The sequence below is a fragment of the Lygodium microphyllum genome, chromosome 5, assembly GCF_053477565.2.
Source record: "Lygodium microphyllum isolate KBCC chromosome 5, Lygodium_microphyllum_v1.1.10, whole genome shotgun sequence".
Lineage (NCBI taxonomy): Eukaryota > Viridiplantae > Streptophyta > Polypodiopsida > Schizaeales > Lygodiaceae > Lygodium > Lygodium microphyllum.
In genome coordinates this window covers 160,068,201-160,212,379 of record NC_141139.1, presented here as the reverse complement: position 1 = coordinate 160,212,379, position 144,179 = coordinate 160,068,201, and the positions used below count along the sequence as shown (strand labels likewise).

The 144,179-nt window shown below is 41.9% G+C and overlaps 1 protein-coding gene across 5 annotated transcripts; it reads left to right on the top strand.

Annotated features, from left to right (window-relative positions):
* The first annotated feature begins 53,214 nt into the window (after nt 1-53,214).
* Nucleotides 53,215-121,723, top strand: POL{LAMBDA} (DNA polymerase lambda (POLL)). 5 transcript variants are annotated; one of them, XM_087678595.1, is made up of 16 exons: nt 53,217-53,478; nt 53,562-54,176; nt 55,425-55,562; nt 57,692-57,866; nt 57,956-58,080; nt 58,323-58,404; nt 58,508-58,638; nt 76,050-76,112; nt 76,289-76,468; nt 76,559-76,630; nt 76,788-76,876; nt 77,507-77,600; nt 118,203-118,283; nt 120,750-120,817; nt 120,952-121,036; nt 121,196-121,716. In XM_087678595.1, the coding sequence occupies exons 2-16, from the start codon at nt 54,054-54,056 to the stop codon at nt 121,292-121,294; spliced, it is 1,605 nt and encodes a 534-aa protein (XP_087534721.1). In that variant the 5' UTR covers nt 53,217-53,478; nt 53,562-54,053; the 3' UTR covers nt 121,295-121,716. The 5 variants fall into 5 exon arrangements, with proteins under 5 accessions (XP_087534724.1, XP_087534725.1, XP_087534721.1 ...); XM_087678596.1 differs by having other exon boundaries at nt 53,217-53,527; nt 53,639-54,176; XM_087678597.1 differs by having other exon boundaries at nt 53,218-54,176; nt 76,577-76,630; nt 121,196-121,713.
* Nucleotides 121,724-144,179: the final 22,456 nt, after the last annotated feature.

The following is a 144,179-nucleotide window of genomic DNA, read 5'->3' as shown; positions in this document are numbered from 1 at the left end:
TGCATGGTGGTAAATCAACAATTACCCTCACTTTGAAGAAGTCGGTGAAATGTCGTTCTTGGACACCACGCTGTCAAAGGGGTTTTAGTTGAAATGTCGTATCTACCAGGGATTAGAGATAGAAGGAAGTAGAGAATAGGAGATGAAAGAGAAGAAAAAGAATAGACAAGAGATACACAGGACAAAGACAAAGCACAATGAATCAAAACATTATGCATTGATAGAACCTGAAATTACTTGTCTGGCACTACTCAAAAGAAATCTCCAAGCATTAGATCTCCTGGAGCTCCCTTGTATTCTTCTCCCGATTTTTCAGAGTGTTATTTTCTATCTGTAAATTGTTATCGCAACGCACATGATTTTGTGAATCCTTCTTTTTTCATGAGATCTCCAAAATTGGTTGAAAAAACAACTTTCTTTTTGCATGCCGCTCTATTCTAGAATTTTTCTATAGCTTTTTAGGATATTTACGAGAAATAATATCCTAAATATCAAAAATAGACTAAATTTGTCCAAAAATCTAGTATTTTTGAATCATCCATACTATGGACACTAACACTATGGACACTGACACTAATGACTAATATGGCATTGACTCTCTAGATCAATAAGAAACCTGGATGATGATGCACTTCAAGCTTTTCTACACTATGTCTACATAGCGACACAACATCCACCCCCTCTAAATCTGCACATCCTTTGGTATGTGCCAAAGTCCTAGTTGTCACCAAATTATGAGTCCTCATCCTCTTCAACTATATCCTTTGCTTCTTCATATTTCATATCTTCTTGGCTAGCCTATGTATCATGGCTACTATTTTATTCCAATTTTGGCAACTCATAGACAGTAGATTCCTGCCTCTTGAATAATTTAATTATTTTCCCTGCTACCAAAAGTTTAATGGCTATCCCATCCAACTCATTGAATGTATAAGTAGCATTATCAAACACATGTCTTACCACATAGGGTCCAAACCATCTTTTGGAGACTTTACACATGGCACTATATTGGTTGTCTAAATTGCTATCATAAACCAGTACCCAATCCCCATCTTGTATGGGTCTTGGCCTCAATCTATATCTTTTGTTAAACCATTTCTTACTATGTATCCTTATTGCCCTTAACTTTGCAATGGTTGCCTCTATGTCTTCTGGCTTTCTTTCCAACTGTCTAATAGGTAAGGCCAACAACTCCTCTCAACTCAACTCCTCTTCCCAAGGTAGCACACTCCATGTAACTATCATCTCTTCTATCGGCATGATAGGTTTTTGACCATACATTAATTTACCAAGCATATATCCTATAACAATACTATGAGTTATTCTGTCAGCCCACAAAGCATAAGGGAGCAATTGTGGCCAATCTTTTACCTTCTCTCCACATGCTTTTGCTAATGTCTTCACCAATAGGTGGATGACCTCTTACACTTTTGTCATTTCCTTCTAGGTTATAAGCTGAAGTTAAAGCAAGCTTTATCCCAACTGTGCAAAGATATCATGGGCTTCATCTACATCCAATTCACCCCTATTTGCTGTAATTTTTTCCACACAGCCATACCGACAAAAGATTTCTTCTAAGAGAAAATTACACACTACATTTGTTATCTTAGTACATAGAGCTCTCCCTTCCACTTGATTAGTCAAGTCTTCACTGGCAAATACAAGATATCGCTTTTGCCAAAGACCTCTAAACATCATGACTAAATCCACCACCCACTTAAAATGAAGAGACAAGGGATATGTGGGTTGCAATCCATCCCAATGTCTCACATATGAATACATTTGACATGTCGTATATGTTTTCACAAAGTGAGCAACATCCTTATCAATACCTTGCCACCAATATCTTTCTTTGATCTTTGCAAAAGTACCCCAAACACCTCTATGGCCAACCCATAATCTTTCATGAAATTCTTGCGTAATGTTTACTTGTCAAGCTCTGTCACCCAGAACTCGCAATAGCATACCTTGTTTCTTCTTAGCATATTTCCACAAGTATCCATCTTTTAGAAAAATCTCATAAGCTTTCCTCTTGATCTTCTTAAACTCCTCATCCAATCACTCATCTCTCTTTGTTAATGTACTGAGGTACTAACCAATTCTCAGCCACTCTCTTGCATATTTGTCTTCCACAAACACTTCTACACAAGACACATAACATCTAAAGTATCTTCTCTTTGATGTCCAAGCTTCTGCTAGTGTTGTAGCAACTCCTTGTATTGCTAAATTCACTCTTACAACATCATTTTCAATTGCAAGAACGTCATCTTCTTCCTCCTCATCCATCATCCCATCTTCATTCTCATAGAGTGCCTGAGATAACATGTCTGCCATTGGGTTATCTCATCATGCAATATGCTGACATTCAGGGCTCATAGATTTTATGTATGCAATCCACCGGAGCATAGCAATGTCTGGGGTAGCACAACTAGTAATAATACCCAATACCAGCAAATAATCAATCTCAATGACTACACGAGCACCCATAAAATACTCCTTATCACATTTAAGGGCTATCACAATTTCCCATAATTCTCTTTTACCTGTGGATACATTCTCTATCATTCAGTCAATACTTTATCACCAAAGTGAATTTCATATATTTTTCCTTCCTCATCATCTTTTCCAATTTCCCATCCAATCATGATTGGGCCCGTATCAACAATAATAATGATAGGCTTACCATGCGAATAATCAGTCTTTCTCAATGTAGGAGCAGATTTCAAGAGCTGCTTCAATTTCTTCATTACTTTCTAATGATTCCTTTCCCAATGAAATCTCTGGCCTTTCCTCAAGAGCTGATATAGAGCATCAGCTACATGTGCAAAGTGAGGGATCCATATCAAATAGAACACACATGGACCCAAGAATCTACAAACCTGTGATACATTCTTGCATTCTATCAATCCCATCTATTTTTACTAGTGATGGTCTTTGCCCATAGGGCCCACACATATGCCCAACAATCAAAACCTCTTCAACTCCAAAGGTTAACTTTTGTCCAGAAAGAGTTAAATACACCTCTTATAGACGCATCAAAATCCTTTCACAATCAACAACATGGTCTGCAATAACCTATCTACACCCATGAGCATCCATCACTTCATTCTTTTCATCCACTACACACCCTTTGATTTGAACATCATCCAAGAAGAGCAATGTCAATTGTGGTATAAAATCCCTGAGTACCCTATTCATAGCATTTGTCATTTGTGCCACTGAGTTTTTGCACCCTACAAGAGAGTACACATACGTACTAACCCCAATGGAGTCTTTATGGTTGCGATATCCTTGCTCTCAACTACAAGCTAAAACTGATCATACCTTGAGTAAAGATCACCCAAAGAATACCCAGTCATAGGGTTAGCCAAAGAAGTGTGTGGCTTACTAGATACATCAACAGTTTTGCCCGTAATAGTGGGCAAGCTAGATACTTGCAATCTTTCTCTTTTTCTATGCTTTTTCACAATGCAGTAAAAACTTCCTTAACATGCCTCCACTCTGTTTTGAGACCTGTATCTATAGTCCGATCCTCTACCAAATCATCAAGCTTCTCTTGAAGATCAACATCTGCCGCTTATAGAAAACAATTCAATATTCTGACTTTCAAGAGCTTGCTATTCTACAAGATTTAGCTTCTCAAACTGACTTTCAAATTCTCATAATAACTATGTAGCCACAAGACCCTTATTGGGTTGTAGAACCCACTCCTGGAAAGTCTTGCGAGTAATCAAACTAGTATCTTCAATGTAAAATTCTTCCCTAAATGTCTTCTTGAAAGCTACCCAATCAACATCCTACATGTACAATTCAATAATTCACGCTTTTAATTCATGTACAGTAACTGTACAAAATACCGACTCCATGCAAGTGGAGCCACCCTAAAGAATTCCATCTTTTGAGCATAGATATGCACATACGTTGATACATTCCTGCCATTGAATAACTTCATCTCACACTCAATTGCTTACAGAGAATTCATCACAATAGTTTCTATTTAAGCAGAAGTCTGCATCACCTATTGTTGTTGTACCTGCATAAGCATATTCATGTTATGCACTAAATGTTGCAAAAAATCACTAGAAATTATGCTTAAAGGTTCTCCCATCTTGTCTTTCCTTTTGACGACCTTTCACGTTGAGTTCACCAATGTCGGAGGGGTTTTATTCAAAAGGTTGTATCCACTAGGGATCAAAGATAGAAGAAAGTAGAGCATAGGAGATGTGTTAACCCTCAAACGAATGAAGGTGGAAAATCCAGAAAAGCTAAAGCAGAAGACAAAGACAAAGGCCAAGGCAAAGAGAAACGGAAGACAAAGATGCACAAGGAGAAGAGTCCTAAATAAGGGAGAAAGACGCACAAGGAAAAGCGCAAGTCAAAACTTTTGAAAAAGAGCGCAAGTGCATCATGGTTTAATTCAAGGAGCGCCGGGCTCTCATCCGTGCAATTTGTAAATGTAGATGGGCGGTGGAAAGGAAGCTAGGAAGATAGAAGGACAAAGGGAAAAAGGGCCTAGGCTATGGCCGGCCATGTAAAAAAGGGGAAAAGGGGACGACTGCCCAAAAGGGATTTAGGGTTTTGTATATAAATTTGAAAAGTGAATGAGAAGCTTATTCTTGTGTGTGGCCAAAAGGAGCTCTCCTCTTCTTCTTCTTCTTCTTCTTCTTGCTTGCTTAAGCTTGTGCTTGAGAGAGGGAGTGTGAGGGAGTGAGGGAGTGAGTGTGTGAGGGTGAGGGACTGAGGAAGAGAAGCTCTCCATCTTCTCCTCTCTTCTCTTCTCTTGTCTTGCTCGCAGCAATGGAGCTTGGAGCATGGAGCTTGAGGATGGAGCTTGCTTGAAGCTTGCACTTGGATCGTGGAGCTACCGGAGTGCGCGGGAGAGGAGGTAACTCGAACGGCACGGAGGTAAGCTCACTACACCCGTAGATATGGATGGCGCGTCGGTTATGTGAGAGGTAGCCATTAGTGCTCGGCTTGGAATGCTTGAAACAATAAGCAGTCCGTGGGTCTCGGGGTAGAGCTTGAAGAGCTCCCACATTTTGGTTCCGTTGCCGGGACCAACGGATTCGAGCTTTGAGTGCCGCGCGCATCAGATCAAGCATGGAAGTAGGGTTTGCAGCCTGAACCAGTGCTCGAGATAACTAGGAGACTTATGAGGTTTTAATCTGAGGAACAGGTAAGTATTTGGGTTTGTGGGAAGCATTAGATTAGGACTATTGTTCTGCATTTCTGTTTTTCATATTGGCTGCACTAGATTGAGGTGAGATTAGGGTAAAACCAGAGAAAACAGAGGTTCTGGCTACTGCTGGAAATAGGAAAACAGGGGACCAGACTCAAGCTTCTGGATGAAACAGGGACATGGAACTGGCTGTAAGGTATTGCAGTGCTGGGAAAGAGCCTTAAGAGGCCTGGGAGACCAGGACACACCTCATTTTCTTAGTTGGCTTTGTTTGTGAGAGAGAGAGAGAGAGAGAGAGTTTCTGGTTCACAGGACGAGGAAACGCAACCCCGATTCTAGGACCACCCGAGTTCTGGAGTCGGACCGTACGACTGAGAGTGAATCGGACCAGTCTGGTCCGATTACCAGAATCAGACAGCCCGATCGGACGTGCCACGTGGCACTCGGACCAACCCGTCCGACTCAGATACTCGGACACTCGAACCACCCAGAATCGGATTAGTCCGAAATCGGACCACCCTGTCCGATCCAATTCCCAGAATCGGACCACCTTGTCCGATCCGATTCCCAGAATCGGACCACTTTAAAAATCGGACCGCTCTTTCGATCCGACTCCTAGAATCGGACGTGACCAAAATCGAACCACTAGGCTGATCAGACCAACCCAAAATCGGACGTCCGATTCTGATAATCAGACATCTGAGAATCGGACAGAAAACTGTCAAAATCGGACAGGTATCTAGAACACAAATTTTGACGCATCTAAACCCCAAAATTGACCCCAAAGGCTACATAGAGCTAAAGGCACATCACAGATCCATCACTGGGCTAAAATTTAGAGCACGTAGTTCAAAATTTGCCTATAAACGGTCCTCCAAATTGTGCATGGCTTTTACCGTAACGGCCCTGCGGACCGGGGGGGATTGCCCCCCCCGGACCCCCGCAGAGGGGGCTCTGCCCCATCTGCACCTCCCCCAAGTAGGTTGGAGGGAAAACGCGCGTCGTGACAGGTCTTCCAAATTGGACCCTAGTGAAGTAATGGCTCTACACGAGCATGGATTCTCACTTGCAAAAGGGCAGCCAAAAGCCCATGCCCGAATAGAGAGAAAATAGACCCTAGAACATCAATGGGCCAATCTAGCCATCAAGGGCAAAAAGGCCACACCACGAGAACACAAAGACAATGTGTTCAGACCATGTCTAGTCAGAGCGAAATGCAACATCAGCAAGCTACAAATGCCAAGATGACTAGAAATGACACTCTTGATGAGAGATGTACCTTGAGCAACACTGCACAGACAACCCAAGACATTGGTGGAGAATCCACATCTGGTCATGCAAATGGGGACTCAAGGGCATCTGTCAGAAGGCTTAAATTTACAAGCCAAGACCCGGAAGATGAAGACATAGTACCACCTGCTTATCTTAGGGTCAAACTCACCGCGAAAAGAGAGCATACTATTGATGCTCTGATTGATGAAGGAGCAGATTTTAACATCTTGACCTATGAATCATGGATCCTACTAGGCCAATCAGAGCTCACACCGACTAGTGCAACTCTCAGCCCTTATGGGGGACACCCCCAAGCACTCATAAAGCAAGCTAAAACTGATCGTATCCAAAATACAAATCTCCAAGAGAATAATTAGCTTGTCCAATAAAAGCCTATGCAAAGTCATCCACAACTAGACTAACACCGACATTCCTTATCATCACTTTATTTACTAGTTGCAAATCCTATATGAATCTCAAGGCACCATTCTTTTTAGGAGCAATAAACCATCGATTCGAATAGGGCAGTGAAGAAGGCACAAGAATACCCATCCAAATCTTCTCATTCAACAACTCCTATCAACTTTGATAGGTGTGGCCTTGGCACTAGAATGGGCCCAAGATTCTAGGGAATATGGGGAATAGTAAAAATAACAATTGAAGCTACTACCTCTAGATCAACAAGCCCAATCTCTTCAGGAAAAAAAGCAAACACCCTCCCATGCTTTTCCAATATATCCATAAGCACTACTTCTCTACAAAAAGCAAAAACTCATCATTTTCAATTTTTAACTCTACTAAAGTCTTTGCTAAGAGCTTGTAACCAATCTATCTAGGCTCTTGCAAACTTGGCTACCTTGCAATCCTCCTCATCTAATCCTCACTATTTGAAGGTAGCGGACCTACACATCCACATAAATGTAACAATCTCACAATACATATCCAAAGAGTGTACTAAGTAAAAACAAATAAGAGTGGAGAGAGGTGAAGCACTCAAGAGTACATACACACAAACACACACACACAAACACACAAGCAATGGAGACTTGAGAACATAGAGAGATAGGGCTGAAATCTTATTATTATTCTTTTCTCTTCTTCTTCCACACAAAAGAACCAAGTCTACAACATGATAAAAGACTCATATGAAAGTACCACAACGTATGTACACACAGTCACTAAGTGTGAACCCATTAAAGAAAGAAAAGGTAGCACAATGAATGTGTCGTAACCAAGGATGGACTACGTAGGTGTAGTCTAGCTATAGAATCACTTGCATATCCTCATGTCGGTCACCTAACATGCCAATGAATAATATCATGCCACATCACCAAGGCACATAGTGGATGCTAGCTCATGTGGAGCTTGACATCTCAACAATCCCTCTCGAGGTCAGTATGAGCTCATGAACTCAAAGCATAGTCCTAAAGCATCAAAGCTTCTCAACTCCCAAGGCCTTGGTAAAAATATCAGCACCTTGATCCTCTGTGCTGACATAAACCAAGTCAATATCACATACTAGAACCCTCTCTCAAATGAAATGGTAATGGACCTCTATGTGTTTGGTCCGCACATGATACACTGGGTTCCTAGCTAATTGAATGCTACTAATTTTATCACAATAGATGATGACCTTCTTATCCACTTGCATCCCCAAATCACTAAGTAGCTTGTGTAATCAAGCTACCTCACATGCTACAATTGCAATACCTCTATACTCTCCCTCTGTACTAGACAAGGCAACTCTCAATTGTTTCTTGCTACTCTAAATTAACACCGCCACTACCAAAGGAAAACATAAAACCACTCGTAGGTCTCTTATCTGAAATAGTACTAGCCTAATTTGCATTTATATAACCATGCAAGTTTAATGGTACACTTGCACCATAGAATAATCCATAGTTCAATGTAGACTTGACATAGAGTAATATGTGTCGCATGCATCCAAATGTGGCTTTTGTGGAAGCTACATAAACTAAATCTCCAAACCAACTCTGTACTTTAGGTCTAGCCTAGTGATCATCAAGTAGATAAGGCTGTCCACAATCTTCTAATACATAGTAACATCCTCAATCAAATCACTCTCATGTGCACTAAGCTTAGCATTAACATCCAAAGGTATAGAGGCTTGCAATTAGCCATACTATACTTCTTCAACATGTCCAATGCATATTGTCTTTGTGACAACCATATACCCTCTAGAGTCCTAATTATCTCTATGCTGAGAAAACAGCATAGCTCTCCTAGATCCTTCATCTCAAATTTAGCCTTGAGAAGACCTTTCACATTGTCAATCTCTATCTTTGTATCGCCCACAATGATCAAATCATCCACATATATAGTAATGATTGCAATACCTGCATCACTCTCACATGCTGATAAGGTATTTTACAATCATATCATGCCATGTCCTAGGTGCTTGCTTCACCCCATACAAGGCCTTTCAAAGCCTACATACATAATCTAGATTATTCTCATTCACATAACTATGCGGCTACTCTACATAAACTTTCTCTTACAACTCCCCCTCCAAGAAGACATTCTTAACATCCATTTTATGCATGATCCAATCTTTTGATGCAACCACTACTATGACAACCCTTATAGTGGCCATTTTAGCCACTTGAGCAAAGGTCTTCTCATAATCAATACCATGAGTCTGCACATATCCTTTGGCAACCAGCCATGCCTTATAACACTCTATAGATCCATCTGACTTATGCTAACCTTCTAAACCTATTTGCAGCCAATAGCTTTCTTAACCTTCTAAACCCATTTGCATAACCAGGTGACTGCTCCACATCAACTTTCTTTTACAAATCCCCTTGCAAGAAGGCATTCTTAACATCCATTTTATGCATAATCCAACCTTTTGATTTACCCAGTACTATGATAGCCCTTATAGCTACCATTTTAGCCACTAGAGCAAAGGTTCCTCATAATCAATACCATGAGTCTACACATATCCTTTGGCAACTAGCCATTCCTTATAGTGCTCAATAAATCAATCTAACTTATGCTAAACCTTCTAAATCCATTTGCAGTCGATGGCTTTCTTGCCTTCATGTAAGGACACCAACTCCCATATGTCATTATCCATAAATGCAACCATTTTTTCATCCGTAGCACAATCCCAATACTCATTACCCATTGTATCCTCTCTACTTGACTTGCGTGAGCCTGGATCACTACCAGGTGCTTTAGCATTCTCTTGTGTCTTTTGCACATTATGTGCTTTAATGGATGGAATCCCAAGCTCCTCATCTAAGCTCTGCTTAGAGCCATCTGAATTAGTATCAATATGAGAGAAACCTAATGATACATCTATCACAATAGGTGAGTCTCCAACTTTCTTTTTACCTTTTCTTGACATCTGTGATATACTTGATTAAGTAACCTGTGACCTCAGTCTGCCACTCCAAGGTTTATTGACAAAACCATGACTAGGAGACTCTTGTGGTCCATTCAGTGTATGTGACTACATACCTATTTTTTGCACAACCACTGTGCAAATCATCAAGAATATGCACATAAGCAATATATCCAAATACTTTTAGATGAGACAAATTTGGCTTTCTACTTGTAAACTTCTCTTCAAGTGTCATATCATGTACAATAGCAATGGGTATCATGTTCATAATATATACAACAGTAGTACTGCTTCAGGAGGTAAGTTTCTTTCTGATATCAATGCACAAGCCAACGCTGCAATATGCATGTTTTTCCACTCAACAAATCCATTTTGATGTGAAGTATATCTACATGTATACTATCTATGTATGCCATTTTTTGCAAAAAATCAAAAAACTCATTGAAGAGATATTCTTTCTCTACATTTGATCTTAGGTATTTAACATGCAACCCTGTCTCCTTCTCAACCAAAGCCTTAAAGCCTTTTAAGTGAGTGAACACCTCACTTTTCTCACATATAAAGCCCAAAGAGTCCACCTTATAGAATATATAAGATACCACATGAGTTCAAAAGAAAGGATATCATATTTAGAAAAACTTACAAGATTATATTTATAAAAGGGGGTTTATAATTACAATTTGGAAAATTTTAGTAAGTTTAGTAAAGTAAAAGGGGTCATTTTAAGGCCTTATAGCATGAAAAGAAAGGGTATTTCTTAATATCCTTTGAGTGCACATTATATAGATTATTTTTTAGGACATAAAGTAAATCCATATTTTGTGAGTATGATCATCAATAAAGGAAACATAATACCTACAACAACCATTCAAAGTTATAATCTTTTTAGGACGCCATATATCAAAATGTATCGATTCAAGTGGCTTCTTGTATACATGCTTTTCATGTGGAAATGTGTGCATTGCTTGCTTTTCAAGTTGACATGCTTCACATACTTTGTGTATCCCATAAACTCTAAACTTAGACAAGCTATCCACAATGTACTTTGATTGCATCTCTTTCAATAGCTACACATTTGCATGGCCAATTCTCTTATTCCAAATTTCAATATCAACCACCATGACAACGCTTAAACCTTGTGCAAATATGACAACATCTATTTTAGGAAGACTTACATCAAGAGTAAACAATATGCGTGATCATTTTTCTTTTGCAATCAACTTGCAATCATTTTCTTAACCTTCTACATAACAACCATCAAATGTAAACCAAATCTATAATCCCTATTCTACCATTTGGCCAATAGAAACTATTTTTTTTGTAATATTTGATACATGCAATACATCAACCAAGTACTTAGTTTTTCCATCCTTCATACTCAAAGGAACATTTCCAACATGAGTAATGGGGTGAGTCGTATCGTCCCTATCTCCATATAGCCCAGAGACTCTAGACTACTGTGGGAGCTTTCGCTCAACCGCAAGACCTACAGACCGCTTATTGTTTCAAGCATTCCAAGCCAAGCACTAATGGCTACCTCTCACATAGCCGATGCGCCATCCACATCTACGGGTGTAGTGAGCTTACCTCCATGCCGATCGAGTTACCTCCTCTCCCGCGCACTCTGGTAGCTCCATGATCCAAGTGCAAGCTTCAAGCGAGCTCCATCCTCAAGCTCCACGCTCCAAGCTCCATCGCCGCAAGCAAGACAAGGGAAGAGAAGAGAAGAAGAGAGGAGAAGATGGAGAGTTTCTCCTCCCCGATCCCTCACCCTCACACACTCACTCCCTCACACTCTCACACTCCCTCTCTCAAGCACAAGCTCAAGCAAGCAAGAAGAAGAAGAAGAAGAAGAGGAGAGTTACTTTTGGCCACACACAAGAATGAGCTTCTCATTCACTTTTCAACTTTATATACAAAACCCTAAATCCCTTTTGGGCGGTCATCCCCTTATCCCCTTTTTTACATGGTCGGCCGTGGCCTAGGCCCTTTTCCCCATTGTCCTTCTATCTTCCTAGCTTCCTTTCCACTGCCCGTCTACATTTACAAATTGCACGGGTGAGAGTTCGGTGCTCCTTAAATTAAATCATGATATGCTTGCGCTCTTTTACAAAAGTATTGACTTGTGCTTTTCCTTGTGTGCCTTTTTCCTTTATTTAGGACTTTTCTGTGCTTCTTATGTTTCTAGATTTTTCTTGGCGCACCTTCATCTTTCATTTCACTTTTTCCTTGGCCTTGTCTTCTGCTTCAGCTTTTTCGAATTTTCCACATTTGTTCATTTGAGGGTTAACATTACCCCCTCCTAGACAAGCGACAGTCCCATGGCACTCACCGTTGTAGGTAGCAGGCTTTGGCATGCACTGAAGACGGGGTGAAAAGGACATCGATGGTTGCCATGGAGGAGTGTTGGTGGTGGTGTGGAGGAAGGTCGTTGGGGGCACGTTGGTAGCCTAGGTGGCTGGTGGTAGGGTTGTTGAAGTTGGTGGTAGGATTGTTCTTTGTTGGGGATTGCACTAATGGCCAGCACAAGTGTTGGTTTGTTGGGGATTCTGCACATGCCGATTCTTGGCGGGCTTGCAGGATGATAAAGGATAAGAGTTCAGAGTTGGATGTCGATGAAGAGCAAATGGCACTTTCGTTGGAGTCTTCAATACCTGCAATTGAAAACCTCTCATAGGTGGTCTCTCCCTAAGGGTAGTGCTAGTCTTCTCTATCGTAGACAAGACATAGTTCAATTAGTTTGGGAGACAGGTCGAACTCTAAGCAAGCTGAGAGTATTGTCATGCACTTAAGGACCCAAGCTGTGTATATATTTCGGTGCAAATATTTTGTGAGTGCTCGTGCATACTTAGATATTACGTAGTTAGAAGACCGCGGCTGGTTTCTTGTAACAATGTGTGGATGAAGCAAAGTTGTCCATGTTGAGAAGAAGTACACGTGAAGGTGTAGGAGACATCCTTTGTGTTGTGACTACATGACATAACATATTTGAACACAGGGACACTACACTGTCGGTAGCTGGTAACTTTTGGACCTATGTGATGAGGACAGTGTACTTTTCATGGCCATTCATGTGGTGCTTACCACAATTGATTGCAATGGTATTAAGGTAGAGTGCAAGAGGAAATCGTGTGACTGGGTTAGGGTGACAGGTCTAATCATAGGCGAGACAAGTTCCCTAGGTATGTCCTGCCCTTGATGTGCCTTGAACAATTGTGGGTGATGCTAAAGGGCTAGGGGACTAGGGACGGAGCCAACCGACCAAGGTCATTGGTCGTACCTAATTTGAGGACCCCTAGGTGCTGTGCTATGCTGTGATTGTGGGTGCTTCTTATTTTTCATTCTTTTCTTTTCTTTTTTCCCTCTTTTTTTCTTCTTTTTTTTTTGTGGACTTGCCTAAGTACAACCATTCCAATATGTTGAGGCTATCATCCTTTCAGTGGATTGGGAAATGTCAAGGTTCGAAGGCTTAGGAAATGGATATTACAGTGATGAGTGTGTCCTAGCCTCGTTGTTAGAGAAGTAGTTCTTGAGATGGGGAGATACAAATGAGATATTGCAACCCTCTTTGGAACATGCGGTATTGGTACAACTGGGGTAACAGCTGTCGTGAGTGTCCGATGTAGAGTGTAACCCAGAAAGAGGAAGTGGTTAAGCTCATGCTTTGGGCCATGCGACGTGGGTACTCACAAGGGTGATTTTTGCTTTCGGCAGCATGGATTTGTCGCGGCTCTTATTGGGGTTAGCGGTCTTGTGGTGTCTTGGGTATTGAACACTTTCGCACAAAGAGCTGCGTCATCCTGCATCCACTTGTCACTTCATGAGAGTACATGCACGACTCATGCCACAACTATAATAAACCAATGCAACACAAGGAGACAAAAAGGATGCAACACATGTCAGTACGTAGCCCTTTAGAGACAAAAAGTCATGGTCAAGTAGCATTTGATAAGCCTTTTACATAACGTGGGGCTACTCTATTTGTACGAGGCGGAGCGAGTCTGGGTGGTCGAGCGACTGAGGCTCTGCTGGTGAGGGGCTCCTATGAGGCTGGTCAGGAAATATGTCGGCTGGGACCTGGATGGTATAGTCCCTGGCCGCAATTGTTTCCAAGATGCTTTTAAACAATGCGTCAAATTCCTGCTTGTCCCGAGCTGCCCTCTCCTCTTTCGAGCACCTAGTGCCTGAGCGTCTAGTGGGAGCCTGCACGGCTAGTGTTGCCACACCCCGTGTGCTCCCTTGAGCCCTCGTCCTCTTAGCTTGGGGGGTTTTTGGCCTGCGTCCTGGGTGGTGTCATTTAGGGCCTCTTTTCGGCGCATACCTCTTTAGAGTAGGCACGTAGCGTTTTGGTGGGGGCGCTTGTGCTGCATGCTCCCTTCGCAGCGAATAGAGTCCTTGCAAGCCAGCTGCATTGGGTGCTCCATGTCGGGTACCGTAGGGGGACCTGCAATATGTGAACCGAGGATTAGGCCTTGAGGCAGGATAAAACTATTCGCATAGAAGGGATTATACAGCGGGTTATCAAGTGCACATGACAAGAAGGGGAGAGGTGAGGCATGCAATGTTTGTTGTGGAGGGATGGCCCCCATGATGATGTTCATTTGGCCTCCAGCCATTAGCAGATCTTGGCTCATGCTAAGTTGCGTGGACTAGTTGTCATGGAGTGGGGCAGGGCTCATTCTCGAAAGGATAGATCGGAAAGGGGGAAAGGTGTATAGAAAGGGACGATACCCTGTCTACACCATAAGAGATATTGGTCAAGGCTTCCTATGTCGATAATAATGAGGGTTGCAAGCCCTCCCCTTGGAGGCGGGAATGGTCACACAACTTCTAAATGTGTGATGAGAGGAGGACCTGAGGAGCTTAGCTTGTCAAACCCAACTCTTCTCCCTGCACTTGACCATCATTGCTTATGTGTGTTGATATTGTCTATACAGGGTCACAAAATTCATTGTTTATTTATGTATATATTTACGAATCCATGTCACTTCATGAGGATAAAAGCCAATTGTAGAACTCCAGATTGTATTGGAGTGTGGCACACGCATCCAGTACTTGTGGCAGCTTACTCAATACCGATAGATATTTTGCAACATCGAGTAGCATGGAACCTTGTCCGAGTCTACTAGCAACATGTAACTCCTCCTCAGTGAGAACCTTATCAGACAGAGAGTTCTCTTGGCTAGTTTCAGCTAAGTCCATACCCCGAATGGTAGTCAACACTCGAAAAGAAGTTGGTGCCACATAGGTTGGGTCTCTTTGAGACCGCCATTTGGCCAATCGCTCCTCCAAGTCTGTCATGATTTGGGCCCCTACTTCAGCCATTGCAATGTGGTTTTCACACCAACGTTGTTCAAATTGACTTAGACCCTCTGATTGTCGCTTCAGTTGCTCTATCTCTAAGAGATTTGGTTGGTAGAGCACATCATTGAATGTTACAGTTAAGCATAGTTCGTTGGCTTCCTCGTCAGAGATGAGTCACATGCGTTCATGCAAGAGCCTGTTATAGTGCTCGTCAAGATGTTCTTGCTCTTCCCAGGATAAGGGAAATGGCAAGTATTCTTCAAGTTGCTCTTTAGGGAATGCGCCCATGTCTGCCAAGACATAGACACTTGCAAACACTTTGAGCTTAGCATCCAACTCAGTTAAGCATTCTGCAACACTTCTATGTTCAACGAGGGCTTGCTCGGTTCCTATCTCATGCAAGGTTCCAGGAGTTTGCCTAGGCTTTAGCATAGCTGGGAGCTCAGGCCTAGACGAGCAAGATTGGTCAACGCTAGGATTTCTTATGCTCTTGGGGTTTCCATCTTTCTCCTGGGGCTTCATTATTGCATCATGGTTCTCCTTAGATGTGACTGGTATAAATTTGTCACCCTGTTGTGACAACGTTGTATCCACTCTTGATTGGTCAATGCGAGTTCTATTGTCGGTGGATTAAGTGTTGCAAGCAACCGTTGATGGTAATGACTGCTTTGATTTTTCAGAGCACACGGATGTGCCTACGGTTTCACCGCTATTAGGAGAGGCATCAATGGGGTCATTGGTGGATGGACTCAATGCTTTATTCCGCAGCTCTCCAATGCTCTTGGTGTCAATGTTCTTGGGGTCCACAACCACCTGCAAACTGTTGTTGTTTTCGTTGTTTTCTCCTCTTTTTCTTGGTCAGTGAAGGTGCATCTCTCAACAACTCAGGACCCTGGACTAGGTCAACCATTGATGTGCTTGGTTGGGCCTCAGCATTCTCTTTCTCTAGTGTGTCCTTATGGGACATAGCCATGGCCTGCTGAATAGCCTCGCTAGGTTGTGAGGGTACAACTGCCTCCCTTTTTGGAGAGTCTAGCTATTCCCTTCTGTTTAACTCCTCTAGCCTAGACTTTAGGGCTTTGGAAGTACTGGAGTTGTCAATGAAGTTGGTTGTGACACCTCCTCCACAAGTGAACTACTAAGGACACGTTCCGTAAGGGGCATTGTCACGGCCAAGGGCTATGACTGTTGTGATCCCTGATTGGAAGTAGTAGCAGCTAGTTCAGTGGACTTGCTACTATTGTTGGATTGCAGTGTCAAGTCCTTAGATTGATTGGAAGTGGTCGTGTCTTTTGTTGCCCTTAGACCATTCACCTATGTAGATCGAGTATCAGTTGAGCTAGCCACAGTAGATTGCACAGGCATATCCTTAGGTTGAGAGCTAAGGGTGGTGTTGTGTCATGTCTCTTGGAAATTTGGAAGCTCTGATATAGGTAGAGATTGGGATTGAGTAGCCGCACTTGACAACTGTTGTGCTTCCTGTGTCCGTTTAGGGAAAGAGGGTATAGGAGACTTGGGACTCCTAAGTGGCTTTGACATTAGCTGGGAGATTTGCTCGTGTTGGCTGTTAGATGATTTTGTTATTTGATTTGTTGAGTATTTAACCTTGCCATGAGCAATGTTGAGCCTATGATGCCTACTATCCTCTTGGGGAATCAAAGGCTCCTTGGGCACTAGTGGCTTTTGCATATCCTCAATGATTACATCTGATATCTGCTTGTCAAGCACGCTAGGCTCACGATTTACCCTCCGATTGGTCCCGTTTGGTTTCTTGATTTCGACCATGAGAGGCTCGGTCACTCCACTGTTGTTGATTCGAGACTTGGTTTTTTGTTTAGATCTCCTCCTATGCTTCTTTGCTCTTGATACGATCTGGCCTTCGGTCGACAAGGAAGGTTTAGCAAGGGGTTTTGGCACCCAAATCCATCAGTTACCTGCGTGATACCCTTGAGTACATAGCAATGCTTTGGATATCCATCGTGGTGTTATGTTGACCCTCCATCGATGCCTTCGTCTATAAGGCTTGGGCTTCTTTTGGGGCCTTCTACGATATTTGTAAGTCCAAAGCTCGTCCTTGGCATTGTCTCTTAACCTTCTTGTTTCAGGCATGGCCTCACTTACTGGTTCTCGTTGTTCGACCTGTGTCTGTATCAACTCTTCCAACAAGTCCTTGCTCTCATTAGCAGGCTTGACTGTTATGTCAGCACCCTCCTTGCCCTTCCCTCGAGGTTCGATGAGGTCACCCTTGCTATCCTCACACCCGGTAGTGTCAGGTGTATCCTCTGTGCTACATAGTCATCCTCACACTTGGTCTCCCTTTTGAAGGGTCTTTCAAGGAGGGTTTCCTTCCCGTAATTAGCACTATTTGGAGAAACATGAAACAGGATAGGCAAGCTTTCAGTTTCAATTGTCGCAAGGATTTTGCACTTCCTTATGAGTGCTTGTGGGTGTCCCCCGTAAGGGCTAAGAGTTGCATTAGTCGGTGTGAGCTCTGGTTGGCCTAGCAGGGTCCATGATTCATAGGTCAAGATATTAAAATCTGCTCCTTCATCAATCAGAGCATCAATAGTATGCTCTCTTTTCGCTGTGAGTTTGACCCTAAGATAAGCAGGTGGTGATATGTCTTCGTCTTCTGGGTCTTGGCTTGTAAATTTAAGTCTTCTGACAAATGCCCTTGAGTCCCCAACTGCGCGACCAGATCTGGATTCTCCACTGATATGTTGGATCGTCATTGAGTGCTATTCAAGGAGAATCTATCATCAGGACTATTCGCTCAACCACCAAGACCCACGGACCACTTATTGTTTCAAGCGTTCCAAGCCAAGCACTAATGGCTACCTCTCACATAGCCGACGTGCCATCCATATCTATGGGTGTAGTGAGCTTACCTCCATGCCAATCGAGTTACCTCCTCTCCCACGCACTCCGGTAGCTCCACAATCCAAGTGCAAGCTTCAAGCGAACTCCATCCTTAAGCTCCACGCTCCAAGCTCCATCGCTGCGAGCAAGACAAGGGAAGAGAAGAGAAGAGAAGAAGAGAGGAGAAAATAGAGAGCTTCTCCTCCCCGGTCCCTCACCCCTCACACAATCACTCCCTCACACTCTCACACTCCCTCTCTCAAGCACAAGCTCAAGCAAGCAAGAAGAAGAAGAAGAAGAAGAAGAAGAGGAGGAGAGCCACTTTTGGCCACACACAAGAATGAGCTTCTCATTCACTTTTCAACTTTATATACAAAACCCTAAATCCCTTTTAGGCGGCCATCCCCTTATCCCCTTTTTTACATGGCCGGCCATGGCCTAGGCCCTTTTCCCCATTGCCCTTCTATCTTGCTAGCTTCATTTCCACCGCCCGTCTACATTGTTGAGATATCGAGCTCCACTCGTGATACGCCAGGGTGACCGTTGTGCATTTATGTCACCGACGTGTTAGTTGTAGATGCGGTTGGTACACCGCCCATGAATAATAGCTACATGATAGCTATCCTTATCTACTCTAGTTCGTGGCTCAGTTAGTATGCCACCTTAGTTAGTTGAGTTTGGTTTGAGACCCAAATAGAGTGTTCTTCTATTTCTTTGTACTTGAGTTCTTTTGGCTTACACAACTAAGAAGAGGAAAACTGTTTTCAGCCTCCACCCTTGTGTGTCTTCCCCCATTGTGCAAGCAAGAAAGCTTCAAGCGAGACTCCTTCCTTCTCTCCCACAATCTTGACATGGTATCAGAGCCTTGTTCGTGGTAAGGAGCTCAAGAAAGCAAGCCAAGCTCGCGGTGTTCTGGTAAGAGGAGCAGTGTTGCTTTCATTTTTTGTTTTGGGAGCAGATCTCTGCAGGTAGCACAGCCGGAAATTGCAGGAGTACATTGTCTCAGGTTGAGACGCCCTTCGCGCTGAAGCAAGAGGGTAGTATATGCTGCGGAAAAGAGCTTTAGCTCTTGGCGACCCTGTTTTTTTTATTTGAGGCCATTTCGGGGCCTGTTTTGGAGGCGGAAGTTTTCTGCACGCACTCAGGAAAAAGCCCTGTTTTATGCTGTGCGACCACTGTTCTACAGGTCGGTGAAAAGTTACCACAGAAATTGCATCGTATGCTTGTGCGCAGAGACATTGGGAGTTACAGAATCATCCTTAGCTTCTGTTTATGCAAAATCGTCACTAGGAAGTGACTGTGTGGTCAAATACCACTTTCGCCAGTTTTGCAGATTTGCCCTTGTGAGGCTGAAGCTGTGTTTTTTGCAGTGACAGAATTTTTTGCAGTCTTCTGTAATGGCATCTGATTCTCTTTCACAGATTGTCACTGAAAAGCTTGACAAGAACAACTTCCAAGCATGGAAGTTTAGAATGACAAATTTCCTTATGGGAAAAGGATATTGGGAATTTGTTGCAGGAAATGAAGAAGAACCAGTTCTTCCTGATGTTCCCAATCAACAGCAAATGCAGGCATTTAAAGCATGGCATGAGAGAGCCAGGAAAGTTATGTATTGGCTGTCTATCAGCATTTCAGACTCTATGATTGTGCATATTCAGGATGCAAGTACGCCAAAGGAGGCATGGGATACTTTGTCAAAAATGTATAGCACAAATACGCAAGCCAGGAAAATGCAGCTCAAGCAAGAGTTGCACAATGTGCAAAGAGAAAATATGAGCATCAACGACTACCATATGAAGGTGAAGAAGATTGCAGATGCACTTGCTTCCATTGGGTCACCAGTGGAAGATGATGATTTAGTTTCTGTGACCTTGAATGGTCTAGGAAAGGATTATGCGCAGTTTCGGACATCCATTTCAGTTCGTGAAAGATTTCCTGATTTTGAGGAGTTGATTGCTCTTCTAATTTCTGAGGAGCAGAGAAATGGTGGTGCATCTTCTTCAGGAGGAACTTCAAAAGAAGCTGTCTTCTACTCAAATACTGGAAGAGGTAGAGGTAGAGGTAGAGGAGGCCGATTTGGAGGCCGTGGTAGAAATCAGAATATGCAGCAAACTCAAGAAAACCAGTCCTATGGAGGAGGACGTGGTAACTCTAGAGGCAGGGGGAGCCAAAGAGGTCGTGGTGGATGGCAGAGAGGCCAAAATGCAAACAGTAATGTTGAATGCTACTACTGTGGTAAAATGGGTCATATGGCTAAAGACTGCTATAAAAAGCAGAATGACATCATGAATGGAAAACTGCAACAAGGGAATTATGCATCTTCTAGTAGACAGGGTGATGACAGAAATGAGCATTTGTTCATGGTGCAGCACATGAACAATTCTGTGACAAGTGCAGAAGAAAGCAACGATGTATGGTATGTTGACTCAGGTGCATCAAACCACATGACAGGTCATGCAGAATGGATGGAGGATGCAAGGAAAATGGAAAAACCAGGATTTGTGGAGACTGGTGATGATACTGCACATCCTATTGTGCAGATTGGAAAAATTCCCTTGTCTATGCAGGATGGGAAAAAGAAATACCTGTCCGATGTATTTCATGTCCCGAATATCACCAAGAATCTGGTTTCTGTTGGTCAAATGGTTGAACAGGGCTTGCAGGTCAGATTTAATCCTCATGGATGCTTTGTTGAGGATATGAAAAATAAAGGTCGCTTGATAGCAAAAGGAAAGAAGAAGGGCAGAATGTTTACATTGGATGCAGACATGTCTGAGTTGAGTGCAGCAATGTTTGCACATGGGACCGGTGTAGTTGCAGATATTGATATCTGGCATAAACGCATTGGTCATGTTAATGTACAGCGACTTAAATCAATGCAGGCCCAAAATATTGTTGCAGGATTGCCCAAATTCAAGGTTGCAGAAATGCATAAGGTATGTGAAGCCTGTCAGTTTGGAAAACAGGCAAGGAAACCATTTCCTAGACATGTTCAAGAGAGTAAGAAGCCATTGGAATTAATCCACTCTGATGTGTGGACAACTAAAGCTGCATCTCTTGGAGGCTGTCATTATTTTGTCAGTTTTATTGATGACTATAGCAGAAAAGTTTGGGTGTATTTTATGAAAAAGAAAAGTGAAGTTTTTGGGCATTTCAAAACTCTTAAAGCTATGGTTGAAAAAGAAACAGGCTTGCAGATAAAATGCCTAAGGTCAGATGGAGGGGGAGAGTACCTCTCAAATGAGTTTGCAAGGTTCCTGCAGGAGCATGGCATAAAGCAGCAATATTCATGCAGTCATACCCCACAACAAAATGGAATTGCAGAAAGAAAAAATAGGCATATTGGAGAGGTATCTCGTGCCATGCTCAATGAAAAAGACTTGCCAGATTTTTATTGGGCTGAAGCAGTTGCTACAGCAGTCTACATAATGAACAGGACTCCCACTGCAGCAATACATGGAATGACTCCAGAGGAGAGGTATACTGGTAGAAAACCAGATATTTCTCATTTGAAAATTTTTGGTTGCATTGCCTATGTACATGTGCCAGATGAGTTGAGATCCAAGTTGGATCCAAAAGCTGAGAAGTGCATCTTTATTGGTTACTCTCTGCAGCAAAAAGGGTATAGATGCTATAACCCTTCTACTCGTAAGTTTACAGTGAGCAGAGATGTTGTTTTTGATGAGATGAGTAGCTGGTATAAACCAGTAAATGTGATTGATGATGTAGATGCACAAAATGGTAATGCTGCACAGAATTCACAGCAGCAGTCACAAAACATTAGTGGACCTGGAGCGTCCTCTAGCACTGGTTCACATTCTTCACCATGGACAGGCAGATTGAGATCAGGAGATTCTTCTCAAAGCAATGCAGATAGTGGTATGCAGGTATCACAAAAAGGAAAAGAGAAGGTTGATCAGCCCATGTTTGATGTGAATGCAGGTCACTCTTATGTGGATGGTGAATCCAGTGGCTCAGAGCAGAGCATTGATGATGAGTTGGGTATTCCTTCTATTGTTACACCTGGAGTAAGGAGGACCAGGGATGTTTTGAGAGCACCTGGGAGTGAACCTACTTTGCGCAGGTCTACGAGAGCTAGGTATCCTGTGGATAGGCTGAAATATGATGGATTTACAGCCATTCACTATGCATATATGGTCAAGGTGATACAGGAACCAGAACCCACTTCTTTTGAGCAAGCCATGGGAAAAGAAAAATGGGAGAAAGCCATGGATGAAGAAATGGATGCCTTGGAAGCAAATGCTACATGGGAATTGGTACCTTTGCCTAAAGGTAAGAATGCAATTGGCTGTAAGTGGGTTTATAAGGTGAAGCACAATGCAGATGGTTCTGTGAACAGATACAAGGCAAGATTAGTAGTCAAGGGGTATGCACAAACATATGGCATTGACTATGAAGAAACATTCAGTCCGGTTGCAAGGATGGCAACCGTAAGAGCAGTCATTGCTATGGCTGCATCAAAGGAATGGTCTTTACATCAGATGGATGTAAAGAATGCCTTCTTGCATGGTGATTTGCAAGAAGAGGTCTATATGGAGCAGCCACCAGGTTATGTGCATGTTGTTCATCCTGAGTTTGTTTGCAGGTTGAAGAAAGCCTTGTATGGCTTGAAGCAAGCACCTAGAGCATGGTCTGACAAGATAGGACAGTATCTTGTCACTATTGGCTTTCAGATTTCCAAGGCAGATTTCTCACTTTATGTGAGAAAAACAGAGAAAGGTATTATGCTCCTTGTCATTTATGTTGATGATTTGATTATGACAGGTGACAGTGATGAAGATATCCTTCATGTGAAAATGCTATTGAAGCAGAAGTTTGAGATGAAGGATTTGGGAGAGCTGCGTTATTTCTTGGGCATTGAGGTGATTAGATCACCAAGTGGGATACAGCTCTTGCAGAGGCAGTATGGATTGGACATGCTGTCCAAATATGGGATGACAGGCTGTAAGCCTATTTCAGTTCCTTTGGAGCAAAATGTGAAGCTGAGCACAGATACAGGTGAGCTTCTAGAAGACCCTACTATGTACAGACGCATAGTAGGAAGTTTGATTTATATGACTATTACCAGGCCAGATTTGAGCTATGCTGTTGGATTGGTAAGTCAGTTTATGCAGGCTCCAAGGAAACCACATTTGGATGCGGCTAGACGCATACTCAGGTATGTGAAGTCCACATTGCAGTATGGACTATTTTATGAGACTGGGATTCAGATACAGCTGCATGGATACACTGATGCTGATTGGGCTGGTAGTATTTCTGATAGACGATCTACCAGTGGATATGTGTTCTCTTTTGGGAGTGCTGCAGTCACTTGGAGCAGCAAGAAACAGCCTACAGTTGCCTTGTCGAGCACAGAGGCTGAGTACAGGGGTGCAGCAATGGCTGCATGTGAGGTAGCTTGGTTACATAAGCTACTTTATGATATGCATCAGTCTACAGATGGGCCAGTTGTCATTTATTGTGACAACATGAGTAGTATACACTTGGCAAATAACCCAGTCTATCATGCTAGAACAAAGCACATTGAGGTGCATTATCACTATGTGCGAGAGAGGGTTTTACTAGGTCTTATTGATCTAGTTTATGTCAGCACAGAGGATCAAGTAGCTGACATATTCACGAAGGCATTGGGCGCAGAGAAGTTGCGCAAGTTCAGAGACCTGCTTGGTGTGCAGGAATTGGGATTGATCTCGAGGGGGAGTGTTGAGATATCGAGCTCCACTCGTGATACGCCAGGGTGACCGTTGTGCATTTATGTCACCGACGTGTTAGTTGTAGATGCGGTTGGTACACCGCCCATGAATAATAGCTACATGATAGCTATCCTTATCTACTCTAGTTCGTGGCTCAGTTAGTATGCCACCTTAGTTAGTTGAGTTTGGTTTGAGACCCAAATAGAGTGTTCTTCTATTTCTTTGTACTTGAGTTCTTTTGGCTTACACAACTAAGAAGAGGAAAACTGTTTTCAGCCTCCACCCTTGTGTGTCTTCCCCCATTGTGCAAGCAAGAAAGCTTCAAGCGAGACTCCTTCCTTCTCTCCCACAATCTTGACATACATTTACAAATTGCACGAGTGAGAGCCCGGCGCTCCTTAAATTAAATCATGATGCGCTTGCGCTCTTTTACAAAAGTATTGACTTGCACTTTTCCTTGTGCACCTTTTTCCCTTATTTAGGACTTTTCTGCGCTTCTTGTGTTTCTAGATTTTTCTTGGCACACTTTCGTCTTCCGTTTCACTTTTGCCTTGGCCTTGTCTTCTGCTTCAGCTTTTCTGGATTTTCCACCTTTGTTCGTTTGAGGGTTAACAACTACACATCTCTCTAAACCACTCTCCATGAGAAGTCATGTGGTTAGAGACACCTAAATCTATGTACCATACATCATTCTTTGATGAAGCATCAACATTCATAGTGTTTATAAAGTATTGCATAACATACAACTATTCACTTCTGTCATCATTTTTTTCGCTAGGATGCATAGTTACCTTACTGCTTTTTTCCATTTTTAATTTCAACTTTCTTTTTGAAGTAATTTTTAGAAATGTAGTCTTTCTAACCACAATGCAAGCACTCTCTCGTAATATTACCATAATAATGCTACCTACTAGAGTGTGCATCTTGTCTTCTTTGGTTCCCCCTTCCTCGAGATTGTCCTCCTCTATTTTGTTGTGCATCATAACCTTGACCACAACCACCACCTTGGTTGCTACCAACGACCTATACCTCTTCTAATAGAGTAAAATACCTATTCAAATTTATTATTACTTTGAGAAGAAGAGAAATCCAAGTCAAGGTTCTTCTCCTCAAGCATTAACATAGAAATCAAGTCTACAAAATCGGGGATATCTGTAATGAAAGAGACCTGAATAATCTAACTAAGAGAGAGAAGAGAGAGAAAGACTGTAGAAGAAGAGGGGGAGGAGAGAGAAAGATAGGGAGAAGAGAGAGAAAGAGGGGAAAGAGAGAAAGAAGAAGAAGCCATGAAAGCTTGTGAAGGTGAAAAGAGAGATTCTTGATAATTCTGTGATACCTCAGAATACCCTCTTACACCTTATATACCATCAGTGTGATCGGTATGTTCCCATGCCATGTTTCTGTGTCCCCCACTCGTTACAAACCATCACGTCTCATAGAGTTTTTTACCTCAAAAACAAGGGACGAACCAGAAAAGAAAAAGTGGAAGCTACAGAGTACTACTCTGCGCATGATACAATGGCAATAAGCAAGGGCGGCTGGACAAAGAAGAGAAATGGGGTGCCAAGGGCGTGAGCTATGGGAGACCATATGGGAGGGTCTCACCCGCATTATAATCTACCATTTCATGATAGAAAAGACCCTAGATGGGGTGGACAGCATGTTGTCCCGTAGGGGTCTGCTGTAGGAAATCATCCATAACTTTGTGTAAAAAACTCCGAACGGGACAAGTGAGGTGTCATTACGGAGCCCACGAGGTGTAATTTTAGCCCATGTGGGTGAAGGGGGGTTGAAAATAATTCAGTACCAAAACTGTTGCAGAACAGCTGGCTATCCAAAAGTAACTAATGTGTTGTCCAAGACAGGATGGCTAGAGAAAAACAGCCATAACTTCCTCTAGGAAACTCCAATTGGGCAAGTAAGGTGTCATCGCGGAGCCCTTGAGGTGTAATTTCAGCCCATGTATGGGAAGTGGGGCTAAAAATGTGTCAGGACCAAAATTGGTGCAAAACAATTAGCTATCTAGAAGTAGACTGCAGCCCAAAACAGGGGTCAAGTGTGGTTAATTTCTAGCCAATACGGCCTCCTTGAGGTATGGAAACACATCCAAGATAGAGGCCGGGCGCCAAGAAGCTTCCTCTATTGGTAGGCCTTGCTATTTGATCAAGTATTCATGAATAGAACGGGTACGGAATTGCTTTTCACGCTGCCCAATGACCGCTTTGTATTGAATAAGGCCCTCCTCATCCATGGGGGTAGCTCCTCTACATAATCTTTGGGAGTGCCAATGAAGGGTTTCAATTGGCTCACATGGAAGACATTATGGATCTTAGTAATAGGAGGGAGTTGGAGATGGTAGGCCAATTCCCCAACCTACTTAATGATTGTGTAGGGCCCATAGTAGCGGTGTGCCAACTTGTTGCAAGAACCATCCTTGAGTGTAGCATAACGGAACTTGGGGACCTTGAGGAGTACCAATTCACCCTCTTAAAAGTCAAGGGGTCTCCTTTTTGCATTAGCATGGAGCTTCATTTGCTCTTGAGCCCTTTTGAGATTTATCTTGCATTGTTGAAGTAAAGCTTACATGAGGTCCAACTCTTCGGTTGAGCTTTTCATTGAAGATTACGGTGGGGAGGGGCACCCAATAACCATACAATGCTTCGAAGGGGGAGACTCCAATGCTCGAATGAGTGGAGTTGTTGTAAGAAAATCCAGCCAAATGCAGCCATACATCCCAATAATTCTGCACATCATGACAAAAATGTCGCAAATAAGTCTCAAGTCACTTGTTGGCTCGCTCGGTCTGCCCATCCATTTGAGGATGATAGGATGTAGAAGAAGCTAATTTGGTCCCCATGGAGTTGAAAACTGTCTGCCAAAACTGACTCATAAATTTGGTGTCCCGATCATGTACTATGACGCGGGGCAAGCCATGCAATTTAAATACATGCTCCATAAACTGAGTGGCAACTTGAGATGCTGTAAAGTGAGATTTTGTAGGGATGAAATGGGCTACTTTAGTGAGCTGGTCAACTACCACATAGATGCTATTCCAACCCTTCTTGGTTGTAGGTAAACCGATGATGAAATCCATGGTAATGTGGATCCATTTGCCTTCGTGAATATACAAGGGCTGCAATAATCCACTCGGTTTAAGAATGCTATCCTTATTTTGTTAACAAGGCACACATCTAGACATGAAGTCTTTAACATCTCGCCATAGGCCTTTCCAGTGAAAGCTTTTTGAAATGCGGTCATATGTTTTGAACACCCCTAAGTGGCCAGCAATCGGTGAAGAATGCATCTCTTCAAGTATCCTTTGGGTTAAAGGAGAGGCATGGGGAATCACAATACGGCCATGGATCCAAATGAGGCCATTGTGGAGTTGATATTGAGAGTTGTCATCCATAACACCTTACTATAATTTCTGAAAAAGAGGGATGAATTCAGCATCAAGCAAGTAAGCCTCTTGGAGCTCTTCAATCCAATCATGGTGGAGTTCAGTGATAGATGAAACCTTGCATGCCCACATGTGAGAGAGTGCATTAGCCACTATATTGTCCTTGCCACGGGTGTGGGTGATCTCAAAGTCATAGTCCTGCAGGGTAGCTACCCATCTACGTTGTTTGGGAGTGAGGTTGGGCTGAGTCAAGAAGTATTTGAGCACACAGTGGTCACTTTTCACCTTAAGTTTACTGCCATATAAGTAGTGGTGCCACATTTTGATGGTATGAATGATTGCCAACATCTCCTAATCATAGACATGCAACTCTCTCTCTTTCTCATCCAATTTTTGGCTCTCAAAGGCTATTACACCATGTTCTTGCAGCAAGACTGCACCAATACCCCGTCCACTAGAATCACACTGAATGGTAAATTCCTTTGAAAAGTCGGGGCATACGAGGATGCTTATTTCAAGACATCTTGGGCCTCAATGGTGGTTCTCAATGCCACATAGAGCCATATATCATTTGCATCAATAGTTCTCTTGCTGAGACCATTTCTTGACTGCATACCCTGCCCATCACTGCATACATCCACCATACATTCCCAAGTGATACATCTCATTACCAATACATCTACAAGGTTGTGGAATGTAAATGATTAGGGCTTGGGCTATTCATTCAAGTGTACCTGCACTTGCAATGTATACATGGTAGGGATTTTTAATTCAAGAAATCAACATGCTATGCAATTTCAATTGAAGAGTTGGGCTTTTCATGAGATGCATGACCAATAAGAAAATGGGATAGGGGAAGGGGTTACGTCTACAATCAATGACTCACTGATTACATGACTTACCCTTCTTACAAATATCTTTCTTATCAATCAAGAATCAAGACAAGAGTATGATTAAGGATTAGAGTAAAATCTTGATCAATAGGGAAAGAAATTTAAAGAGCATTCAGCCATGCATGCATTTCAAGAGTGTGGAATGGGGATGGGAATTAATTGGCACTCTCAAGCTTCAAGAAGGCATGCAATTCTTCCATCTCTCTCATCAAGTGGCTGAGCTCAACAATTGGATGTAAAAGAGAGACCAAGAACCAATTGACATACCTTATTCAAGCTCGGGGAAGAGTTCATGGCTACCCTCTCCAAGAAATTTGTGGTTGCCCTTCTTCTTGCAATCCGTGGTTGTATGGGGGCCTTCAATGTCGTGTATCTTCACTTGTTGAAGCTTGTGGCTAATCCCAAGGCTCTCGGGGGTAAGAAATTGAAGGGGCTTCAATGTGCCATGAGCTCGAATGAAGGTTTCATGGTTGCCATGGTTGCTGCCCACAGTAGGGTTTGAGATATGTCAAGAATGGTGGGGAAACTTAGCAACCGGTGCTCAAGTCTTGCCCAAAGGTATGCCAAGAGCTAGAGGATGAAGCAAGGAGTGCTGGAACTGAGCTGGAGCAGGAGGAAGAGAGCAGACCACTCAATGCAAAATGCGCCGCAAATTGTGGGCTGACCTCAAGAGGCTCTAGGCAGGGCAGACAAGGCTCAAGGGTGCTCTAGATGCTGAGTATGAAGTGGGGGAAGCTTTGGGACAAGCCATTCCAGCTGAGGAAGAGGAGGGAGCAAGATCTCTGCACTTCTTGAGCTGAAGGTTCCATGGTAGCTTGAAGGGAGAAAGAGAGAGAAGGTTCTCTTGAAAAAGTAACTGTGCTTTTGGTCTTCTCTAACTCTGCTACACTCTTTTTGTCCAAAACCCTCAAGAAACTTACATGGAAATTAGTGACGACTTGCCAAATTTATCTTCCTGCCTCCATATGTGTCCATGGTAAAGCTCCAAGAAAGGCTTCCATAGTCTTCAAGAGGGCTGATAGCTTGTCTGAGTACTCCCTGTGTACCTATGAGAAATATGTATTTGAGATTTTCTAACTGTGAGAAACTATAAGAACCCTAAATCTATGGGAAAGAGAAGGATCAAAGACAAAGCTCTGATACCAACTGTAATGAAAGAGACCTAACTAATCTAACTAAGAGAGAGAAGAGAGAGAAAGACTGCAGAAGAAGAGGGGGAGGAGAGAGAAAGACAGGAAGAAGAGAGAGAAAGAGAGGAAAGAGAGAAAGAAGAAGAAGAAGCCTTGTGAAGGTGAAAAGAGAGATTCTTGATAATTCCTTGATACCTCAGAATACCCTCTTACACCTTATATACCATCAGTGTGACTAGTATGTTCCCATGCCATGTTCCTGCGTCCCCCGCTCATTACAATATCATCCCTCATATTCATAGATGACCTAAAGCTCTTGTATTCATCTCCAAGTCCATTTCAACATGCACACATAACATCATCATCATCAACTATCACATTGATAGATCCAAGAGCTTCCACAATACTCTTGATCTTCAAGGCATAATCATTAATGGATAGGTTCCCTCTTTTCACTTGGTTCAACTCTAGCTTGAGCTACAACTTTCTAGCTTATGTACTTATTTCAAACAGTCTTGCAAAATTCTTCCCATGAAATAGCAAGGGTTTCAGATTCTTACAAATAGCCCATCATGCTAGCTGTGACACTCATAGACATCTAATACATGATGAGAGGGAGAATGAGCACTTGTGGCCTCTACACAAATGGGATCAATCTCTGCACATTAAGGGATGGGAAAGGGGCACCACCTAGTCAAATTAGAAGTGGACTATGACACTTTTACACACACGAGTAGAGAGATGATGATATAAAAGAGAAAGAGAGGAGAAGACGTGTTACAATATAAAGAAAATGATTAAATAATCTAATATTTAGGTTACAACTAATGCATCCCAACCTAAAATTGTGGGAGAGACAGGCAAACATAAGTGGAGGGATAATGGTGCTAATGATGTAGGAAGAGAAAGAGGAAGAAGAGGTGGAGAGGATAATGGTGTAGAGGGGTTTAGGGTACTGAAATGGGGAGGACAGAGATAATGAAGGGATGGAGAATGAGGGAGGATGAGGGCAAGAGTAGCAGAGGGTGAGGGTATGATAAAGTAGGGGGCAAGGAAGGTGAATGAGTAGAAAGATAGATGGGAGTGAGGGAGAGAGAGATGGTGTGTGTGATAAAGTGTGTAAGAAGGGTGGTGGAGTGAAGAGGGATAGGAGAGTGATGAAGAAGAGGAAGAGAATAGAAGTAGTGAGAATGATGGTAAAGTGGAGTATGTGTGTCTCCCCCTTGAAGCTTGAAAGGAGTCTCCTTTTATAGGCACTTGTGTTGGATATATTATTTACTAATCATCCTAATTAATCAAGTATAATATTAATCGATTAGAGACCCAAATTGAATTATACACTAGATTATGTAAGGCAGTGAATGAAGTCTCCCTTTATAATACATTTTGTTGTCTTGTGTGCATGTCTTCATAGTCAAGATTCCCAAAATAATAAGAAAAGAGAATGTAAACTAAAAAGTTCAGAAAATGTGAGGGAGAGTTGTGCATGTGCATTACTAATATAATGTGATGCTTTACAATATGGGATAGATAGTTTTACAAGATTTTGAGTAGAGAGAACGTAAAAATGTATATGCACTTCTTACAATATGTTCCATCCTCCAAAAGGGGATGAAGCTTGCTTTGAAGAGAGATTCATGGAGGAAAGGGCTTTGAATAATAATTGAGAAGAGTCTCAGATCTCTACCATTGTTAATGTGGCCATTTTTATGAATCGTTTCATACACCAATATATTATTACATTTTTTTCTTTTGGTGGCCAAAGCTTTTTTCATGCACAAATTATTTATGAAGTTCTAAATATTAAAAGGGAGAATATCATAGTTAATAGGCTAGAAAAGTGAGATGCATGAAATGAGAAGAATATAAGAGAGAAGAAAAAAGGAATCGGGTGTATGCACCACATGGAGACTTATTGGAATATTTCTTAAAATACTCAAAGGTATGTGCATGCAAGCTTGGCCCCACCTCCCCCTTTTGTTTTTAACAATTTTGGCTCCAAATAACTGAAAACTTTGAATTTTTTAATAAAATGTATTCTCATATTCCCTTGTCCTCATGTTGACTTTCTTATATGCTTGACATCACTTCCTTACTACATGTGAGGAGACTCTTATGCACCACTCCAAGGTTTTTTAATATCATGTAGCTTACCTCCGAATCTATCCAAGCCCAATGCTAAAATTATTGTAGATAAGTATTTCCAAAGAGAACTACTTCTAGAAAGGAATTTCCTAAGGAAAATGTAGATCACTCTTATTTGGTAGAAATATGCAAGCCTTTATAAACATTGGTTCTTATATAATGCTTAAATTACACACCCAAAAGCTATATACACCTTGTGTGATTCTAAGAGGAGGTTCATGTGAAAAAATAAAAGGCTATGAATGCACCCATCAATAACTTTACTCAATGTCTGCTCCTAATTTTTCTTAGCCTTTAACTGTTTTGCAGTAACATTTTGTACAAAAACTTCAAGTGCTACTACGATGTCTACTTTAATGTAATTACAAATCCTTTATCCTTTAAGAAATTTGTTGTCATGAACTTCCATGCAGGATAATTTTTTTCATTAAGCTTCTCACTAATAACCTAGTTGAAGTTGTCACACATTTTGGCAAAATAGAAAACCTTACAAAACCCTACAATCTGCAAACAAGCTGATACCAAGTGTACCATAACTAACCACGTAGCCTTTTTCACTAATTGCATAACAATAACTGCAATCTGTAATCTCTATGCAAATGCCTTTTGTATCTGTGACCTAGCAAACACCTAAAACTTTATAGATTTAAAATCTGTAACCTGTGCACCTACACATCCTAAATTGTAGTATACCCAAAAACTGCTATCAAGACCACTTGTAGTTCCAGAACGGAGGTCGAAATGAACGTAAATACCAAAAATCACTGCAAAAAAGCACAAAGAGTTGAATTTGTAGTATATACTCCATTCTTTGTGCTCACCAAGTTTCACTACAATTGGAGACTACAACCCTGCCAGTCTCAGGAGCCTTCTATAGCTATAACTTGAGGCAAATCGAGCAAGATGAAAGAGCTTCTTACTTGTTGCTTGCTTGCTTACTTTCATGCTCCAACAGCTTCACCTCAACCTTCAATTGAGCTCCATGCAGATGTGGGATTGCTCTAATACCATGAAAATAGACAAGAAGGGGGAGAGGTAAACTACTCAAGAGCGCACACACACACACATAGAAAAGCAATGGAGACTTGAGAACATTGAGAGATAGAGCTAAAATCTTCTTCTTTTTCCACACAAAAGAACTAAAGCTACAATATGATTAAAAACTCATATGAAAGTACCACAAAGTATGTGTATACATTGTCACTAAGTGTGAACTCGCTAAGGAAAGAAAAGGTGGCACAATGAATTTGTTATCACCAAGGATGACTACGTTGGTATAGTCCAGTTGTAGAATCACTAGCGTATCTTGATGTCAGTTACCTAACACGCTAGTGAATAATATTGTGCCATATCACTAAGGCATGTAGTGGATCCCAACTCATGTAGAGCTCGACATCTCAATACTAAGACCTTACTAGAACAAGCCAAGTCACCAGTTTTGAGCATGGTCTCAAGATTGTATTTGCACAAGACAAAATATCAAATAAGCCATCTATATCCTCATCATCCTACAAAATACATGTCTCCCTAAATACATTTCTATTTTTTCACATGTACTACTTGGTAATCTTTGAGATATCAAAAACCTTTGATAAGAGACATAACTATCTGTATAAAAATCAACAAAACTAGAACCAAATACACTATTGCTAAGAGGTGAGAATTGAGCCCACCTCATATCCTTGTTGCCAAGTCAAGATTCAATGTCAAAAAAGAGCTGAAAGAGCTAGATGGAGAGTAGAGATTCTTAGGGGGTATTCTCCTAAGCACAGCACTCCAATATCATTAAGAATAAGAGGTCTTATTGATCCAAATAATATCCTAGTTAGTCTATTAGAGGAAGAAGGAAGCTCTAACACTTCACTTCTCCTGAAAAGTTAGTCTACTCCAAGTGGGAGTGTAACCCCCCTGATATAAACCCCTAAAGCAAACTAGATCATTATGATTCCACAACCAATTGCGATACCTACAGGAATGGTAGATTTGCCAATGCTTGGTTTTTTTCCTACCCATTTTTAATGGCTTAGTAGAAGAGAATGTGGAAATCCATATTAGTGAGTTCCAAAAGTTAATGTTTAATTGCCAGATTTAAGACAAAGAACGCATTATGATGCTCTTTAATAGGAAGAGTTGTAATATGGTATTATGGCTTGGAAGCCGGAACCATAACTACAACAGATCTATTTTATGCAGCCTTCCAAATAAAGTTTTCCCCTAAGAAAGGTGGTCAATATTGGCTACGTGTTTTGAAATGTAACACATCAAGAGCCTCACGATAATGCTCAAGCTTATGCCAAGAGATTGAAGGAGATGTTTCACAAATTGCAAGCCTCTATTCCCATTCCATCTACTACCCAACTACAGTACTTCCTACATGGATTAGATTTTAATATCCAAGTGTAGTTGAGTAGTATTTCTCTCGCTAATATAGATACTGCCATTAAGGAGTGGAGGAGATGGAGTCACTATTACAAGTGGCCTATGCATCTAGGAAAAATCTCTATTCAAATCTAGGTCCTAATAATAATTTGGCATTGACTATAGCTAGTGGAGTTCAAGATGCGATAAGTCCACCCATAACAAACCCTAATGCAAGAGGAAGCATCATGCAAAATAAACCAGTGTTACCAACTCATCCTAATTAATTCACTCCAACAAGGCAGTCAACAACTTGGGTCAGTGAATCATCATTCAAATGATGTGAATCCTTGAGGGGAGGGCCCTAAGGAAATCCTACAAAGGGAAAAAGCCACCCTAGAGAAAGTGCCCAGTGGGATTAGTCTAGTAGGAGCACTTCCAATTGATGGAAACACAACCTCTAACAATGTAAGAGTGGTCACTAGTAGCCAAAAAATGAGAGAGGTTCAAAATGATGACCCTAACATAAGCAAAGCTAACCCTAAGCCTATCATGGTTGACAAGAAGGTTGCGATAAATTTGAAGGTGTCTTAGAGGAGCCCCTGGTTAAGAGCATGCATAAGTTAAAAGCAAAGGAGGTTGGTAATGCTATTGAAAGCTGAAAGAGAGGATGGTGTGGCAAGAAAAAAAGGCTATTGTAAACTTTTCTGAGTTTGATCTAGCAAATGCTCTACATGAAGTCAAGCCAAATGTGAACTTGCTACAATTAATACAATTGTCACCTAACTTTCTCAAGGAATTCAAGAAAATCCCACGAATGGATTATGTTGTAGAACTTGTTGGTTTCAATCGAGTGGGCAAAAAATGGTGGGAACATGTGGAGAAACACTACCCTAGGGTTTAGGCATATGTTGATGGCATCTTGATAGAAAGTGTTGTGGTAAACTCGGGCTCATCCGTAAACATCATGAGTATGGACTTACTAGAGAGGCTTGATTTGCCCATTCAAAAGGATGTTATAACTATCCTAACAATGGTTGATGACAATTTACGATAGCCAAAAGGAATTACATCTCAAGTACATGCAATAATAGCACATATTGGGTGTATTCTTGATTTTCATGCTACCTAATTTTCCAAGCTATCAATTGTTGTTGGGATGGCCATGGATATTACACTATGATTGTTTGGTAGACATCCCAATTGGTCGGTTGATTTTTGGGCATGGGGGTCGAGGAGAATGATTTTGGATGTTTACCTTAAACACCCATTGAATTAAAGGGCACCATATCCCACTACAGAATGGGAGGCACTTGAGGGCACCTCTACCACCATTGGAACTTCAAGCTCTAGTAAGTCTGATGAAGGTTCTGCAATAGAGGAGGTCTATCAAGTGTGTTTGAATGAGTGAATAGAGGCAAAAGATAAGTTACGCGATACTGATGCAATAGAGTGGGATCTTGGGACTCCTAATGATCCCCGTCCAATCAAACTCGATACTATATTATCTGATGATGAGTGTGCAAACTATATAGTGCTCCTATAGGAGTTTAGGGATACATTTGCATGGAGCTATGATGAATTGAAGGTGATTCCCCCTCCTATTGCCATGCACACAATCCCAACATTGAAAGAAGGCAATAAGCCAATAAGGTAGAAGGTTAGATGAATGCCTTTTGAGCTAAGAGAGCTTCTTTTTGAGGGATTGATATGTTTAAGGAAGGCAAGACCGATCTTTCATGTTAACATATTGAATGGTGTTCACTGGTTGTGATAAGAAAGAAGAAGAACAATCAAATCTGCCTATGCATAGATTTTAAGGAGCTAACTAAGCTTATAGTAAGGACTACTACCGTTTGCCCTTTATCAACTAAATTTTAGATCAGTCGGCAAGGTGACAAATGTGTTCCTTCATGGATTGCTTTGCAATATATAATCAAATGGCCATGGTTTAGGAGGATAAGTTAAAAATGACATTCATTACAGTTTTGGTTTATGCAATGCTCTTGGGCCTTGGCAAAGAAGGGCGGACAAGCTATTTGCTGATATCTCCCCTAAAGAACTCAAGGTTTTTATAGATGATTTGGGAGCAACTACCACAACCCGTGATAGACAACTCATTGTTCTACATAAATGCTTTGAGCATTTTCATGAGTACTATATAGCGTTAAAACCTCAGAAGTGTATATTTGGGGTTCCTTACCGCTTATTATTGGATCATGTTTTGAGTGCGGCTAGCATTGCCACTAATCTCGAGAAAGTAGTAGTAATTGTGGCCATGAGACTACCTATCAACCCTAGGAAGGCTCACAACTTTGTTTTGTCTATGGGCTATTATCATCGGTTTATTAATGCATTGTCCAAGCGCTCATTACCTTTAATGAATCTACTAGCACACAACCATGTTTTTGAATGGACTAAACCATGTATAATAGTGTTTGAGGATGTTAAGATGAAATTATCTAAAACACCAATGTTAAAAGCTCCAAAAAGGGGGGTGAGGTTTTCTATATCTTTACAGTCGCAACGAGGCAGAGTATTAGCGTTGCCTGTCATAGATTTGGGAGGCGTAGCTTTATCATCTAGTCACTTTTGCAAGTCGAAAATTAGACATCTCAAAGCTTCATTATAGTTACTTAGAAAAAGTGTATTTGGCTATGGTGTTTTCCACCAAGAAGTTTAGACATTACATTCTTTACAAGAAGGTGGTGTTTTTCACTAACATGGAGGGTCTATGCTTATTGTTGAACAAGCTTCAAGGTCGCGATCATGTAGCCAAGTGGTTAATCTCTTTTCAAGAGTTCGACTATGAGATTCAAAGTAAGTTGTCAAAATTTATGGGAATTGTTGAATGTTTAGTGGATTTTGATGAGCCTAAGGAAGAGCAAATTGATATTAGTGATGACTATGAGGATCTATATAAGATTGATGCAGATTCAATCCCATCCCAACATGCATCTATTATGTATTATCTATCCACAAGCAACCCAACAAAAACTATTTCTAAATTTGACAAGAGGAAGATTAAGCAACAAGCACTTCACTTTTCCATTATAGTTAGTGTCTTGTACAAAAGGGGAGTGGGGATGAGGTGTATCATCGTTGCATGGTGCTTAATGAGGTGCCATTCCTTTTAGAGGAATTCCATGATTCACCATATGGGGGTCCTTTTGTTGGTACCACCCAGAATGCTTTACTACATGCTGGCTATTGATGTGGCTATGTTTTCCATTATGCTTTTGCATATGTTAGGTGTTGTGACATCTATCAAAGACATGATGTTAGGAAAAATCGTAAGAGGCGACTAAATCCCATTTTAGTGACCTTGCCCTTTAAGAAGTGGGGCATTGAATTTGTTGAACCTATGCATCCTTCGTGTACTACACGAAAACATTATATCATTGTGGTGATAGACTATTTTGCGAAGTGGTTCAAAGCCTATGCTACAATGAAGGATAATGCCAAGGAGACAACTAGTTTCATTTTGGAGAAAATTGTTTGCCATTTTGATCCATGTAAAGAGCTTGTGTCTGACCGTGGGACAAATTTTTTAAATAAAGTAATTGAGACTTTGATGAAATCTCTAAAGATTAAACACAATAAGACCACACGTTATAACCCCCAAGCAGATGGGTAAATAGAGAGTACCAATAAGTAACTGTGGGGATTTTATCCAAGACTATATCTGAAGGTAAGTGTGATTGAGATAAAAAGCTATATGTGGCTACTTGGGCTTATAATATGACATTTAAAAGAGCTACATGCCACACCCTTTTCAAGTTAGTATATGGAAAGAGTGTGTTTTACCTTTGGAGATTGAGCTGCCTTACTATAGTAAGGTTCAGTCTAAACCATTCTTTGGGGAAGAAGAATTGTTGCAAGAAAGACTGACTTCCCTTGCACATCTTGATGAGATTAGATGACAAGCCTTTTTACATCAATGGTATCATCAGTACTGGTAAAAGGTGACTCACAGTTAGTGATCAACCAATTGAATAGGACCTATAGTGTGAGAGATCCCATTTGAAGGATGTACCATTGTGCAACCTTGGATGTCCTTGAGATCTTTGAGGCAATGACTTGCCAGCTGATTCCATGTCAATGGAATCTCTTTGCAAACTCCATGGCTAGTCCTAAGGGGCTTTTAGAATTTCCTCTGATATCAGCCTAAGGCTACTATGGGGTTACTATAGGTTATGAGCCACATAGAGATTGACCATCTTCCTATTCTTTCATAGATGCATTGGATTTTCCAATGGCATATTGGACCATCCCCTTGGGCTAGTTTTGTGCTTTAGTAGGGTTTATGTGGGGACCAAGGGTTTGGTTTCAACAATATATTGCTAAATGATGTGCTTTAGGATCACTTCCATTAGGCCAAGATGGCCATTTCTTTTGTATGAAATGTTATGTTTTGTTAGACCAAGAGGGCCATAATTGTATTTGTTTGGTGCGATTACATTTGCTAGTTCTTTGTTTTAGTGTTGCACTAGACAAGTTCAAAGGAGTACCTAAAGGTAGTCAATTGGTGCGTGGAAGCTTTTTATGGCTAGTGCAAGTGATATTTTTCATTTCCAAGTTATTTTTCCTTAAGAAAAATGTGTTATGTGTATTTTGAGGATTTTTCTTTCTTTTGTTGGGAACAATGTCATGACGCTACACGTCGACCACTGCGAACCTGAGAGCGAAGTTTTTGGCCAAGAATTTGAACTCATTAGTTAGCATCGTTAGGAATTTATTTTCTGTGTGTTTTATATGCATTTTGCATGACACATGAGCACATCACATTGCATATTTTCTCAAATCGTGAGTGGATGAGCACAGAATTCTATTTCAAAGCATATTTTGGCTAGGATACATCGGATGAAAAACCAGGAATTTATGAAGAGAATATAAGCTTTAAAAGACTCAAGAGGTGGAGTTCATATGAGTCAGAATCTCAAATGGAAAACTATGGAGTTTTCTTTTTAGACATGCAGTTAGAGTTACCCAAATAAACCAAGTGACCATAGTGTACAAAAGGAGAATCCTTCATTCCAGGCCGCCTTGGAGTACCAGCCTTGCCTCCATTTCTCTCCTCACGAGCTCAGCTCAAAAGCACCTACTTTCAACATTCATCACATGCGGGTGCTACTAGATGGCCATTAAGGAGCGTGAAGACATGTTATAGTTGTGGCAAGCAAGGAGTACTAAAACAGGTTGGTTAAAATATCTATGTTGGTGCAGACTATAATCAACCAATGGAGCATCAAAGAGAAATGACTATGAAAAGAATTATTTTCTTATTGAGTAGAGGGACTTTCAAAGGTTGACTTACTAGAGACGAGACTGAATTGTTATTTTCAAGAGCTACTATATTTGAGTGCATTGGGATTTTTGACCGTTCATTGTCAATTAAGCTTGGATTTCATTTTCACATGTTAGGGTCACTTGATTTGAATAGAATCTTTGTTAAATTAGATAGAAAAGAATAGCAAAAGGTTAAGCTTTTTAAGGGAAAAAGCTTCGTGCTTTTTGGGGCAACTGCGTGCTAGGGCTATTCATGGTGATGGCAAAAAAACAAACCGGCGAGCTTTGAGGTGACAAGGGAAGACATAGAAAAACAAGCTTCTCTCCCTTTGTGAGTGGGAGCTACATACATTGATTGCTTGGGGAACGTCTTATCATCACACTCATGCAAGATGATTACCATGGATCTCTCTTCCATGGAAATATCTCCACTCCAAACCTTTGTAGCCTCGATCCTTGCATTCCAAGAATCATTTGGAATACCACTCTGACTATGAAGCCAACCAAGAATTCACAAGATGCTAAAGGACATGGTGCGCATGCTAATGCATTCTGGACATGATCTGATTTAGCATGATTATCATGATTGAGGGCTTGATAATGGAACTCAAGCACTATATACAAGCTACCAATATGTCCACGAAGTGATCAAAAATATCTCGCATTGTTTGTGCTATCCTGGCCTAGCATTAATGTGTGTGGTTATCATGATTAAGAGTTTGATCTTAGTGCTTAAGCATCTTTGCCATATAGAAGTTGCTGAACAAGAAGAGGTTATGAAGGAGAAGTCAAGGTTGCGAGGGCTAGTTGTTGCATGTACATATTTTTCTTGGCTTGAAGGAAAAATCACTTGTTGTTGAGGTTGCTCTATGGGATTTATTGGAATTACAAATGTCTCTACAAGCGTCTTTGTCATATTGATGATCAATACAACTCTATCCAAATCAATACAGTCTTGCCCATCGTTGCCATCAAGGATGTGCTGAAGTCCTTGTTCTAGTTAATCAGATTCAAATAAGATCCATAGATAAATGATGCGGATGCTGCAATAATCAAACTTTTAAATGGTTTTGGTGAATATGTCTATTAGGAAGAGGCCTTCCTCAACCTTTGAGACCTTAACACTTGTTGGAAGTACCATATCATCATTGCCAAATACACTTCATTTTGCCTCTCTTTCATGCATATCCATGGCATATTACTCTCTCTTGTGAGTCCAAGCTTTGAATATATTTTGAGAAAAAAAAATGCATCGTGCTTATTTGAAACTATCATTTGAGTGCATCAAATCATGAATTCCGTGTATTAGATCTTATGTTATGATGTATTTTAAAGATTGAAATCCTTGTTTTTCCACTTCGTCTTACCATGTCCACATATGTATACGATTGAATGTGAAACCTAACTATTCCTTTTTACTCCACGCATTTACCACGAGTTGTGTACTCTTCATCATCTTTTTGCTCCCATTTTGTTATGTATCCTTGTGGCGAGCGACTTTCACAAATTCCTGTGCGTATTCCGTGCAACACCGGCAATCAAGGGATGAAGTCCTAAGATTAGGTTAGATATGTCTGGGGAGGTCTGAGCAGTTGTCCACCTCTTGTGAAGACATTGTCTAGCATGTAAAGAGCCATTTTAGAAGGTTGTCATAGTGACCCTATCCTTCTAGCCTATTAAAAAGCGAATACTAGGAATCCGTGTTAGTTAATGAGACTATTTGGGAAGCCTCACGAATAAAAGAGGAAAAACTAAATGTATCTAAAATATAGAATATGGAGGTGTATAAAAAAGGGTTCTAACCCTTGTAGTAAGAAAAAATAAAGAAGGAAATTTTCAAGAGCTGGTGTTCATCACTTTGTGAAGGCCTAGTAGGTTCGTGGGGACGAATCACCTTGTCTTTCTAGGGGTGGCATTTTGTCGAGAAGGGAATAAGGATGGTTGGAGTGAATATAAAAGTGAGCAAGAATAAAAAGAAAAATTGTGTTGCTTGGCGAGAGATTAGTAGATTCTTGGGTACCGAGACTGGACCTGAGGCCAATGCCCTATATTCCTTAGGTCACAATATGCTCAGGCCCCTCCTTTTTACACATCCAAGTACAAAATAATGAAGAATAGAGATTGGGCCAAAAGAAAAAATCGCACAAATGAGACAAGCTATAGGAGTACTCACATAGGAGTACCACCGCTTAAGATGCCTTCTTTGATAATTCTTTCAGTCAGTTTGTGTTGGAGCAGTTGATTAACAACTAGCTTTTGATCTCTTTGTCAGATAATGCTTGGTCTATCCCTTGTGGAATTCATGCCTTGATTTTGTCAAGGGGAGTAGGGTGAGAGTTGTGTTGTACTCTATTGTGTATTTTATTTGAAGCAGCTTGATACCCTTTACATTTTGTGTGTGAACATATCAGTTCATGGATTCAACAAGTTGAGTCACTCTACCCTGTGGTCACAAATAATAGCTGATTTTAAGAGTGAATTTAAAGCGCAAAAGTGACCCGGGAGCTATAAAAGTGGCAGTTTTGGTAGAAAATGTGTCGATTGTAGATCAAGAAGTTGGAGTTTTTTGGAAATCAAACACAAGTGTCCATTTTTCAATCAAAGTTCATTTGACCCTCCATTTAATGGCAGCAAGGTTTGGCATTCTAAAGCAACTACTTATTCCAAAAGCCAAAAAGTAAGTGAGGGAGGCCAGGGTAATAGTTTTTGGTGCTAGGAGGCCACTCGTCTAGTCGATTTGGGAATCTGAGACTATTTATCCCTCTGTTTCCGAAACCACTTACCAATAGTGCGAATGCAAAAGAGATGAACTAGATAATTTGCAAGTTAGTGTTAATGAGGCTCAAGAAGCCAACTAATCTCAAAAACTAAATGTGATGGGGAAGGGATGCATTTCTCGATGCACCCCTTAATGGCCCCAAAAATGTGATTTTTCACCTGATCAAATCACAAGGAATAGCTCGACCATGGATTCTTGCAAATTTTCACTCCATTTGGCCGAAATAAGCAAGAGAAATTGATGCATTCTATGAAAAGTTTGGATTCTAGTCTTTCTCTCTTGCCATAATTGTTGTTTAGTATGGGCTAAGACAATGAGGGGAAATGGTACTCGCTTATGACAAGATGTAAGGAATGGAGCGAGGAAGCATGAAGGTGAGCATTAGTGGCTATGCGATGGTGTCAACAACTCCATTTTTTCAAAATACGATGCATCACATGTACAAAATTTAGCATAAATGTTTATTTATTGTATATTATGTCGTATGTTTTGCGTCTATCATGAAAAATGGTTGAAAATGCTTGAGGTATGTTTGCCAATGACTAAAATCATAAAAAACTCAATCACTTTCATTCATTTACATTAAAAATATTAAAATCACAAAATCCAAGATGTGGAATTTAATACAAAAATGGGAATTTTGTTGTGTTTTGAGGGCTCAATGTTGTTCACATGGAATAATAATTGATATGTTGATGGACCACAGTCCATACTAGTCCCATAGATTGAAAAATTAAGAAAAATTGGTAATTTATGTTCAAATAAATTAAAAAACCATGAAAATAAGTATTTTTAAAAGGAAAATTTAGTTTTAATGCACCAAAAGTATGAAAATTTAAGAGTGTGTAGGTGGATGTATAATGAGGACATGGCATGAAGATTTTCCTCAACCTATCTATATTTATGTGTGAAAAGTGCATACTTATTGCTTATTCACACCAAAAAATGAAGACAAAACCCTTTTACACATATGTATGAAAGCAAAATCTAAGCGGTAGGGAAAGAAGGGCTAAAGAGATAAGATTTAAATGAGTTCTAAATTCATTGCATATTATGACATATATGCTTTGTTTTATTTAAGTTTAAAGAGAAACAGTAGCACAAGTTAGGAGGGTGCTATCCCTTTGAAAAACAACATAAAATTAGAGAAAATGAATCATAGCAAGACTCTTTTCATATAACACTTGGCTCATTTATAGTTAAACTTATTTGAGCACAATGAGTCATACACATTGCATTTACATTTAAGCATGGTATTAAACAGAAAAATCCTAGATGCATAGCACCTATATGCCTAATTGTGACCAGCGCTAAGTATGTGAGGTTCCTTTGATGTAGGGGAGCACGGTGATCTTTGGAAAGATGTTATGTGAGGCTAAAATATTCTTGGATTGTTATAAACATGATGAGAGAATTTTGTCATGTTTATTCTTTATGTTTGAGACGGTGCATCTTAGGGCAAATCCATGGGGTGTAGGAGAGCCATAGGAGCCACAACAATCAATTGGGGGCTGCTGTGTTTGTGTGTATAACAAGGTATTAGTCACCTATATATATGGGAAGCTCCCTATGCTTAGAGTCAAGATGGGTAGAACATTGAACTATAGTTTGAAACTCATGTCTATGAACACATTCGTTAGATCAATCATTTCATAGCATCTAGATGCTCCCGGCCAATGAGGATAAGCTTTTCTGACTTCAAGTTGAGCTTGCTCCCTTTTTTCTTATCTACATGGACATATGCATTACATGAAAAGATGTGGAAATGAGACACGGAAGGCTTCTTCCCAAAGAAAGCCTCATAGGAATTATGTCATGTAATGCCAAAGTTAGAGACTTGTTTTGCAAATATGCATAATTGTAGTAGTGCCCACCTCACCCCAAAGAAAGTGAAGAAGACCTTAGTCCTCTAACATCAAAATGGGCCATCTCAAGCGTGGTCCTATTAGCATGCTCCACCACACCATTATTAGATGGTGTGTTCAAATGAGAATACTCCATTTGAATCTTGTACTGTTTGAAAAATGTGTCAAAATCCTTGGAGCAAAACTTCGTACCATGAACAACTCTTACACTGCAAATCTTGAAAGAAGTTAATGTTTCAACAAACACCTTCCAATCACAAAAGTTTCAGTATGCCTCACTCTTATACTCCAAAAAATATGGCCACGCATACCTACTAAAATCATCAATAATAAGCATTAAATATTTGACCTTCTCAATGGAGATCATGGTCATAGGATCACACAACTTGGTATGTACCAAGTCAAGCGGAGTAGTAGCCCTACTAGGACCAACCTGTGGATAAGGTTGGCTATGTTGATTGCCCCATAAGCAACTAGGGCAAAATGTGTGAATGGATGGAAATTTTGAAGGCCCTCCACTAACTTCTTTCGAGAAGCCTATCTAATGGAGTCAAAGTTTAGGTGCCCATACCAAGCATGCCAAGGTATCCCAAGCTCATGTGAATCCTATGTAACAAGGGTAATGAGCTTGTACATCCCACCCTCTTGTGTACCTATCCAAAGAATAGAACATATAAAATAATTCTCAATAGTCATAGCATCTTAGTAGGTGAAGACCACACAAGTACCTTGTTGCATCAAACCATGGATAGAAATAAGGTTAAAATCTAATTTTGGAACATAAGGAAATTCGGCATAAGAAGCATGTCTATCTAGCAAAAGGGAAATAGTCCCCACTCCATGAATGGGTACAAAAGAGTTTTCACCAATAGTGATGGAAACTCTCTCTCAAACAAAGATCTCGAAGCCAATCCTATTGATAGGTCATATTTAAAGAGGACCCGCTTCAACGAGCCATGGCTTTTCCTCAATGGAAGAAGAAAGTGTTGTATCTTCAACCTTACACAAATGAACAAAGACTAAGTATGTAGCATGTAGGGGTAGCCTTCAAATCCTTGGAACCTTCCTTGGGCTTCAAACGAAAGTACTTATGCTAACACTTCCCCTCCAAATGAGTGCCCTTCCCATAGTGTGGGCACTTAGGCATGGGCTTCTTCTCACCCTTATTCTCATCTTTATTTCCATCTTGCTTATTGTTATTTTCCTTCTTGTTTCCCTTTCCTGCACCTATGGTAAAGGGCTTGGTAGAGCCGGCTCCAAGGGATCCTATTTCTTTGAGTCACTTATCATACTCTAATTCAAACAGAGCTAACTCCTCCCAAAGAAGAGTATCATGCACCTTGAAGGTGAGAAAACTAGTGTAGAAGACATCTACTTAGGAGATGGAAACTAGATAAGCAAAACCATTGCCATGTCCAATGAAGATATCATTTGACCTAAGGATGCAAGCTCATCCCAAATATCCTCCACCTTGTTGATGTGATCCTTCATAGAAGGAGAGTAACCAATGAAAAGTATTTTGAGTTTCTTATTGAGAGTAGTATGATGGAAAAAGGTCCGCTGATGGTAAAGGAAAGAGAGCTTCGTCCACACCTCCACTACCATCTGCAACCTGCATATGTGTAGGCTCATAAAAAGAAAGGACCTAGCTTGAGAACTGAGATGATCCCATCGATGTGATCCTTCATAGAAAGGGTGCTATCACGGTAATACAAGGGCCAAAAGGATAGGCCCTATGCAAGATAGATAAAGAAGTGGGAGGAGGAGAAAGTTGCTCCGATATTTGAGACCTATCAGAGTGATGTTCCCTTTTAGAACAAGGCTCTGATCACCATTCTTCACATTGCTTTGTGCAATGCTCAGACCATTGAGAACACCCATCTTTGGAGGAAAACATTAATTCCTCATTTGAGTCACTAAACACATTGCACTGGTGGTACTCCATCTCTAAAATAGACTTAAAATCACACTAGAAATTTTCTATTTTGGTGGCGAGATGCCTGAACGAAGGGAAAATTGGCTACACCTTGTAAGAAGAAGTTGTAGATGTCCCACACACTTGGTGGAAGCCCAAAAATAGAGCAAGGTCACATTCTTCATGATAAGTCTACTCCAAACAACAACCTAGATGTGTCCTCTTGTAGAAGCCTCTATGTCCTCACACTTAGGTGATGATACCATGTGAGAGTACACAATGGAAGAGAAACACAAACATGGAGAGGAAAGAAGGAAATGAAATGACAATCTGCGCTGACTCTAAATGGAAGTCTATATCCAATTGTGGATTGATCAATCGCTCCACACAACCTAAGGCATTAGTGAGGGTATCGAATCAAGCCAATGATTGTGGCTACACAAGAGATGGAAGAATACTAGAGACGAAGTGTGCTAAATCTACAAACAAAGAAGATGATCCTGCCAAGTGTGGGGGGTAGGCTATAAATAGTATGATTATCTCAAAACTAGGCGATTAGACCTAGGTGCAAATAATGATGCAATCAACCAATAAAAAGCAGGTCAACCAACTACCCACTAAAGCAAAAAATGCTATTACAAGCCTCAAACTAGAAAATAATGGCCATAGAATTCAAGTTGTTCTATGGCAAAAAAATCTAGGGACATCTTCTAAAATTTTGAAGACATTGACACCACGTGCGTGGTTAGATATTTGAAGCAAGATAAATGATTAAAGATATCCGATAATAGGGTACAAGGAGGAGTAGTTAGAGAATGGCTGATAGAGCATATGGCCTTACAAGCAACTATGAAGAAATACCAAGTGCCTATGGACTAGCTTTCATTCAAAGCTTTGGAAAGTCTAAGGAACTTGGGAGGCATTGGGTTTTGGAGATGAAACCTTGGTACTTTTCTCGAAGTTGCAATTGTGGAAGAGAAGATGCGGAATTTTGGAAATTTGGACGATGAAAAGGAATTTGACTTTGCTTTTCAAGTTTTGGAAGGTTACACCCTTTAGTTGTGCAGACAATTATTAGATGCAATACATTTGGATGGCTATGAAAAAATATTATAAGCATTGCCTTCTATTAGTTTCCATCGATCACAACAATAAAAGAGGGTACTAGTCAAAGAAGCAATAATGTGCAAAGATTGATTGCTAAAGGATTTATCAAAGTAAGATGTTTATCAAGGGAGTGATCAGGAAGTCTTGGAGGTTTCCAAATTAGAGGGTAATAGTGGATCTCCATTCTTACGAATATGTAATCTCAATTATGATAGTGATGTTGCTAAGCTATGTGATGCTAATATGACATCAAAGCCTTTGCCCTACAAAGAACTTCTAGGAGAAAATGTACTCAAAGATAGGATCATGGAAGTTTCTTTGCATTAACCAAGTAGTTATCTCTACTTGGAGACATTGATGATTGGTACGGTTCAAAGGAAGACAAGTTGGAGATGAGGATTATTCAAGGAGATTGCACGAGTCTCTTTGAGGATGCCTTGTCTATGGAAGTTGGATGTTCTATGGATAAGGCATAATGGCAACCTTTGGGAGGACATGTACAAGAGGAAGGATTCATGATTTGAGAGGTGCCCATCTATGCTAGTTGTTGGTGATGCTTTATTTGAATAGGAGGGGAGTAGCTACGAGGATTTTGATGATAAAATTTCATTGCTTAAGGAGAGTTCAAGTTTCTCAAAGGAGATAATCTACCTTGGTTTATTGTTTGAGAATTTTTAAGATTATTTTTGGGGACTTGTAAAATTTCAAAGAACACAATGTTGTAATTATGTCTTGAAGAGAGGGCTCACTCCCTACATGTTGTACCATATTTTTGAATTAGGATAAGTGACTCAAGATGGATGTGCAGTTGTAGTTATAGAACTTCTATTCACTTGGGTAAGGAGAAGGTTCACAATTAGCCAAGATACTTGCATAAATCAGAGGTGGTGGGGCAAAAAGAAGGGTAGGGTGCCCAACCTAACCCTATGTATAGAAATTGAAAAGTGAATGAAAAAGCTCATTGTTATGTGCAACAATGAGAGAGCCTACTCTTGCTTCTAGCTTATCCTCTTTTACACTTGTGGAGAGAGAGAGAGAGAGAGAGAGAGAGAGAGAGAGAGAGAGAGAGAGAGAGAGAGAGAGAGAGAGAGAGAGAGAGAGAGAGAGAGAGAGAGAGAGAGAGAGAGAGAGAGAGAGAGAGAGAGAGAGATTCTTCTTCCTCCTCTTGCCATTTTTCTTGTGATTGAGCTTTCATGGATCAACTTGGAGGTTATGGAGTAGTGGCATGACTCAAGAGGCCCCATTTGAATTGTGGAGCCATCATCAAACCTTTTGAGTCTCGACTACAACATGTAAGGTATGAAGGTGATCTTGCTTCAAATCATCATTGAGCTTCCATTTTTTCTTTCAAGGTTTGAAGGGAGAGTGTATAGTTTATACGAGGGAGAGCGTAGATAGGTATGTGAGAGGTAGTGATGCTAAGGTAGATCAAAGCTCTTGAAATAAAAAGAGTACCATCCAATGTATTAATATTGTGCTTGTGAGACGTGACATTTTGTTTCCATTGCTGAGACCAACATATGGATTGGATCACAAAGTCTTCACTCTCTTGCTATGCAATGGAATAGGAGCTCATACTCTGAAATGATACATGATTAGATTAGGAGGAGTAGGTTAAGAGGATATCAATTCGTGGTTTTCATTGTTTTTGTGGTTATCTCTATTGGAGAATTGGATAAGGTAGAATTGAAGGAAAGAAAATCCAAAAATAGATATTAAAACATTAAAAATACTACCTTTAAGGTATCTATTTAGTCATTGAATAGGTGAATGAGTAGGGTGAGAGAAGGAATAATAGAGATAAATTTGCCTCATGCCTCCTCTCGAGATGATTAAGGTGCATAAAAGAAAAGGCAAGCTTGGGTCTTGGAGGATGGACTACGTGGGTGTAGTCCAACTATAGAATCACAAGCATATCCTCATGTCGATCACCTAACACACTAGTGAATGATATCGTGTTATATCACCAAGGCACACAGTGAATGCTAGCTCATGTAGAGCTCGACATCTCAATAATATAGGGGTCTATAGGGCAGCACTTCTGTTGCTCCTATTTTTTTCAAATCTATGTGCTTTTTGGGTCCTATTTCGAGCAAACTAGTGGAATGAGATGTATCTTTTTGGTATCTCTATTGTCCTTTTTGCAAGGATTGATGTATGAAGATGCTAGAAGGGAACAAAAGCAAGCAATATAAGGGTTAAATAGGGTTTTATGGGATGAATTTACCTCGAGATGTTCTTATGTATGTATATGCTTGAATTGAAATGACAAGATTTTGTATGCTCTCCATAGACATTCATACAAACATTTATGTTATCTCGATTGAAGCAAAGTGATACCATGATGAAATATGGCTTCTTGAATTTATGTTCAAGCTGGTTATTACTAAATTTTGTGTATCATAAATGCAAAGAGGCTTGTACCGATTGGAAAGAACCTTTGTCTACTTTTTACATACCCTTTTCTTCCCTTCTTTCTAACTTTTGCTTAGCTTTGCTTACTATTAATGAGTCCCTGTGACTTTGGCACAAAACACTTAGTCCCCAAACATCTCGATTGTCAAGAGATTTGTTGTACTTGGCCTAAACTACCACGATTTTGGCAAGAATATTTTATAGAAGAAAAGTAAGAGATTTTGTAGAAAAAGAAGAAGACAATAATAAATTGAATTAATTAGAATAGATGAAATAGACAAGAATGCAAGAATTGTAGTTTGTATTTATTATGTTCAAGATTTGGAGACTACCATGGGAATACCGAGAATCTAGTGGATCTAGAGTTGACCACTCCAACTGACTGAAAGGGGATGAATAGGCATAAATGCATGTTTACATGAACATAATGCCAATGCATTGGAATTATGCAAAGGGAGGTGCAAGCTGTCATACTCACGTAAAATGCTATGCTATGGTGCCACTTGGATAGTGCCATTGTAAGGGAATTGTTCACTTGTCCAAGCATCCTTTTACAATTAGGTCATCCTGATAGTGTAGATGAAGATACAATGTTTAAAAATGTACAATATATACAATGTGTAAATCAAAATTTGTAAGCATCATCATTCTCACTACCAAGAGAAGAAGTTTCTCCCTCTCAAAGTGGAAGGGAAAGCTGTAGACGTCTCCTCTCACCATTGGATGGTGGAAGGAGAAGTGAGCACGCCCTTTGTACATGGACTCTAGCCTATGGTCAGTGGACTCATGTTCGTAGTTGAAATCGAACTTGGCTTTGATACCATGTGAATAAATTCTCTAAGCACAGAAACACAAAACCAATCGTATAACAAAGCACAAATTGATAGAACACAATTAGGGTTACGGTAACTCAGAGACAATGAATGCAGAGAATGCTGCATCCACCACAATATCAAACCTAAGAAAAACATCCAGTGATAGAAATAGAGCACTATGTAATATCACCAAATATAAAAGCAACAAAAACACCTCTCATTGCTTTGAATTGGACTTAGTGTCACTTGTTTTGTGATCAACACTTGTAGAATATATTGTATGAGGGCATACCCACTTACAACTATTCTTTTATAACTTGACAACAACAACACCTTGAGAATATCTCAATGGTGTAGATAAAACGTTTAGCACTGTAATCACAAATATAATCCTCCTTGCTCATAATAACTACATCATATACATAATCCTCCTTGAGGAACGATCAACTATCAATCAATGGGTGACTAATCAACAACATCAACATACCAAGATCACCTCAATCATCATAGCTAAGTAAGTAAGTGGATCATCCACGGACATTATTAGGGAGTCCTTGAACTTAAACACCTCTTAGAGCTTCGAATTGGATTTAGTGTTACTTGTTCTATGATCAACACTTGTAGAACATAGTATATAAGGGCATACCCACTTACAACTATTCTTTTATGAACTTGACAACAACAACACCTTGAGAATATCTCAATGGTATAGATAAAATGTTCAACATTGTAAGCACAAATATAATCCTCCTTGCTGATAATAGCTACCCAATATACATAGTCCTCCTTGAGGAGCTGTCAACTATCAATCCATTCAAGGATCCATAGCTCCAACTCTCCACACCTCCATGGCCTCTCCCTCTGTCAAGCACTATAAACAACAAGCAACTCCAAACTTCAATCATCCTTGCAATAAGGAGTCGACTCTTTATTACCATCTATTTGGAAGCATCAAAGCAACACCACTCCACCTACTTGCAAGTAGATGGTCTTCAAATCCTCGAACTACAATACAAGAACCCTTGAACAATGAAGGGGCACATGGGTGGGAGACTAAATGAATCCACACCCATAGTTACAACTCGGCTAAACACAAAGAACAATAGCTCCATGATCTAGTCCCTACTTTGAGCTAAATCTCTCAAAAAGCACTCAAAAGAGCAAAACTTCATATCTAAGGCAACCCCTTCCCTTTGTCTATATGAACAATCCACAGTGAGCCTTAGAGATATCGTTCTTCTTGGAAGGAGACCCCATTGTGAGTGAAGCTAATGCAAACAATTCTCTATAAGTTTATTTCCTCTCTTTAGCTATTTCATAAGAGCTTTACCTAAGTCCACTAATCTCTTCCTTTCTTCTTCATAATTTTAGGGAAGCTATATAAAAATCCATCATTTTTTTCCTTTGCTCCATGATCATGTAGAAGCTCTACTAAAATCTAACAAGTGTTGTTCCATAATGACATGAAAGTTCTACCAAAATCCACATAGTCTTTTCCCTCTGTTCCATAATGACATGAAAGTTCTACTAAAATCCACACAATCTTTTCCCTCTTCTCCATTATCACACAAAATTTTGCCAAAATCTAGCTAGCTTTTTCTACCGTTTTCATAATCATGGAAGCTTTACAAAAATTTGCTTATGTTTTTCTCTCTTTTCCATAATTGTGTAGAAGCTTTGCCAAATTTATTTAAGAACAAGGCTCCCCAAAAGATGCCATGCAAGAAAGAAGGCAATAGAGTAGGCACTTCTAGAGGACTGGAGGAGGATGCTCCATTGCTAGACCTAGAAGAAGACATCATCAAGGATGGAAAGTCTAGCATGCCTAATCGAGATCATCACATTTGAGTTGGTTATTTTATAAACAATTATTTTATTCAAGTTGAAAGGATTGCATTAATTGAAATGGTTTGCTGACTAGAAAGTGTTGTATTCATTACATGGGTGCTTAAGGTCATACAATGGGCCTATGAATGCACTTTTTGGTTGTACCAACATGTGGGCATGAATAGTGTAAAAGTCTCCTTCAATCAAGGAGAACATTTTAGTTACCACCTTTATAGGAAGTAGTTTTGTAGGTGTGATAGCTCTCAATTTAGCAGTCAACTTTTTGAGATGTAAAAAGATAAAAACATTTTTGAGTACTATAACTTGACCAGAGAAAATTTGTAGAATTGCTGTCTACATTAATTTATATAGCCATGACTAGGAAAACAAACCATGCCCTATCAAATCCTCCAAGATTACATAGGAGCCTCCCATAGGACAAGGCACGGTAGGTAGATTGGGAGATTTGGAGCAGTTGTGCGTAGAACTCCAAAGGGAAAAATCAGAGGTAACAAAGGCTAAATAGGAACTTCAAAAAAGACAAGATGAAACCCAAGATGCCTACAAGAAGCTCCTTGTGGAATTTGACAAGCATGTATAAGAGCTCCAGGCCCAACTTCGAGAAAAAGACTTAATACTTGCGGAGAAAGACTTAGCACTCTAGGCTAGGGAGGAAGAAGTGGATGAAATGCTCACATGAATCAAGCATAAATGCATATAATTAGTCAATAGGTCATATATTCTTGAGTTTTATATATAAAAATTAATAGCAATAGTAGGATTCTTAAGAGGCCGCCGTGAAGGATTGGTGAAAAAGTCATATATTCCTGAATTCTATATATTGAAAATAATAGCAATAGTGGGATTTTTAAGAGGCTACCAAAGAAGGATTGGTGAAAAAGTAATATGCGATGTTGGTGTTGTAATGTCTTGACATATTTGGCATTTATGTGCATGATGGTCTATAGTTACATGTTTTGTCAATTCAAGGCTATAGAAAAACTCATATGTTGCAGTATGATTGTTCTAAATGTAGACGGTATGAATACATGACTTGCAATAGTTCTCTTTGTTGACACACCCCATTTTTTGGCACAATTTATTAATTGACATCAGATCCTTATAATCACACAACTCTTTGAGATGACAACTCATCAACATTGAGGGTTGGTGCAGCAAGTTTCATTCGAAGAAAAAATAGGGCAATCTAATGTTCATTAAACACTCAATGAACTGATGGAATGAAGGCACAACCACTTGATTGTTTGGGTGGTCGACTGTTGGGAGATATTGGTGTATGTCCAACCTTGTTTCAGGTAATTCTTAGTGGGGGGATATTGGCATATGCCCATTTGATGGAATGAAGGCACAACCACTTGATTATTTGCTGGGAGATATTGGCACATGTTTGACCTTGTCTCTAGGTAATTCTTAGTATAATGTGCTTGTACGGTTGTACCTATACATAATTGTTGTGTTTTTGTTTCATTTTCCAGAGCTAGTCTCTTCATGGTGTACATGATGTTCGATCAAGTGTCAGTGACAAGGAGAGAAGCTTCATATGTGTAAGAATGCACCCCATGGGTGGGGGGTGGGGGAAATGTGGTGCAGTAAGGTTGAGTATGAACGATGCCTTCGAAGATCTAGGAAACTGACAGTGGGATTGAGACAAGTGTGACAATTACTCTCACGGACAACGCAGCCTAGAACAAAGAAAGAAACAAAGACGAGACAAGCCAGGACAAGAACAGGACAATGCGAAATTGGAATAGGACTCCGAGAGGCGCAATCGTGGGACATGGTGGGAGCATTCGGTTGATGGCCATAACACGGAGTCTGCAGGTGAATGCATTATTCAAGAAACACGTCTTCAAACTCTGAGTAGACACAGGTGATCGCCTTGTAACTTGGTATGAATATTACAGAACAAGCTGTAAGCTGGTATCAGCAGCGATGAGAAACAGGCGATAGCAATGTAACTTCATAAGAGCCCTTTTTTCAGATGGCATCAAGACTCTGGAGAAAGAGGGGAAACTGAGTTGCTTCAGAATCTCGTCTGTGGTAAGATACATTGGGGCAGTTGGAAGGAAGGAAAAACAGATAGCTTTGTTGTGGAAGAGGTGGGAGGAACCTCGCTCTCCCTCACAGGAGGGCTGTCACCGAACAGGACTTCTTAGAAAGGGAGCAAGATGGCTGGCACAAAACCGAGATTTGATGCTCCTAATGTCCAAACTTGGTCCCGCCAGAACACATTCAGGCTTGAACGGCACAGATTTGGCAAGGATTGAAGTGACCGTAAGAGGGGAAGCTGGAAGGGGTTGAAACAGAGGCGAATGTACAATTCCTTGCTATAGGCAGGCTGAAACGAATTAAGGATTGAAGCTGGAAGGCTGAAACAGGACCAATCACAGTCGCATATGGCAAGAAATCGCCATAAACCCTCAAGCTCACATGCAGAAGGGCCTCCTTCAGCCGATCAGCTTTTCTCTGGGATCAGGGCCTACTTTGTTGGAGCTGGCATGCAAACTATCCGCCTGAAGGTTTGTTCTTTGGTGCGCATTTTTAGTGCTGTGTGGAAGGGATTCCATATACAAGTAGGAAGAAGAACACGTGAAGTTGCAAAACTTTTGGTGATGATATAGAACCGAGTAAGCATGAGCAGTATTATTGTCAGAGAGAATCAGAGCGTCGGCCCTTATTTTCTAACCTCAATGTGGGCTACTCATCCGAGTAGAACCATGAACAGACCACGGCTGCATATTCTCACCTGTAGTAAACATGGGATGCTGAACCTATCTTAGTACAACCATGAACACACCGTGGGTGCATATTCTCACCTGTAGTAAGCTATCACTTTTATTCAGATTAGCCATGAAGGCCTTCAACTATCTGTCAATCACTGTAAGTGCAGTCCCATCCGTCCTTGAGTAAATCCGCAAAATTGGATGTGGAACCACAAAAACTGACTGGAATGTCATGTTTCAAAAGGTTTTCTTTGTTCCACATTCAGTCAAGTCCGGTCACATTCAGTCGCAGTGTTATACTATTGGCTGATCTTTTGAACATATCAAGTCTGACGTCACAGAGATGGTGTCTTCACTGGAATTTATGCCTTCGCAAATTTACACGAGAAATCAACATAAGGGAGAGTTGGTTGTGTTAGATGCACGTATGACAAGCCTTTAAAAAGTGCCATACACAGTTAAAAGAAATATTGCGCCTTGAAGGCTTCCACTTTTAAAATATAAATGGACCCTTGAGTGCACCATGTTAACCGATACAGGACTGCACACCTTTTGGACTTGGTACTTTTAATCTCATATTAGTTTAATCTAAGCTTTCAACCTTGAAGTCTTGAGTGGTTGTGCTTCTAGACTTGCTTTTTGTCTTTATCATTCTTGTCTGCCAGCTCTAAATTTGACTTCAACATAGATGCACCGATTACCAAAAGAAAGGCCTTAAAGTACATGGAACTTGGGAAAGCTAATCTCCTGGATTATTATGGGAAACCCCTGCACTTTTGAATGGTTGGATCATGTTAATTCAGCCTGCAGTGAGGGGGGAACTAGACAGTCTTTTCCTGTTTGTGATAAGGTCTTAAAGGAGTCCAGTCTCACCCTAAGCCTCACAAGAAGGTGCAAGGAGTGCTTGTTACTAGTGTTTTGATCTATTGAGTTGTTGTTTTGTCATCTTGAAGGAAGCTATTACTTCTTAGGAAGTGTTTGTCTTAGACTAATCATTATGCAGATTTCTGTGACCTTTTGATGCAAACATATGCTAAAACTCAGGTCTGGGGTGATAAACTTCAACAATTCGGTGGAAGATTAGAAGAGCGTCTATCTCATGAGATAACTCATGTGTTTGCATTAAATATCAAAAAATTGAAAGAGAGATTCAGTCCACGGAAAGCGAAACAACTTCACATGGTATGCTTACTCTGCTGGTTTTCACATTTTGCACCTGCTGACCTTCATGATTTTTTTTTTGCTTATTCTTAATCCAACTGTATAGTGTATTTTTGTTACTTAATATTCAATTTAATGTTTGAAAGGCATTCAACCATTCTACTGTAGGATTTTATGTTAATCAGAATGTAAACATTGGTGCTTGTTTTGACCTGCTGTCATATGTATGTGCAACAAGATTTTGTAAGGCCTGCAACATTATCGAGACTTATTTGATGCCAGATGGGTATACTGCATGTCAAACAGCATGACAAACAAAAGTGCAACTTAAAACATAATTTGATACCTGAACTGCCAAAATATGCAGCTTATGAGTCTTTTTCTTTAATTTGGTTTGTGTGTGTGTTTTGGGGAGGGGGGGGGGGGGAGATAAGCAAGGCGTACATTGTCATTGGATATAGTATAAGTTGCAAGCTGAATGAATAATGGGGCATAATCGCAATGGGACCCTCCTCCATAGACCCAACCAAGGAAGAGGGCCAATTGGGTGTTTGAGTTGGCCAGAGCCCTAGATTACACCATACATCATGTGAGCATAGGTGTCTGACCAAGTGATGCACTGAACACGGCTTGAACCTGCAATCTCATGATTAGGAGCTCAAGTCCAAACCACTAGGCCATCAGCTCTGAGACATGCAGCTCATAGGTTTCTTAAGAAACTGAATCAAGAAAGGCCAGTTCATGAGCTCCTTAATTAGTCTACAATAAAAGTTATAGGGATACCGTGCAGTTAGTGAAATCCTTTGTTCAAGCCAAACTACCCTGCTGAGCCTCAACATCTCTAGGTTAATTGTTGAAGTGGCATCCAACAATTCAAGAGTTGACCATGGGAAGCCCTGCCATCACCTTGAACCAAAAGGCAGTGCGCTCTGGTCTTTGTCAACTTATGGATGTTGAGGATCCTGCTGACACAATCCCCAAAAGTTCAACTTGACCTAACAGCCTTGCCTGCAACAATGGTGCTGATCTCCTAGACAAGATCTCAGAGTCTGTCCAACAAAGCACACACCCTCCACTTCTGCCATGTGCAGTGATTGAGTCTTCTGTTAGTAAAAGGAATCTCTTGGGAGTCCTTTCTAAGTTTCTTGACACAATTGGCCTGTGCGAAGCAGATAGCTTGTGTTTTGGAAGTAGTACAATGCCAATCCTCTTGCTTGGGATGCTTTAGTTCCTACCAAATGATCAGTTTCCTGGTTCCACATGTGGAGGCTATCAACATTCTCAGATGCCAAGCGAAGATTCATGATGACTACTGAGAGTGGCCTAACAGGTTCCTACTTTAGTATAGTTGAGGATGAGGAAACAGTGGAGATAAAAAGAGCTACATAGCCGTTTGGCTCCTGGTTGTAATGCATAATGTGGATGCCCTTCAAAGTATTTCTTGAGAAGCAGATGTGCTATACACACTGCAGGTATGCATACATATGCATAGTGGGGAGCAGAAAACTCAAGGAAGAGGGTGAGGTTTACTGCTGAAAGTCAAATTGCTGAATCAATAGAAACTGACTAGGTCTTCTATAATGAATTAGGTTTGCTGTATATTGGTGAAGATGGCTACACTCCCCTCTACTGCTCCATACACTGCAGCCAAAGGCACAGCTCAAAGACTGCCCATGTTGTCAAAGCAGCACCTAGTTGTGATGCCCAACTCTGTCTTTGTCTGTTCATTTCCATGCTACCATCCAAATGCTCATCTTCATTTTCTTCTGCTTGCGATTCAGGAGCACAGCATTCAGAGTCAGAGTCATGACTGTGAGTCAGTTCTCCCTAACCAACTGGCAGCACATCAGTCGTCTGAGAACTACAGAAGTGTGCATGCACATGTTCATGTGCACAGATGCATGCACATGCCTTTGGGCATTCTCTAGCATTTTGCTCGATAGATCCACCCCTACAGTCTCTATGTAGTCCCAATTCTCAACAAATCGTATTAGTGCTTGATTTATATTGTTCTTGATTTGTTTGCAAGTCTCTTACAGACTACTGAGCTGCTATTAGCTTGCTTGTCACTACTTGTGTTTTATGCATGTTTATAGTCATCATAGCCAGTTGGGGGAATGATTGCTAAACATGAGATACTTACATTTCAGAAAGCTCTGACATATGAGTGGATTCAAGAATGTTTGGTGGCTGGTACATTATTGCCAATAGAGCCCTTTGAACTTAGAGAAGAGCCCAAAAGCTCTAGGCCGGCCGCCGAGCATGTTGGCAGTGTAATGACTCCTGTTGATAACAGGGATGGCTATGTTTCACCTCGTGATAGAGGTCTGTATATGTTTGTCAGCAAACAGTCATTGGTAGGGTTATTAAATACTTGTAGTTATGTGATCCAGCCATAACATTTTTTATTGCAGACTCAGGATCAGAGCAACAAGCCACAAGTGGTGATACCTTGTTGACGACTTCAAGCATAGAAGGAACAGTTGATGACTTCAATTCGGATGCTCATAGTTCAATTGCTCATGATGGAGAAGTCTCAGTATGTTTTAGCTCTCTATGAGTGGCTAAATAAAAACAAAGTGTTTCGATTTGACAATATGAATGGTGTAAAAATGATCCACTAGTCCATTCCAGGGTTTTCAGCCAATTTACGCTCTAAACATACAGGGTTTTCAGCCAATTGTTCCTGTAATATTATATTGTCTGATGAGGGGGAGTATCAGATACTTCTTTTTTTGTTTTTGTTTTTGTTTTGACATGCTACAGTTCATCTTTATGCAGCCTTCTTTATGCTACATTCCGCCCAATCTGAACCAAAATATCACACAACCATTCATCGAATTGAGGGATATTTATAAAGATGGTCTGGCAGAATCCTTCTAATTCTTGGCTTTCAACAATTACATGTCTCAAGAAGCAAGTGGTGCCTTGTGATTAAACATTTCCTTTTTGTTTTATGGGCTTAGCGCTTGGAGATGATAGAAGATCTTTTAGCTATCACAAGGCAGTTTCTGTTCTTGAAAAGCTGCCCTTCAAAGTTGATAACATTGATCAAGTGAGGGGCTTACCAACAATTGGTAAATCTATGCTAGAGAATGTGAGTACCTGTATTTTCAGAAACCTTAATGTCTTTTATGTCCAACATTACAAAAAAATTGCATGGAGCTGTTTAAAAATCTGCAGATGATAAGAAATTGCAGGATATATTTTCTTTTTCTAAGCAGGTTTTGCAAAATTATTTAGTAGTTATTCTTCCATGTAAAGGGGTCCTTAGCTGGATTTTTTGCAATTAAAATTCCATGTAAAGAGGTCCTTAGCTGGATTTGTTGCAATTAATTTCCAAAGTCTCGCCTTTTTGATTGGTTCCTTTCGCCATCCATCATCATGGATTTCCACAATTTCCTTTGCCCAGCAAAGAGTGAGGTCTGCCTTCAGATGGTGTCTAGATTGGTCAAAAAGTAAGTATGTTTTAGGTAGGTAGATTATGTTCAGCTCCAGCTTTCTGAAATGGGTAGTTGTGATAAGTGATCAATCATGAAGTGTTTATTTAGACTACTATTGGAGGTCAAACTCTTAAGGTAAGCAACCGTCAAATTGTGATCCTTCCATTAATTTTAAAGAGGCCCTGTTTTTTTTTGAGGGGGGGGGGGGGGGGACCTTGTGGAGAATCATATTCTTAAAATTAAACATGACAATACATGGGCTTGACAAAAATACTACAGCATAGGTGTAGAGAAGTTTGTGACAAATCATATTTTTCAAAGGAAAACATGACAATACATGGTCTGCGACAGCAGGGCTAGAACAAACGGTTGAGCTCACAGCATAGCTTGAGCTACATTGAATATATAAAAAGCTTCTCAAGGTGGTCTAGCTGGAATAAGGGGAAGAGTGAGAATCATCAACAATAAGATGAACACAGAACTCAGAATGAATGGGCAAGAAATCCATAAAGAGAAGCATGAGATGTGTAGTACAATACCACCAGGATACCAACCCAATGATGACCAGCAGTGCCTCCAACTCCCTCTCTCCAATGAGGTGTAATGTTGCAATGATACAATAGAGAGTGGTGAGGAGCCTATAAACAGGCCTCAAGACAACATTCTAGACAACATGTTGGACCAATTAGATGCCCAATTGGCCATACAAGTGCTCGAATAACAGCCTAACAAAGTTCCCGAAAACCCATATATGTACAATACTTTCTCTCTCTCTTAGATCATGGGTGATGAGTACAATAAATATAGCAATGGTGATAGGCATACAAGGCTCTAGGAACACACCATGTCCCATACCATAGCAGAAGGTATAACAAAAACGTATAACATTATAATACATACAACAATTACAAATGAATAGGACCATGGAGACCCAAGCTATGGGTGATCAAGCCATTGTTAAAGTGAAGACACTTATGTCAATATTAATCATACTCTAGCTTTCTGCATCTATAAGTAGACAAGCTGCCCACCATTCAGCCCCATCCTTGTCTTGCAGGTTTCAGCCATCAACCCTCTTTCACTAGCTGTCCAGCCCCCAATGATTGCTACTACGTGGTCAGCCCCCAATGATTGCTACTATGTGGTCTATAGCTGTCACCTAGCCTCTCGTTGTTGCTGGTGATCAGCTGCCATCATCTTTAGGCAGCTACATTGCTGTATTTACTAGTTTTAGCCCTAGAGACTGCAGTGTTTTGGTTTTGAACCTGCTGGCCTTCCATTTGCAGCATTGGCTTGCTTTGCATTTGCATCTACAGGGGGTTATTTTTGTGTTTTCAGCACTTTTCTTCATCAGCCTCTACTTCGATTGGTGGTTACTGCCCTTGGGATCTGTCTTCGGTGGACAACACACATCGAAGCCTCAACCTACTTCCACGAGAGGCAACAGCTGTCTGTTGGACATCTCTATCCTTGAACATCTTGTACATTCTCTCATTCATTTATAGCATTCTTTCATTCACTTTAGAGTTATCTTCCTTCTCTATTTATGTTTTTGCGTTTTGCGTTTTGCGTTTATTGCCTTACTGTTTGAGTTATTGTGTTTTAGTCGTGTTTGTACATTTTGTGTTTTCTTAGTGCAAACCCTTGTATATCCTCACACTTGGAAGGAAGGGGGGGGGGGGGGGTTTCAGTCAAAGATGAAAGACCACCTATAGATGGAAGAAGAACCATCAACAAGATCTTCGGAATTCGAGGCCCATCAAAGATTACATCCTTGCTCGCCTCAATCTTTTCTTACTTCAGGTCCTAGAGCCGATAGCCCTTCGTGGTTGTGCTATAGCCACAATGATAAGCTTCTTCGACTTGGAGTCAAGTTTGTTCCCTCTCTTCTTCTTGTCCACATGGACTAAAGCATCGCATCCAAAGATGTGAAAATGGGAAATGGAAGGCTTTTTTCTAACGAAAACCTCATAGGGAGTTGTATCCTATAACGGGGAGGTAGGTGATTAGTTAAGATGTGAATTGTAGTAGCCACTGCCTCATCCCAAAGGTTTAAGGGAGTGAGGAATGTGAGAGTGCGCAACGGAAGAAGAACACGAACACAGCGGAGAGAGAGACAGCAGAAAATGAAGGAAGAAAATCTGCACTGACTGTAATGAATGCTGAATACACTGAAATGGACTGATCAGTCCCTGCACGCAGCCCGAAGTGTCAGTGAGGGCACCAGATCAGGCTGATGATGATGGCAGCACCGAAGACGGAGGAAGATGACGGAGTCGGAGTGTGCACCTGCCAAAGAAGGAGGGAAGATGATAATACAAATGACTGCCAAGTGGGAAATGGCTATAAATAGCCAAAAAACCCAAAAACTGGCCGACCTGAAATTTGAGGCCATAAATATGTCCGACCAGCATTTAATGCTGATCCGACCAGCATTTAATGTTGGTAAAAATGCCAGGAATGCTCAGAAAAATCCCGGAAAGGGTGGACAATGTCCGACAGGTGAGGCAAGCTGAAGAATGCAGAAACTGCCCCGGGAAATGCACATAAAATCCCGACTAGAGGTGAAAATGCACTGAAATGCAATAAACTGAGTGCTCTAGAATGAGCTACCTCCTCCGTCAAAACAAGTGATAGACAAGTCAGAGCTCCTAAAGTCCTCGTCTGACTCAGACTGAGGCTCACAGGCAGGAGATGACAAGGCATGACAAACATGACTGCTAACACCCCCTCTCAGATCCTGGATGTGGCGGAAGGCCAAGGGAGAAATGGATCCTGGGGTGGCAAGAGGAATGCCAAGGTCGATGAAGTCCGTCGATGTAGACTGCTGCTGAAGGAGCTCCTCACGATCCTGGGAATCCCCCTCTAAAACACTAGGGGCCAGGGAATCCACAGCCGCATCACCGAGATCGTCCCCCTCTGAAAGGGATGGGGGGTACGAGGGAACCACCGGAGGAGAGGGTGGGGGATGGGAAGGAACCTGTGGAATAGAAGGTGCACAAGCGGGAACGGGTGTAGCAATAGACTGCCTTGGAGGACCCTGCATCAAAGAAGGGGAATGGGCCTGTGAAAAGGAGCTCGAAGGTCGGTTGGTAAACAAAGGCAATGTTCCAACACCACTAATAGGCACCGATAAAATGTCACCAACAGTGACTGAACCCTCTGATGGATGTAGATCCTGTAACAAATCACCTCGGGGAGTCATATGACTCGAAGCACCATTGTCCACTAACCAAGGCTGCGCAGAAGACACTGCAGCCACGGAAGAAGGATCCTCCTCCAAAGCATAGATATGAAGGAACACTGACTCATGGGTAACAGCTAGTGTAGAGGTAGAAGAAGGCTCCGATGTAGATCCACCCTTCGCTCCCGGACGAAGGTGAGGGTACTTCTTCCAACATTTATCCTCGGGATGTGTCCCTTTCCCACAGTGTGGGCACTTCGGTCTCTCTGAATCTGAGTCAGAGCCTGAAGAACTGTCCTTCTTCTTAGCCTTTGACTTCGTCTTCTTCTTCTGTCCTCCCGAACTTGCAACAAAGGCTCTAGTGGAGTCGGATCCACTAGCACTGACCTCTCTGAGTTGCTCGTCATGCTCCAAGACAAGCGGGGATAGCTCCTCCCATAGAAGCTTCTCACGGGTCCTCGATCTAAGAAGGCTGGTGTAGAAGACATCAAACTGAGGCGATGGCAGCTGAGTCAAAAGAATCATTGCCATGTCTTCAGAAGATATCGTCCGACCGAGGGATGCAAGCTCATCCCTCATATCCTATAATCTGTTGATGTGGTCCTTCATGGAAGGACTATCATCAATAGCGAGCATCCGCAACTTCTTTTCAAGAGATATCCGGTGGGCAAACGTCTTCTGTTGATAGAGAGACGCGAGCTTTCTCCACACGTCCACTGCAGTCTTCAACCTGTGAACATGAACAAGGACAGAATCCTGCAAACTCAGAAAGAGGAAAGATCTGGCTCTAGAATTGAGCCGATCCCATAAGGCTGCACGATCCATAGATGTCCCATCTGCGGGATCCACCTGAGGCCAAGAAATAGGAACAGAAACAAGCTCCCAAAGATCGAAGGAGTCCAAGATACACTCCACCTTGCGGGACCATAGAGAAAAGTTGGAGCCATCCAACCGGTCCTCTTTGGGCAGCTGAGGAAGTACGGGTACCTGTACAGTGGGGTACCAAAGGCTGCATCGTCGGCCCACTGGAAGGGGATCGCCGAGATACATGAATAGAAGGGGGACGGGAAAGAGGAATAGACTCCGGACGACGGTCCTCGTGATAGAAATCACGCCTCCGTTTAGATGAGTGTCGAGACAAAAGCTCGTCATCTGAGTCATCAAAGCCCGTAAACTGATGAGAAGACATCTTCCAATCTGCAAAACACCAAACACCAAAGAAAACTTTGCCGATGCCGAATAATGACCAGCAGTCTGGTCACCAACCACCAAAACGCAGGCTGTGATAGCCTACAAACACCTGGAGCTGCAAAACGCAAGGGTATCTGATGAAGATCACCAGAACAGAACCGCCAGCACCAAAACGCAGCCTGGGAGTGGGTCGCCAGCAGGAGATGAGCCGCCAGGAGTGGAAACGATCACCAGATCAGGAAAACGCAGCCTGATGATGTGTCGCCCAGCTGAAGGAGGGGCCACCTGATGGTAAACGCAAGCAGGAGGGGTCGTTTGATGACGTGGCAGCCTTTGGAGAAGTCGTCTGCAGCAAACGCAAGAAGAATGGCCACCTGGAGGGGCCGCCTGGGCAGTTGGAGATGAGGGGACAGTAGCAGAAGAGGGGTGAGGTATCTCTCCACAAGGTTAGGTCCTCCGTGCTCTCAGTCAGGCGATGATACCATGTGAGAGTGCGCAACGGAAGAAGAACACGAACACAGAGGAGGAGAGAGAGACAGCAGAAAATGAAGGAAGAAAATCTGCACTGACTGTAATGAATGCTGAATACACTGAAATGGACCGATCAGTCCCTGCACGCAGCCCGAAGTGTCAGTGAGGGCACCAGATCAGGCTGATGATGATGGCAGCACCGAAGACGGAGGAAGATGACGGAGTCGGAGTGTGCACCTGCCAAAGAAGGAGGGAAGATGATAATACAACTGACTGTCAAGTGGGAAATGGCTATAAATAGCCAAAAAACCCAAAAACTGGCCGACCTGAAATTTGAGGCCATAAATATGTCCGACCAGCATTTAATGCTGATCCGACCAGCATTTAATGCTGGTAAAAATGCCAGGAATGCTCAGAAAAATCCCGGAAAGGGTGGACAATGTCCGGCAGGTGAGGCAAGCTGAAGAATGCAGAAACTGCCCCGGGAAATGCACATAAAATCCCGACTAGAGGTGAAAATGCACTGAAATGCAATAAACTGAGTGCTCTAGAATGAGCTACCTCCTCCGTCAAAACAAGTGATAGACAAGTCAGAGCTCCTAAAGTCCTCGTCTGACTCAGACTGAGGCTCACAGGCAGGAGATGACAAGGCATGACAAACATGACTGCTAACAAGGAAGACTTCTCTTTTCCAATATAGAACGGACCATCTCTAGTACGGTCCAATTGGTGTGCTCCACCATACAATTTTTGGATGGTGTGTTCGGATGGAAGTATTGCATCCAAATGTTGTTATCCTTGCAAAACTTAGGAAAAAGTTTAGAAAAAAACTAGCCGTTGTGGTTTGCTCGAATGCCTTGAACCTTGAAAGACATTTGTGCTTCTGCAACCACCTTTCAACTGTAGAAGTTGGAGTACACCTTGCTTTTGTACTCAAGAAGATAAGGCCACTCATAAAGATTGTAGACATGAATGATCAACATCAAATACTTGGCCTTTCCAAGGGAGGTTGTGTGCATATGATTGCATAGGTCGGTGTAGACATCAATGATCAACATCAAATACTTGGCCTTCCCAAGGAAGGCTGCACGCATATGATTACATAGATCGGTGTGGACCAACTCTAGTGGTGTCATAGCAGCAAAGAGATGTGTTTCTTTGAGCTTGAAACTTACGTAATGTTTCTTAAAGTAAGAAACAGTACTTTGAGCTTGGAACTTACGAAATGTTTTTTAAAGTAAGAAACATTTTTGACAGTAAAAAACACATTTTTTTTTTTTTTGGGAGGGGGCCCTCAAAAACATAAGTTTTTTGACAAAAATTATTGGGCAATGTTAAATGTGATCCTGATAATGAGTAATGGCTTGTGAGGACTCGAGATTTTGGATGACACACTTAACTTTTTGGAATTTTATTTAGTTATTGGGCTTTGTCAATAATGGATCATAGATATGTAATCTATTATTCTCAATTGACTCTCATGTATTATCACTCAAGCTCAATTGGCCTTTCTTTGTTTAAGAGAGAGTTCCATAGAGATTTAAAACTTATTTCCCTAGTTAAAACTATTAGAAAATCCCTATATAAAAAAACTCACATTTCTTAATTTTACCCCCTCTCGAAAAAGAAACTTACGGAACATGTTTCTGAGTTTTCGTTTCTAAATGTTTTTAATGTTTCTAGCTACTATGAGCGATATAGAAAGCCAACGAGAGGCAACCTATGGATGGAGCTGCCTATGTTGTTTGTCCCTCAAATAGCTAGGGCGTAGAGTGTGAATGGGAGGGAAATTGGGAAGTCCCTCCACCATCTTCTTTCGAGAAGCCCTTTTGATAGCATCAAATTTAAGGTGCCCATATTGGGCATGCCAAAGTAGTCCTAGCTCATGGGAAGTCCTGGTGGAAAGGGCTATGAGCATGTAAAGCCCACCCTCCTATGTACTTGTCAAAAGAACCGTGTTAATAGGAGAATCCTCCACAATCACTGCATCTTGTGTAAACACAACACGAGTACCTAGTAGTGCAAGACCATGAACGAATAGTAGGTTGAAACCCAGAGGAAAAAACATAGTTAGATCTCCAAGTGTCCTTGTCAAACTTTAACTAGGGCTCACATGACAGACTTACAAAATAAGGTGGGCTAACATTCCCAACTTGCACCCTTCCTAGAGGAGGGTGTTTGAACCTTGTAGGGGTGGCAGTGCTTAAGTAAGGATAGGGTCTCCAAGGCCTTCCCCCCCCACTTTTTGTGAGGAGATGAAGGATCCTCTTCTATTGGCCCTTCAAGAGATCTTCAGCTCTCTGCCAATGCTTGGTAGGATGCCTACCAGCCTTGTTTGTCATCTCCCCAAAGTGGGGGAATTGGAGCTCACCTAGTGGCATCCTGTCACTTTGTTGTTTATTGTCATGGTGACATGATTTATCTTTGGAGCTCTCTTTTGGTGGGCTTAGGACGTTGTGTTGGACACGAGGAAGTTCATTAGTGATTAAGGTTCTACGAGTGAAGAACAAAAAAGTGAGAAAAAAAAGAAATTAATTAATGTGTAAGTTAGGGAACTTATTTAATTAATTTACTTGGAATGAATCTTAATGTCAATTTATTAAATTTGGGTGTGAGCCAAAGTTTCGGGGTGGGATACTCAAATCTAATAACATAATGAATGAATATTAAAGTTTTAATGATAAAGTGAAAAGCTAAGAGAACACATGAAAAGCAAAAGCAACATGTGAAAAATGTGAAAACACAACTTTTCTCCATCATATGACTATATTTGGACAGACTATGGTTGAGAGAGGACATTTGTTGCTTGCCATTGCTGATCATAAAGTTTCTATTGCTGATCTTGTTGTTTCCTCAACCGGTGAAGCTCACAACTAGGAGATGATAGATTGACAAACCCTAAAATAGGCAGGCTAACAGTTTCAACAGTTCCAGCCATTGGGGGAGGAGAAATTGAAGATTCTGTGCTGCTGTAAACCCTAATATATAGCAAAAATTAGGATTTTGACAGCCAGCTTGGGAAGTATGCTCAAAATTTGGGGCCTAGGACTAGGTATTTAGGAGCTGAAATCTGAGCATTTTAGAGGATTCCAAGAGACCAGATAGCTAATGTTGAATTCGGGGCTGAATTTCTCTCTCAAGAAGCATGGTGAAGGCCAATCTCCAAGCAAACCAAAGGATAGATTGGCTTGAAGGTTTATTGGTCATTTGTTATAGCAAGAGGCAATTGGAGAGCACAGAAGATTCAAGGAATCTTAATGTATTCCATCCAAATTGGAATACAAGAAAAATGAGGTGATTGATGTCTTACTTTCAACTCATGATGGGTTGTCCCAATCATGGATAGTGGACATCGATGTCTCTTTTCATTTTACTCCCTCTTTGGAGTCCTTTTCTAAATACATTGCAAGTTGCCTAGGCAAGGTTTACTTGGGCAACAATTATGCATGTGAGATAGAGGGTATAGGTACCATTCAGTTGGCCCTTGAAAATGGCCAAGAGCTGATTTTATAAGATGTTAGATATGTACCTGACATAAAGGAAAGTCTATTGTCAGTTGGGCAGCTTGATGCAAGAGGATATTTTACTACCTTTGGTGGTGGATCTTGGAAGGTCCACAAGGGCTTTATGCTAATTGCTAAAGGCAGCAAAAAGGGGACTTTGTACTATTTGCATTGTAAAGCATTACCTGGCAAGTTTTTGGCTATGGTTGAAGTTCATTCACAGACGGAACTTTGGTACAAAAGACTTGGCCATATGAGCTAGAAAGGCCTTTAGGTTCTCTCCTCTTTAAGGAGATTTGATGTAAAAGGCTTTGGTTTTGACTTTTGTAATGATTGATTGCATATATGGAAAACATGTGAAGTTTCCTTATTACTCTGGTGTCATTAAGAAGTTCAGTGCTCTTGATTTAGTACTCTCTGATGTGTGCACTATGCCTGTTATTTCACATGGGGTGCACGGTACTTGTTACTTTTATTGACGATTTTAGTAGAAAGTCATAGGTGTATGTGTTAAAGAGCAAAAAGGAAGTGTTGGATGCCTTTAAAAGGTTTCATGCTTCTGTTACCACATAGAAAGGGCTTAAGTTAAAAGCTATAAGAACAGATAATGGGGGCGAGTATGTTTCTAATGAGTTCAAAAAGTTTTGTGAGATGCATGGCATTAAGAGGGAGTTGATAGCTCCTTATAATCCTGCATCAAATGGCATAGTTGAAAGATATAATCGCACACTTTGTGAGAGTCAGATGCATGTTGTCCACAGCTAATCTCCCGCAGTAGTTCTGGGGAGAGGCTCTTAAAATTGGAGTTCATGTATGCAATCACTCTCCCAATCGTGCATTAGAAAATGACATTCTTGAAGAGGTTTGGTCTAGCAAACCTACTTCATATGACCATTTGTGTGTCTTTGGTTGTGATGCCTTTGTGCATGTTTTTGTAAATCAGAGGACCAAACTAGACATGAAATCCATCAAGGGCATCTTCATGGGATATGGAGATGAGGGAGAGATGGATTATAGAGTTTGCTCACGATAGGAAGATAGTATGCAGCCGAGACGTAGTATTTAATGAGGCAAAGTTGTTGAAAAATGCTACATAGAGTGACCTTGACAAAAAGAATGTCAAATTTCAGCATGAACAACCAACCATTCAGCAACCATTAGTTGAAGATGTTCATTTTCATACTGAAAATGAGCAGCAACCTATTGTGCTACAGCCAGAAGATAATGGACAACAAATAGATGCACATGATGGAATAGTACAACAAGAAGAACATGCTGAAAACAGGTTACAATAGCAAGAAAATACTGAAAATTAGCCACCAGGTGATGGTGTGCACTACCTGAGGATATAGGCCCATTGCCTAACAATATAGATCATTGGTAAGGTCTACACGTGTCAGAAGGTAGTCACAGAGGTTTCAGCCATCTTTGGATTGCATTTTATTTGCTGATGAAGGTGAGCCTCTGACATTTAGAGAGGCACAGTCATGTGAAAACAAGAGAAAGTGGGAGCTTGCTATGCAGGAAGAGATGAAGTCTCTGTATGCAAATAACACATGGGAGCTCGTACCTTTGCCCAATGATAGGAAAGCTATCCCGAACAAATGGGTTTACAAGGAAATGTATTGATGGAAAGCCCAAGTACAAGGCACGTTTGGTTGTTAAGGGCTATACACAGAAGGAAGGCATAGCCTTCCAAGAGGTTTTTTCACCAGTGGTGAAGATGACTATGCTCCGTGTTTTGTTTGCTCTCACTGCATCCTTGGATTTAAAGTTGGATCAGATGGATGTGAGGACTGCTTTTCTTCATGGTGACCTAGATGAAGTGCTGTACATGAAATAGCCCGAAGGTTTTGCTATTCCAAGGATGGAGCATTTGGTTTGTAACTTGAAATGCAGCTTATATGGGCTGAAACAAGTCCCTAGCGAGTGGTATAAAAAGTTTGGTACTTTTATGCCTAACCATGGATTTGAACGTAGTTATGCAGATCACCGCTTATATACTAAAAGGATGACGATGGAAGTCTTATTATGCTGGTCTTATATGTGGATGACATGTTGATTGCAGGAAAGCATAAGAGTACTTTGAATGCTCTTAAAAGGCAGATGAATTCAGCCTTCTCAATGAAAGATTTGGGGGCAGCTGAACACATTTTGAGCATGCGCATTAAAACAGAGAGAGAGTAGCCTTCTCAATGAAAGATTTGGGGGCAGCTGAACACATTTTGAGCATGCGCATTAAAACAGAGAGAGAGTAGCACTTGTTGTTTCTCTCACAAGACAAGTACATTAGTAAAGTACTTGATAGGTTTAATATGGCTGATGCTAAGCCTCTCAGGCATAGAAGTTTCTAAGGAAGCTATTTGGTTTGGTCATTTGGTCAAGGATTTTGGTCTCTCTTCACGTACTTCAGTGCTTGGTTGTGATAGCTAGAGTACTGTATGTCTGGCTAAGAATGCCATGTTTCATGCACGTACCAAACACATAGTTGCTCGGTACCACTTCATTCGACAGGTCTTGGATTATGGTCTTGTCATATTGACTAAGGTCAAAACCCAAGATAACCCTGTAGACGAAACTGTGTCAAAAGATGATCCTTGGCATCAGTAGAAGAGATGACTCGTCGAAGATAGCCACCCCAATAAAGTAGAGGATGGGTGAAGAACTTCATGTGCAGTAGGTTCCCCCTCTGAGGTGGGAGGTGGAGTGGCCCCCGCTAAAGTCGAAGAAGAAGTAGATGTCCCCTCTGAGGGCAAAGAAATAACATCTCCCTTTGAATTTCCCTTTGAAGTAGATAGGGAATCCAAAAACTCATGGATCACGAACTCTGAAATGTCTAATGAGGAAGGAAGTGCCGTCAGTCGTATTGAAGAAGGTATCTGCGGTGCCTAAGAGCTCCCAGAGGTAGCCTCTCGAACTTGAGTAGTTGAGGGTGGGGAAGCGTGGGGCTCAGAATGAGCAAGAGGTGGGCAACAGTCGCTGTCTCTTAGTGGAGGGGACTGGGTAGCCGAAGAAGAGGAAGGAGTCGAGCAGCCACTGTCTCTCGAAGGAGCGGATTGACAAGGAGATGGTATCAAACAATCACTGTCTCTCGATGGAGCGGATTGCAGATCTGTAGGTCGTGGATGCAACTGTACCTGAAAATAAGTGGGAGAAGATTGCCGTTGGCATTGCGACGATCTCCAGGAGGTTGTAGCGTCAATCGATCCTCCATGTACTCAAAAGGACTTAGTGTGCATTGGATGCTTCTTATTGCCTTGAGCATAGTACTTTGATAGCCGATGCAAAACGATCTCTGTGGCCTAGAAAGGAGAGGTGGCACAAGGTGTGCTTGGTGGAAGATGCATATACTCCGGAGGGGTGGGGAGCAAAGGTCGATGTCGATAGTCTTCGGTGGGATGACCATTCGTGCCGCAGTAGGAATACACAGTAGACTGGACATGTTGGTAAAGAAGCCATGGATACCAGTGTGCCTTGCTGAAGAAGGAAGAGGTCAGCCACCATGAACCACGAATCGCAATGTCCGCCTCAAGGGGTGTGAGGGCAGTGTGAAGCATGAACCGCAGTGTCCGTCTCAAGGGGTGGGAGGGTAGTGGAAGGACTAGAAGTGAGCTGCCAGTGGAAGGAGGATGCGACTGGCAATAAGAGGTTGCAACCAGTAGAAAAGCGCAGGCGAGGAGAGAGAGACTAAAAACGCAGGCAGGACAGCTTACAGGAGAGAGAAAGACTAGAAACGTAAGCAGTAGGTGAGAGAAATACTGAAAACACAGGCAGAACAGCCTGTAGGAGAGAGAAAGACTAAAAACGTAGGAAAAAAACAGCAGTCAATATGCTGAAATCAGCTCCGAACAGTGTGTGATAGGCTGGAAACAGGCGCTAGATTGTTCTAGACAGCAATGGCCAGCTTGGACTGAGATGTCCTCCACGAACGGGGTGTGGGCAGCAAGTTGAAACACCTGAAATCTGCAAAAACGAGATTGTTTTCTAAATGGAGAGTGATCAGCAACAGTCGTTTTGCTGTAAACGGCTGCAAACTGTGGGTGGAAGGCTGGAAATAAGCGCTAGACTGTTGTAGACAGCAATGGCTAGCTTGGACCGCGATGTCCTCCGTGTTTGGGGTGTGGGCAGCAAGCTGAAAACACCTGAAACCTGCAAAAACGAGATGTTGATGCAGCGGAAGAAGAAGAGAAGTGGATGCCGAACCCGCCACCACTGGAGTGGAGGATCTTCGTTGCCAGGTGAGCAGATCCAGCTCTGATACCATGTCAAAAGATGACGTACCAGCAAGATAGTAGGGTTTGTGGGGAGGAACACGGAGTGAACTGTTAAACATGGAGAAGAGAAGAGAAGAGAGACAAAACTCTGATGAATGGAATGATGAAGACCTAAATCATGGAGTGAATGTGATACAAGGGAACAAGGGTGCCGTAGCACAAGGAAGATGATGAAGACAGCCACGAACCACGAACCACGAAGTGCAATGTCCTCTTGAAGGGGTGTGAGGGTAGTGGAGAGGCTAGAGAGAAGAGGCGACGAACTGAATGAATCACCCGTAAGGAATGAATGAAAGAGTGGCCTATAAATAGGCATAGTCAGTCTAGGATGGCGCCCCTTTTTGGGGATGCAAACCCTAAACGCAAAACGTAGAAACACAAAAAACACAAAGTGCGGGTGAAGGGTTTCTCAACAAATCGGTCTATGACTAACATAAAGCGGTAGTCCCTTGAATTAATACCTGGTCTTTTCACATACACACATGAACAAAGACCTCACTCCCTCGCTCGACACTAGATTGGCCTCGAAGTCCAACGCCCCTTTTGGTATTCTTTATCAATTAAAAGATGGAAAGTTACAAAAAAGAAAGAAAGAAATGTTCCTAAGTACAAAACCTATGAACAGTTGGCTTTCATATTTTTTGAGTAAATTTCAGCTGCATAACAACAATATAGTGAGTAAATTTTAGCTGCATAACGACAATACAGCATATCCAGAACAACATTCCAAGTAGGAAAACACTTTCTGTGACCATAACTCAATAACTCAAGTGTAGAATTGCAATCTGCAGAACTCTGTATTTACTGTTTTTCACCTGTTTCTTGACCTGTTCTCAGCCTTATTCTATTCTAGATCTGTTCCATACTAGTTGGACTACAAACCCTTTGACCCTAGCATCATTCCAGCAGTAAAACAGTCCCACAAACAGCACTAAATCAGAGCTGAAAACCTTGTTCCTGCATGGCATGGTCATCACTTTCTTTAGTTCATACATTGGAGAAGCAATCAACTGCTCCTAAACCTGGACGGTGAGGCTCTTGCCTCAGCAGAAGAGCAAAGAAAAGACAGAACTGTACATTGGATTGAATCAGCCCATCATGCAGAGCATTTCCTCTGAGAATAGAGAGAGAGTTGACTAGAGGGAGCAAGCTCTACCTCCATACATGAGTCAGAGACAAAGAAGTACTCTCCACAGCTGATATACTTGCAGCAATCTGCCCTTAGCCCAACAAAATTTCACGCTCAGATTTGCCCCTCCTGCATATTACGTTTTTTTTAATGCTCTCTCTCTCTTTTGGGAATTTGTGTCCAAATTGTGATACATACCATACATGTAACAATTTTCCCGTTTAAACCTTCCGGTCTAAAGTTCTCCATGATCGGTGCAAAATTTGACCTCGGCATAGACTAGAGAATTAATCCTCATGTAAAAACGAAGATAATGACATGAACAAATTCTGGGGTCCAAAAATAGTAACTCCCTAAATTTTAGGGATGGTGGCCCTTACATTCCTCAAGTTGTTTTGAGTAACTTTTATCGTTGCAACCACATCAAAAAGTGTAATGTGGCTTAGTTACGGTGACTTTTATTCCATGGACATTGTCACATGTGCATCTTCTGTCTTGGCTAGGCTCATTGTCTTGCATCATCTCCAGTGGCTAAGCACACAGTCCCAAACCACTGGCATTCTATTCTTCAGTGCCCATTCAATCCGGTCCCAAGGCTTAGACAAACCATTAGTCCAATTTGTTCCAATGGCTGTCTCTTCTGGCCATGCAAAGATCTCGGCTTAATCCAAGAGAATTCTGGGGGTAAAAAGCAGCAACAACTAAAGAAAAGAAAAATAAAATATTTATATAAGTAAATAAGGAAAGCGACTGCAAAAAGTATCACCACCTGGTGATAGTAGATGTTCTCACTAAGAGTCTTACAAAGGCTCAACATGAGCATTGCATCCAATTAGTGGGACTTGGCTAGCTTAAAGGTACCACTTCGGGCCTTTAAGTGGGAGGTTGTTGGGTGTAAAGTCCCTTAATCTCCGTGTGTAATAAACTTATATAAGTGTGAACACACTCTTATTTGTACCCTAACATATAAATACATTTTATTCTTTGTGTACCGTGACTTTTCTGGTATACTCATATTGGGATTTTCTCACTCTCACTCTAGACATTGCTCCTGCTCCATTTTTGTCTTGCATTCCATTGCACACTCATCTCAACAAATAGTTGTTGGGTGTAAAGTCCCTTAAATCTCTGTGTATAAGCTTATACGGGTGTGAACACATCCTTATTTGTACCCTAACCTATAAATACATTTTATTCTTTGTGTACCGTGACTTTTCTGGTACACTCATCTTGGGATTCTCCGACTCTCACTCTCGACACTTCTCTTACTCCATTTTTGTCTCACATTCCATTGCACACTCATCTCAACAGATTTGTAGGTTGAAACTTAGCCTCGCAATCGGTATATAAGAGAGAAGACAATGACATTAGTTGACAGGCCTTAGGAGCAGCAAAGACAGATGCAATAGAAAATGCAGGCTGCACTTCTCCAGGTGTGGCAAATCAGCAGGAGGACAACTAGAAACAGTTGGTGATTACTACTCCAGGATAGGGCAGCAGCCTAGGAGGCTGATGGCAAAAGGGCGGCTGCATGTACCACCAAGTAGTAGGGTGGCACTTCTAGATGTGGATGTGAGCTTGTCTAAAGGATGTGGCAGCAGGAAAATGTGAGAGGAGGGAAAGCATCTAGAGAATGATTGAGAGAGTATGGATGCCCAAACATGTCCTTGTATACTGCATTTTTGGGCATTTTCCTACTGTATAAAATAAATGACTTTTTCTAAATCTAATCGCTTGACAACCATATATCCTTAAAGTAAGCTGGAAAATTAGGCATTTGTCCAGAGGAGATGGGGCCTGTAAGTGAGGTAGGCTTCACTTGCCTTGGTTATGATGATGAGCTCTTTGCACCTATCATTGGGCAATTGAGGATCCATATTCAAAGTTATGTGGATACAGAGGTGTTCTACATCATGCCATTTCAGGGCTGTTATAATTCAAGCTTTTGTGATGTTTTGTTGGGTGTGCCTTGGTGCCACAAGGTACATGGAGTGGTAGACGCCTTTAATAAGAAGATTACCTTAGAGCATAGGGAAAAGACTTAATGGTTTGGATGCAAAGCTTCAGGGAGAATCAGTCCCTCTTGTACCAATTAGCTATTCCCAATGTAATGAAAAACTATTTGTTTGTGTACTTGGTTTTTGCTAAGGATAAGAGTGGCAGTGAAGCTGAAGTAAAGGCATCTAAGCTGGACAAAGACATGTCTGATTTCTTGCAGCAATATAAGGAATCCTTTTCAGAGTCTTAGGAGGGGGCATGGAGAGGAGGAAGTACAATGGCAATACTGGCAAAGAGAGAGGTGGGGGGTAGCCAGTGCAGACAGAAAAGGTGGGACTGACAGCACTGCACAGCAGTCTGCAGAGAAGTGGAGGCAGGGGAGCAGAGCAGCACAGTGGTGACAGCATGGCAGCGATGGTGGGTGGAGGCAGTGAGAGCAATGCTGGTGAGCATGGGGTGCACAGGAGTGGGGAGGAAAAGGGGGCATGCAATGCGGGCAGGGTACCAAAGGTCAGCTATTGGCAACACTAGCATGCATGGAGGGTCAATAGTCGCACACTGATCTCATACTTACAATGTTGACAGATGAATGTTTTGATTGCCTCCCAAACTGAGAGGCTGGATTATGCTTTATCCTTCCTTGAGATTGCATGTATTCAGCCCCCTGAGTATCCATATGTCAAAGTCTGCAATTATTCTTGAACCACGTGCAAATCTAAGAGCTTTTACAGTAGAGATACTAGCATAATCCTACCGACAGTGTTGCTCTTTGTAATTAAGCTGCATTTGTTTTTGTAATCTTCCACATAAACCCCTTTAGGATTAAACTTCACTTATAGCTCTTGGTCAACCAACATAAGCCATTGTGGTATTTGGCACATGAAGTATGTTTGACAAGTGCTTTGTTTGCCATCTCTTATACATACAACAGGTCATAAAAGTCTTGGAGTTTATTCTAGAACTTAAAGTTCCCAAAACACACTCACAAAAAAACAAAAAAACTAAAACACAACCCAAAAACAAAGAGAAAATCCTATATTAATGAACATGTCATTGAATTTCCATATGTACTTTTCACCTTGTTTGTACTGATATTTCATTTTATCTTAAGGGCTTGGAACAAGCTACCAGCAATTGTAAAATGTTATGTGCCACACAGTCAATAGGGAGTATCTGTTGTGTAAGATGACACAAAGTACTAATTATCTAAGATAGAACAAAGTGTGCTGGGGTAATATCATGCATGTGGTTACTAGATGTGGTTTTCTTTATGGGCTAACAGCATATTTACTTATAAGTCTGGTAAACCTGACAGATTCATGAAATTTTGGAAACTGGAAAGCTTTCTAAGCTGGAGAACTTCAAGAATGATGAACGGGTTAAATATGCTCTTCCAAACTCCCACTCTTACTTTCATGGTGCATCACTGCAGATCTAAGTCTGTGTAGAGGTGTAGTGTACTTAAAAGTTTAGAAGGGTTTTATGGCTGTATCTCACCTAACATGTGGCTTGCACAATTTTCTGATTTATGGCACTTACTCCTTCTTTATCCAGGTGCGAACGCTTAGACTTTTTTCCTCTGTATGGGGTATTGGTCCTGCCACTGCACAGAAGCTGTTTGAGAAGGGCTGTAGAAGTCTGGATGATCTAAAGCATGAACCATCATTAACGGCATCTCAGAGAGTTGGGTTGCAGTTCCATGATGACTTAGATGTAAAAATACCTAGAAATGAGGTAGTGGCACTTTTTGTTGTCTTCGAGGTTGTCTTTATTATTTGTCTTTGTCCTCCTTAGTGAGCAAACCTGAAGACTTTTTAATCTCAGCATGATCTTGCCCCTCAGGTTAAGGAGATGGAGACCCTAGTGAAACAGGCCTTGGAAAAGATACAGCCCGGTGTAAGTAGGGTCTGCTGAAGATGCTTGAATACATTTCATGCATAGATGTTGAAATCCTTGCTTGTAGGATTTGGGGGACATTTTTCTAAGATTCAGTATTTCATACAGTGCAAAGAACTGTTTGTGAAATCTAACAGCATGCTGTTCCCCTTTCAAGATGAATGTACTCTGTGGAGGTTCGTACCGTAGGGGCAAAGCTTTTTGTGGAGACATGGACTTTGTAATTACGCATCCTGATGGTCAAAGGTTACAAACTGATCCCATGGCATTAGAGAAAATTTCTCAGTTTACTTAAGGATCTATAATCTCTATAGAGCCATTATGTGGAAGCTGTTTCCTTGCTCAGCAGCAGAAGTTTAACTTTTGCAACTTCCATCTCCCTTCGTACCCATATATTTCCATCTAAACGCCAAAATTCATTTCATGAATGGTCAGTTCCTATGAAAGGAATCAAATAATTTGTTAGTTTCCATGTGTTGAAGCATTCATCATACCCTTTTACTAAGTTAGTGAGTATAACTGCTTTTATTTAAATGGACTTTGTAATTACACATCCCAATGATCAAAGCTTACAAACTGATCCCATGCCATTAGTGAACATTTCTCAGTTTTGAATGATTGCATAGTCTCTATAGAGCTATTAAGTAGAAGCTGTTTCCTCGCTCTGCAGCAGAAGTTGAACTTTTGCAACTTCTGATTTCTTTTCCACCCATATTTTACTGTCTAAAAGCCAAAATTCATTTAATGAATGGTCAGTTACTATGGAAAGAATCAAAGGATTTGTTGTTTTGCATGTGTCGAAGCATTGATCATACCCTTTTACTAAGTTAACATGTATAACTGTTCTTGTTTAAGTTGTGCCTCACATTTTTACAGCCATAAAGGGTTTTTACCAAAGCTCATAGCAACACTGAAGAATATGGGCTTTTTAACAGAAGATCTGTTGGTGTCTGCAACTAATAGCTTAGAGGTAAGGAGAAAAACTAAGCTCCTAATTTACATTTCCTTTTCTCCTTTAATTTAGGGGGAGGAAGTGAAAAGTATCTTCCTATGAAGCCTTTATATTTTACAATTTTTACAGAAGCTGGTTATTATAGGATAAGACTTATTCTGCTCCACAAAGGAATTGTCCTTATGTGCCATAGGTCGTTTGCTAGTCTCTGGGTCAATTTGAGAGAAACTCCAGACCCATTGAGAAATACATGGTTTATTTTCTTTTAATGCTGTTTAACTGCCAACCCAATCATGAGTTCTTACTGTTGATACTTTCAGTCTGTAAGATACACGTAATTTGTCTATAACTATGTTTCTTATTGCTGTGTAATCTAGTTAAAAATTATTTTTTGTTTGTAGTGGGAGCAACAACTCTTTATAGTCTATCCTTTCACCTATTTATAGCCTTTTGGACTTGTCTAGCTTTTTCAATGTCAGTAGACAGTTTACAGTGCATAAATGACTTTACAAAAGTGGCATTCCTTCTCAAAACATAGCGAGGAATATTCTCATCAGGGTACAGTTGCATATTCATCTTTGAAGTCCTTATAGGTCTATATTTCACGAGTTCTGTTTGCAGTAGTCTCAAATTGCAACACCATATTGTTGTGTGTGCAAAGCCAACTGTCAAAAGCTTGTTTGTAATGAAGAGAAGAGGAATAGCTCATTACTTACTCAGTATCAGATAATTCCAGCTAGCCGGATATTGCAATGAAGTTACCAAGAACCGTTATAGGAGTGGAGCTGTAGTATCAATGGAGAGATATAAAGGGTGAGAGCTTCAAGATTGACACGTCTTTGGAAATATGTTGCAGAGATGCTCCAGAGAAATTCATGTAGTTTGGAGAGAGGGCTAGTTACAGAAAGTGCGAAGTATGCTACAGGAAATCTATAGAGAAGTGTGTGAATGGGCTGGCAAGGAGAATCTCTGAGACAAAAGAGAAATGCAAGCTTTAGAGAGGTCCAAAGGAAGGCTTGGGGATGGATACAATGTGCAGAACCAGAGTGCAATTCTGAAGGGGAAGTGCAGAAATGCACAGAATTGCAAGTTCAGAGGAAGTGCAAAAGTCCAGAGTGAAATAGAAGTCTAGGGAGGAGGACGAAGTGAGTTCTTGAGAGGGACGCAAGTTTGGAGGGAAGTGAGAAATGCAGAAAACTATGGAGAGAGAGGGTAAAAATGCAGACTAGGGAGAAATGCTGCTAGAGAGAAGAGAGGATGCTAGAAAGAAAGATAGATATATTAACTTTTGCTAAGGCCGAAAATGGCCCATGAGACAAAACTGTGTACAATCATCAATGGTAATAGTCCTCGGATATCAAAGTGTGACATGCTAAATGGTAATCAGCGATATATAGTGCAGAGCAATGCATAAAGTGTTATACAATACAATGCCCATATACCTGTCTAGCTCTATCTGGTTAGGATTGGTGGGTAAAGTCATATATCCTTGATGAGAGAGTATATGGGTAGCATTTGGACTGGATCCTCAGCTTTATGAAGTGCTGTTCGTGTTCCCAGCTGATCTCCATTATCTATCTGTGGTGTAGTGTCATGAGGACATGTATTTTTGAAACCTCACTTAACGTGTGGATTAATTTTTAATCACATGGTTAAGTAAATGTTGCACATGTGAGGTGTAATTGGAGTTAGAGTAAATTTACGAGCCTAGGATGACCCAAGGAAATCACGGGATGTCAAAGGCAAAAGTTGCTATAAGTTATGCCGCGCAAGTACTTGGTGGTGTTTGGTGCCAGTTTTTGGTCTAGGTCATTCATTTGACCTTAAGTGTCAGTTGGTGACACTAGGGAAGTGGCATTTAATGGTCCTTAACACCAATTTGATGGTCAAAGATGTCGCAAAGGCACTCGGGAATGGAAGTTGCCTAGCCAATTTAATTATTGGCCAGTCAAATTATTTTTTAGGGCACCAAAATAATTATTAGATTAATTTTCAATATTAAAGACTGAAAATTAATATTTAATTATGGATAACGCTGGAAAAACCATTTGGGAAGGCTGCCACTCGTTAAAAATGCCCATACAAGATTGAAAAACGTCTTTAGAGGTTGGAGAGGCATTTTTAGTGTATTTAACTTACAAGAGAGAGGGAGGAGATGGTGTTGGTGTGATTTGCAGCCATTGGAGGACCTTCTAAGGCAACTAGGGGTAGGAGAAGACCAAGCAACAACAGATGACAGCATCTACAGGTTATTGAGACATGGCAGTAGCAGTAAATGACAGATTTTCTTCAGTTCTTTGCATCTACAAGCTATTGAGACAGAGCAGCAGTAGTAAATGATAAATTTTCTTCAATTATTTGCGAAGAAAGTCTGAATTTTCTCTCTCCTTAGCATCCTCTCTCATCTCCCAACCTTTCTATATATAGCCTTGCTTCGAAGATTACAGCATTGAGATCACTAGAGGCTGAGAAATTTCTGATTTCTCTACTATAAATCCTAATTTGCAGTAGAAATTAGGCTTTAGCAGCAGCCTCGGGAAGTGTACTAGAAATTGAAAGCTCCAAGACTTGGATTCAACAAGGTTGAAGTTTTTTTTAGCCTATGCAAGTGGAGGGACCAACAAATCATTGAATTTGGGGCATAAGCGTGTGTGAAGGGGAGAGTGCGCAATGGAGTGCGAGATCAAGGCGTGAGTTGTAGAGCTGAGCGTTAGAGGGAGTGAACGTAGAGATAGGTGTACCGGTTCGTGATGGTACACAAAGAATAAAAGAATGTATTTATATGTTAGGGTACAATAAGGTTGTGTTCACACCCGTAAGACTATTTACACAGAGACGAAGGGACTTTACACCCAACAACCTCCCACTTAAAGGCCCGAAGTGGTACCTTTAAGCTAACCAACTCCCACTAAATGAATGCAATGCTCATGCTAAGCCAGGGTTGTCTTGGGTTTTGACCTTAGTCAGTGTGAGAAGACTATCATCCAAGACCTGTCAAATAAAGTGGTACCGAACATCTATGTGTTTGGTATGTGCATGGAACATGGCATTCTTAGCTAGACATATTGCACTCTGGCTATCACAACCAAGCACTAGAGTACGTGAAGAAAGACCAAAATCCTTGACCAGGTGGCCAAGCCAAATAGCTTCCTTAGAAGCTTCTATGGTTGAAATATATTCAGCTTTTGTAATACTCAGTGCCACAATTTTTTACAATCTTGAACACCAAGAGATAGCCCTACTAGCCAAAATAAAAACATACCCACTGGTAGATTTCCTAGTGTCAAGATCTCCTGCCATGTCCGAATCACAAAATCCTTGCAACTCTAGTGTACCCTTTCCATAGCATATACACTTTTTTTGTGTATGTTTCAAATATCTGAAGATTTCAATGCTTCCCGATGTGGCTTGCGTTAGACATGAATCTACTAACAACTCCCACTGCATGAGCGATGTCAGGGCGAGTTGCAACCATGGCATACATCAAAGATCCACAAGCTGATGCATAAGGTATACTCTTCATGGCACTAGCAACTGCTGTAAAGAAAAATACCCTAACACAGAAACATAAACAGAAACCGTACGACAAAGCACAGAGCAATAAAAAGAACACCGTTAGTATTAGGGTTAGAGTAACTCAGAGACCATGAACACAGTGAATAAATGAAATGATATGACTACTAATAATACGATGCTCATGTAGCAAATGTTGAGATTCAGCAATCACACTCACTGACAGCCTCTTTGTATGGAGCTTCAGGGCCAAGGACATGCAGGCTTACCTATCCCATATGCACAGTGGTGCCTATTGCAGTTTCCTACTTTCCTATAAAGCATTGTACTTGCTTCCTTTTCTTAATGCAATGATAGTACTCTTTTCTTTTCAGTAAAGTGTCAGTGTCAGTGTCATTGTCCACACACAAGATTGTGTTTATGAGTTCAAGTCTCAATCTTGAAACCTAATTCACTTGTGTGACAGTCAGTGTCTAAGTCTATGTCTACATGAGTTTTCTTCCCGTCTTTGAACCACCATAGCCATGCTCTAGATCCGTGTTTCTCAACATGGTATCAGAGCCCAGTCGGGCATGGCTCAGCTCGGCTTAGCTCTCCTCTGCTCTCTCTCAGCTCATATTAATCTCTGGTCAGCTCAGTTTCATCCCATGACTTCATCTCCCAACTCTACCTTCACTTGAGCTTCCATGGTAGCCATAGCCAGCAGCACCTTGTCAGATTGAGTCGCTTATATCTCACTCCACAGGTCAAATCTCTTGGAGCTTCCTTCTGGAAAAGTGTTCCCCAACTCACAAAGCTTCCTTGTATCACATCAATCCATGATATTTGGCTATCTAAAGCTCAGCATTGTGAAAATTCCTAGTCACTGCCATAGTCTTCAACTGTGACCTGGAGGACATACCCTCCATGGAGCCTTCATATCTCTCTCTGTAGAGCATATCTTCATGAACTCTCTTCTAGACATATCTTCCTCTACTTAGGGCGCTCCCTCCTGGCACAAAAATCGTCCACATTGTTAATCAACCAGCACGGCATTGTCGAAATTCGTGGCTACTGACGAAATCTGCGCCTGATCTGTTCGTCCGCTCTGCGCACGCCGTACATGCTGCGATCTTGACGAGGAGGATAGGGCTTTTGAAGAGCTTGAAGTAAGCTTCATTTCTATAAAAAAAAGTTTTCAAAATGATCAACTACAGCTCCTGCAATCTGCAAAAAACTAGGCCCCTGTCTGAAACCCTAAACTGTCAGCCATAGCTAGTTTCATCAAAGCTCAAAAATCTCATCATTTTCTCTCTCCTGCCACTTGGAACAACCCACTGCCACTCTGATCTACTGTCCCAGCACCAAATCAAGGAGGGGAAGGACCTGAGAAGATTGAAGAAGGATCGACGACCCCGAGCAAGGAAGATTCAAGCTCAAAATCACGTCTCTACATAGTGTGTTTTCACACTACCATTACTTGTGTCTCTTGACACATTGTAATCTGCTCCACTTGTAAAATCTGAGAATCTTGGAGCTGATTTGCTGCTGCTCCAGCCATCCAACATGGGAAAAGACTCTCCAAATGCTCGGTTCAAGGGAGTCGGGTTTCACACCTGGCAAACCCGCATCAAGCTCATCCTGATGAAGAAGGGTCTCTAGGCCATCACAAATGGCAAAGAGAAGAAACCTCGAGATGCGGACCTTGCAGTTACTTGGCAGAAGAATGATGACAAGGCACAGGCCATCATTAAACTGGAATTGGATGACAGCTATATCCATCATGTGGATGCCTGTGACACGTCCCATGACACTTGGGACAAATTGGATACCTTATTTGGTGCACAATCAAAGTCGTCTAAGTATGGTCTATTGATTGAATTTTTTTCACTTGATATGAAGCCTTATACATCCCTGGCATCCCATCTAAATTACATGGAAAGTCTCCTAACCCAGCTTGCAGGGATAAAGCTAAAAATGGATGAAGATGTTTGTATTGGTGTCTTGTTAAAAAGTCTGCCTCCTGCCTATGATAATGTATCAACCACTCTAACCAATATGCCTGATCCTCAACTTGTTGATATTAAAGCCTCTCTGCTAGAGGAAGAAAAGAAACTTAAAAGCAAAGAAGAGCCTAGCACTTCAAAGGATGAACAAATGTTATATGTAAACAACAGATACAAAAGTAAAAAGGAACCGCTCTTCTGTGACTTTTGCAAAAGGACCGGACACACTGAGAAGTTCTGTCATGCTATTAAGAGGTCCCAAAAGGCCTATCTTGCAGCTGTGAAAGAAGAAGAAGACCATGGACCAAAAGATGAAGATGAAGATGAAGATGAAGACCACCAGGATCGGAAGGACAAGCCTCATTAGTCCTTCTACTCTCATTACTCTGATAGACTGTTTTAAAAGCGTTGTATTTCCTAGCCCTAATGCTTCTTGCCATAAGCTTTGTAAACTCCTCATGTAACTTGGCACTACAGTCCCTGTACACTTTGTGAGGCCCTTGTTACAGCCTCTGGATGTCCATCATGTTTTGGTGCCCACACTTAGCTTTTTTTGCGACAGCCTCTGGTGTCTACCATGTTTGTGGTATGCCCACACTTTGCAGGTGGTTCTCATTACAGCCTCTACACACTTTGTGCCTTTCTAGTTGTGATTGAGGAGGGGTGTTGAGATTCAGCAATCACACTCACTGACAGCCTCTTTGTATGGAGCTTCAGGGCCAAGGACATGCAGGGTTACCTATCCCATATGCATAGTGGTGTCTACTGCAGTTTCCTACTTTCCTATAAAGCATTGTACTTGCTTCCTTTTCTTAATGCAATGATAGTACTCTTTTCTTTTCAGTAAAGTGTCAGTGTCATTGTCCACACACAAGATTGTGTTTATGAGTTCAAGTCTCAATCTTGAAACCTAATTCACTTGTGTGACAGTCAGTGTCTAAGTCTATGTCTACATGAGTTTTCTTCCCGTCTTTGAACCACCATAGCCATGCTCTAGATCCGTGTTTCTCAACAGCAAACACACTATGTAGTGAATGAATATTGAATCTCGAACTCCTGTATCTCTAGGATCAGGGCAGGGGTAACGAGCTAGAGAGTGTCGTACTCCGAATGGATCCCGAATTGCAGCAAGGCAGCCTTCGGATGTCGAACACCAACAAACGCTGCAGTGAAAAGTTGGATCTGATGCAGACAGCAGTGAGGAGAGAGAAAGACTAAAAACGAAGCCTACAGGAGAGAGAAAGACAAAACGTAGGTAGGACAGTCTGCAGGAGAGAGAAAGACTGAAAACGCATGCAAGACAGCCTGTAGGAGAGAGAAAGGCTGCAGCGACTGTAGATGGGAGAGAGAAAACTGTCAGGGCGGCAGCTGGAGCCTGCAAACGCAGCAGTTTGTTGGCGCGGTAGGCTGTACGACAGCAATGTAGATGAACAGCAGTCCGTCGCCAGGCAGAAACAACAACAATCAGCGTGGGGAGGGCTGGAAACAGGCACTAGACTGTAGGGAACAGTGATGGACAGCAAGGGCTGAGATGTCCTCCGTGACCGGGGTGTGGGCAGCAAGCTAGTAACACTTGAAACCTGCAAAAACGAGATTGTAAAAGAGTGGAGGGCTAGCTGCCAATTTAAAAAAAATTAGGGTTCTAGATCCTCTCCCACTTAACTTTCTCGATTTGCTCCCCATTTTAGGGTTTTGGCTAAAATAAGCCTAAAATAAGCATGTTTTGGTGCTGTTTAAGTGGCTAAGTGCATTTCTTAGCACAACATCCCCTCTCAGGCCCAAAATAGGGCGAGAAAACTAGGCGAGCTTAAATTTTGATTTACCCCAAGGCATCCCACCCCAAAGCAGCCAGGGCATCGGACAAAAGGTGTACGTCGGTTACCTAGTGGCCTACCAAGACTACAGAGGCGATGGATATCTTACCAAGGGAGCCCAAGTGATCACCCCAAAGAGGTTAGGGCATCGGACCAAGGGTGCTCGTCGGCTGCCCAAGGGCCTACAAAGGCGGATGGAATCAACAATGGACTTGTTTGTTTTGTTTTTTTTGTTTTTTTTGTTTTTTTTTTGAAAAGTGTTTTGAAAATACATAAGTAATATAGGGGCAGCGACCGATTAAGGGACAGATAGGAAAAGATAAAGAGAGTTTTAAAGCCAAGTTATTCACAAAACTAGCAAGCCAATCCCTTGCACTGATGAGGATAAGTGACTAAGGATGATAAAAGTGAGTGTATGTGCCATTCATGTGTTGAATATGTGAGAGGCAAAAAAAATGGTGGGCTTAGCAAGACAAGCAAAGCAAGCAAGCAAGGGTAGGGAAATTGCCTTTAGGAGAATTGCCATGTGTTATGCTATGAATATGGTGGATCCCAGAGTCGACCACTCCAAAAGACAAAAAATGGATAAATGCGCACAGATGCATGTTGACATGAATAGAATGCCAATGCATAGAGTAATGCAAAGGGAGATGCAAGATGTCATGCTCATGCAATATGCTATGCAATGGTGCCACTGGGACATTGTCCTTGTAGGGGAAGCGTTCACTTGTCCAAGTGTCTTTTTACAATCAGGTCATCCTGATAGTGCGGATGAAGTTACAAATGCCCATAATACAATACAAAAGAATAAGTGAATGTAATGTCTAAAAAACTGTAAGTATCATCACTGTCATGATCAAGAGTAGGAGCCGCCCCCTCTCAAACTGGAAGGGAAAGTAAGAGGGAAGCACTCTCTCCCCGTTAAGCTGAAGAAGTAGGGGAGGGTGTACCCAAGCCGATCCTGGATAGCAGGTACTGAAGGACCGGCCGGTTTACTGCTTTGGTTAAGATATCAACAAAATTATTTGATAAAGGCACAAACTCTAGGCGAATAGTACCTAGCTCAACCTGCTCTCTGGAAAAGTGGAAGTGGACTCCCACATGCCGTGTCCATGGTGTGATGATGGGATTGCTCGCAAGGGCAATGGCACTCTGGTTGTCACAGTAGACAACTGTGGGAGAGTCACATGGAAGATGAAGCGCCGCCAGTAAACTCCTCAAATAGATGGCCTCGGTGGTGCCATTGAAGAGAGCCCGGTACTCAGCCTCGGCCGTGGAAGCCGCCACCGTCTCTTGCTTACGGCTGGACCAAGAAATGGGAGCCGTGCCCAAGGTAAAGAGGTAGCCACCATGGGAACGCCGGGTATCACGATCTCCTACCCAATCAGAATCAGTGTACCCCTGTAAACATAAACCAGAACCATATGTCAAGCCATAAGAAAAAATACACCGCAAATAACACAACACACGAAGACATGCAATCCAATATGACATCCTAGGTGCTGTGAAATACTGACTGAGTATGCTAACTAAGTAAGCTAAATCTGGCCTAGTGTGAATTAACCAAAGAAGTTTTCCTACAACAGAACGATAGGTGTGTGTATCGAAGGGCTGTCCTAGGGTATCCTTCGACAAGTGGACAGTAGGATCAATTAGCGTGGCCACTGGCCGTGTCTGATCCAAAGTGTACTGTTCCATAGTTGAAGTGCGTATTTTTGTTGTGACACAAAAATACATCCTCTAAAACGAACTATCTCCATCCCCAAAAAAATAAGACAACAAACCAAGGTCTGTCATTTCAAATGTAGCTTTAAGCTTAGCCTTAATTTCCGCTACGGCAGCAGAATCTGAACATATGATGCGTAAGTCATCAACATATAGTAGGATATAGCTAACCCCCTTTGGAGTGGATCAAACATATAAGTTCAGGTCATAAGGGATAGAATGGTATCCATGAGTGTGTAAGAACTCATCCATTCTATGGAACCAAGACCGCGTCGCTTGCTTCAACCCATAAAGAGCTTTTTGCAAGCGGAATACCGTATCCCTAGGGTTCCCTGAGGGAAAGCCCGGTGGCTGCTCCACATAGACTTCCTCCTCCAAGTATCCGTTCAGGAAGGCACTCTTGACATCCATCTGATGTATCGGCCAGCCGTGGTGAGCGGCGAGCCGAGTAGCAACCGAAAGGAAGTCAACCGTGCAGTAGGGGCAAAGGTCTCTTCATAATCAATGCCGTGCTTCTGTCGAAACCCTTGCACTACAAGGTGAGCCTTGTACTTGTCTAAAGTCCCATCAGCTTTTAGCTTTGTTCGAAAAATCCACTTTGTCCCGATGACTTTCTTGTGGCTTGGACGATTCACCAATGTCCAAGTCTCATTTCGTTCAATACTCTCTAGCTCCCTTTCCATAGCCTCTTGCCATTGAGGGTGCTGAAGAGCCTCCTGCCAGGTATTCGGCTCAGAATGTGCTATGTAATCAGCTCTAAATAGTGAGGCAAATGATGCTTGAGGAGCAAGCCGGATAGATCTTCTAGATCCCTCCGAAGTGGAATCCGGTGGTAGGATCCCCGAATCCCGCATAGTCTGCTGGTACCAGTGAGATAACGGGTCTCGCAAAGGGGGCTTGGAAGGTGAAGAAACTGCGGGAATGTCAAGAGCGAGAAGTAGACCAGGCTCAGTAGGCATGATCTCTGATGATGTGGAAGAAGGAAGCGGATCGGAATCCGGTGCAGAAGACTGCACAATATCCCTCTCGTCACACTCCTCATGCACCCAACACGACGACCGGTTTGGTTATGAACCAGCAGCACCCAAGCAGAAAAATATGTGAAAGCATCTGACTTATGCTTGAGGAAGTACGTCCACATGTATCGAGAATGATCATCTACTATAAAAAAGAAGTACAGCGCGCCGTTCAAAGCAGCAGTGGATGTCAGCCCACAAAGATCAACGTGAATCAATCTAAGAGGCTCCTCAGCTCTATGTGTAGACTGCTGAGGAAATGGGATACGGTGCTGCTTCCCGAGCTGACAGGCTTTACAGACATCTCGAGCTAGCTTCAGGTGTGGAAGGCCCTCAACCAGCTCACGGCGTGACAACTCATAAATGATTCATAACCAAGTTGCCCTAAGCGAAAATGCCAAAGACGCTCATTGTGCGTAGGCTCCCGAGATGTGGCTAAGGCTTGGAAGCTATGGAACACGGAGCCTTCGGCGGTCGGCTCGGTCAGAAAGTGTCATATAGTATAGGCCATTAGGCTGTGCCTCACCGCGAGCAATCACTAAACTAGTCAGAGAGTCAAGGACCTCGACTGTGGTCGCTGTTGAACAGACAACAAGTTCACCCCAACCGGCAAAGCTGTTGAACAGACAACAAGTTCACCCCAAGCTGAGGGACATGATATACATTGTCTAGCGAAGCCAGATCTGGACCCTTGTCATTGGTAAAACTGATGCAACCTTGAGCTTGAATCTTGACTGAGGAGTTGTTTCCTACACGGATCCGCCCGGCTGGAGGGGCTCGGGTACGGAAAATGTCCTCTATAGGAGTCATGTGATGTGTAGCTCCACTGTCCACAATCCAAACTAGAGCTGAAGTGCTCGGCTGTGACGTGTGGGCCTCTGCAGTAACCTCATCGGGAGGCAACTTACTGATGTGGAGGAGACTCGCATCTGATGTCTCTATGGAGACGATATGGGCCTTTGCAGACCAGTCAAACAAGCCCTCTGGAGTTGAGAACGATGTCGATTGAGATGACTGTGCAGTGGCAGTGTGAGTCTGACCTTTAAATTGCCCCTTGCCATCACCCTGCCTCCCCTGCTGGGGGTTGCCCGACTGAGGGGCGGGGGTTTGAGACTTAGGTTTTGGTGCTGTGCCTCATGCCTTTGATCGACACTCGTCATCAAAATGGCCAGCCTTTTGACAATGTTGACAATACCTATTCTTTTTAGGTACATTTTGCCACCCAGGTTTGAGTTGTGACTGGGAGTTTCCTTGAGAATCCCCAGATTGATTTAGCTTTTGAGTTTGATTTTGATTTTGAGTGGAGGTGTGGTTTGGTTTGCCATTCCCTTGTTGCCCTTTCTGAGAATGAGCAAGAAGAGCCCTCTTTGAAGAGGAATTCATATGAAACTGATCGAACAACCGTGCGTAACGCAACAACTGATACTCAAATGCATAGAATGTAGGCATGGTAGGCTTTGAAACTATTCTTTCCACAAAATTGAAGTAATTCTTGGGGAGTTTATTTAGGAACAATGTGACCTGATCGTCAGAGGACTTGGGAGTCCCTGTAGTGGAGAATTCAGCGAGGAGATGCCCAGCTTGACTTTCAAGTCATCCCGGTCAGTGATTTTGAAAAGCTGAAGCTCATGGTCAAGATTAATACGACGGGTCCTATCTCGAGCCACATAGCGGTCAGTCAAGTGTGCCCATCGCTCTGACGCTAAGTCAAAATGTTGAAGCTGAGAATAAAACTTTGGCAATAAGCCCTGCATCAGCTCAACAATAGCAGAGGCATTCCTAGCCTTCCATGAGCGGACGACCTCGTATGGAACAAATGCGGGATCGGGTTGGGTTCCAACCCTTGCACTAGATCCCATAGGTTCTGTGAATCAAGGACATGTCTCATCAAATTCGACCAAGTAGTAAAGTGAGGGGAAAGTATAGTGGACTACATGATAGGATCACCATCATTAATACTAGACATCAGGAACTTTGAGATCTCAAGGAGACCGATTGGATTAGCAATGGACTGTTATAGTCTTTTGCGGACATGAGAGACACATCACAATATCTTTCCAAGCACCCTAGATATGAGTTCACAAGAGAGACCTCACACATATATATAGCAACTTTGTGTGTGATAGATCATAGATGCTAGATTTGAGTAGATAGCTAGAAGAATACATGAGAGATTTGGCAAAGGCCTTGCATACTTTAGCTCTGTACACATTTCATACACCTTGTCCCCATGCAAAACCTGTATTATAAGTTTTAGCTCCTATGCAAAATGCCGCGCGTTCCCCCCCCCTGCCCGGTGGCCCCCAACACCCAAAAGATGACGTGGCTTTTTTGTTTCCGTTTCCCTCAACTATGCCTTGTGTGGAAGGAGGAGGGAGGCTACTTCGTACAAATTGAGGTAGAGATATACTAGTTATTTTTGGGACAGGATAGCAAAAGATCATGGAGAATGTTCCAGGAATGACAATCCCCTATATAGATAATTAGATGATATTGCTTGATGTTTGGCTCCATTACGGGAGACAGTTGTATGATATACCAAGATAGGCACACATGTAGCCTCCACAGACCCATAGGCCAACACAATGGTCCTTCTTCACTAGTAAGGTAGCTAGAGAGGTGATATTCGGAATGTAAGATGATTTGCCTTGTCTAACGACCTATTACATTTTGCTTCTAATACATGCAGCAACAAAAGGTGATCTACGAAACTATAAAATGGAAGGGCATAGGATGAAGATTGTTTAGTGGTAGATCACTTCTCACATGGATGTGACATACTCATACCCATATTGCTGTTAGACATGCTCAATGCTAATGATCCATGGTGCTCAAAGTTGTAAGGTTCCCATTATGAGGAGAAGCCATGTGTGAGCCTAGACATTGATTGGATCCTAACTTGTATGTCAGATGAGGTCTATGTGACTAGATGGCAAAAAGGTGATTGTTGTGGGTTTAACCTTTGGGTTAGATAGAGTAGTTAAGCTAGTAGTAACTCGAGGCACATTGCATCCAGTTATAGAGTGTTGATGTTATCAGAGATTCCTATTTTGGGGTTTGGGGGATATGGAAGTGGCTCCTAGTTAGGGGGTTTCAAGAGGGTGAGTGGCCTCCTAGATGGAGGTCCAAGGGCATTGCCCTTGGCTCGATGATAATTGGAAGAGTAGGAAAGGTTCATTATATAGTCGGTTGGACACCCTGGCAAAGTTCTTTCAATTAGTCTTAACCTTTTTGCCTATCATCTGTCTAGATTACCATCTAAGCTTCACAGTGAAAGTGCATGGGCAGATAGAGCCATCTTTGTATAAGTTTTGTTAGGAATTAAATAAGTTTTTGTTTTTCTCTTATTTGCCGTGTACTCTCTATTTCTTGCTTTGATTTTGTTCATTACACAGTGTAATTGTTTACAATTGGCATGCATATTCAATAGAGTAGGATGTGAGAGATTTTTTGAAATATGGTTAGTTAGACCATGCTATACTCCTACTCTTTAAGAGTGGCAATCCTTTGGTCCCTAGTAACTATAGGACCATCATGATTGGCCACACATTGGCTAAGATATACGGATTGATATTGGAGCATGAGCTGAGATGTAGGGTAGTGGAGCATAGGGGCAAGTTGGTTTTAGACATGGATACACAACATTTGACCATATTCTCACACTCAAGGTGATCAATGAGGATGTTTGGGTGAGAGAGGGCCAGAAACAATGATTTATTGTTGCTTTGTGGATTTTCGCAAGGCATTTAACACAATACCTTGAGCATGTCATGTAGAGATTGTGAGAGATTGGAGTGCTCAGTGTTGGAGGGTATGCAATGGGGCATTTATGTGTTGTACGAGAGAGTGATAGGTCATATGTACACATCTAGAGGGATGTTTGAGAGGATTGAGAGTACAATAGGATTAGAACAGGGATGCCCGCTTTCACCCACACTATTGGGACTATACATAGGTGTTCGACTACATTGATGGGGAGGTGGAGCTAGAGGTACCCTAGTTGGAGTGTTAATATCGATACTATTATATGTCGTGATATTTTACTCATTTAACACTCATTGCAAGGTCTCGTAGTGTCATTTGGATCTATTATATATATTTTGTAGAGAGAGATCTCATACTGAGTCTTGGAAAAATCAAAGTCATGATATTCAATGCTTGGATAGCATGGGTGACCCGATCTATGAATTAGTCACGAGGGTGAGATGCAGTGGAGCATTTGAGAGAATATGTATACTTAGGAGTCACTGTATCTGGCCAGAGATTTTCATTGAGGAGGAGAGCTAAGGCTCGAGTAGCACGAGGCTATATAGCCCTAGGTGCCCTTGAGAGCCAATGTGCCTACATACAGTTTTAGGAACCTCACACCAAACTATGGTGGTTTTGACACTGTGGTCGCACCTACTCTTTTGTATGGAGCTGAGGTTTGGGGTTGCAGCTTATGTCCTAGATGATTGAGCTTGCTCCTTGACTAGATTGGCCTAGAGAGAGACCATTATGATGGTTGGAACTGTGAGAGTGTGCAAAGGAAAGACACAAACATGGAGAGAGAATGAGACAATAGGAAGAAGCAGGAAGGAAGAAATCTGCATTGAGTGAAAATGAATGCCAAATACAAGTGTGGACTGCTCAATCCTTGCACACAGCCCAATGCATTAGTGAGGTCACCAGATCAGGCTGAGAATGATGATGGCAGCAACAACACCGGAGATGGAGGAAAATGCGGGAGTCGGAGGAGCAACTTGCAGAATATGAGCGCCTAAGTGAGGAGTGATCAGCCATAAATAGCTGAATGCCTCCAAATCTGGCTGAATTGCTATAAATGGCCCAAAATTTGGCCGATCTGCTGAAAAATAACATGGGGGCTGCAATAAATGTACCGTCTTGGCTAGTCTAGTGGTAGGCAGGCACTGGCAGGAAGTGTAAAGCAATTGACAAACATAGGAAAAGTGCCAAAAACAAAAGAAATGAACACTAAAATGCCAGAGCTCGAAACTGTGGTAAAAGCCTTCATGGAGGCGGATCCATTGGTGCCAATATCTCTAAGATGCTTGTCATGCTCCAAGACTAACATGGCAAGGTTTTCCCAAAGAAGTGTATCTCGAGTTCTCGAAGTTAGAAGATTGGTGTAGAATACATCAAACTTTGATAGCTGAGTCAATAGAATCATGGTCATGTCCTTGGAAGATGCAGTCCATCTGAGAGATGCAAGCTCATCTCTCATGTCCTCCAATTTGTTGATGTGGTCCTTCTTAGAAAAAGAATCATTGACACTGAGCATCCAAAGTTTCTTATCAAGAGATATGTGGTGAGCAAACGTCTTCTGTTGGTAGAGAGATATTTAATGCATCAAAGATCGCATTGATTTTGTAACCGCAAGACAAATCACAAAAGCCTTAATTGGTAGATGAAAAACACGCAAGAATGAGTATGATATTGAGTAAGTTAAGTATCAAAGAGTATGACACGACTTTATAAACTAGATAAGTCATGAGGTAACTTGGCCAAAAATCACTAGATGAAGTTGTTTTGAAGAAAAAAATACGTTTTTGAAAAAATACACCAAAATTCATGACTTTTTTTATGCGTGGAGGGAGAGAAAGCATAAAATAATCATCCCCATGCCACCATCCAACAGGTAGGCAATCAAAATGCTTTTTTAATAAAGCTCAATTGGCTCTTGACAAGTAGCCAAAAGAATGAATCGACTGCATGCTTCCCCTCATGTCTATAAACACACCCCCTCTCCTTCACAACAAAAGGCAAGAATGAAGACCTCCTGTTGTTGGCAAAATTTCTCTAATTCTCCTATCCATTGAAGCTTTGAAGCAGGAAAGAGAAAAATACCAAACCCCCCCCCCCCCCCCCCTTTTATCTCAACTGAGAGAGAGAGAGAGAGAGAGAGAGAGAGAGAGAGAGAGATTTTCATAAGACATCATATTGTGGAAATTAGAGAGTAAGAGAGTGTGGGAGAGAGATAGGCCTTCTCAAACGTCAGGGCAAAGGCCATTTTGATCCCCTCTTGCTAAACTTCTACCTCATTTTCATTTTCTCTACCACTAAGCGAAATGTTGGCGACATTTTTTTGGACGACCACAAACTCTCCTTGAACTACCGTGTTGATTTCGCTTGACATCCATAGCTCTGTGAGGTCGTAGAAATTCAATAAGCCCATTTGAAGCAAGGGAAGCAAGGAAAGCGGCTGATGGAAAAATGATGCAGTAGGAATTGGCGAAACCCTCGTTACAACAAACCTAAGAGAGGTAACATCTCATCGATTTGGAAAAAATTAATGTTTTATAAGCTTATCACTATATTTAACTTCAAATGATTATAAACGCATTCTAAAGAAAATGCATATGAAATGCTACTTAGGAAAATAACCTAAGTAATATAATAATTAGCTATTCAGTGAAAAGACTCTTTCACTTAGAAAAGGATTATATGCTTGTCATTAAGAAAATATCTTAATTATGGTTTATTTCGTGATATTTATTGTTATTTCCTTAATGATGCATGTGATCAAAATAACAGAAAAATGGTAGACAATGTTAGGGAAGGGAATATTTTATAATTTTTCCTTGAAAGTGACTATCTCTATTTCATTCGATAAACTGACGCATATGAGTTTTATAGTAATTTACAAAAAATCATTTAGTTAATATAATAAAATAATCAATGTATTAAATCAATAGAAAATTATATGGAAAAATATATACTAGACGCGCATAAATTAGGTGCGTAGTAATATAATTTGATGTTTGAAAGATGAAAGAAAAATTAGACTTATGATTTTTGTATTGCCTAGAATGGAGTTTTCAGAAAAACAATTAGCATTGCATTTAGGACATAGCTAAATGAAAATCGATATTTCTAGATGACGTTGAAAGTTCGGCAAATGGTTGGATATCGTCGATTAAACCATAGAATATGAGTAGAATAAAATAAAAATTATTTTCTTGCTAAAAACACATGTAATGTTAATATTTATGATTATATTAGCGAGAGCGTCAATATCATGAGTTGACCCATGTATGAACTAGCGAGAAAATCTAACCTAAAATATCGAGAATGTTGAAGCAAAAACAACTATAAAGTACTCGACAACCGTGAAACTATCAGTATTAGAAAATTAAATAAATATCGGAAGTCTATAGGACTTGTTAGACATTGATAATAATTTGTCGATACAAATTCTAAAGTCTAAACAGACTTGGAAAAGCATTTGAAATTCTACTAAGCGTGGGTTAGGGGAGGGCAGCGCATGAATTGCTTGCCATATGTATAAATGCCCATATTATCTTTTAGGACAGAAATACCAAAATTTTCATAAGGATAAAATAGACTTCTCATAATTAATCAGATTTGCGAAATAACTTGCGGATCCTAAAAAAAAGTTGCAAGTAGGAAGCGAAACCCTAAGAATAAGATGAGACCTTAAAAGAGAAACCCTAGATTTGGGTGGGGCTGCTTTCTATGCTAAAAACACTTGCTGCTGTTTCTTGTTGATTTGTGCACGCGTTGATGGTTGCACAGGAAAGATTGATTGTGCCTGGAGCAGTTAGATCTGATTGTAAATATATAATCAGGATAATAAGAGGAAAGATTGCACTATGCCTCCCCCACGGCTAGATGTGGAACCTTGCTTCAAGGGGGATTGTTTTGTATTGCGGCGAGGAGCTTTGGACTGGCCCCGGCGGTGAGAGGTCGCTCGGTGAGGAATCCGTTAGGTAGGAGGAGGTGGGAATGCGAGGGGGGCGCTGACCATAAATCCCTTGATCGCTCCTAGGAACTGCTTGACCCTTACATGAATCGGGATGGGATCCTGGAGTCCTCGGTACTAGTTAAGGGACAGAAATCTTGGAGGGTTTTTTCTCTTTTGCGCAGACAGAAGGGATTTTTCGGTGAACGGAGGTTCTGCGTAGGCAGAAGGGAAAAATCATGGTAAATAACTTTGCGAAATAATAAATAAATATGTTTTGCCAAAAGACTATTTTCTTTGTCTTTGTGTTGTGTCGTAAAATTACGTGAAGGAACCTGTGATAATGGGTTAATTAATGAAGTTGCTTTTATATGCCATAACTTAATGTGATAGGTAATTAGAAAACTATGGAAAACCATTTGTGGAAAGCGAGTGGGCGAGATCCTTGACAAATCCGTCCTATGGATGGGTGGTCCCGGTAAGCTGGGAGTTTCTCTCAAGAGATTGAACGAAACGTTAATTAGGAAAAATTAGGTAGACCCGAGTGTGACTTACCTAGGGTTAGGTCTTAAAACCTTGATCAGTAATTATCTTAGGGGAAAGGTGTGGCGGCTGTGCCAGAACTCCGGTAAGGTTTCTTGAATCCTAACCAGTTATTGGAAAAAAGCGTTGCACTCTATGAACCAAGGGTAACTACGATCGTTCCAGTCAGATGAGAAGCCCTTGTGGAACACCTTTGATGGAGCTAGTTGATGTATCAAGACCTCAGTTGTCAAATTAGGACCCCGAGTTTGCAGATTGATCCTCGTGGGGATAGTCGGTAACTTCCGTTACGAGGTGGGGTTTGGGAAACCTAGACGACAGACCTTGTGCATTCTCGCGAGTGCCAATGAAGCTGTCTGGGATGGTTTCCCGATGGACCACTAAAACGTGCTGCTAGGGAATTGTTAGGCAGGCATGTGACAGATTTTGATAAGGGCTCACAACTAGAAGATGACAAATTGACAACCCTAAAATAGGCAAGCTTACAAGGACCACACAGAGAGGCCATTGATGATGATGATATCATGCATGGTCAGAGTACTTCACCCCACTCCCTATCATTAGAGCAAATTTGGGGGTAACACGTATGGTTGTGGAGACACTCTTTACAAGGAGGACTTTCTTACATAGGATATGGGAGCTCCCATGCCATAGGTATCCTAGATTGGCATTGACTTCCTCTAGAGAGTTAGCAAAGGCAAGCAAGAGGGAAAGTTGGTACTCACAAATGACATATGACATACGAGGAAGATATCACTGCCTCTTCCGTGAGGGCTTAGGACCCCTCCCCCATGTCATGGAGTTTAAGGACCAGAGTTGTCTACATTAAGCTAAAATAAGATGCAGCACATTTTCAAGTCTTCATTAGCTTATTAAAACAGCCCTAAAACTCAAATATTACCAAGGTTTTCGAGTCCCATAAGCAAACAGCCAAAACTTTGGGAGGATCCATATCTATAAACATGAGGCTTCTTGGCCACTCAGTTGATTTCCATTTTGCATGTTTCAACCATCAACACTCCCTCTAGTTGCTGTCTAGCCCACCATGACTGCTGCCACATCATCACCAGCCCTTGGCACCATTGCCGCCATCTGTTGCCTCTAGCTATTGGTAACCTGTTGTGGAGGCTCTTGACAGCTGCGTTTACAGTTGGAGTAGGCTGTTCTGCTGTCCAATTGCTTCTCGAGCATCCTACAACTTGTGTTTACTGCAGCGCAGGCCCATTCTACATCAGATTCACCTTCTTCAGCTGTCAGCTGTACACTCCTTCATGTAGGACATTTCTACATTTACCGGTTCCGGCTTTCTAGACTGCTGCATTTTGGTTTTCAGTTTGCTGCCCTGCCACTTTCAGCATCATCTCAGCTCTGATTGGTGGTTACAGCCCTCAAGATCTTTCTTTGGTGGACATTACACACACACACACACTCTCTCTCTCTCTCTCTCTCTCTCTCTCTCTCTCTCTCTCAATGCACTGATTAGAGAAATTACCACTCATGGGATGGTGGGGATGAGGCCCTCCACATTCACATCTTGGTAGTGAGAAGATGTGGCATTGCTCTTTGAAATATTTCACTTGCTTCCATACCTATTTCCATTTTGATTCTAATGACATCTTCAAATATGATTGAACTTGATAGTTGTGTGCATTGAAGGCAAGTTTTGCCATAACTAATGGAACGTTTGAGCGTCCCTAAGTTCTTATTAAGGGCTTTGCCCATGGTGATGAGCTCATTGATGTCCTTAGGACTTGCTTTCCCAATGATTTTCAAAAAGGGAGCCTTATGAACATAGATAATTTTTTTGAGGACAAATGCTTGATATTTGGGCTACATGCTCATTGTATCTTACATATTTGTCCTATGTCTTATTTCATTCATTCACTTCAGAGTTCTTTTTCTTCTTTGTTTTGTATTTTTGCTTTTCATCCTGGATCTCTAGAGGTGCCACACAACATTGCTATGTGACGAGACCAGCTCATCGAGAGTGACCTAGGCAAAGAGCAATGGTGGATTTTTTCCATAGACTAGACCCTAGAAAAAGTACTAGTTCAATAGACACTTCATCCTACTAGATTGCATCTACCTCACATGGTGGAGTCACATTAGATAGGGCCATTGCACCTTGTCGAGCACGGCGACCTTGGCTACTCAGTCGATGACTGAGGGGCACATACCGTAGTAAGATCAGAGTCATCATTGCAAGACACAAGAGACAGCCCCCTTGATACGTTAGTAGAGCAGCTTTGGACCACATCATAGTTGGGATGATGTGCTGACCTTGAGATTTAGAGAGGAGCTACTATAGCTAGATATTTTGTATATATAGTTTTTAGATAGAGAGATCTTTTAGATCTTAGCCTTATAGTAAGATGCATTTTTATTTCACTTTCAAGATTGGATGACATTGGACATAGATGTACTTTGGTCTGTCTCATAGGCCACGATTGCTATTTATAAAGATGAGCAGGTCACCATTGATGGAAAGGCCATGGACTAAGGACTGTAACCTATGAGATAGACATCAACATTGTGATATGGAATTGCAATGGCTCATTATGGTTACACCTACGGCGATTGCAATAAATTATGGAAAATAGAGACATGATTCTACTCTACTCATTGAGACACCCCAGAACCGGAAAATGGGACTTTCTAGGATCAAAGGATACATGTGGAGTTAGCCTATCGGGAGGGTACCAGACAATAGTGCACTATACGTGGATCCTGGGGGCGGGGAGTTGGGGATAGTTCTCTTCTGACAAGAGTTGCATGGGAGAGTTTCTAAAACTAGCCTTCCTCCTTAGATAGGGTGGTAATGACTTGATTAATCAACTATTACAACAAACATGAAATTCATATAAACTGAAATGCATATTTTAACACTTTAATCTTGGACAATGCACAGCTTGTTGGCTCCAAAATTGGTGCCCTTTGCGGTATCCTTTAGCTTTTATTGCAAATTGATGGAGTACAATTGAGACTCTTTGATCTTCTCTGGTAATCCAAGTGCCTTTTGCTTTCAAAACACAATAGCAAGCCTTCAAATCAATTTGCCCCTTGGTTTGCTTAGGGATTGATCTCCACCTTGTTCCTTGGAAGATAAATTAAGCCTCAATCTGATATGGGCTGGCTAACCTCTTGAATCTCCTTGAAATTCTTTAATTTTAGCTGTTGGAATTCAAGTCCTAGGTCCTTAGTTTTGAGCACACATCCCGAGGTGGTTGTTAAACCCTAATTTTTGTTATAAATTAGGGTTTAGAGTAGAGATTTTCCAATATCTCCACCTCTGATGACTCAAATGGTTGGATTTTATTGAGATAACTTGAGAGATGGCTGAAGGATGAGAAAGAATGCTGTGTAGAGAGAAATTTCAGAGTTTCAACGTGTGAAAGGCTGAAAAACAGCTGCTGCCCTACTCAAGCAGCCATGGAAGTTGTCATCAACAGCTTAGGATCACCAGAAAGGCTAATGCCCTCTCTTGTATACTGTCACCTATACTAGAGGACCTTGGGCTGCTATCACTTGTCCAAACTGCCACTGTGTGGTAGGATTGCTCCTTGGTGGTTGCAAATCACATTAGTAGCATCTCCTTTCTCTCTCTCCAATGACTAGAATTGACTTCCACTAGCAAGTGGCTAGCCCCACAAAAACGTTTTTTCCACTTGCATGAGCAAGTTTTGCCAAGAGGTGCCATTGACATGGGACCAGCTCATCGGAGGATACACATCATTGACACTCTTGAAGAGAGTGTCACTAGGCATACCTATAGGAACCATGTACCAAGTAGTGGATATTTGATACTTTGGTCACTCCAACTCTTTACTCAACAATGGGCAGCTTAGCCACATTAGTCTGGACATACATAGAGAGGCCCTCAATTATTTTGTTGTCATGGATGATACATAGCAAACCCTTAGTGTGCCACATGAGATTCTTAGAGTAGAGTTTGTTGTTCTATTCATTGAGGTAGAGACTCTCTTTCAGATTATCACTTCTATACAGAGGGTGTAGAGCATAGCACTTGACAGGCTACCATGGAGAGCATTGGCAGCTTCCTGATAGATGGCCCATGAGGGGTGTGAGAGTTGACATTACTTCTAGGTAGAGCAACTACTTGAGAGAGAGGATATTGAGGTGATGAGCCTCACTCCCTTCTAGTATGACTCCGACTCACCTTTTGTCCAGCTCACATGGATAGAGGAACATGATCATCATGTATGACCTATCAGAGACATACATACAAGACCTAGGTGGTACCCCTAATCTCTCTTCCCATGAAGATGCAATACTATAGAGACCTTTCCATGAGCCTCACCGAGGATGGATTCATCATTAGACCCTTGTACATGGATTGTTACATGCCATAGCCATGTGAGTTGCCATAGACCAGATCAGAGTTCATCACATCAGTTGGAGACGAGATTGGTAGAACTTCATAATTCCCTAGGGAAGAGAGGATATGTAGAGTGTGCCATGAGGACTCAGGAGGTAGAGACAGAGGAGCATTTCTTATGTAGATGTATTGCATATACCTAGATATAAGAGAGAGATCACACATTGTTCGAGGGACAAGAGACCATACAAGTAATGATGAGCACACTAGATTAGAGATATTTGGGCCGTTTTGGGTAGTCAAGTATGATCGGTCCGACCTGTCTAGTTCTTTGACTCAGTAGAGTTTCTAAGATACACAAAAAAATATAGGATAAAATACAATGTTTCATATAGTCATAAAAAAACACACAAGAAATTAAGGGTTAATCTAGTAAATATTACTTGCTTCAATATGAGAGTTATGACCCAAGAAATAGTGTCACAATGCATTATCTATTCGGTACTAACTTTGACCTTGTTGCTTCAACAATGAACATGATAAGAGTTGAGACTAAATGTAAATACTTTAACCCAATGAGTACTAATAAAGATAGGGTGGTAAGTTGTAAGAGAGTTAGGGAAAAACTCAAGAGGAAGGTGGTAAGAGAGAGATAGGGCAAATAGAGGTGGTAAGAGAGGTGGAGGTGGAGGTGGAGGTGGAGGTGGAGGTAGAGGAAGAGGAGGTGGTAGAAGAGAGTTAAGAGGAAGAGGTAGTGGTAAGGGGTAGAGGAAATAGTGAAACACTATTGTTGATGAAGAAAGCATGTGGCCATAATGTCCTTCATCAAAGTGGAAGAAAATGTAGAATCCCATTTGCGAAGGTTTTTCTGAAGTGCTTGTTAGTTGAGGCAGTACTAGACCTTGGGGCGCCCTCATTGGCATTGTGTTTTAGTAGCATGTAAGGCAAGTGATATAGAGAGAGATTTCCACAAAAGGATATTTGTAGATCTACTTGTATTGAGCTTGTCCATGTGGATTTGCATGGCCTAATACAAATTGGGTAGGATATTTAACTCGTGTGTTGATGAGTTCTCCAAGTATGCTTGGGATTTTTACTTGTAGCTCGAATCAGAGGTGTTTCAAAGCTTTGATGATGGAGATGTAGTATACTCTACCCGTAGGTCATGATAGTGAGATTAGATCATGGTGATGAGTTCATGTCTTGAGCTTATTCGCAATATTATGCATCCCATGTCATTTTGGTGGAGTACGTCAATGTTGACAGTGGACACACCATCATAGAATGGTATGGTAAGAAAGAGAATAAGGTCGTGTTAGAGATGGCTTTGTTTATGAAAGAGCACAAGGAGCTACATCATACTATCTGCATTGAGAGAGTTTCCATTGCAATACATATTGGCAACTAAACTTCCATTGTTGTTGTTGTTCCAAGGATAATCCTCTTTTCCCTTCACTCTGTGTGTTTTCTTCTATTGTGGACTGTCACATGGTATCATTGCCAAAAGAGTGGACCCAGAGCTGCTACGAAGAGGAGACCACACTCTACTTGCTGTTTGGTGCAGATTTGTTGAGAAGAATGTGGATTTTTTGCATTGTTACGGCCTTCTTCAACGTATGCAAAGCATCTGTTCTGTGTGTTGCAGCAGTATAGCTGATTAACCCGGCATCAAAATGCAACAGTTTGTTGTGTGTTTTGTAGATTCTATGAAGGAAGATGGATTGCGGGTTTCGTCTAATGATGAAGAGAATCGCCACCCAGAAGTTTGACACTCTTGTTAGTTGGATGATCACGACAACAGTCACGATTGTGAAGATGACGAAGATTGCTGCGAAGATGACCAAATATTAGTAGTGCGATCCAACAAAGATGGGCACTCCACCCCAAGGAGGATTGACTTGATGGCATCGACTACACCCTTTGGCCTTGCAAAGTGGAGTGTATATTGGATACCTTTGACCTATGGGCCTTCGTTACTACCTCGATATCTTGTCCCTCAAAGATCCCCATATTGGTTTTACTATTGATCAAGTTGCTCTTTGGGATCAACTCAACTCTTGAGTCCGATTTATCCTTTTTATGAGTTTGTAGAATTCAGCCCCTGTTCATGTTCACAGACTTAAGACTACAATAGAGGTTTGGACAAAATTGCCTTCACTCTATCAATTGAACACCTTTGCCCGGCGTATTACCACAGATTAGAAGCTTCACATGTCATCAATTGATGACATTATTTGCATGAGGACTGTATCAACAATATGGAAGAGTTGTGGGATGTGTCAGAGTGCAGCGATGCAGAAGTGTAGGACAAAGACTGAGAGAGAGTGAACATAGAGAGAAGAGATAGAGAGAAAAGGAGACAGTGTAAACGCAAAAAATCTGCTGTGTAGTATGTTGTATAAGAGTGCAGAAATACACAAGGGGCCAGAGGAAATATCTGCGTATGTATCCGACTTGATGACCTCGATCTCCGTCAGCTCGAGCATAGTCTGTCTCAGCCAATAGATCTCAAGATCAAAATATGAAATCACTAAGTAATGTGTCAACAATGTGCTGGAGGACTGCTATATAAAGCAGAAATAAAAGGCATAAAAATAAATAGGTCGGCTGCATCTGACTGCAATAAAATAATGCCAAATACTGTCCGACTGCACTGCAAGCTGCCACGTGGCATCTGTGCAGTCTGCTGACGTGACTGGCTACTAATGTGGCACTGTACTCTGTCTGCTGTTGACGTGGCTCTGTAATCTTTCTGTTGTACTAAACCCTAATTGTGCAGAAACCCTAACATAGCCTATCCAGGGGATGACTCTACCGCTAACACCCCCTCAGATCCTAGACGAGGCATTAGATTGAAGGATCTGGAATGCTGCCAAAGAAGAGCGTGGGGAAGCGCCTTCGTAAACAAATCTGCAAGATTATCCTCTGTCTTGCAGTACTCTACATCAATGGTCCCATCTAGAAGCTTCTCTGGAATGAAGTGATACTGGATCTCAATGTGCTTCGTTTGGGCATGGAATATAGGATTTCGTACCAAGGCAATGCAATTCTCATTATTGCACCGCAGTAGAGTAGGATGAGTCTGGGGGCAGCCAAGCTCCTCCAACAATCTCCGAAGCCACACAACCTTACATTTGGCGGAAGACGTAGCCCGATACTCCGCCTCAGTAGAAGAAAGGGCTATCGTGGGCTGCTTCTTGCTACTCCAAGAGATAAGACCTGTACCCAAGGTAAAACGGTAGCTTGTAGTAGACCGTCGGTGGTCCACATCGCTAGCCCAAACTGAGGCACTTCAAGCTGCAAGAACCAGATCTGAAGCATCTGAACCTACGGGATAAGAAATCCCTAAGTAAGAGGTCCCCCTCAAATACCGAAGAATCCTCAGGGTAGCTTGCCAATGCACCTGTTTGGGTTCAGTCATGAATCCGGCCAAAAGACCCACATCAAAACAAAGATCAACACGAGTGTTGAGAAGCCAAATCAAGGATCGAAATACTGACGGTAGCGTGACGCATCCATCAGAGAGAATCTGAGTGTGAAGTGGCCTTCCAATTTGGATCCATAGGAGTAGTAATGGGCTGACAAGTCTCCATCTCAAAAGTCATCAAGAGCTTCTGAATGTACCTCTGCTGAGAGATGAAAATCCCCCTCTGAGACTGATAAATCTCGTGACCCAAGAAGAAATGAAGAAGCCCCAAATCTGTCATCTCGAATGCCTAATGTAAAGTTGTTTTGGTCTTTTGGACCTTCTGTGTATGATCCCCTATCAAAATCAAATCATCAACATATAACACAAACAACACACGGCCAACCTCAGAAGTGTGCACATAAAGGTGCGGATCGGCCGTAGAGCGCCGATATCCCAACTTCGACTGAAGAAACGAGTCAATCTTCTCGTTCCATGCACGCGAGGCCTGCTTGAGGCCTTACAAGGATTTCAACCTGTAAACTTTCCCATCCGAGGATCCAAAGCCAAGAGGCTGCTCAACATAGATCTCCTCTTGCAAGTCATCCTTAAGAAAGGCCAACTTCACATCCAACTGATAAACAGGCCATCTCCTATGGCTAGCCAAGGCAAGAACAACTCGAATAGTCGCTATACGAGCAATGGGGGCAAAAGTATCATGGAAATCAATGCCTGGGCGTTGAGCAAAACCTTTAGCAACAAGGCGAGCCTTGTGCTTGTCCAAAGAACCATCGCTAAGGTACTTGGTCTTGAAGACCTACTTGACACTAATCACCTTCTCGTGAGAGGGATGAGGCACAAGAGACCAAGTGTCATTCCTCTCAATAGCCTCCAACTCGGCTTCCATGGCCTTCCGCCAATGATCAGACTGCAAAGTCTCCTTCACTGAAGTGGGCTTACGATCATGCATAACATGGGTCAACAAACAATAGTTTGAGCAAACAAGCTCTGAAGAATATGCCTGGTTCCACCGTGACCTCCATGGTCCATCTTGCGGTTCCCACTCCTCAGGTACCCCCTCGATCCTTGAATCTTGGAGTGTGTCACAGGCCCAACAAGGAGGAGGACGAACCTCTCCCTGTCGCTCTCCATTTGCTAAAGGCTCAGGAACATCCACCGGCGAAAGCTCCTCAGGGGTGGCCGGTGGAAGAGAAGACTCCGAATCAGAAGAAGAATCTCTATCAAGAGGCTCTGGCTTCAAAGGAACTGTCTCGGGAGCCCAACTCTCCCCTGGATCTCCAAGGACGGGGTGCTTCTCACCCCCCTCTGTGGCCAGAACTTCCATGAACTGCACATCTTGGCTCGTATAGACATTCCGGTTGACGGGATCAAATAAACGATAACCTTGGGATTGGGAGCTATAGCCAACAAAAACTTGTCATCGGGAAGCCGCCTCGAACTTATCACGTTGCGTCTTCGGAATGTGCACATAAGCGTCACACCCAAAGATCATCAAATAAGAGACATCAGGCTTAGTCCCGAAGTAAGCCTCAAAAGGTGTCATCCTGTCGACGGCCGAAGTGGGAGATCGATTGAGGATATGAAGTGCGGTAGCCACTGCCTCGGTCCACAGAAACTGAGGCGTCTGTCGGTGCTCCATCATGGTGCGCGCCATCTCGATCACACTTCGGTTTTTCTGCTCCGAAATGCCATTCTCTTGGGGAGTGTTGGTATTAGCAAACTCTTGGTGAATGCCCCTATCTGCACAAAAACGAGCAAACTCATTAGACATAAATTCATCTCTCTTGTCTGAACGCAAGGTCTTTAGTCACCGGCCAGAACGGTTCTCCTCAAAGAGAAGCCAATCCTTGAAGTGAGAGAAAGCCTCCAACTTCAAAGTCAAGAAATAGACCCAAGTCATCCTGCTGTAGTCATCTACGATCAACATGAAGTACAAGCTCCCCTTGAGGGACTTGGTCCTCATCGGGCCACAAAGATCTGCAGATACAAGCTCCATGGGTGAAGTAGACCGCCTAGAAGCTTGGTTGGGAATTGCATTCCGATGCAGCTTCCCACGAATGCAGGAGACACATGGCTGATGGCTCACCACTATGTTCGGCAATCCTTGGACAAACGACCCTCGCAACGCCTTCCGAAGGTACTCATGGTTCAGGTGGCCAAGCTGAGCATGCCATAACTTGGACTATATCTAAGAAGTAAGAAGAAGAGAAGTAAGAGGTAAATAAGACTTCAATTTGTAGACGCAATTCTTCTCATACCCTGCAGAGAGAACCTTCCTCGATCCATAATCAAGGACTTGAACAGTATCACTGTCAAACTCCGCCAAGAGGCCAAGAGGACAAATCTTATGGACCGAAAGTAAATGATACCCCAAACCTGGCACATGTAACACCTCAGAGGTGTGGGTACCACCACGTCCATCTGGAATAAGCTGCATCTCACTCGGCGCAGCAATAGACACAGAAGAGTTGTCTCCAATGAGAATCTGCCCATGCGAAGGTCACATATGGGCAACACCAACAGGAGAAGGAGTCATGTGCCTGGAGGTACCACTGTCCACGATCCACTCACGAGCCTGGGGAGCTGTCATCGCAGCATCAGAAGTCTTCAATGTAGAGTCCTCAATGACTGCTAAGTGTAGAAAAGCAGCTGATGAGGGTGCAACCACCGCTCCAGAATCCTTTGTGTCATTCTTCTTGGTATCTTTCTTGTCTTTGTCGAGGCAATCCTTCTTCTAGTGATTGGTCTTGCCACAAATATGGCAAGTCGATTCCTTCTCCTTGTCCTTCTTGGATTTTTTGTCCTCCTCCTTCTTCTTTTGGTCCTTTCCCTTCTTTTGAGAGGCTTGACCAACCAATGCCTCCGATTTGGAAGTATTCTGTCCCTTCAATTGTTCCTCCTGGTCCAAGACCATAGGAACTAACTCTTCTCATCGAAGAGTTGAGTCCTGCGCCCTGATGCAATAAGAGCGCAATAAAAAGTACCGAATTGTGGCGGCAATTGGGATAGTAAAGTGATCGCCATGTCTTCAGAGGAAATAGGCTTCCCCGCATTTTGAACCTGCATTTGAAGCTGCCGAAGCTTGTTGATGTGTTCCCGAAGCGAAGAAGACTTATTCACGGACAAGGTTCGCATCTGCACCTCCAAAGAAACCCTCTTCATCAGGGTCATCCGGTTGTACATCTAATCGAGCTCTAGCCATATCTCTCGAGCCACCGTCAAGTGCTCGATGTGAGCTCTCACGGCTGTAGTGCAAGACAAAAACATAAAAGATTGAATCCTGGCATTCAATTTGTTCTAATAAGACTGGGCCGTGGTCAACTCCGCATGAGCATTGGAAGAGAGTTTGGACTCATCCCTCATCGAGGGCCTGTTAATCTCCTCCATCACCAGTTCCGCCAAATCATAAGACTCCAATATGGCCAACATCATCACCCGCCAGATGCGGTTATTGTCACCATCAAGCTTTTGATCTGATGGAAGAGCTAGTAGGACAGGCACCTTCCTATCCATGATTGCCTGGAACTCCAAATCAGTCTCTGTAGACATGTTAACCTGCAATACCTGCACAAACGTAAAATCAGCCCCCTCTGATTGTGAAAACACAGCCTTCTAGGGCTGGTTCCTGTCGTGAGGACGTGAAAATTTGATACTTTGCTTATGCTTAATTGACATTTGATTAAAGGATTAATCAAATGTGCAATTAATACATGCACATGTGTTGCACATGTGAGGTGCAAGCTACTTTTTCACAGTTGAAGGCCGAAGGACCCTGTGAAAAAGATGGGTGTCAAAGGCAAAAGTTGTAACAAGTTACACTTGTTAGATTCTAGGTGAATTTTGGTGTCAGTTTGCCCCTAGGACCATTAATTGGCCATTAAGTGTTGGTGGTGACACTAGGGACTAGGCATTAATTAATGGATTAATGCTTGTCCAAGGTTCAATTAATGCATGGGACCACTTTGGGTTGCAAATGGCCTAGCCAATTAATTTTTGGATGGGCAAGGTCAATTTTCTGGGCATGGATTAAGGGCTGAATCAATTTTCAGAATTAATTAATTCTGGAAATTAATTAAATGACTGGAAATTGCTGAAAATGGATTAAGAAAGTTGCCACTTGGCAAAACTTTCCCATGCAAGTGGGGGAAAGGCTAAATAGGGCTGAAGGGAGAGGGAAATCTTGTTTTTTCATTTCGGAGCTGTTGGGAAGAGGTGTTGGACTGTTGCTGCCAGCTTTTGGGGCCATTTCCTAGCCATTGGAGACCATTTTGGTGATGGAGATTCCATATTCTTGACCTTGGAAAGCTGGCAATTTTTGCTGATGCTCTTTCTCCTGAAGATCACAGTCTCTGATGCTCCTATTGTTGTTGATGCATCCGCTTGGGACTGGTACAACAGGGCAGCAGCTGATTTTGATTAGTTCTTCGCGACAAATCTTAGAATTTTCTCTCTTTACAGCATTCTCTCATCTCCTTCAGCCTATGCTCAACCATTCTCAGCAATTCTTAGCCATTTGGAGGAGATTTCAGCCATTTTTGGTGGGCTGATCTGTAATTTCTGCAGTAAACCCTAATTTACAGCAGAAATTAGGGTTCAGTAGCCACCTTGGGATCTGTGCCAGAGATTGAAGGCTCAAGGGACTAAAATCAGCAGCTGATAATTGAAGATTATCAAGGGATTTCAGAAGCCAGCCCATCTTGAATTGATTTGGGGCAGCATTTGGCCAGCCAAGGGTCAAATTGGAGAAGTCCTGGGTGAATCGAGGGGCAAATGACCCAAAAGGCTTGCTTGTCATTTATGACAGCAAGAGCAATTGGTTAGCAGGAGGAGATTGAAGAATCTCAAGTTGTACTCCTTCCAATTTAATGAAGCTAAAGAAATACCGCAAGGGGCACTAGTTTTGGGGCCAACAGGAAGTCTACTGTCCAAGAATGTTATGGTAAAGTGTGTATTTCATTATATGTGCATTTATTTATCGCTGTAATTAACTCTTAAATCAGGTTATCACCACCCATTCCAAGAAGGAAGGCTGGTTTCAGGTTCCTCCGCTGCCCAAACCTTCTTCGCCTGCTGGAGGCGATGAAAAGGTAAAATCTGCAATGGAAGGCCTCAAATGCAGCCTTCCTCCCCTTCGAACAGTAATAACCTGCAGCATATTCATTGATTAGACTCATTTCCCGCACGCTGACGCTCGCTTCAGCCTTGATCCGATGTGCAGCCCTCCCGCTCGCCCTCGAATCCTGGAAACTCAGCCTTGTGCCACGCTGAAATCTCCTCTTCAGATAGGTTTAGTGCTTAGTCAGTCCATCTTCACCGCTCTGATACCATGTCAAAGTGCAGCGATGCGGAAGCGTAGGACAAAGACTGAGAGAGAGTGAACACAGAGAAGAGAGAGAGAGAAAAGGAGACAGTGTAAACGCAGAAAATCTGCGGTGTAGTATGCTGTATGAGAGTGCAGAAATACACAAGGGGGCAGAGGAAATATCTGCGTATGTAACTGACTTGATGACCTTGATCTCTATCAGCCTGAGCTGTCTCAGCCAACAGATCTCAAGATCAGAATCCGAAATCACTGAATAATGTGTCAACAATGTGCTAGAGGACTGCTATATAAAGCAGAAATAAATGGCATAAAAATAAACAGGTTTTAATGCAGCCGACTGCAATAAAATAATGCCAAATACTGTCCGACTGCACTGCAGGCTGCCACGTGGCACCTGTGTAGTCTGCTGATGTGGCTCTGTAATTTGTCTGCTGTACCAAACCCTAACTGTGCAGAAACCCTAACACAGCCTGTCCAGGGGATGACTCTACCGCTAACAGGATGAGCTTGCATCTTGCGGCGATAGGATTTCATTCGAAGGTATTGCGATGGTTCTTATTACTTATCTCCTATCTTGGAAGTATGATGTCTTGTACAATAGCTTACTCACCTCTGGAGTCTGAGATACTATTTTGTGGGAGGAATTAGCCCTGCTTGTTTTGGAGCACAAAGAGCAACTCAAGGAGAGTGGAGCCAATGGAAAAGTCAAGGCCAAAGTCCCCACACTATAGGAAAGGCACTTATACTTAGGAGAATTGTTGGTAAAAGTACCCTTACTTGAAGCCCAATACCAAAGATGTTGCTAAGGCCTCCAAGGCTACATTGGCAACTACCATCGAGTCCATATTCTTCCATCTCCTTGAGGTAGAGGACACCGCACTTGCTTCTTCCACATCGGAGAAGTGATGGCTTGTGGATAGTGGTGCTTGATCCCACACGAATTATCGTTAGGATTGGCTTCAAGTCCTTCGTTCCAAATGGGGCACTATTACCATTGGCGACAAATTTTTTTATACTAGTTCAAGGAGTGAGGACCATTCTCCTTTTACTAGATCATTAGGACTCTTTTGTGGAAGTCCTTTATGTTTTTGATTTGGGATTTAATCTCTCATTTGTTCATAGTTTGACATAGCTAGGGACTTGTGTGGTTTTCACCCAGAATGCAGTTACTATTGAAGATGTATACATTGGTGTTGTGCTTTGAACTACTCAAGAGGGTGGGCTCTACAAGCTCATTGCCCTTGCTACACGGTCTTCACATGAGCATGGGCTACTTTGGCATGCCCATTATGGGCACTTGAATTTCGATCCCATTAGAAGATGGTGGGGGGGACTTCTAGATCTTTTCCCCCCTGTCATAATCTTGTGCCCTAGCTATCTTTGGGGCAAGCACCATTGGTAGCAAACCGCACAACAAACCCCCCCCCCCCCCCCCCCCCCCCAACCCCCCCCCTTCTTTCTCCTTTCCCAATGTTGGTTATTGATGATTTTCCTTGGATTTTGGAAGGTGTTTGCTGAAAAACAAACCACTTACAAAGGTTGTGGTGTAGAGCCGACCACAGTGGCGAATTTTGTTCCAAAGGGTTTCATAGTTTTTGGATGGAGCATGGGATTTAGATGGAGTACTCCCATCCAGACACAAGATTTCAAAATGGTGTGGTGGAACGCATGAGTCTGATCATGTTGGGGTTGGCCTGTTTGGTGCTGGAGCCTTGAGGACTTCCGGGGTGAGGTGGTCTCTATTGTTGTTCATATCCGCAATAGGTCTTTGAAATTTTCCTTGGAAGGACACGACTCCATATGAGGCTTTCTTTGGCAAGAAGCCTTTAGTCTCATTCCTTCTTATCTTTGGATGCGATGCATATGTCCATGTGGACAAGAAGCATAGGGATAAGCTTGATGCAAAGTCGAAAATATTTCATCTTCGTAAGTTATATGTACAATGGGCAAAGGATATAGGTTCTATACCTTGCAAAACAGAAGGGTTGAGGTGAGTCAACATGTGATCTTTAATGAGGCTGCAGCCTCGAATCCTCCCTTTGATGGTGCTTTTGTCCACCTTCTCCACCATTGGTCCCCCCCACTACTTTCGAGATACCTCTTAGCACCACTACTTCGTCGTAGCACCTCCTCCTCTGATGAGGATTTCTACTACTTTCCCATCCCCTCAGGTTTCTTCAGGGGGTGTTGAGGTGCCAAAGGGGGAGCTTCCTTTCCTTTTTGAGGGGGAACCATCTTTCTTGAGTGAGGGGGAGTCACTTGTATTGTGGTGTGTTGCTGTTGAATTTATGCAAACACAAAATGTGCATTGTTGCAAAAAATAGCCAATGTTGAAAATGATTCTGAAGCCTTTATCTATGGATCTTTTGGGAAGCACTGAAGGATTGTGTGATATGGTTTTCTAGCGTAGATAATTTTACAGAGTGTAGTATTCGCAATGGGTAGGTTGCTTGGCCATAAAAAGGTAAAATGGAAGTGTATACTGAATTCCAATCTTTATATTTGTCTACCAAGTCAGCTATTTAGAGGTTCTACATACATGTGTGTTGTTCATTGATGCAACTTAGAAGCATCAGTGCAAGTTTTGTACAATGAAGATGCCAGAGTGCGGTGAATGTGGAAGTGTAAGACCGGATTCTGAGAGAGGGAGAGGGAGAGGGAGAGGGAGCAGGGAGCAGGGAGAGTAAGCTGAGAGGCAACACGATGGCGGATCTGGCTCCCCCGTGACCTGGCGACATGCCTCTTGCCCTGTGCGCTGTGGGAGATCTTCCCCCAGACCAGCGTGGCGTTCATGCTGCCCTGACGTCCACGTCAAGCCTTGCCCTCGACTTCTTGCGCAGCAGACCTGCGGAGCCTACTGGCTTTCGTCTGGCACCCTACGTGCCTGCACTGTTCAACGTCGCTCGTCGCATGCTGGAGCTGGCTCGTGTGACCTCGTCTGACCTGGTATACGACCTTGGCTGTGGAGACTCTCGCCTTCTCATCGCAGACTAGCGCAGGGTCTCGTCTTCCCTGTCCGCCACTTTGAATCCTGCCCTGGCCGTCCAGAGGTCCATTTTCTGTCCTGCTCGCACTCTGTCCCAGCACACCTGTGTATCATCATCGATCTGATTTGCATCCTGACATTCCTTTGGCACCCTGCCCTGTATCTGATGCCGAGGATCGGTTTGTGACGGCCTGCTCTAATCCCAGAAGGAGAGGATTCCAGTGCTTTCCTATATTCGCCAGTGGCTGCAAAGTCTACTACAAGGGGAGTGTGTTGAAGAGATTTTTGTTGAGCCCCGAGGCTTTTATGAGGTGCTGTTGAAATCTAAGCAGCATCATGCCGATCTGCTGACTAAACTGCCTTTGTTCTTTGATTGCCGTTTGGTCCATGTTGTGCCATGGCGCCCAATGGCAGATTTTCAGCGTTTGCTTCAACGCGAATGCGTGGTGTGGGTTGAAGTGGAAAACTGTCTGGCTGTCTACTGGCCACTGTTAAAGGATGCCATGGCCGTTGTAGGCACTGTTTTGGTTTCCCCGAGCTTAAGGGCCACGAATCACAACCGTTCGTGTATGTTATGGGACATTGCTTGGAAAAGGCCTGCTTGGTTACGTCTTAATTGCTCTGGCATGCATCCTTTGCACTTTCGTTTGAAATGGGGTAACTTTGCAGGGCATTGTTTTTCGTGTGGTTAATTGGGGCATTTTATGGCCGAATGTCTAGTGAAGCAACTGACTTTAGATGCTGAGCATGTTTTGCCTCCCATGGAAGATATGGTGCTTGATGCTCCGTCGTAGGATGTGACCCAGCCACCTAAAGTTTTGGATAAAGGCAAACAACATGTTTCGCGTTTGGATTCCCGTGACAATGACTGGATAGATGTACGCGCCAAAAAAGGTAAAAGGTTTGATGCTGGTATGGTGGATACTGTGCCTAATGCTTCACAAGATTCCTTGCGTACTTATATGCGCAGGAAAGACATGTTGTCTTCAGAGCACACTACTCATGCTATGGTTTCTTTTGGTCCTCGCAATCAGCCCACTAGGAAAGTATATACGGATGGTCCGAAGGGCCCACTTGGTAAGTTGGCTTTTGGTGCTAGAGGTAATGTGATTACCCCATGGGATTGTCGTTATCCCCGTTCCTTCCCCAAGATAGTGGATATACCATCTACCTCTAAATTTGGTCGTTGGAACTCTTTTGCCGTGTTAGCTGATTTTTTGGATGAGGGAGTCCTTGACATTCTAGCAGAAAAGGTTAAATCGAGGCAAGCTTTGCCTCGTTCCTGATTTTCCTTTTTTGAATACACATGAAGATAGCCACGTGGAATGTGCGAGGCATTTGTTCTCGCAATAAGCAACATGCCATGTGGAGTTTATTGCATGAGAATCAGTGGGATGTCTTGTGTGTTGTTGAGCACGAGTCACAGTGGATTGTCGTGGGTTTCGCTTGTTTTATGCAGGGACACATGCCATGCATTATTCTGGTGTGCTTATGATTGTACATGAGAAATATCAGCGTGCTCTTATTAAAAATGATGTACATGGTCGTTTTGTGGTGCTTGAAGTTTTATTTGAAGGAGAAACCTTATGGTTACTTGGCCTCTATGCTCCAAACGACCCTTTATCCCATCGGGATCTTTGGAATACTTTGCAGACCTCCTTGTCACTTGGCAGACAGGGTTTTTTGATGGGGGATTTTAATATGTGTGTTGATCCTTCATAGTCCACATCAGAGCATTCGGTGATGGACGCTCTGGAACGCCGTATGTGGAATGCGTTTGCTCTTGCCGTACTCAAGCAAGATCTCTGGTCATGGCTACACCCTTCTTCTACAGGGTTTACTTTTCATTCTGCACAGTATACTACTACATGGTCGCGGTTGGACCGCATGTACATCATGCAGGATGATGCTTTTCTTCCTGAGATGCTGGAAATGAAAGTGTTGCAGCAATATGCCTTGTCGGACCATTTTCCTCTATAGTTGGAGATGATTGCACAACCCATTGCACCTTTTAAGCAATTTCTGGATAGACTCCCTTTGCGTTTCAACTCGTCTTATTTGAAGCATTCAATCTTTCAGGGTTATATGCAACAATTGGTTGATATATTTTTATTGGATTTCTCCTATGAGGGCAATGCTTCTTTTGAACGATTGCTCTCTAATGTGCAGCGGGTTGTTCGGCAGTATGGGATCCATCATGCCTCCCTTTGTCGACGGCGTCGACAAGCAGCGGAGGAATGATTGGCTTTGGTTCGTTCCCTACTGGTGGAGACTCCAGATGATGCATTTATGCTGCCATTGGCTATGCGTTTGGCTGATCTTATTAAAGAGTTTCAGTTGAAATCTTATCAGCAGGCCAAATTGCAAAAGTTGATTGAGAATTTACAAGATAGTGCTTGTCAGACTCATAAGTTCTTTCGAGCTCTCCATGCATCCCCTGCTCGAGAGAATATGACTAGGCTCCAGGATGTAGACAATCAAATGGTCAATGATCCTCAGATTATTGTGAATATGTGCAGGAATTATTTTCTAGATCTTCTTGGTTCTACTTCTCCACCTTTTGACCAAATTACTCATGCCCGCTCAGTTTTCTATGATTTGGTCCGCAATCAGGTCCAGCATGACATGCAAACTGTGAGAGTGCGCAACGGAAGAAGAAAACACGAACACAGAGGAGAGACAGAGAGAAAGCAGAGAATGAAGGAAGAAGATCTGCACTGACTGAAATGGATGTTGAATACTCTGAAATGGACTGATCAGTCCCTGCACGCAGCCCGAAGCGTCAGTGAGGGCACCAGATCAGGCTGGAAACAAGGGCAGAACCGATGCCAGAGTGGGAGAGGAGAGAGACTGCGCTGAACCTGAAAAACAATGTGTATGGCTGATGGGGGGGGCTGCTATATACAGCCCCCCAGCCATAAATCTGGCCGACTGGCCAAAAAACTGGCCGACTTGGCCAGAAAACTAGCCGACTTGGCCAAACTGGCCGATTGCACCAACAAGCAGCCTCTAAAGGCTGACTGCCACAAAAAACAGCTATACCTAATCTGACAGAGCTCCTCTGTCTCCTGTCAAACTCTGACAGGAGCTCACAACCAGGAGATGACAGACTGACACTGAACTAGAGCAGGCTAACACAAACTACATTGGAGACAGATATTCGTGAGGAGGTTATGGATGTTTTGTTACACTTGCCCAAGGATAAAAGTCCCAGTTGGGATGGTCTCACCAATGAATTCTTTGAGGTCTTTGCTACCCGCTTGGTGAAACCATTGACGGCTATGTTTCAGCAGGTTTGGGAAACGGGGTTCATGCCTTCCTCATGGAAAGGAGGACTTATCAAACTGCTTCCAAAAGTTCCTTCGCCGTCTATGTTGAAACATTGGCGTCCAATTTCTTTGATGGGTTCTATGTATAAAATCTTTTCCAAAGTGATGGTGAATCGGCTTCACAAGCATCTTCCCGCCATTGTGCATCCTCTTCAATATGGTTTCATCAAGGGCCGAAACATTCTGCATAATGTCTTAAATGTGCAAATGGCTATTGACTATGCAAGGCACTCTCTTCAGGAGGTGGTATTGATCCAATTGGACTTGGAAAAGGCTTTATATTATTTAGACTGGTCTTTCATTATAGAACTTATGTCTACTATGGGCTATGGCACTCGGATGTCTCATTTGATCTACACCATTAGTGCTGCGGCTTCTTCGCGAGTTATGCTGAATGGTGGTGTTACCAAGCCTTTTGTCCTTGCACGCTCTGTGAGACAGGGTTGCCCTTTGAGTCCTCTCTTTTTTGCCATCGCGACTCATTCAGTTCTTTCGATGTTATCCCATATGGCAGCCTCTAATCAGTTGGCTGGATTGTCTCTTTCTTTTGGACAGCACTTCATTAGTCAACCCTTGGCTGATGACAACTTTATGATTTTGCGTGCGGACAAGGATAATCTTCACAAAGCATTAGATGTTTGGACTCTCTTTGGCCATGCTTCTGGTCTCCATATCAATGCTTTGAAATCAGCCATTCTCAGTTGCATGGAGTCAGATTTGCAGTCATTGGACTGGCAGGGAATGGTTGTTCTCCGTGGTTCAATTGTTAGGCATCTTGGGTACCCTTTGGGTGTTGATGTTCGGCCAAAGCAACTACTACAGTGGAGTTCACAGAAACTGGCAGCTAAGTTTCTGTATTGGAAGTCACAGGCATGGCCCTTTCATGTTCGCCTCAAAGTAGCTCAGACAATTTTGTTGCCAATGCTCACATATTTCTTGCCATTACTGCCTTGGACTACTACTACATTGAATGCTCTTACTCAGTACATTCGTTTCATGATATGGAAGAAGGATTCCTTGCATGCAGGCATTTTATGGATTTCTTGGTCGCATGCATGTACCCCCAAACGCATGGGTGGTGGGGCTATTTTGGATGTCGAAACTCATATTTTGGCACTCCGCTGGTCTCTTTTCTGTGCCATGTGCTTGGATCATCACCCGTGGGTCTTTATAGCTCGTTATTTTCTTGAGGATCACGAGCTTGTGCATGGTAATACGCAAATTCGGAGCTCCTGGTGGCATGTTCTTAATGCAGACTCTCCGTTTTCTAGTCCTTCATCATCCCTGCTCGCTCATCTGGTATGTTCTTGGAAATTGGTTCTCCAGAAGGCTCAGTGGCATCTAGCGGAGGATCGCTTAGCTGCTAACTTTTTTCAATTGGAATTGTTGGCAGCCTCGCGATTACTTTCTTGGGAAGGCAAACATGAGCTCAGACCAAAATTTAACCGTATGGCACGCTTGGGCTTGACTTCAGTTGCTGCAGATGCCACCCTTGCTAGTCGTAATGTGTTGATCTCCTTTCGTACAGCCAGGAGGCTTTTCAGGATCCCTCGTGGATACCGTGATTTATGGGGACAGCTTTTGATGGTGCTTCAGGGCAAACAACCCTTTCTTGCCCTTGCTTCGGATCATCCCTGGCAAGATTGGGACCTTGTAAGCCGCCTGAATTTGGAAGAGGCCTCAGCTAACCAGGTGTATCATCTTCTGATTAAAGATCATCAATGGTTGGCTACTAGCCTCTAGTGTACAGGGACATATTGCTAGGCTTAAAGGTCTCTTGCGTTGGCATATAGATCTCATTCGGCACTCTGACTTACTTCCTCGGGAGGACTTACTTCCCTAGCATATGGCAATTTCCTCTGCGTCTTTGCCATGACTTTTTGTAACTCTTTTGATGTTTAGTACTTTATAAATATAACATCCATTACGGAGAGAGAGAGAGAGAGAGAGAGAGAGAGAGAGAGAGAGAGAGAGAGAGAGAATGCAGAAATCTGCAGTGGATGAATGCTGAATAAAGGGAGGAGATATGTACAATGGGTTATTGAATGTATTTGCCAGAGATCTCTCACCTTGCACACCGTAAATCTGAATGTGTGACCCAGGCTGGGCTGCCAAAAATATGCTGGAAGAACAAATAAAAAATAGCAGGTCATACTGTTAAAAACTGGACTAATGCAGCAAATATGGCCGATTCCACAATAATAATAATAAAACATGCTGTGACTGCAGGGCTGCCTGATGTGGCACCTGCCCAACCTGCCTGGCAGTTTCGAACCTGCCTAAATGGCTGCACAAACTGCTCACGACTGCTGCATACTGTCCGATGTGATCAAGAAATGCATGAATCTTCCCTAAGATGTCTGTACACTGCCTGTGCCTGTCCAAGGGATGACCAAATCTCTAACAGAAGAAACTTCAAATGGGCTGACAAATACATTAGATGGATGTTTGTTTGTACTAAGAAGGATCTTTCCTGCTTTATGGCAGCAGTCAAGGTCCAGAGTTGGGAGGTTGGATGGAATCTGAATCCCAAGTTAAACTGGATTAGTGTACTATCAACAGATGGTGATTAGTTTTATGTCCCTTTTTAGCCGAGTTCCTTTTAGGTTGTGGTGGATGAACGGCCAATATTATTTGTGATTTTATGTTAGAGAGATTTAAGATCTCCAGTAGTTGAGATTTTAGGAGGTGTAAAAATCTGTTTTTAGAGCATGAATATGCTTGAAGAAATTTGTGTCAATGGTTGCTAGATTATAGGCTTTAACAACTGTCGCTATGTATATTGCATTGACAATGCATACTTAATAAACTTGCAAATTCTTTATCTTTTTAGCTCTTTCAAGATGTAGGCCCATTCTTTTTATGTTTTTGTAGTTCCATTATTTGTTTTAAATCTTCAAAAGATGATAATATTGAACCAGGAAACAGATTCGGGTGTTGATACATACTATGGATTGTGCAAATATCCTGGTAGAGAACGTCGTCACCGTATAGATTTCAAGGTATCTCCTAACCTTCCTTTTCCAGCTATAAATTAGAACAAGCATATCATTGAGATGCTTGGACTGTGAGAGACAAATGGGCAAGTGCAAGAGTTGTTAGATAACGGAATGATTTGGCCAATCTTCTTACCGTATTGCTCCCCTATATTGCTTTGCAAAAGACGGATGGTTCAGGGCAAGCGTGCATAGATTTTCACGCTTTGAATAAAATCAAAATTAAAAGTAAATTTTTGATTCTTAGAATTGATGAGGTGATGGACGAACTGCAGGATTCTCTTATATTCAGTTGCATTGACTTGAAAAGTGGATACCATGAGATACTCATTAGGCCCAAATATACGTATAAGGCAACATTCATGATTTCATCTGGCTTATATGAGTTCTTGGTGGTCTTCCGGATAGGTAGGAAGGCGAGCCACTCATACCTTGGCATGGCCTGGGTAGTAGGCCTCAAGAAACAAAGCTTTGAGGAAAGTGCAAGTGGAAAAGCGATTCTTGGGAAATTGGCTATACCACTTGTTCACATCTTCCAAGGTAGAAGGGAAAGAGTATGAGGAGTGTGGCTTCCTTGTCTACCCTTCTGCTCTGACATAGGGCTCGAAAGCTTCAAACTTCCTTCTAGTGCCTTGTGGATTCTTCGGAAATTGACTATACCACTCGTTCACGTCTTCCAAGGTAGAAGGGAAAGAGTATGAGGAGTGTGACTTCCTTGTTCTACCCTTCTGCTCTGACGTAGGGCTCGAAATCTTCAAACTTCCTCCTAGTGCCTTGTGGAGAGACTCCTGGCCTAAATCCCTTGTCCTAGAGCCACGAGACCCAAACTGGTGCTGGTTGAGTCTTCCTTGTAGTTTGGAGGAAAGGAAAACTTCGTGGGACTTGGCATCTATTAAAAACCCAAAGAGGCATACACTCCATGAATTCCTGTCAGTCAAGTATGTTGCAGAGTCCTTTTGGGGGTACCATGGTCAAATTGTAGAGTACATGTGCACATTACAGGTGGGTTCCTTCCTCACAGAGAAATATGCACTGCTATGTGAAGTCTCTGGAATTTCTATAGAAATATCTCTGGGATGTTATATGTATGCTCCAGAAAAGGGCTCCACTTAAGTCTGCAGAGCAGGCAACAGAGAATGCTTACTACCTTACAGAGAATGCCAAATATGCCCAAGAAATCTAGTCCTAGAGAAATGGAAGTCCAAAGAGAGACTCTGCAAGTTCAGAGAATAATGTTGCAATGCATCAAGAGAGAGAGACCAGTCAAGAGAGCCTACAAGAATGCTGGGGAGAGGAATAAAATGCTTACAGAAATGTGGGAGAGAGAAGAAAGAAATGCTAGAGAGAGAGAAGAAAAAAGGGCCGGAGGGGAGGGGAGGTGCTAAGAGATACTAGAGAGAACAAATAGACACCAGAGAGAACAAAGAATGCAGAGAGAAGTTTAAGAGATGGTAGCGAGAAATGCAAGTCTGATATGTCCACAGAAAAATGCACAGGTGTGCTCGTAAGTTTATAGTCTGTAGAAAATCCCTGTCTACTGATGAAATGAGGGGAATGTTATGAATGCTTGAAGAATGATTAGTTAAGATGGAAGATGTTTGTGTCTTCATACCAGAGTGCCATTGCCGAGAAGGAAGGCAAACCTGATTGTTTTGACCTCTTGATGTGATCTATCATGATGAAAACAAGGATGAGGAAGATGATGGAGATATTAGAGTACATAAAGTTCATCTCACTTGTGACTTTAGCCATGCCATTAATCTAGGTGATTGCTAGGAAGGAGCAGCCGTAAGGACAGCTCTACAAACAAATTTTAATTTGATAAATACTAAGACTCGTATAGCCAAGGAAAACGACCAGGTGGATGCCAAGTTGTTAATGCTCTGATTTAGTCAGGTGATCTTTTCTTTATAGTTTCAATATGCAATTATTAGTTTTTGGAAGGAAAAGTATTCTAGCTTAGTTTTTATTGCAAGGATTCCATCTTGGCCTTTTTAGCATTCATGGACACTGTCCAGATACATCCAAAATGTTCATGTCTCAAACATCCCTTCCTGATTCAGATTAGATCGTATGATGGCATTCTCGTGAACAGGCTAATATTGCACACGCATGTGCAATGGTGAAAGTTCATTGTACTTAGTAATTTTGCTTATGTTGAACACAAATAGGCTTTAGTAATTATGTGCTACTGTGGGTGGAACTCTTGGAGTTAAACAAACCACGTAATCACACATTCTAGCAAGCTACTACCTTTGTACCAACCTTGAGTCATGCCACATTTTGACCCAGATTTCTACCCATGGCCAAGGGGACATCAATATGTTCTCCCTTTTTTTTCACAGAAGACTGTGAATCATTGTGTATAGCTGACGAAGGTGTGAATAGTCTCAGAAAATTGGTTAGGGGTTCCAATGCAAGTTAAAATTGTTATTTGACCACTTAATCTGCCATGATTTTTATATCTTACAGGTGTACTCTGCAGAGATGTACCCATTTGGTCTAATTGCCTGGACTGGAAATGATGTTTTGAACAGAAGGTCTGCCACTATAGATGTTTCTAATGATGTTCTCCTCTCCATTTGACAAAGTTTGATCCAGTCAAAGTAAGAAGTGAAGCATGCTATCTAGGAACAGCTAAGTTAAGGTGACTGGATTGCTTTCTTCTGCTCAGGTTGAGGTTGCTGGCAGAAAGCAAAGGTTACAGACTTGACGATACGGGCCTCTTTCCAACGATGCGTGATTCTGGGGGGAAGAAGGTCTGACAGAGTATTTCTTATTGTTAGACATCAATGTGTGTCATGATTTGTTAGGGATGATGTCAATTTGAAGTGAGAAAAACTTCTGGTCTTCCCCTCTGACAAGTTTTGTGAGAATTCCCGGGCCCTTTTCGAAAAACTAACCAAGAACTTATGCAGGTGAAAAGTAGAGGCCATACAGTACCATGTAAATCAGAGAGAGAGGTGTTTGACTTCCTGGGTTTTCCATGGCTTGAGCCCCACGAACGCAATTTGTAGGTCTGTGTGGAGGCCTGGAGGCAAGCAGGGTTCAATTGCAGACTCCTTTGTTGATCAATCTTTGTACAGTAAATTATGGCAACAGTTTGTGAAGTGAGGTAGTACTGTGTTTTCTGGGGACACTCTTTTATGGCTATCATGTAACATTTTCTCTTGTGTTAAGCGACAAGCTATGCACAATATGTAGAGGGAAACTGGAGGCCAGCTGGCTGTAGGCATGCAAAAACTTGCACATATGCTGTACATGCTGTAGATTACTGTTCCAAGGCTTGCTGTGTTAGTGGTTAAGAGTTGGAACTTTGTATGAGCTTCTTGTCTGTACATTGGAATGATAGAAAAACTGTGTTAGGACTGAAATCTCTCAGTATTGTGGGTCTTGACAGTTGAGGTTGCTATCATGGGGAATCTATGAGAATGCAGTGTGGCAAGTGAATTTGTGACGTACTGTTGTTCCAAGTGAAATGTTAAGCTATCTGCAAGTGGCTGATGGTGGGTGATTGGTATTATAATAGGGACACATGGTAGAACGGACTTCAATGTGGCTGGCTTGACAAAACTAGGTATTTTTTCAGGATGCTAACTTGTAGGGATTGTGCAGTACTTGCAAGATAGAAATGAAGATCGGAATCCATAGCTATGTTTGGTTATTTTTGGTTAAAGAATCATAAGACATTGCAGCTGCTTATTGAATTGCCTGTCCAAGGAGAGTTTCACTGTGCTCAAATTTATCTGGGTGTGAGTAATATTAGTCAGAGTCTTTATTAAGTAGTGTCTCACAAGCTTAAACTGCAGCTTAATATATCTCTCCAGACAACTGGCATTCCATTTCATGTGTCATATCACTTGTCTAGATTAAAATTATAGTTTATGGTTGGTGTAGATTTATGTGAGCTCCTTAAAAATTTTACCTTTCTTGTTCCTTTTTCTGAGCGTCAATAGGAGGATCTCAAGACACATGATTTGTGGTTTTTACCTCGATGCTTCTATAGAAATAGATAGCATCTTAGAAAATGTCAACTAATGTGGGAAGGTTGCTGGGAAAGCTCATCTAAATTTGACCAATTGTAGATGAAAATGCCTCACCTACAAAAACTCACTTGAGAAACTTCACCAAAACTGTTTCTCCATTCATCCCACCAAAAGAACTCTACTTGTTGGCACCTGAAAACTGGGGTGTTATGTTTGATCAGATGGCTTATCACCCACTTTCTAATACTTGAAAAATGTATTTTCAAAGGGGTGTCATGCAATTGACTAAGTGGCCAATCATCCGCTTTGTATATTAGAAAGAGAGATTTGCAATTGTATTGGCTAAACCATACTAGCGAAAAGTGGTATTTGCTGAATTTCTGTTGGCTTTAGAATTTGCGTGGCTTAGCAATCAGCATTGTGATGGTAATGCATCATATCAACATTTAACTGTTCTTTATGTTTGAATATCAAGCTACTACAGAATCTTGTAATTTACTATGCATAGCACGGTGATGGTGTAATGCATGCTACTCTTTGGCACTAGCAATGTTTAAAGATTGTAAGAAGCGGAGTCTACAAATGTAATTGCTGCTTCTTCTATAATCTCTCTTGATGGGTTGTGGATAGGTTTTCTCCTACTTGTATGCTGAGCACAACTTGTATAATATCTCTTGATGGATTGTGGATAGGCTTCCTCCTACAACTTATATAACGGGCTTTTGATAGCATAAGCACAACCAAAAGTGAAGACATAAGTCTCTTTAAGGTCTTCTATGAGAGGTTCTACTACTACTACAATTTCTTTTTCCTTCTCAAACACTATCCTTAGTACTATCTTTTGTCAACAACCAAAATGCTTCAACTTATGCATCCACTTTGTAAAGTTGTTAGACATGTATTTTATGGTCACCTATATGGGACAAACAATGACATTGGATAGAATAATAAACGGTTGTAGGAAATAAGACCTAAACTTTCAGACCTAAACTTTTAGACTCAAGACTCTAGCTAGTGTAATCGACTCCCTATATGAGCATTTTTGCACTCTAGCTATTATGAAAACTTGCAAATAGAGACTCCTCATGAAACATCTCTCTCTCTCTATATAGGACCTACTTTTGGTTTGCATCGTAACATAGGTTGAAAAATAAATGCTCATTCCATTTTGGAGGCTTCAAAGTTCACAATCTACTTGACACTTGCTCGATTCTCTTTCTCATATCAAACCCATCACCCAAACAACTCCTTAATGAGTTAACCTATACTTTGTATGGAATATTTGTGAGAAAGAGTCGACAATTTGAGATATGCACTCGACCCCCAATATTTATGAGAGAGAGTCGATGACTTGAGAATAATTTGGGATATATACTTCAAGATTTTGTAAGAAAAAATTCAATTGAGCCATACTTTGATGGTGTCCTCTCAGAGCAACTATAGGTGTAACATTACCTACTACTTTCTCCCCTCTTGAGATATAGCATGACTTGAAAATGAAATTCTTTGTAAAGCTATATGGTGCTTATTGGGATTAAGATGATTCCGTTAATTCATCCATCCTCCAAACTTCAAAATATCTTAAATTTATCACAATGATCCCCACGATGACTATATATGCAAAAACAATCAAGAAACACATGAGAAATACAAAGGAGTACGTGTAAAATGTTAAAAAGGTAGTTGGCACATGGGCGATCTTGAATGGTATCAATGTGGTATGAAAAACACCACAAAAAAAGTACCAAATGTTCTTTTCCAATTAAAAAAATTATACTAATGACACTTCAAGAAAATTCTTGAGATAATACTAAGGACAAAGGATGCTTAATAGGAGTCATCGAGTACATAAGAAATAAAATAGTTGTGGGAACAAGCAATCTAGTCGGCTTTACGGCTCGAGCATATGGGGGGACTAGGTGAAAGAATATTTAGAATACCATGACCACAAGAAATTCTCTCTCTTCATCCTCATCCTCTCAAGACCACCCTGCAACCTCTCACATCTCACTTTGGAGAGTATGAGCGATCTCTAAGTAAATCCTGAAAAGAGTCTTTGTATTGAGAACATCTTCTATAAGTCCACTACACATACAAATAGTATGGAGTGGGGATTTTACTCAAATGCTAGCCAATGATAAGAAAGCCGTGTCACCCCTAAACATCCTCATGCTCATGTTAGGCCTCCATGTGTGACTTGAGCTAATGCCCCCCAAGTTGCAACCATAGTCTCTATCATGCCATGAGAGACCATCTTGAAGGATCTCCCCAAGTTGCGAGCGAGGAGTGGTTGCTAACGCTACTACGATCTTGCTCATTTGATCCTCCTCCCAATCCTAGTAGTATAGCCAAAGAAGGATACTTTAAATGGAAATCCACTCTCTTGGATCCTATTGTGATCTTTGGAGAGGCCTTCTTTTGTTAAGCTCAATGGCTCCATCCATTAATCAAGTAATTGATCAGATCTAGGTCTACACATCATCTCCTCTCTCAATGTGCCACTACTTTGATCCCCTTTCTAGAGCATCCCATGAACCTTGCCTAGATCAAGTCTTTTCCTTAAAAGTAGCCATTCTCCCTATGAAAGAGAGGGTCTTGTCTCTACTTATCATAATGACCCCAAGAAGAATGGCATTGCACCTAACCAATGCATGTTAGGATTCTTTTGGACTTAATTTTGGGCATCATAAGAAGTTCAATGTTATTAACTCTCTATTAAGAATGGTGTGAGTCCTATTAAACTTACATTGAAACCCTATCATATCATATTGTTTAATACCTCGCATTAAAGCAATCTGAGTTTGAAAGTTTGACAAAATTCTAGCTCACATGTTGAAGTTATATTGGATATTTTAAATCTTAGCTTAAAAATGTATTGTTATAGAACTTTTTGAGTCACTTTTTCTACATTTCTCACTCCCCATATCTAAGTCTTACCGTATTATTTATTATGAAAAGATATTGAGAAGTAGATTATAAATAGCTTAAGTTCAATAAGTTTGGAGTCCCTTTGCGACAATTTTATCGTGGTCTCATTTTTCAAAGCAAAAGATGACGTGGCAATTCTTAAAGGGCCTAAAGTTGAGTCTAACATGACCTACATAATTCTTGCACATGGTCATGAGAAGAACTTGGTTGGCAACTGCTACTCTCCTAGCTAGAGAAAGCCTTGTTGAGCTCTAATAGAAGAGCTTATGCCTAATGCTCAAGAGAAGAGGTGTTGACTATTGCCTTAAAGTAATGTCAGCCCCCACACAACACCCAAGATATCTCATATGGTCCTAGAGGGAGCCAAGTGAAGCTTCATGAGGCTTTCAATTCAAGTGTCTAGTGTGAAATCCCCAAATCCATACAACTTGTGCAAATCAATTAAAGCACGACATGCTTTGTTGAAAATCTCTATGGCTATACAAAGATCCTAAAGTTTCAAGTTTCTCTCATCCTTGTCCAAGTAAACTTTTGTGTCATATTTAAAAAGCATACATGAAGGAGCTCTTGAAACTTAATGACGCCATTTTATGAAAATTGAAACTAAATTCAAATGACCAAACACTTCGTATTCATCTTTGTTCTCTCCCTTTGTTTTGTTGTTCTCATCTCTTTCCTTCCTTGGTGGTTGCTTGTTTCTCTCTCTCTCCCCTCTCTTTGCCATGGATACATAAATTTGACTTTCAACAAGTTGCCCAAGCTATGAAATCACATCCATATCTGTGTTTGATTCATTCCAAATAGATGGAAGATGGATTCCTACCATTATTAGCAAAGGTAGATAGATTACCATACAATAAGCAAAACAAAGGAAAAGATAGAGATATGAGGGCTCCTTCATCTCTGCTTCGAAGGGTAGGATCAAAGATTTCAAACTTGGAGCAAATAAGAAAAGCATAAAAGAGGTTTTAGTAGTACATGTATTTATATCTAAAGAGTCGCATTCGGAATTTGGAGCTTTAAGTCTTTGTAATGAAGGAGACCTAACTGTCCTAACTAAGGGGAAAGAGAGAGAGAAGGACTGCAGAAGAAGAGGGAGAGGAGAGAGAAAGGCAAGAAGAAGAGAGAGAAAGAGGGAAAGACGAAGAAGAAGAGGAAGCCATGAAAGCTTGAGAAGGTGAAAAGAGAGTTTCTTGATAATTTCTGTGATGCCTCAAAATACCCTCTTACACCTTATATACCGTCAGTGTGACTGGTATGTTCCCATGCCATATTCCCGTGATCCCCGTTCATTACAAACCATCCCGTCTCATAAAGTTTTTGTCCTAAAAAACAAGGGATGTAGTCATGGACTGTAAGAGTGTGCTGTAGAAAATCAGCAATAACTTTGTGTGGGCAACTCCGAATGGGACAATTGAGGTGTCGTTACGGAGCCCATGAGATGTACTTTCAGCCCATGTGGTTGGGGTGGGGCTGCAATCAGGTCAGAGCCAAAACTGGTACAAAATAAAGGGCTATCCAGGAATTTCTAGTGTGCAGTCCCAGATGGTATGGCTGGAGAAAAACAGCCATAACTTCCACTAGGGAACTCCGATTGGGGCAAGTAAGGTGTCGGAACGGAGCCCTCGAGGTATACTTTCTGATCATGTATGGAGGATGGGGCTGAGAGTAGACTAGGACCAAATCTGGTACAAAACAGGTGGCTGTCCAGATGCAGACTGCAGCCCAAAACAAGGGTCATGGTGAGGTACCAGCCAACACAGCCTCCTTGAGGTGTGGAAATTCATCCAATATAGATGCTGGGCGCCAAGAGGCTTCCTCTATTGGTAGGCCTTGCCATTTGATCAAGTATTCATGTATGGAACGGGTGCGGAGTTGCTTTTCACGTTGCCCAATGACCGCTTCCGGAATGTACTGAATAAAGCCCTCCTTATCTATGGGTGGGAGCTCCTCTACATGATCTTTGGGAGTGCCAATGAAAGGTTTCAATTGGCTCACGTGGAAGACGCCATGGATCTTAGTGGTGGAAGGGAGTTGGAGGCGGTAAGCCAAATCCCCGACCCTCTTAATGATCTTGTAGGGCCCATAGTAACGGTGTGCCAACTTGTTGCAAGAGCCGTCCTTTAGTGTGGCATAACGGGATTTGGGGACCTTGAGGAGTACCATTTCACCCTCTTGAAAGTCAAGGGGCCTTCTTTTTGCATTAGCATGGAGCTTCATGTGCTCTTGAGCCCTTTTGAGGTTTACCTTGCATTGTTGAAGTAGAGCTTGCATGCGGTCCAACTCTTCTTTTCCCAAGGGGTTGAGCTTTTCATTGAAGATCACGGTAGGAAGGGGCACCCGATAACCATACAATGCTTCGAAGGGAGAGACTCCAATGCTTGAATGAGTGGAGTTGTTGTAAGAAAATTCAGCCAAGTGCAGCCATACATCCCAGAGAATTCTGCACATCATGACAAAAATGTCGGAAATAAGTTTCAAGCCACTTATTGACTCTTTCGGTCTGCCCATCCGTTTGGGGATGATAGGCTGTAGACGGAGCCAATTTGGTCCCCATGGAGCTGAAAATGGTCTGCCAAAACTGACTCATAAATTTGGTGTCCCGGTCATGTACTATGACTTGGGGCAAGCCATGCAACTTAAAAACATGCTCCATAAACTGAGTGGCAACTTGGGATGCTGTAAACTGGGATTTTGTAGGGATGAAATGGGCTGCTTTAGTGAGTCGGTCAACTACCACGTAAATGCTATCCCAACCCTTCTTGGTTGTAGGTAAACCAGTGATGAAATCCATGGTAATGTGGGTCCATTTTCCTTCGGGAATAGGTAGAGGCTGCAACAAACCACCCGGTTTAAGAGAGCTATCTTTATTTTGTTGGCAAGGCACACATCTAGACACAAAGTCTTTTACATCCCGCCATAGGCCTTTCCAGTGAAAGCTTTTTGAAACTCGATCATATGTTTTGAAGACCCCTAAGTGGCCAGCAATCGGGGAAGAATGCATCTCTTCAAGGATCCTTTGGGTGAAGGGAGAGGCATGGGGAATCACAATACGGCCATGGAACCAAATGAGGCCATTATGGAGCTGATATTGGGAATTCTCATCCAAGACACCTTGCTGTAATTTCTGGAAAAGAGGGCTGAATTCATCATCAAGTAAGTATGCCTCTTGGAGCTCTTCAATCCAATCATGGTGGAGTTCAGTGATGGATGAGACCTTGCATGCCCACATGCGAGAGAGTGCATCAGCCACTACATTGTCCTTTCCACGGGTCTGGGTAATCTCAAAGTCATAGTTTTGTACTGTCGCCACCCATCTACGTTGTTTGGGAGTGAGGTTGGGCTGAGTCAAGAAATATTTGAGCACACGGTGATCACTTTTTACCTTAAATCTGCTACCATACAAGTAGTGATGCCACTTTTTGATAGCATGAATGACTGCCAACATCTCCTGATCATAGACATGCAACTCTCTCTCTTTATCATCCAATTTTCGGCTCTCAAATGCTATTACCCCATGTTCCTGTAGCGAAACTGCACCAATATCCCGTCCACTAGCATCACACTGAATGGTAAAATCCTTTGAAAAATCGGGGCATACGAGGATGGGGGCTGAGGTGAGCAAGTCTTTCAGCTGCGCTGAAAACTGCGGGTAGCCAATTCATCCCATAGGAAAGCCTCTTTTTTCAGCTGGTCTGTTAATGGGGCTGCAATGGTGGCATAATGGCGAATAAATCTCCTATAAAAGGAGGAAAGACCAAGAAACCCGCGCAAGGAGATAGTGGTAGTGGGGGTGGGCCACTCCCGGACACATTGCACTTTTTTAGGATCAGCTTGGATGCCTTTTTCACTAACGATGTGTCCTAAGTACTCAACCTCCGTTTGCATAAAGACACACTTGCTTTCTTTGGCAAAGAGACGGTGCTCTCTCAGTACATCAAAAATCTGTCTAACATGCTTCAAGTGCTCATGCATTGACTTGCTGTAAATGAGTATATCATCAAAGAATACCAACACAAACTTGAAAAGCCATGGCTGCAATATCTTGTTCATTAAGCTCTGAAAGGTGGCGGGGGCATTTGTGAGCCCAAATGGCATGACAAGGAAATGATACAAGCCACGGTCAGTCCGAAAGGCCGTTTTGACTTCATCACCCGCCCGCATTCTGATTTGGTGGTAACCGGATCGCAAATCAATCTTAGTGAAGTAGCGTGCACCCTTGAGTTCATCAAGCAAGTCATCAATTCGAGGGATGGGGTATCTATTTTTGACGGTGATCTTATTGAGATCACAGTAGTCAATGCACAACCGGAAAGATCCGTCCTTTTTCTTAACCAATAGGACCAGGGAGGCATAAGGGAAAGAGCTAGGCTCTATGAATCCTATCTCAGTGAGCTCCTTGACTTGCTTTGCTACTTCCTCTCTCTCACATTTAGAGAGTCTGTATGGGGGTTTATTGATGGGCTTGGCATGGGGCTCCAAGTCGATCGGGTGATCCAGCAATCTTTTAGGGGGAAGGGTAGTGGGAGGTTGAAATAGGTCTTCATACTCAGCCAAAAGTGCTTTTGGTGCTGCATTTTGCTTCCCCAAGGTATGTTGGTCATCATTATCCTTATGCAAATGCAAGACAAAGATTTGGGAGCACTTCTTGAATTCCTTTTTGAGTTGTCTTGCTGTTATAAGCTGAAAATCTACATTTTCTTTGATTCCCTCCAAGTGTACAAGCTGCCCAGGCATTACAAACTCCATGTACAGCTGAAAGAAGTCCATAGAGATTTTTCCCAACTGCTGAAGCCAATCACATCCCAATACAACATCCAAGGGGCCCATATCAAGGGTAATCAAGTTCACCTTTGCTGTGTAATTTTCAGCCAGCATGAGAGACACTTGTGTGCATACATGGGAGCTCACTTCCTCATTTCCATTGGCCACTTGAACCCGAAGGGGTTGCTGTAATTCAGTGGGAACACATGCCAAACGGCTAAGAGTTGATTTATTTACAAAGCTATGTGTGCTGCCACTATCTATGAGGATGTATACACTCTTGCCATCAATGTTACCATGCACCCGTAAGGTGTTCGGACTCCTAGAGCCGGTCCATGCATCCATGGAGATTGAGCAGGCTGATATAGTGGTGGATGAGGGGTGCCAAGGGTCATTCCCAAGCATGTTATCAACGGGGCAGCCACCGGGGTCAAAAGGGAACCCGTCCGGTGAGTCATAAAACTGATCGGGATCAATATCCTCCTCATATTCAGCATTTTCAACAAGTGTCATTATTTGAGAGCTGTCATGCATGTCCTCTTCCAGCTTGTCACTATCTTCCAGCACATACATGCTATTAAACTTGACAGTGGCATTCTTAAAGGGGCATTTGGATGCATGATCAGTCGTGTACTTATCCCCGCATTTGAAACACAAGCCTTTGGCTTTTCTATCCTTGACAACTTCAGGAGGAATGAATTTTTGATCGTTGGGACCGAAGCCATTCCTGGCCTTATTTTCAGCATACTTTGGGTCACTTTTGAAGGGTGGTGCTGTCCCAAAACTGCCATATTTCCTTTCAGTATTAAAAGCGGGGTAAGTAAGAATTTTGGGGCTGCCATTCCCTACATTATTGCTGCGATAATTAGTAGCATATAGGGGTTGCCTACTAGGGTATCTTTGCTGTCCGGCAATGGGCTGCGTGCTCTCATTGAGGTGGTACTTTCGACCATAGCATTCGGCCAATTCTATGGCTGCAAACAAGGTGGCTGGCTTTTGAGCCATTACATCAGCTGAGAGATGCGCATCCAGCCCATAAATGTATTTATGCAATTTGGCCTCATCACTAATTGCCTCAACATACATGGATAAGTTCATAAACTGGTTGGTGTACTCCCTCATGGTGAGATTTCGCTGATCAAACTGATACCATTGCCTAGCCAAGCGTTCTTTTTCCACCGGGGAGACAAAAACTTGGATCATATGCATCTTGAACTCTTCCAATCACGAAACTGCTGGTTTTCTCGCTGAACAAATCTCCACCATGTGTGGGCAAAACCTTCTAAGTGAAGGGAGGCAAAAATGATCTTTGCTTCATCGGTACGGGGGTAGATGAGAAAATAGGCTTCCAATTTAGAGGTCCATTCCTCTAGTTCAGCTGGGGATGAGGATTGCCCATTGAATTTTGTAAACATGATCTTGTCACGCAGCTCATTTGGGCCTGGTTGCCCATGAATGCCATGTGCTACATGCTGCCCATACATGCCTTGCTGTCCAAAATTTCCATGGGGGCCATGCTGCCCGTGCATTACATGAGGACCAAATTGCCCATTAGGACCTTGGTGTCCAAAATGTCCATGCTACCCATTACCATATACATGCTGCCCATTGCCATATGCATGCTGCCCATGGACTCCGTGCAATCCATGCTGCCCAAGGTTTGCATTGGGGCCATTCCCTTGAGTGTGCAAGTAGCTTCTGTTTACGGGGGAGTTGGGATGCCAATGATGGGCTGGAAGGATTCGGAACGGGGGAGGGAAGGAGGGGCTCATCATGCCGAGCGGAGGGCTCACCCGTCTCATAAGTGCTATGGGGGATGCCATGGCTACCACCAAGACCTTGTGGGCTGCGCCCGGTCTCCAAGGAGGAAGGGCGGTTAGCATCACGGGGAGAAACATACTCCTTGGGTCGATCCGAGGAGGGGGCAATGGCGGGAATGAGGGCGTCCATGCGCTCTATGAGTAAGTCCATCTTAGCCATCATCTCGGAATGACGCTGATCTTGGCGGGTTTCCATCTCCCTGTGGCGTTGCTCCATCTCTCGATGTCGATCAGCATGACGGGTCTCATGTTGGCATAGGGTTTGGTTGAGCAGAGACAAACGATCTATCTCGGGGGCACCTTCTTCAAACAAGTATTCACGATCCTCCTAGGCTGAACTAGGATCGTTCATTGAAGCACGGGAGTCCCTTATTTCACGCTGAAATTCCTCTTGGGCCTTTGCTTTACCCTTGTGGCCTGCCATCCCAAGTGTAGTCTACCAGACCCCCTGTTACTGAAATGATGATAACTTGAGCTAGGGAACTCCGATTGCCAAACTTTCTGATTCAAATGAAAGCTGTCGATCCCCTCTACGAGGCTATGTAAAAATATCTCTGACAATAAATGATCAGGACTTTGCTGTAATCACTTTTTGTGGGCTGATTGTGTAGGACTGCTGCCTGTCCCACAGTACCTCTGGGCACAAAACTGAGTGTAACTCCCAAACCGTAGGGTGGAATGGGGAGATTTTTAGCTCAGATCTAAGGGGAAAATGCCCTCTTCGAATCAAGCTATAGAGCTCACGCTCAATCACATGAGAAGGTTTTGCTGTAATCAGTTCTTGCGGGTTGACTGTGTAGGACTGTTGCCTGTCCCACAGTACCTCTGGGCACAAAACTGAGTGTATCTCCCAAACCGTAGGGCAGAATGGGGAGATTTTTAGCTCAGATCGAAGGGGAAAATACCCTCTTTGAGTCAAGCTATAGAGCTTGTGCTTAATCACACAAAGAGGCTTTGTTGTAATCAATTCTTGTGGGCTGACTGTGTAGGACTGGCTGTCTGCAATATCCTGCAAAGACTCCCTCAAGAAGCATACTTTATCCCAATGATGAGGGTCTTATCCCAGACATCCAGGGCCTCAATGGTGGCTCTCAATGCCCCATAAATCCATACATTCTTTGCATCCATAGCTTATTGCTGAGACCAATTCCACACTGCATTCCCTACCCTCCTTGCATTGCATCCACCATACATTACCAAGCGGTTTATGACATTACCAATGCATGTAGGGGTTTGTAGGCTCAAGTGATCAGGGTTCGGGCTATTCCATCAAATGTACCTACAACTGTAATAATTCTTTGGGCTTCGGATCACCGGAAGGTGGGCAAAGTTCCCCTCGGGCCGGGTTGTGCACCCCTTCAGTGTCTTTGATGGCAAGGGGGGTCACCCCTCTTTTGTCTTGCGACCTCGTCTGGCATCGGGCTTTTCCTCACCCAGAATATACATGGAAGACATTTATTAATTAAACAACTAGTATGAGATGTATTTCTGAAATCAAAATTTTGGGCTTTTCATGAAGTGCATGGAATTGGAATGGGAAATAGGGATAGGGAGCTTACCGGCAGTGACTCACTGCCTACTCACCCTTATACAATGGGTTTTTATCACTTCTTGGCTCAGCCAATTCACAAAAAGCCAAACGGGTTATGGGTAAGCAAAATATAATCACAATGAAGCTTCAGCATGAGTAAAATCCATTTCAGCACTATAAGATCAAAGAGAAATAACTGGGACAATTAATCAGCATGCATTCAAGGTCTGGGTGATGGTGGCTGAAATCTTGAGCAATGTTGAAGAGGGATTCCTGGGGACCAAGGAGAGACCAAAATCTTTAGGATTTCTGAGCTTGATGCCAAGGTTCCATGGCTGCCATGGACTGCACCAGATCAGGGTCTCTTGAGTGCCAAAGGGGAGTCCAAGGGCTGAGGAAAATGTCACTGATGCTGCTCAAGAAGGTTGCCAAGGACCAGGACTGAAGCCAGGAAGGAGGGGAGGGCTGGGGGGGCTGCCCTGCAGGCCAGGAAGCAGCCCGTTTTTTGCACCGCAAATTTCGGGCTGCTCCTGGGGGCCACAGGCAGGGTTGAACCAGGTGGTGCTGCTGCTCACTGTGCTCCTCCCACTGAGGGGAACACCTTAGGACCAGCCAATCTTGCTGAGGAAGAGGAGGGGGAGCAGAATTTCTGAGATTCTTGAGCTGGAGCTTCCATGGCAGCTTGGGAAAAGAGGAGAGAGAAGGTCTTCTTGAAAAGTAACTGAGTTTTTGGCCTTCTCTAACTGTGCTGCCCTCCTTTTCGCCAAAAACCCTAAAAAAACTTGCATGAAAATTAGTGACGACCTGTCAAATTTGTCTGCCTGCCTCCAGATTTGTCCATGGTTCTTGGAAAAGCTCCAAGAAAGGCTGCCACAGTCTTCAAGAGGGCTGACAGCCTGCCTGAGTACTCCTGTGTACCTGCGAAAGAGATGTAACTGGAACTTTCTAATTGTGGGAAACTGTGAGAGCCCTAAATCTATGGGGAAAGAGAAGGATCAAGGACAAAGCTCTGATACCACTTGTAATGAAGAGAGACCTAACTGTCCTAACTAGGGGGAAAGAGAGAGAGAAGGACTGCAGAAGAAGAGGGAGAGGAGAGAGAAATGCAAGAAGAAGAGAGAGAAAGAGGGAAAGAGGAAGAAGAAGAGGAAGCCATGAAAGCTTGAGAAGGTGAAAAGAGAGTTTCTTGATAATTTCTGTGATGCCTCAAAATACCCTCTTACACCTTATATATCGTCAGTGTGACTGGTATGTTCCCATGCCATATTCCCGTGATCCCCGTTTATTACAGTCTTTCATGGCATAGAATGAATTGTAAGTATTTTATTCTCAATGTATAAAAAAAAAAACTTGGTATTAGGTTTTATTGTGACAAGTTTGTTTTTATTTGTAGATGTTTATCATTCTAATCTTGAGAAATGATAGCTTGTTGAATTAATATTCTTGATGTTATGCATGGTTTGATTGGAGAAGAAATGCACAAAGATAGAAGAAAAATACAGCTTGTAGAGAATGGAATATTTTTTAATGACCATTCTTATATTATCCCTATATATAATGGCCAATGCGGAGCTATATTCCCACTTCCTTTGTCTAAATTTACAAGCCTTGAGTGGTCTTTACCAAGTCCCAACTACTACTGAGAGCTATAGATGTAAAATCTCTTCTAAGATACAGAAAACATTAAAACCTAATATCTCCTAGTAGGCTAAGCAAGGTTACTTTGTTTATGCATATTAACGTATTTATTGATTTCTTTTTCAATGCTAAGATACAAAGATCAAAGGCCATACTGTCAGTCAAGAGGCTAGCATGTGATCATGTCCTAGAGTTTGTTGATGAGGGGTGGGATACAAGGATAGAAGGCAAGATAACTTGTAAGATAGATCAAGACTTTCTTGCTTGCAAATACATGTGTGCTACTCAAAATTTAATACTTAGATTTTATTATGGTTGATGGCATTATGTGTCAAGATTGTGGGAGAGAAGGAAGGAGTCTCACTTGTAGCTTTCTTGCTTGCACAATGGGGGAATACACACAAGGGTGGAGGCTGAAAACAATTTTCCTCTTAGTTGTGTAAGCCAAAAAGAACTCAAGTACATAGAAATAGAAGAACCCTATATATGGGTCTCAAACCAAACTCAACTAACTAAGGTGGCATACTAACTGAGCCACGAACTAGAGTAGATAAGGATAGTTGTCATCTAGCTATTATTCATGGGCGGTGTACCAACCGTATCTGCAACAACTGACAAGTCGGTGACATAAATGCACAACGGTCACCCTGGCATATCACGAGTGGAGCTCGATATCTCAACACTCCCTCTCGAGCTCAATCCCAATTCCTATACACCAAGCAGGTCTCTGAACTTGCGCAGCTTCTCTGCGCCCAATGCCTTCGTGAATATTCAGCTACCTGATCCTCTGTGTTGACATAAACTAGATCAATAAGACCTAGTAAAACCCTCTCCCACACATAGTGATAATGCACCTCAATGTGCTTTGTTCTAGCATGATAGATTGGGTTATTTGCCAAGTGTATACTGCTCATGTTGTCACAATAAATGACAACTGGCCTATCTGTAGGTTGATGCATATCATAAAGTAGCTTATGCAACCAAGCTACCTCACATGCAGCCATTGCTGCGCCCCTGTACTCAGCCTCTGTGCTCGACAAGGCAACTGTAGGTTGTTTCTTGCTGCTCCAAGTGACTGCAGCACTGCCAAAAGATAACACATATCCACTGGTAGATCGTCTATCAGAAATATTACCAGCCCAATCAGCATGAGTGTGTCTATGCAACTGTATCTGAATCCCAGTCTCATAAAATAGTCCATACTGCAATGTGGACTTTACATACCTGAGTATGCGTCTAGCCGCATCTAAATGCGGTTTCCTTGGAGCCTACATAAACTGACTTACCAATCCAACATCATAGCTCAAATCTGGCCTGGTAATAGTCATATAAATCAAACTTCCTACTATGCGTCTGTACATAGTAGGGTCTTCCAGAAGCTCACCTGCATCTGCGCTCAGCTTCACATTCTGCTCCAAAGGAACTGAAATAGGCTTACAGCCTGTCATCCCATATTTGGACAGCATGTCCAATCCATAATGCCTCTGCAAGAGCCGTATCCCACTTGGTGATCTAATCACCTCAATGCCCAAGAAATAACACAGCTCTCCCAAATCCTTCATCTCAAACTTCTGCTTCAATAGCATTTTCACATGAAGGATATCTTCATCACTGTCACCTGTCATAATCAAATCATCAACATAAATGACAAGTAGCATAATACCTTTCTCTGTTTTTCTCACATAAAGTGAGAAATCTGCCTTGAAAATCTGAAAGCCAATAGTGACAAGATACTGTCCTATCTTGTCAGACCATGCTCTAGGTGCTTGCTTCAAGCCATACAAGGCTTTCTTCAACCTGCAAACAAACTCAGGATGAACAGTATGCACATAACCTGGTGGCTGCTCCATATAGACCTCTTCTTGCAAATCACCATGCAAGAAGGCATTCTTTACATCCATTTGATGTAAAGACCATCCCTTTGATGCAGCCATAGCAATGACTGCTCTTACGGTTGCCATCCTTACAACCAGACTGAATGTTTCTTCATAATCAATGCCATATATTTGTGCATACCCCTTGACTACTAATCTTGCCTTGTATCTGTTCACAGAACCATGTGCATTGTGCTTCACCTTATAAACCCACTTACAACCAATTGCATTCTTACCTTTAGGCAAAGATACCAATTCCCATATAGCATTTGCTTCCAAGGCATCCATTTCTTCATCCATGGCTTTCTCCCATTTTTCTTTTTCCATGGCTTGCTCAAAAGAAGTGGGTTCTGTTTCCTGTATCACTTTGACCATATAGGCATAGTGAAAGGCTGTAAATCCATCATATTTCAGCCTATCCATAGGATACCTAGCTCTGTTAGACCTGCGCAAAGTAGATTCACTCCCAGGCGCTCTCAAAACATCCCTGGTCTTCCTTACTCCAGGTGTAACAATAGAAGGAATACCCAACTCATCATCAATGCTCTGTTCTGAGCCACTGGATTCACCATCCACATAAGAGTGACCTGCATTCACATCAAACATGGGCTGATCTACTTTCTCTTTTCCTTTTCGTGATACCTGCATACCACTATCTGCATTACTTTGAGAAGATTCTCCTGATCTCAATCTGCCTGTCCATGGCGAAGAATGTGAGCCACTGCTAGAGGACGCTCCAGGTCCACTAATATCTTGTGACTGCTGCTATGAATTCTGTGCAGCATTACCATTTTGTGCATCTACATTATCAATCACATTTACTGGTTTATACCAGCTACTCATCTCATCAAAAACAACATCTCTGCTCACTGTAAACTTACGAGTAGAAGGGTTATAGCATCTATACTTTTTTTGCTGCAGAGAGTAACCAATAAAGATGCACTTCTCAGCTTTTGGATCCAACTTGGATCTCAACTCATCTGGCACATGAACATAGGCAATATAACCAAAAATTTTCAAATGAAAAATATCTGGTTTCCTACCAGTATACCTCTCCTCTGGAGTCATCCCATGTATTGCTGTAGTGGGAGTCATGTTCATTATGTAGACTGCTGTAGCAACTGCCTCAGCCCAATAAAAATCTGGCAGGTCTTTTCCAATATGCCGGTTTTTTCTTTTTGCAATTCCATTTTGTTGTGGGGTATGACTGCATGAATATTGCTGCTTTATGCCTTGCTCCTGCAGGAACCTTGCAAACTCATTTGAGAGATACTCTCCCCCTCCATCTGACCTTAGGCATTTTATTTGCAGGCCTGTTTCTTTTTCAACCATAGCTTTAAGAGTTTAGAAATGCCCAAAAACTTCACTTTTCTTTTTCATAAAATACACCCAAACTTTTCTGCTATAGTCATCAATAAAAGTGACAAAATAATGACAGCCTCCAAGAGATGCATCTTTAGTAGTCCACACATCAGAGTGGATTAATTCCAATGGCTTCTTACTCTCTTGAACATGTCTAGGAAATGGTTTCCTTGCCTGTTTTCCAAACTGACAGGCTTCATATACCTTATGCATTTTTGCAACCTTGAATTTAGGCAATCCTGCAACAATATTTTGGGCTTGCATTGATTTAAGTCGCTATACATTAATATGACCAATGCATTTATGCCAAATATCAATATCTGCAACTACACCGATCCCATGTGTAAACATTGCTGCACTCAATTCATGCATGTCTGCATCTAACGTAAACATTCTTCCCTTATTCTTTCCTTTTGCTATCAAGCGACCTTTATTTTTCATATCCTCAACAAAGCATCCATGAGAATTAAATCTGACCTGCAAGCCCTGCTCAACCATTTGACCAACAGAAACTAGGTTCTTGGTGATATTCGGGACATGAAATACATCCGACAGGTATTTCTTTTTCCCATCCTGCATATACAAATAAATTTTTCCAATCTACACAATAGGATGTGTAGTATCATCACCAGTCTCCATAAATCCTGGTTTTTCCATTTTCCTTGCATCCTGCATCCATTCTGCATGACCTGTCATGTGGTTTGATGCACCTGAGCCAACATACCACACATCGTTGCTTTCTTCTGCACTTGTCACAGAATTGGTCATGTGCTGCACCATAAACAAATGCTCATTTCTGTCATCACCCTGTCTACTAGAAGATGCATAATTTCCTTGTTGCAGTTTTCCATTCATGATGTCATTCTGCTTTTTATAGCAGTCTTTAGCCATATGATCCATTTTACCATAGTAGCATTCAACATTGATGTTTGCATTTTGGCCTCTTTGCCATCCACCACAACCTCTTTGGCTCCCCCTGCCTCTAGAGTTACCACGTCCTCCTCCATAGGACTGGTTTTCTTGAGTTTGCTGCATATTCTGATTTCTACCACGCCCTCCAGATCGGCCTCCTCTACCTCTGCCTCTACCTCTTCCAGCATTTGAGTAGAAGACAGCTTCTTTTGAAGTTCCTCCTAAAGAAGATGTACCACCATTTCTCTGCTCCTCAGAAATTAGAAGAGTAATCAACTCCTCAAAATCAGGAAATCTTTCACGGACGGAAATGGATGTTCGGAACTGTGCAGAATCCTTTCCTAGACCATTCAAGGTCACAGAAACTAAATCATCATCTTCCACTGGCGACCCAATGGAAGCAAGTGCATCTGCAATCTTCTTCACCTTCATGTGGTAGTCATTGATGCTCATACTTTCTCTTTGCACATTGTGCAACTCTTGCTTGAGCTGCATTTTCCTGGCTTGCGTATTTGTGCTATACATTTTTGACAAAGTATCCCATGCCTCCTTTGGCGTACTTACATCTTGAATATGCACAATCATAGAGTCTGAAATGCTGATAGACAGCCAGTACATAACTTTCCTGGCTCTCTCATGCCATGCTTTAAATGCCTGCATTTGCTGTTGATTGGGAACATCAGGAAGAACTGGTTCTTCTTCATTTCCTGCAACGAATTCCCAATATCCTTTTCCCATAAGAAAATTTGTCATTCTGAACTTCCATGCTTGGAAGTTGTTCTTGTCAAGCTTTTCAGTGACAATTTGTGAAAGAGAATCAGACGCCATTACAGAACACTGCAAAAAATTCTGTCACTGCAAAGAACACAGCTTCAGCCTCACAAGGGCAAATCTGCAAAACTGACAAAAGTGGTATTTGACCACACAGTCACTTCCTAGTGATGATTTTGCATCAACAGACAACAAGGATGATTCTGTAACTTCCAATGTCTCTGCGCACAGGCATATGATGCAATTTCTACAGTAACTTTTCACCGACCTGTAGAATAGTGGTCGCACAGCATAAAACAGGGCCTTTTCCTGAGTGCGTGCAAAAAACTTCTGCCTCCAAAACAGGCCCCAAAATGGCCTCAAATCAAAAAAACAGAGCAATCGAGGGCTAAAGCTCTCACCCGCAGCATATACTGCCCTCTTGCCACACCGCGAAGGGCGTCTCAATCTGAGACAATGCACTCTTGCACTCTCCCGCTGTGCTACCTGCAGAGACCTGCTCCCAAAATAGAAGAATGAAAGCAACACTGGTCCTCTTACCAGAACACCGCGAACTTGGCTTGCTTTCTTGAGTTCCTTACCATGAACAAGGCTCTGATACCATGCCAAGATTGTGGGAGAGAAGGAAGGAGTCTCACTTGTAGCTTTCTTGCTTGCACAATGGGGGAATACACACAAGGGTGGAGGTTGAAAATAGTTTTCCTCTTCTTAGTTGTGTAAGCCAAAAAGAACTCAAGTACATAGAAATAGAAGAACCCTATATATGGGTCTCAAACCAAACTCAACTAACTAAGGTGGCATACTAATTGAGCCACGAACTAGAGTAGATAAGGATAGCTGTCATCTAGCTATTATTCATGGGCGGTGTACCAACCGCATCTGCAACTGACAAGTCGGTGACATAAATGCACAACAGTCACCCTGGCATATCACGAGTGGAGCTCGATATCTCAACATTATGTTGGTAGTAGTCTACTTACTTTGGATTAGAATCTTAATGTTTTTAGCAAGGATCCAATAGTGGACATTGATATTTGGCTCAATGAGGATATTGTTACAATACTAAAGGTTAGATCATCATGTACACTACATCAAATGAGGTTGGATTTACAAAATGAAGATATCAAATTGCCATATTCATTTGCATTCCAACTTAACAACAAACTAGTAAGTTTGTACATCAAGTTGTGTGTGTGTGCGTGCGTGCGTGTGTATGATTCTACTTTTTGAATAGTAAACATATATGCTAATTTTTTTTTTGTAGATATCAAAGAGAAGAGAGAGAAAGATACAATGCAAGGATATTAAAGAAAATCTCTTTACTTTCAAAATAAATATAAGCTCAAATATTGCAGCAAATTTGAAATTGCTTCCTTCAAGTTATATATATATGAGGTTATATAAGACAATACACAAAGGCTATTTCTTTTTGTGATGAATATCCTTTTTAGGAGTTCTTTTGCCCTTGTTTGATGCTTTGGTTGCCTTAGGTGTTAAGGCCTCTCCTTCTCTACCTCCATAGTCTCTACATCCTCCTCTACCCCCTCCTTATCTGTTGTCTCCTTGATTCCTTGTTCTTCTTATGTGCACTTGACTAGTATGTACTTGAAAATATTTGCTCGTACAAGTGAAACAATATCTTAAAATTAAATATCTTTTACATTACCTTGATAAAATGATCATAATTAAGATAAATAAACTTAACTAATCTTTTGGCATTTACAATCACTCTCTAGCATAAGAATGACTATCACCTTGATGAGGGCTCTACAAATAACAACACAAAGAAAAACTAAACAACTTATTTGTGGTAGTTTATGAAATCAGGTATCTTGATGTATTTAATAAAAAGCTTACCACAACTTGTCTATACTCCATTTGTGTAAGTAGATCAGAGGCATGATAGGCTTTTTCTATAGAATTTCAATTAATCTTTTTGTATCTCTATATAAAAAGTAAATAGAATTTACAGTACTTACAATAGATAAAATTTTAAATGATTAGGAAGTCCTAGAAAAATTCAACATACATCTTAGCATTTCTATATACTTCCTTCAAAGAATTGATTAAAAAACACTACTTATCTACAAAGTCTATGGTAATTAGGCTTCAATGAGATTTCAAAATAATTTATGGTGAATAATTTAGTATAATAAAATCTTTTGAAAGTAGAAGAAATATCAAACAACTTACTTTTCATGATATGGAATCATAACAAGCTTCAAGATATGAAAATCAATTCTATTGAGCCAATCAATGGTTCATTTTCTTCAAGCTCACTTAGCCTCATGTAGTGGAAGATTGAAGAATCAAGGATCTCAATCTTTTCTTGTATATGAAAGGGAGTTCATGCATCATATACCTAGTAAAAACAGTAAAATAGTGAGTATATGGAAAAAAAAATATTGATAGAAAAATAACATTCTTAATAACAAATAAATTTAGATATATTACACCTCAATCCCACAAGAAGGATGGATTCATTTACTTCTCTCCTCTTAGTTTTAAGAATCTACACACATTTTGTGTCCAAAAAAGTAATATCATTTCTCTTGCCTATGTCACAAGGCAAGAACCAATATACACTGAAACCTGCTGGGTTGACCCTATCAAGCATGTCAAAAAGAAGGCTCGTTCTCTAGAGGTCCTAGTTGCTCTGCTTCTTTTTCTTCTACTTTCTTCCTCTTATACTCTCTCCATTTCTCTACTTGTTTCTTTGTAGGCCTTTCCTCCTTCTCATGTCTTAATGTATCTCTCTCATGTGTGACATCCTCCACTTTAAGAATCGTGTCCTCCTTTTTTTTCTTCTTGTATGGTGGCACATTAAGAATATTATATGTCTTCTTATCTGTAAGCGAAACTAGCCTCCAAAAATTTGGAGAATCTATATCTCAATCTTCATAGAATAATCATATCCTTATCTATAAGTGTTACTCTATGTGCATGGATAGCATAAATGTTAGAAAGATCTAGAGCATGGCAGGAGCTATGGAGGTTGGAAGATAAATACAAGACTCATGATGATATAGGACTGTTATACAAGTGAATTAGGTTCCAAGATGGAAGCTTGGACTCATAAACACAATCTTGTGTAAGGGATTGACAATGACACTAAATGAACGAAGAAAGCATCATGATATATTGCATTCAACTCTTGAAAGTGATAGTCAAGTACAATACTTTATAGTAGCTAGATAGTAACATTTTGCCTCACTATGCATATGGGATTTAGGACTGGTTACATGTTTCTTGCCTTACAGCTCCATAAAAAGAGTCATACAAATGGGTGTGATTGCCAAACTCTCAACACCCCTCCTCAATCACAATCGTGAAAAGGCACTAAGTGTACAAAGGCTGTCATGAGTAGAACCTTGCTAAGTGTGGGTATGCCATAAATATGGTAATCATCTAGAGGCTATTAGAGAAAACACTAAGTGTGGGGACCAAAAACATGGCCAACATCCAGGGGCTATTACAAGGCCTCACTAAATGTGTAGAGGTTGTTATGCATAGGTTACATGAGGAGTTTTTCATGGCTTATGAAAGGAGCATTTAGAGGCAAGTACATACAATGCTTCAAGAAAGTCTATAAAAAACCAAGAATAGAAGGATTGGTGAGGCTTGTCCTGCTCGTGATGGTCTTCTTCTTCTTCTTCTTCTTCTTCTTCTTCTTCTTCTTCTTCTTCTTCTTCTTCTTCTTCTTCTTCTTCTTCTTCTCCATGGTCTTCTTTTTCTTTCACCCTTGAAAGATAAGCCTTTTGAGACCTCTTTCTGGCATGACATAACTTCTTAGTACGTTACATCTTTTTGCAGAAGTCACAAATTAATTCGTTCCTTTTGTCTTTGTTCATGTTATTGACATACAACAATTGTCCATCTTTTGCAGTTTCTTCTTTTCCTTTAATCCCATTTTCTTCTTCTAACAAGGAGGCCTTGATGTCGACCAATTTAGGGTTTGGCATGTTGATTGAGGTGGTTGAGACATTATCATAATCTGGAGGTAAACTTTATAACAAGACACTAATACATATACCTTCATCCATTTTCAGATTTATTCCTGCAAGCTAGGTTAGAAGACTTTCCATGTAGTTTAGATGAGATGCCAGGGATGTATTAGGCTTCATGTCTAGTCTAAAGAATTCAATTAGCAATCGATACTTAGTAGACTTTTACTAGCCACCAAACAATGTGTCTAATCTATCCTAAGTGTCATGGGATGTGTCACATGCATCCATATGATGAATGTAGTTGTCATCCAACTCAAGATTTATGATGCCTTGAGCCTTGTCATCATTTTTCTACTAGACTGTTGCAAG